The sequence below is a fragment of the Lolium rigidum genome, chromosome 3, assembly GCF_022539505.1.
Source record: "Lolium rigidum isolate FL_2022 chromosome 3, APGP_CSIRO_Lrig_0.1, whole genome shotgun sequence".
Lineage (NCBI taxonomy): Eukaryota > Viridiplantae > Streptophyta > Magnoliopsida > Poales > Poaceae > Lolium > Lolium rigidum.
Genome location: NC_061510.1, coordinates 199,596,307 through 199,740,485, shown reverse-complemented (window position 1 = coordinate 199,740,485; position 144,179 = coordinate 199,596,307).

Below are 144,179 nucleotides of genomic sequence, written 5' to 3'. Positions count from 1 at the left end.
GAGTTTCAAACATGGAAATTTCAAAAACTTCCCAAAAGCTTCACTTTGGAGTGACTAAGAAGGATCGATGCGTGCTTCCCTTTTCATTTTCATGTTTTATACTTGTTTATATCTTGGTCAAACCTAGGATTTGACCAAGATTTAAAATGTGCATCAAAATTCAAAAAAAATTAGAAAAATTAAAAACCAAATTAAAGCACAAAGTTTTCTTATGTCATATAGTAAGCATTAAAGTTGATAAACAAGGTCTAGACACATATTCAAACAAGACAAATCATGTATCTATACCCCTAACCCCTAAACTCTATCTTATGAAGTCAACAGCATGAAGAGAAGTGGTTTTGCGTTTCAAACATGGAAATTTCTAAAACCTCCCAAAAGCTTCATTTTAGAGTGACTAATATAAGAAGGATCCATGCTTACCACCTTTTCATTTTCATATTTTAAACTTGTTTAAATCTGTGTGTCAAATTACACCTATGATTTGACCAAAAGATTCAAATGGGCATAAAATTAAAAAAAAATCAGAAAAATGAAAAACAAAAGCATATAGTCTTCTTATGTCATATAGTAAGAATTCAAGTTGATAAACAAGGTTTGGACATATTCAAACCTAGGCAAATCATGTATCTACCCCTAGCCCCTAAACTCTATCTTATGAAGTTAAGCATGAAGAGAAGTGGTTTTGGGTTTCAAACATGAAAATGTCAAGAACATCCCAAAAACTTCATTTTAGAGTGACTATAAGAAGGATACATGCTTCCCCTTTTCATTTTCATGTTTTATACTTGTTTAAATCTTGGTCAAATCTAGGATTTGACAAAGATTCAAATGTGAATCAAAATTAAAAAAAATTAAAAAAATTAAAAACCAAAGCACATAGTTTTCTTATGTCATATAGTAAGCATTAAAGTTGATAAACAAGGTCTAGATATATTCAAACAATAAAAATCATTTATCTACCCCTAACCCTAAACTCTGTCTTATGAAGTCAAGCATGAAGAGAAGTGGTTTTGTGTTTCAAACATGGAAATTTCAAAAACCTCCCAAAAGCTTCATTTTAGAGTGACTAAGAAGGATACAAGCTTACCTTTTCATTTTCATGTGTTAAACTTGTTTAAATCTTGGTTAAACCTAGCTTGGATTTGACCAAGAGATTCAAATGGGCATAAGAATTCAAAAAAAAAAACCAAAGCGCATGGTCTTCTTATGTCATATAGTAAGACATTCGAGTTGATAAACAAGGTCTAGAAATATTTAAAACAGACGAATCATGTATCTACCCCCTAACCATAAACTCTGTCTTGTAAAGTCAAGCATGAAGAGAAGTGGTTTTGGGTTTCAAACATGGAAATTTCAAAAACCTCCCAAAAGCTTCATTTTAGAGTGACTAAGAAGGATCCAGGCTTACCCTTTTCATTTTCATGTTTTAAACTTGTTCAAATCTTGGTCAAACTTAGGATTTGACCAAGATTCAAATGGGCATAAAAATTCAAAAAAAAATGAAAAACCAAAGCACATATATAGCCTTCTTATGTCATATAGTAAGCACTCAAGTTGATAAACATGGTCTAGACATATTCAAACCAGAGAAATCGATCATATATCTACCACTAACCCTAAACTTTGTCTTCTGAAGTGTTGATCAAGCACGAAGAGAAGTCGTTTTGGGTTTCAAACATGGAAATTTCAAAAACTTCCCAAAAGCTTCACTTTGGAGTGACTAAGAAGGATCGATGCATGCTTACCTTTTCATTTTCATGTTTTAAACTTGTTTAATTAAATCTTGGTTAAACGTAGGATTTGACCAAGATCAAATCGGCATAAAAATTCAGTAAACATAGAAAAAATGAAAACCAAAGCACATAGTATTCTTATGTCATATAGTAAGCATTCAAGTTGATAAACAAGGTCTAAACATTTTCTAACCAGACAAATCATGTATCTACCCCTAAACCTAAACACTGTCTTATGAAGTCGATCAAGGATGAAGAGAAGTGGTTTTGTGTTTCAAACATGGAAATTTCAAAAACCTCCCAAAAGCTTCATTTTAGAGTGACTAAGAAGGATCCAGGCTTACCTTTTCATTTTCATGTTTTAAACTTGTTCAAATCTTGGTCAAACTTATGATTTGACCAAATTCAAATGGGCATAAAAATTGGGAGGAATGGTACATGAATTACAATTCAAGAAAACACAAGGTAACTTAAATACTTGGATGCCCCAAAGATGTGTGGAAGCCCAAAACAATGGCAAAACATGTGCACACGCAGCATCCAATTCAAGTAGAACACATACCAGGCACCAATAGTTTGACCTAAATTTGAAATCAAAGAGAAGGTGGTTAGAAAAAGTCGAAATTGGCAAAGCAAAGCATGAAATCAGGAATTTGTGATGCACTATAGCTATGAAAAGTTTAAAACAATGCATACCAAAATGATTGTTTTAGAGGAATACTAGTTCAACTTATTTAATTTTATATTAGTAGCCCGAAATCGAACCAGTAGTTGGATATTTTTGAACTTGATCTGTAGTAGTGGGCAAAACCCTAGATTAACCTATTTAATCATAGATTCGTAGGTCGATTTTTTTACTTTTATATTATTACTATGCAGCACACGTGTGTTTGCCCGTCGAGTGAAACTCGGAGGAAGAGGGATCACTCGGAAGGAGAGAAGAAGGGAGAGAATTATGGTGTCTGCCCTTTTTCGGGTGAGGATGTTGACTGTTCTGCAGGTTTTGTCAGTGAGCAGGAGGTGCGAGCAAGTCGAGCGAGGCCGAGAATGAGAGAATTTTTTTTTGAGAGGGACAACCGAATCCTGAAGGACCCAGAGACTTCCAGTACGCATCCTGATGAGTTTGCGTACCTACCGCACTTGGCTTGTGCTCACTGAAGTGTGGGACCTCACGCATGGGCACCACACGTAAGTGACAGACATATTGGTTAAAAAACTCGGTTGATTATTATACTACTCCTATGGATTCAAGGGTAGGAAAGCCAAGTGAACTCATTTACATGACATTATTTTTTTCCATGAAGCCAAGTTAACTCATCTATCAATTGGTACATTTTGGAGTGACTAAGAAGGATCCAAACTTACTTTTTCATTTTCATTTTTTAAACATGTTTAAATCGTGGTCAAACCTATGATTTGACCAAGATTCAAATGGGCATAAAAATTCAAAAAAATGAAAAAAAATGAAAAACAAAAGCACGTCGTCTTCTTATGTCATATAGTAAGCATTCAAGGTGATAAACAAGGTCTGACGTATTCAAACCACAAAAATCATGTATCTACCCCTAACCCTAAACTCTGTCTTATGAAGTCAAGCACGATGAGAAGTTGTTTTGGGTTGCAAACATGGACATTTCAAAAACCCTCCCAAAAGCTTCATTTTGGAGTGACTAAGAAGGATACAAGCTTAACTTTTCATTTTCATGGGTTAAACTTGTTTAAATCTTGGTCAAACCTAGCTAGGATTTGACCAAGAGATTAAAATGGGCATAAAAATTTAAAAAAAAATGAAAAACCAAAGCGCATGGTCTTCTTATGTCATATAGTAAGGCATTCAAGTTGATAAACAAGGTCTAGACATATTTAAACCAGACAAATCATGTATCTACCCCCTAAGAAGGATCCAGGCTTACCCTTTTCATTTTCATGTTTTAAACTTGTTCAAATCTTGGTCAAACTTATATTAGGATTTGACCAAGATTCAAATGGGCGTAAAAATACTTCGAAAAATCATGTATGTATCTACCCCGGCATAACCCTAAACTCTATCTTACGAAGCCAAGCATGAAGAGAAGTGGTTTTGGGTTTCAAACATGGAAATTTCAAAAACCTCCCAAAAGCTTCATTTTAGGGTGACTAAGAAGGATCCATGCTTACCTTTTATTTTCATGTTTTAAACATGTTCAAATCTTGATTTGACTAAGATTCAAATGGGCATCAAAATTCAAAAAAAATGAAAAACCAAAGCACATAGCCTTCTTATATATGTCATATAGTAAGCACTCAAGTTGATAAACAAAGTCTAGACATATTCAAACCAGAAAAATCATGTATCTACCCCTAACCCTAAACTTTGTCTTAATTATGAAGTCAAGCACGAAGAGAAGTCGTTTTGGGTTTCAGACATGGAAATTTCAAAAACCTCCCAAAAGCTTCATTTTAGAGTGACTAAGAAGTATCCATGCTTACCTTTTATTTTCATGTTTGAAACATGTTCAAATCTTGGTCAAAAAAATGAAAACCAAAGCACATAGTATTCTTATGTCATATAGTAAGCATTCAAGTTGATAAACAAGGTCTAAACAAGGATACATGCTCCCCTTTTCATTTTCATGTTTTATACTTGTTTAAATCTTGGTCAAACCTAGGATTTGACCAAGATTCAAAATGTGCATCAAAATTCAAAAAAAAAATTAAAGCACAAAGTTTTCTTATGTCATATAGTAAGCATTAAAGTTGATAAACAAGGTCTAGACACATATTCAAACAAGACAAATTATGTATCTACACCCCTAACCCCTAAACTCTGTCTTATGAAGTCGATCAAGGATGAAGAGAAGTGGTTTTGGGTTTCAAACATGGAAATTTCAAAAACCTCCCAAAAGCTTCATTTTAGAGTGACTAATATAAGAAGGATCCATGCTTACCACCTTTTCATTTTCATATTTTAAACTTGTTTAAATCGTGTGTCAAATTACACCTATGATTTGACCAAAAGATTCAAATGGGCATAAAATTCAAAAAAAATCAGAAAAATGAAAAACAAAAGCATATAGTCTTCTTATGTCATATAGTAAGCATTCAAGTTGATACACAAGGTTTGGACATATTCAAACCTAGGCAAATCATGTATCTACCCCCTAGCCCCTAAACTCTATCTGATGAAGTCAAGCATGAAGAGAAGTGGTTTTGGGTTTCAAACATGAAAATTTCAAGAACATCCCAAAAATTTCATTTTAGAGTGACTATAAGAAGGATACATGCTTCCCATTTTCATTTTCATGTTTTATACTTGTTTAAATCTTGGTCAAACCTAGGATTTGACAAAGATTCAAATGTGCATCAAAATTTAAAAAAATCAAAAAAATGAAAACCAAAGCACATAGTATTCTCATGTCACATATAGTAAGCATTCAAGTTGATAAACAAGGTCTAAACATATTGAAACAAGACAAATCATGTATCTACCCCCTAACCCTAAACTCTGTCTTATGAAGTCAAGCATGAAGAGAAGTGTTTTTGTGTTTCAAACATGGAAATTTCAAAAACCTCCCAAAAGCTTCATTTTAGAGTGACTAAGAAGGATACAAGCTTACCTTTTCATTTTCATGTGTTAAACTTGTTTAAATCTTGGTCAAACCTAGCTAGGATTTGACCAAGAGATTCAAATGGGCATAAGAATTCAAAAAAAAAAAACCAAAGCGCATGGTCTTCTTATGTCATATAGTAAGACATTCAAGTTGATAAACAAGGTCTAGAAATATTTAAAAACAGACGAATCATGTATCTACCCCCTAACCATAAACTCTGTCTTGTAAAGTCAAGCATGAAGAGAAGTTGTTTTGGGTTTCAAACATGGAAATTTCAAAAACCTCCCAAAAGCTTCATTTTAGAGTGACTAAGAAGGATCCAGGCTTACCCTTTTCATTTTCATGTTTTAAACTTGTTCAAATCTTGGTCAAACTTAGGATTGGACCAAGATTCAAATGGGCATAAAAATTCAAAAAAAAATGAAAAACCAAAGCACATATATAGCCTTCTTATGTCATATAGTAAGCACTCAAGTTGATAAACATGGTCTAGAAATATTCAAACCAGAGAAATCGATCATATATCTACCACTAACCCTAAACTTTGTCTTCTGAAGTGTCGATCAAGCACGAAGAGAAGTCGTTTTGGGTTTCAAACATGGAAATTTCAAAAACTTCCCAAAAGCTTCACTTTGGAGTGACTAAGAAGGATCGATGCATGCTTACCTTTTCATTTTCATGTTTTAAACTTGTTTAATTAAATCTTGGTTAAACCTAGGATTTGACCAAGATCAAATGGGCATAAAAATTCAGTAAAAATAGAAAAAATGAAAACCTAATCACATAGTATTCTTATATCATATAGTAAGCATTCAAGTTGATAAACAAGGTCTAAACATTTTCAAACCAGACAAATCATGTATCTACCCCTAAACCTAAACTCTGTCTTATGAAGTCGATCAAGGATGAAGAGAAGTGGTTTTGGGTATCAAACATGGAAATTTCAAAAACCTCCCAAAAGCTTCATTTTAGAGTGACTAAGAAGGATCCATGCATACCTTTTCATTTTCATGTTTTAAACTTGTTCAAATCTTGGTCAAACTTAGGATTTAACCAAGATTCAAATGGGCATAAAAATACTTAGAAAAATCATGTACGTATCTACCCCTAACCCTAAACTCTATCTTACGAAGTCAAGCATGCATGAAGAGAAGTGGTTTATTTGGGTTTCAAACATGGAAATTTGAAGAACCCCCCAAAAGCTTCATTTTAGATTGACAAAAGGATCCAGGTCGGGATTACCTTTTATTTTCATGTTTTAAACTTGTTCAAATCTTGGTCAAACCGTACCTAGGATTTGACCAAGATTCAAATGGGCATAAAAATTCAAAAAAATGAAAAACCAAAGAACATAGAGCCTTCTTACGTCATATAGTAAGCACGCAAGTGTTGATAAACAAGGTCTAGACATATTCAAACCAGAAAAAAATCATGTATCTACCCCTAACCCTAAACTTTGTCTTATGAAGTCAAGCACGAAGAGAAGTCGTTTTGGATTTCAAACATGGAATTTTCAAAAACCTTCCCAAAAGATTCATTTTTGAGTGACTAAGAAGGATGCAGGCTTACCTTTTTATTTTCATGTTATAAACTTGTTTAAATCTTGGTTAAACCTAGGATTTGACCAAGATCAAATGGACATAAAAATTCAGAAAAAATCAAAAAAATGAAAACCAAAGCACATAGTATTCTCATGTCACATATAGTAAGCATTCAAGTTGATAAACAAGGTCTAAACATATTCAAACAAGACAAATCATGTATCTACCCCTAACCCTAAACTCTGTCTTATGAAGTCAAGCATGAAGAGAAGTGGTTTTGTGTTTCAAACATGCAAATTTCAAAAACCTCCCAAAAGCTTCATTTTAGAGTGACTAAGAAGGATCCAGGCTTACCTTTTCATTTTCATGTTTTAAACTTGTTCAAATCTTGGCCAAACATATGATTTGACCGAATTCAAATGGGCATAAAAATTGGGAGGAATGGTACATGAATTACAATTCAAGAAAACACAAGGTAACTTAAATACTTGGATGCCCCGAAGATGTGTGGAAGCCCAAAACAATGGCAAAACATGTGCACACGCAGCATCCAATTCAAGTAGAACACATACCAGGCACCAATAGTTTGACCTAAATTTGAAATCAAAGAGAAGGTGGTTAGAAAAAATCGAAATTGGCAAAGCAAAGCATGAAATCATGAATTTGTGATGCACTATAGCTATGAAAAGTATAAAACAATGCATACCAAAATGATTTTTTAGAGGAATACTAGTTCAACTTATTTAATTTTATATTAGTAGCCCGAAATCGAACCAGTAGTTGGATATTTTTGAACTTGATCTGTAGTAGTGGGCAAAACCCTAGATTAACCTATTTAATCATAGATTCGTAGGTCGATTTTTCTACTTTTATATTATTACTATGCAGACACACGTGTGTTTGCCCGTCGAGTGAAACTCGGAGGAAGAGGGATCACTCGGAAGGAGAGAAGAAGGGAGAGAATTATGGTGTCTGCCCTTTTTCGGGTGAGGATGTTGACTGTTCTGCAGGTTTTGTCAGTGAGCAGGAGGTGCGAGCGAGCGAGCGAGTCGAGCGAGGCCGAGAATGAGAGAATTTTTTTTGTGAGAGGGACAACCGAATCCTGAAGGACCCAGAGACTTCCAGTACGCATCCTGATGAGTTTGCGTACCTACCGCACTTAGCTTGTGCTCACTAAAGTGTGGGACCTCACGCATGGGCACCACACGTAAGTGACAGACCTGTTGGTTAAAAAACTCGGTTGATTATTATACTACTCCTATGGATTCAAGGGTAGGAAAGCCAAATTAACTCATTTACATGACATTATTTTTTCCATGAAGCCAAGTTAACTCATCTATCAATTGGTACATTTTGGAGTGACTAAGAAGGATCCAGACTTACTTTTTCATTTTCATGTTTTAAACATGTTTAAATCGTGGTCAAACCTATGATTTGACCAAGATTCAAATGGGCATAAAAAATCAAAAAAATCAAAAAAAATGAAAAACAAAAGCACGTCGTCTTCTTATGTCATATAGTAAGCATTCAAGGTGATAAACAAGGTCTGACATATTCAAACCAGAGAAATCGATCATATATCTACCCCTAACCCTAAACTTTGTCTTCGAAGTGTCGATCAAGCACGAAGAGAAGTCGTTTTGGGTTTCAAACATGGAAATTTCAAAAACTTCCCAAAAGCTTCACTTTGGAGTGACTAAGAAGGATCGATGCATGCTTCCCTTTTCATTTTCATGTTTTATACTTGTTTAAATCTTGGTCAAACCTAGGATTTGACCAAGATTCAAAATGTGCATCAAAATTCAAAAAAATTAGAAAAATTAAAAACCAAATTAAAGCACAAAGTTTTCTTATGTCATATAGTAAGCATTAAAGTTGATAAACAAGTTCTAGACACATATTCAAACAAGACAAATCATGTATCTATACCCCTAACCCCTAAACTCTATCTTATGAAGTCAACAGCATGAAGAGAAGTGGTTTTGGGTTTCAAACATGGAAATTTCAAAAACCTCCCAGAAGCTTCATTTTAGAGTGACTAATATAAGAAGGATCCATGCTTACCACCTTTTCATTTTCATATTTTAAACTTGTTTAAATCTGCGTGTCAAATTACACCTATGATTTGACCAAAAGATTCAAATGGGCATAAAATTTAAAAAAAATCAGAAAAATGAAAAACAAAAGCATATAGTCTTCTTATGTCATATAGTAAGCATTCAAGTTGATAAACAAGGTTTGGACATATTCAAACCTAGGAAAATCATGTATCTACCCCCTAGCCCCTAAACTCTATCTTATGAAGTCAAGCATGAAGAGAAGTGGTTTTGGGTTTCAAACATGGAAATTTCAAGAACATCCCAAAAACTTCATTTTAGAGTGACTATAAGAAGGATACATGCTTCCCCTTTTCATTTTCATGTTTTATACTTGTTTAAATCTTGGTCAAACCTAGGATTTGACAAAGATTCAAATGTGCATCAAAATTTAAAAAAATCAAAAAAATGAAAACCAAAGCACATAGTATTCTCATGTCACACATATAGTAAGCATTCAAGTTGATAAACAAGGTCTAAACATATTCAAACAAGACAAATCATGTATCTACCCCCTAACCCTAAACTCTGTCTTATGAAGTCAAGCATGAAGAGAAGTGGTTTTGTGTTTCAAACATGGAAATTTCAAAAACCTCCCAAAAGCTTCATTTTAGAGTGACTAAGAAGGATACAAGCTTACCTTTTCATTTTCATGTGTTAAACTTGTTTAAATCTTGGTCAAACCTAGCTAGGATTTGACCAAGAGATTCAAATGGGCATAAGAATTCAAAAAAAACAAAGCGCATGGTCTTCTTATGTCATATAGTAAGACATTCGAGTTGATAAACAAGGTCTAGAAATATTTATAACAAGACGAATCATGTATCTACCCCCTAACCATAAACTCTGTCTTGTAAAGTCAAGCATGAAGAGAAGTGGTTTTGGGTTTCAAACATGGAAATTTCAAAAACCTCCCAAAAGCTTCATTTTAGAGTGACTAAGAAGGATCCATGCTTACCCTTTTCATTTTCATGTTTTAAACTTGTTCAAATCTTGGTCAAACTTAGGATTTGACCAAGATTCAAATGGGCATAAAAATTCAAAAAAAAAAACTAAAGCACATATATAGCCTTCTTATGTCATGTAGTAAGCACACAAGTTGATAAACATGGTCTAGACATATTCAAACCAGAGAAATCGATCATATATCTACCCCTAACCCGAAACTTTGTCTTCTGAAGTGTCGATCAAGCACGAAGAGAAGTCGTTTTGGGTTTCAAACATGGAAACTTTCAAAAACTTCCCAAAAGCTTCACTTTGGAGTGACTAAGAAGGATCGATGCATTCTTCCCTTTTCATTTTCATGTTTTATACTTGTTTAAATCTTGGTCAAACCTAGGATTTGACCAAGATTCAAAATGTGCATCAAAATACAGAAAAATTAAGAAAAATTAAAAAACAAATTAAAGCACAAAGTTTTCTTATGTCATATAGTAAGCATTAAAGTTGATAAACAAGGTCTAGACACATATTCAAACAAGACAAATCATGTATCTATACCCCTAACCCCTAAACTCTATCTTATGAAGTCAACAACATGAAGAGAAGTGGTTTTGGGTTTCAAACATGGAAATTTCAAAAACCTCCCAAAAGCTTCATTTTAGAGTGACTAATATAAGAAGGATCCATGCTTACCACCTTTTCATTTTCATATTTTAAACTTGTTTAAATCTGTGTGTCAAATTACACCTATGATTTGACCAAAAGATTCAAATGGGCATAAAATTCAAAAAAAATCAGAAAAATGAAAAACAAAAGCATATAGTCTTCTTATGTCATATAGTAAGCATTCAAGTTGATAAACAAGGTTTGGACATATTCAAACCTAGGCAAATCATGTATCTACCCCCTAGCCCCTAAACTCTATCTTATGAAGTCAAGCATGAAGAGAAGTGGTTTTGGGTTTCAAACATGAAAATTTCAAGAACATCCCAAAAACTTCATTTTAGAGTGACTATAAGAAGGATACATGCTTCCCCTTTTCATTTTCATGTTTTATACTTGTTTAAATCTTGGTCAAACCTAGGATTTGACAAAGATTCAAATGTGCATCAAAATTAAAAAAAATTAAAAAAATTAAAAACCAAAGCACATAGTTTTCTTATGTCATATAGTAAGCATTAAAGTTGATAAACAAGGTCTAGATATATTCAAACAAGAAAAATCATGTATCTACCCCTAACCCTAAACTCTGTCTTATGTAGTCAAGCATGAAGAGAAGTGGTTTTGGGTTTCAAACTTGGAAATTTAAAGAACCTCCCAAAATATTCATTTTAGAGTGTCTAAGAAGGATCCATGCTTACCTTTTCATTTTCATGTTTTAAACTTGTTTACATCTTGGTCATAGCTAGTATTTGACCAAGATTCAAATGGGCATAAAATTAAAAAAACAAAAAAATGAAAACCAAAGTACATAGTCTTCTTATGTCATATAGTAAGCATTCAAGCTGATAAACAAGGTCTAGACATATTCAAACCAAACAAATCATGTATCTACCCCCTAACCCCTAAACTCTATCTTATGAAGTCAAGCATGAAGAGAAGTGGTTCTGGGTTTCAAACATGGAAATATCAAAAACCTCCCAAAAGCTTCATTTTAGAGTGACTAAGAAGGATCCATGCTTACCTTTTCATTTTCATATTTTAAACTTTTTTAAATCATTGTCAAACCTAGAATTTGACCAAGATACAAATATGGGCACAAAATAAAAAAAATCAGAAAAATGAAAAACAAAAGCACATATATAGTCTTCTTATGTCATATCGTAAGCATTCAAGTTGATAAACAAGGTCGAGATATATCCAAACCGGACAAATCATGTATCTACCCCATGTTGATCTTATGAAGTCTAGCATGAAGAGAAGTCGTTTTGGGTTTCAAACATGGAAATTTCAAGAACATCCCAAAAGCTTCATTCTATCTCTGAGTTTGGCTCATCCGCTAAATCTCGCAAAGTATAATAATAAGAAAATTGCTGACACTGGTGCGCGCGAGGAGATTTATTTGTGTGTGTGCTTGAGCTGTTAGGCCTAAGCCGAAATCCTCAGCTAAACGTGTTCTCAGCTTAACACATAAAAAAGTGTTCAATCTCGCCCACAATGTCCTCTTCTTTCCTCTTCCTTTATTGGAACTTGGTTTGCAGACAAGGAAAGTGGCACGTGTAATGTGAGTAATAAAACCCTCTTAGCCAAAATCAACTACGAGCAAGATTTTTTGTATTCTAGATGCCCCAATTGACTCTCATCCCCAATGTAGTCTTTTTTATGTCAGTATAGACTTATTTACTGGACGTATACTATTGTACATGTCATGCATTTGCCTAATGAGGAGCATTGTATAGCCGTTCTAGCCAACCCGATCAATCTGTCAAGCTTCATGCAGGAGATGCCATGTTTTAATTACTCCCTCGCTCCGATCCATATTTCTTGGTGCTAAAAAGAATGTGAATCGGAGGGAGTACTTTTCTTAGATAGTACTATATCAGTTCAAAAAAAGTAGAGTACTACTACATCACAAATGCATCAAAAGAGTACTACTACTGTACATCACAAGACCACGACAGTTGTACTACTAGTAGAGTTTAATGCTGAACTTCCAAAGGGGAATAAGATTACACATATGAACTTTAAACAGGACCAGGAGCATCAGGGCCGGCAGCAGGGGCGTTGACCGTCAACAAACCAGGCAAGACGTAAGGAAGAGGCCATATGCTGCGTGCTTGGCCTTGATTGCAGGGTGGTGATTCTTCGCCGGTCGCCATGTATTCACGCCGTACCAGTTCCGTGTCACCCGCGAGCGGATCGAAGCGATCCCGCGCGACGGACACGCTCGAGGAGGCGTGGCGGCTCCAGTGCAAGCAGTCCGCCGCCGGGAGTCGGCGCGCGGCGTGCAGGTACGGCGGCTCCCTGTACATGCCGTCGTCGCTCCGCGAGTTCGCCCCGGACGGGCTCTGGTACAAGGCGGATCCGCCGCTCAAACCGATGAGCGGCCCCGTCTTCAACAAATGGCGCGCCGACTGGGAGAGGAACCGCCGGTCGAAGGTGGCGTGGGAGGCGAGCACCAGCTGCGGATTCGCGCCGCCAGCATGCGAGGAGGCGGAGGAGACGGAGGAAGGGGAAGACCCCCTCTTCTTGAAGGCGCTGTCCGCGTCCCTCAAGGAGATGCCGACAAGAAAAGGGCGGAGGAGGCGGAGGAAGGGGAAGACCCCCTCTTCTTGAAGGCGCTGGCCGCGTCCCTCAAGGACCATGCCGACAAGAAGAGGGCGGAGGAGGCGGAGGAAGGGGAAGACCCCCTCTTCTTGAGGGTGGAGGAAGAAGACAAGGCGGCGGCCATCGCCGCCGTGAAGGAGAAGGAGGCGCGGGAGGCGGAGGAGAACGCGACCATCATCTTCCTCGATGGCTAGATAGGTTAGAAGTCGCGATAAGGATCGCGCAATTCTGTATGTATGATCCGTATGTATGATCAACTATGAATTATGAACTATGAACTATCAAACCAAACCACATAGTTTTTTTTATGTCATATAGTAAGAATTCAAGTTGATAAAACAAGGTCTAGACATATTCAAACTAGACAAATCACGTATTTCTACCCCTAACCCTAAACTCTATCTTATATGAAGTAAAGCATGAAGAGAAGTGGTTTTGGGTTTCAAACATGGAAATTTCAAAAACCTTCCCAAAAGCTTCATTTTGGAGTGACTAAGAAGGATGCAGGCTTACCTTTTCATTTTCATGGTTTAAACATGTTTAAATAAGGAAGCGTGGTTCTGAAACCTCATACACATTGTTGCAAAAGTAATTACATCATGATGTCTACTTGTGCTTCTATTCTTGTAGACAGTGTTGGGCCTCCAAGAGCAGAGGTTTGTAGAACAGCAGCAAGTTTCCCTTAAGTGGATCACCCAAGGTTTATCGAACTCAGGGAGGAAGAGGTCAAAGATATCCCTCTCATGCAACCCTGCAACAACAAAGCAAGAAGTCTCTTGTGTCCCCAACACACCTAATAGGTGCACTAGTTCGGCGAAGAGATAGTGAAATACAGGTGGTATGAATGAATATGAGCGAGTAGTAACGGCGCCGAGAAAATAGCTTGTCTGGCGTGTAGTTGATGGTGGTAATATGGTAGCAGTAGTAACGCAAGTAAAACGAGTAAACAAGCAGCGATAGCGATATTTAGGAACAAGGCCTAGGGATTAGACTTTCACTAGTGGACACTCTCAACTTTGATCACATAACGAGAATAGATAAATGCATACTCTACACTCTCTTGTTGGATGATGAACACATTGCGTAGGATTACACGAACCCCGAATGCCGGAGTTAACAAGCTCCACAATTCAATGTTCATATTTAAATAACCTTAGAGTGCATGAAAGATCAACACGACTAAACCAAGTACTAACACAGACATGCACACTGTCACCTTCACACTATGTAGGAGGAATAGATCATATCAATACCATCATAGCAATAGTTAACTTCATAATCTACAAGAGATCACAATCATAGCCTACGCCAAGTACTAACACGGATGCACACACTGTCACCATTACACCGTGCAGGAGGAATAAAACTACTTTAATAACATCACTAGAGTAGCACATAGATAAATTGTGATACGAAACACATTGCAATCATAAAGAGATATAAATAAGCACTTCACTACGCCATTCATAACAGTGAATAAGTATTCTGTGAAATATAGCCTAAGAGACCCACACGGTGCACACACTGTCACCTTTGCACACGTGGGACAAGGAGTCTCCGGAGATCACATAAGTAAAATTCACTTGACTAGCATAACGACATCTAGATTACAAGCATCATCATATGAATCTCAATCATGTAAGGCAGCTCATGAGATTATTGTATTGAAGTACATAGGAGAGAGATGAACCACATAGCTACCGGTACAGCCCCGAGCCTCGATGGAGAACTACTCCCTCCTCATGGGAGATAGCAGCATTGATGGAGATGGCGGTGGTGTCGATGGAGGAGCCTTCCGGGGGCACTTCCCCGCTCCGGCAGGGTGCCGGAATAGAGACTCCTGTCCCCCAGATCTTGGCTTCGCGATGGCGGCGGCTCTGGAAGGTTTATCGTACCGTGGCTTTTTTCATCTCGAGGTTTTAGGTCAGGGACCTTTAAATAGGCGAAGAGGCGAAGTCGGAGGGTCGAAGGGGCGACGACACCATAAGGCGGCGCGGCCAGGGCCTGGGCCGCGCCGGCCTATCATCTGGGGCCTGTGTGGCCCCCCTCTGGCGACTCTCGGATGTTCTGGATGCTTCCGGGCAAAATAGGAACACAGGCGTTGATTTCGTCCAATTCCGAGAATATTTCGTTACTAGGATTTCTGAAACCAAAAACAGCAGAAAACAGGAACTGGCACTTCGACATCTTGTTAATAGGTTAGTTCCAGAAAACGCATAAATATGACATAAAATGTGCATATAACATGTACATATCATCAATAATGTGGCATGGAACATAAGAAATTATCGATACGTCGGAGACGTATCACATCACCTAAACAATACTACTAGTTCATAATTCTAAACTTATGTACAATCTTCGAAACATATAACGCGAGCCTAGTTCACCAATTATCGCCATCCCTCTTGATGCGCTTGCCGGTGCCGCTTGTACCTGCCTCCCATGGGTTGGCAGTCCAAGTTCTGCACTCGTTCACACTTCGTGTGTCGGGAATCCTTGTTGGAGCTTCCCAACCAGATACAGGCCATGCCCTTGCTAGCTCACCACATCCAGCCGTTGCCCTAGCTTGCTCACCATGTGAACCGCCATCCCACGGAGACCCCGAAGTAGGCTCGCACGGGTCCTTTATCCATGGTGGCATATTCTTCGGATCAAATGGTATGTTGTACCTAAAGCAATAAGATACAAATTCCCAGTAGGTTGTCCCGACAAACTGCTTCTTCTCGTCGCGCCAGGCAGGGGGAAGAGCGGCCAACCTAGCCACTTCCTTGCAATCCGGGCAAACCACTTCCCTTGGAATTGGTTGTGCTTGACGCTGCCCATCATTGATTTTTTTGAGTCACCTGTACAACTCAAAACTGACATACCCATCAATCGCAGCATACCTCAAGCTTACTTGAGGCAATGGCATGCACTCCCATTGATCGTGGCTGCTAGTAGGGAACTTGGTCTTCATGTCTTTGTAAGATGCGTCAATGATGATGACTGCCAAATCACCCATGCCAGTCCTATTGCCAGGACCATTGAAATTGATCATATCCTGAATGTCAATCCAATTATGTTCAGGAATTTTAATGCCATCTCTAGCAAACCTTCTAGAGTCACTCCTGATGTCAACAGTTGTGAAACAAATTCCTTTATGTTGAAGGAATTCTCGCAAGTGCCGATTGTCGGGACTCCTGCATGTTAACACAAATCAATCTTGTAAGATCGTATATGCTGACATAGTACACATATTTTTCTTCCGATAGAACTGTATACTTGTTGCGGTGAAACAATGATTTTGCATCAGTGATACACATCAAAATAACATGAATTATTGTTGCGACTATATGATCTAATTATTTAAGTGTCAAGTTAAGATTCGAGTTACTATATGTTAAAAAATAAAAATTTCTTGACATCCATGCCGATTATCGGTGAGTATGAGTACATGAAATTTGTGCAAATTTTGAGTACCAAAATCATGAAACTAGATATCGTGGTCAATCCAAAAAAAAATACAAGTTTGTTGGATATTACGTTCCAGACCACATTTTTCATACAAGTTAGTTTGTTCGTGTTATCATACAAGTTAGAACCTAGTCTATTTTGAAATAGAAAAGCAGATCCAAGATAAAGGAAGGCATGTGAAGAACATACCTGCAGAAATGGTACACCAAGACGTGGTCGTCCATGGCCAACTGAACGACGGCGGTACTTACTTGGTCCGAAGTGTATTCTAGGTCGAGGCCGACGAACCTGGGCCTGTCCTCTAGAAGCTTTTGTTCGTACATCTTGAGGGTGCGCTCGAGAACGAAAGGGTCATTCGTGTAGACCACGTTCACCTTGGTCGTCCCATGGGGAACGATGCTCCTCTTTAGAGTAAATAGACCGCCGTCGGCCATGGCAGCGCTGAAGCACGTCGAACTGATCGTAGGGATTGAGGGGGAGGGAGGGAGAGCAACTGCAAACAATGGGTTTTTTTGGAACTTGCCGAAATGCAGGGGAGAACGAACCGCCAGGGGTTGATTAGTGGGGACAGATGGGAATAATACTGCGGCGAGGTTGAGGAATTAACTCCAACTGCCATTTAATCTAGTACTCCCTATAGTCAGTTGATAGGAAATGGACGGGCAAGATTGATTCTAGGGAGGTGAATCCCAGTATTTTCCCAATTTATTTGAGTTGTAATATAACCATCGTTAATACTTGAATTGAAAAATATTTACAAAATTAATTTATTATATACTACATGATGAGATAATCCAACAAACCATGGAAATGGATGGCCATCCAACCATGTCACCCGCTTGTGAAAATTGAATAGGTGGTAGTGTGCGCAATACACACGGTAGCCACTTCACAAATACATCCTTTTAATTTTGCCCCCCTTAAATCGGCCAATAAAAATGAAAAGACTTTACGTGGAAAACCAAAAAAAACTGTATTTGGCAAAGTATAGTTGAAAATACGAAGTTTTTCATTGATCTCTTAAAAAAGGGGTCATGATTCAAAAGTTCGCCATGCATGGTTCTTGCGGTAACCAAGCTAGCTCACCCATGTGGCAAGAAGCGAATCAATGTCCAACATGCATGGTTCCAAAAATATATACCTTACGAGAATGATTCGCTTCTCAAGAATATTTGCATGCCATGATGTTTGTTATTTTTCCTAGATAAAAGTAGTAATTGGCGACTTCTTGATTGCCTTGCTTGCTGATTTCAATAAGTTTGAACCTCATTTTGGCTTTATTTCAAATTTAGGCAAAAACTTCTTGGCAATCGACTTGTGAGCTACTATACTTGGATGCAACCCACATTTTCGTTGGCTAATGTTTTATGATTCCACAACAATAGGGCACATCCCTATATCATCCCAAATTTTGAATTCTTATTAGTTTGGTTGATGACCACCATTCATATCCGAACTTAATTAATTGGAGTACAAATGATTTAGTTTATGGTTTCATGGTAAGCTAGTTTGACAAATTAACCTTCGAAATGGCGATTCGCCTACCATGCATGCATGTTTGACCTACCTGGGAAATTTTGATTTGTGGTATTGTGCACACACTGCACATGACCCCTTTGGCCAGCAAGGGCATGTTTGGTTCCTAGCCACAATTTGCCAAGAAGCCAAAATTTGGCAGCCATATAGTTTATTAGGCATGTGTTTGGTTTTTGCCACAATTTGGCTTACCACGCTTTATTGCATGTATGGTCCATTTGTCATAGACTCAACTTTTTTTACAAAGTTTTGCCAAAGTTTGGCTTTAATATTTTAAGCCACAATTTGGTGGCTAGCCACACTAGCTTATTTTTTTTTGGCTAACCACACTTTGGCTTTGGAAAAAATGTGGCTACCAAACAGGGGTCCTAATAAAAATAAAACAACACACTAATGTGTGGTAAACCAAACATCCCTAATTTGCAAAGTTGCATATGTGCAAAAGGGGGGCAATGCATGCATTATTCAGAAGTTGACTGTGGTTTTCGTAGTGTAACCAATTAATTAAGCTTACATATGGGAAGAGGCTAGCGAGGCGAACTCAAGCAGCTATGGTTCCAATGTTGTCAAGTTTGAAGTGGACAATGCATGAAGCTTGCTCAAATTAATGGGTAGAAAGCCAAAAGCAGTCCATATTTATTGTATATGTGTGTGAATAATAACTCTTCACCCCAAACCTCTATGTATGATAGGGTTTTATATTTTTTACTTGTTAGTAGTAAGTACATGTCATGTGATGGCTCCATGCACATGTTTCACAACTTTTTTTTGATTTGTTTCTACCTCATTTGGTTGGTTTCAAATTTGCTCAAACTTCCTATGCGCGCTACATATATTGTATTATTGGGACCCATGTTTGGGCTTTGTTTGTGGTACCACACTTGCAGGGTACGTACCTCCAAGTATTTTATTCCCCAAAATTATGAATTCTAATTAAATGGTGAACTAAAAACTGATCATCTAAAGTTGGAAAATAAAATCCATATATAGCTCCACATCGAGATATTTGTATAAGGTAGACAAAGCTGCATTGCCACACATGCCTTATATAAGTTTGTTTTTTCTAGCGGAGTGGATTCCCTAATCACCCCACGGTTGTGACATTGTCAATGTTGTCATGATAAATAACATTGCGAGACTTTCCATCTTATTCTTTTTTGTAGAAATGATTGTCCCATTATGGCAAATGTCGCCATTCATTTTTCAAATTAAGTAAACGTTATAGGATGAAAATTCATTGAAGTGACAAATTTTCTAGATTTCTAACTATTTTAGCTCATTCAAACAAGTTTGCAATAGGCCGGCCTGTTGTCCAGTGATGATTTTAGAGTACAATTTGATCAACATCACAAAAAAGTGCTTTTAAGGTATCCTAGATGCCTTGGTAATCGTCGAACACTTTCAAAAAGTGACCATATGTGAGCTGTGGAAAAAAGAAAAGACCAAAGTTAATAATATTCTTTAACTATTCACATATCATTTGTCTTTTTTGTGCAAGCTAGAAAATTTCATTTTTTTTATGAAACTTCACAGATGCATACTCATCTGTGACTTGTGGAGGCGTGGAGCAATACACAACATAATATGTGTCCCAGTTTTGATTTTCTTCATATTTTTTAAAAGTGCAGAAGTGTGATATCCGATAATAGGATGCGGGTGCAACTAGTTGCAAATGAGATGCTATGCATGCTGATATGATATGTCTTTTGTCGTGGCCCCATCCTACTTCCGCATTTTCTTTACGGCCATATTTTAGTAGTTGCGACCTGGACGTGATCGGACTAGTCGATACCTGATAGTAGTCGTAGTACTGTACAACTTCTGCATGTGGCGTACAAGATGGTTGTAGAAGCCTCTAGAGTGGTAGTACTAGCTAACGGATAGTAGATTTTATCTGGAGAAACTGACATAGCCATTGATATGGCAAGACTATACCCGGATTTGGACGCATTGCAGTGGCTCCATTAATGTTCCGCTATGATGGTCAATTTCACTGCTACAGCAGATTGTCGACGCAGAGGATTCCTTGGCTTCCGTGCAAGACCCTTCCTAAAGAAGGCATCTGCTCTGGCCCGTTGATTCTATGTGGACGGTTCCAGATTGCTTTATGTGTTTTTGTACAGTATCAGATACTAGGTTTTCCTTCCCTCCCTATTAGGGGTTGTTTGGTTTAGGGATAGGTTTATGGGATGAGTATCCCCAACCACGCTAGGGATAGCCAATTTTTGTTGTTTAGTTGTGTAGGACGAGAGGTGGTTAGTGGTAGTATAGATTTTTTTTGTTTGCTCGAAATGTTATGGGTGGCTATAAGATGGTGAGATTATCTCTACACACATCAAATATACCACACCTCCTATTTTTATAGCCCAAAAAAATACATAACCGGTGGTATGTGAATTGATGTGGGTAAAAATATTACACAACCGTACAAATATTCAAATCCTATAGTCAAATCCTACATAACTCCTATAGTCAAATCCTACATAACTCCTATACAAATTGTACGAATCAAAGGATATGATTTCCCCCCTATATAGCTTGTTTGATTTGAAGAATTGAATCCTCCAAAATTTCAATGTATTGTTTTCTTATACTAGTAAAACCCTATAGGATTTCTAATAAGAGGTTAGACCTCTTGGAAAAATTCATATGCATTTGTGACAACTATGCTATGCACTCTCAATCTCTAGTAGAAATTTCCTTTGGCTTTCCTATGATACCATCACACACCTAGCTTTACCAATTCCCGTAGATTTCTTTCCCGTAGGATTCAAGGAGGCATATGTCATAGCGATTCTCCATTTTTCTATCATATGAATCTAACACGCCCTCTCAGTTTGAGTGATGCAAAGTGGCCACTATAAGATTTATTTAGTCAGATTAATTGGTCATGCATACACTAGTTGTTTTCTTTCTTTCCCTACACATGTCAATTAGCGAAATTTATAAGTAAAATCCTAAAATTCAAATAAATTGCTGAAAATTGGAAATAATATTACAGTTGTAGCAAATTACTTAAATCGATCCAGAAAATATGTTCATGGCTTCAAGAATCTTTTTGCCGAACTGAGTAGTCCGTAAAGAACGTCCCTTTCGTCAAACTGACATGGCCTTTGATTTGACAAGAGAACACTAATATTTTGGACCTGAATCAGAGTGGTAAAGGCGTACAGCTCGATCAATGCAATGGTATGATGGCTATGCAGCTATACCTATATAGAAGTAGAGTACTACTCGTAGTAGACTTTGGGACACAAAGATTTGGCTTCCGCGGCCGACCCCGAACAAGATTCTTTTAACTACATTGCCGATATATCTTTTCACTGACATTGAATCGCTGAAACTTGGGGTCCGCCTGTGGCAGGACCAGCCTGTCAATGGCCCAAAGTCTTATGTGCTCCCGCCCTTCGATTTTGGATGGACGGACAAGATTTCCCAGTCCCATCCCTGTCCTGTTCATTCCAGTTTTCATCCTCCTCCCCGGGGAACCCTCCCCGGAGAGCTCTACACCGACCCCTTCTATCCCCACATGCTTGTCCCTTCCTTCTTCCTCCAGCGATTCATCCCTCATTCAACAAGTTGTCTAAGAAGAACATGAAGAAGAGTAAGAAGAGGAAGGAGGCGTTGGTGTCTGAGACTAAATCCGCGGTGCAATCCATCCCGCTGAAAGTCCTGCAAACTCCGACTTTGAAAGTGTACCAGCGGCACCGGCGGACAGGCATGTCTGCGCTTCCATCGCAAGCTCAGTCTGCTTCGGGCTTGTTGGGTCAGGGCAGAGTAATCCAGCAAGAGTCCTGGTAGGTTTTTATCGCCATGTGCTTTCTTTGCCCCCATGAACGCAGATTACTGACAAGGCAAACAGATCCAACTATTTTTTTACCCGGGAGAACCAGCTATTTGACCGTCTTTCTTTCGAGGCCGCCCGTTCAAGTGTCATCCTTACTACCGATGTTGAGGAATCGCGCATGTTTCGCCAAGATGGTGGGTACGAAGCTCCCGGTATGTTTCCATAGCCATGCCGAAGTTTCTCTGCCTTCTGGCTGGCTAGCGGATCAAACAATTTAACCGTCTTTCTTCCATGGCGGCTGGTTTCAGCGCCATTCCTACCCAAGTTGAGAAATCGCTCGTTTCTCGCCAACCTCGGTGGGTACGAAGCTCCTGGGTATGTTTCCATCGCCATGCCGGATTTTCGTTGAGTCCTTGCTGGCGAGGCGGTGCCAACTAAACCGGCTATCATCTTCCGGGGCCGACGGTTCCGGGCTCGTGCTTTCTACCGCAGGATCCACTTCGTACTTAGCTATCGAGGACCCGTTGTTTGATGAGCACTTGTTAGCTCTCAAGAGCATTAATAATGTATGCACTATATAATATATATCCATTGCTTTTTTTTCTTCATCTTCATCTCCGTACTGCATGAGGGCTTCTTTAATTCGTAGGAATCCTATAAGAATTGTGTAGCATTTAGATCGTATGGGATTTTTTCCTACATTAGTTGTTTGATTTGTAGGAACATATCCTATAGGAACTAATCCTATAGGAATCTAGTAGTGCGAATAATATAGGAATAAAACATTAATTCAACTAGCCATGACATCTCAATCCTATGTTTGTTCCTTTTTTCGAAATGGGGGACATACCACAGCCTCTGCATCAAAATGATGTATATGGATGCTTTATTGCTTTCTTCAGTTCATACACAATTTATGACAACTTCTCACGGATCAGCTAGAGTCGACACAAAGATCCACCAACGAAACATAGAAAACAGCGGATGCCAAAAAGTCAAAAACACATCAGTAAGTAATTCTATGAGGAAACTGCCAGCCACCACGGCTGTAAAAATCCCGTGCGGTCTGTCTCTAGTCAGTTGCACCCGAGACTCCATGATATCCTGCTGATCCTCGGGCGGGAGATAAGAAACATACGGATCTAGTGAATAATCATAGGGATAACCTGCAAGAAGGGATGAGATTTAGGTTTATTAAACACGAATTCATTTTGTACATTCCAAATAGCCCATAAAATAGCGCATACACCCACTCTAATGTATACAAAATCCTATGCTTTTCCTAATCTTATGATTTTCCTATCCTGTGAATGAAAGAGGATCCCTGATTCGTTACTGGTGAATTTTTCAATGCAGGAAGCGATTATGAGATTATCGGCGACAGCGAGATCAGCGCGAGCATGCATAGGTTGGTATCCGAATCGAAGCGATCTTCGGTCCGGTGAGGAGCAGCCAGTGCGCGTGTGTGCATCTTTGGCCGTCTATGTTTCCATTGCCGTGCCGCAGTTTCATCGCCTCCTTGCTTGGATGCCGGATCCAACTACTTAACCTGTCTTTCTTCCGGGAATGGCGGTTCCATCGTTGAAGAGGTTCCTATGGACAAGGACTTTGCGGCTCTCGGGCATATTGAAGAGGTTGGCACTCCATTTGTTTATTTCTCCCCCTCATCCGAACTCTGCATACTTCATTCTTTGTTGAATTTGCAATGCAGGATGTGATAACACGATTCTCCATGAAACTGGACCAGATCAAGGGCCACAACACCATCCTTCATAAGAAAATCCGCCACCTCGTGGGCAGGTGCATTTTAAATCATGCCATGTCGGAGGAGAATGCCCGTTCCGTGCAATATTCTTTTGATAAACGGTACTCAGACGTTGTCGCTGAGTGTAAGAAGTTGAAGAAGGAAGTCAAGGAACTACGCGCCCAGCCACCGATGAGTGTGGTCACCGACAAGGCTGGTCGGTGTGATTGCAACTCGTGATTGTGAAAGTTTTCGACAGGAAGTGGAGTTGCATGCTTGAACATGCGCAATATTTCGAGACGAAGTACTTGAAAGTTCGCACAGAGTGCGATAAGTTGAAGAAGGAAGTCGAGTGTCTCCGCTCCCAGCAGCCAACTATTGCGACATCAGGAGACCAGGGTGTGCTAATTGCAGCTAGAATTTTGCAATCGATGAAAATTTGAATTTGGCTTTGTTGTGCAATATAGCAAGACCTGTTCCTCCTCTGCCTTCGTATTTTGGCATAATTGCTTTGTCTTCAGTATTGACTCCGGAATGCTTCGTATATTTCTGTCGGTATCTGAATTATGTACAACTTTTGTAATATTGGTCAAACTAGTTTTGACCAGGGTTTGTGTAGGGTGGTTGAATTTTTTTGGTTGGTCCAAATTGTGTTGTGTGGTCCAAATGTGATGTATCATCACACCACCATGTGCCCCGCCACCCCCGGGTTTTGGTAATGCCATTTTGATACATGCTTCATAGAAGGAACATACATTTTTTCCGTTAGGGCATGACAATTTTGAAAAATTCAAACAAAAATGGGAAGAGAGAATGGTAACATCATTTTCCATGTGTTGCCCCTGTGCCAAATTTTGGTTCATTTTAAGAATGTAAGGTGACAAATTACTCGAGGAAGCTAGTTGGAGTAGATGGGCATGGCCGGGTTGGCATAGGGGATTTATTTTTTGAAGGATGTTATTTTTCATGGACAATATCTGACACAAACAATAAAATGTTAAGGTCTCATATTTTTCTGAATGATTGTGAATTACTTATGACGTTTGGAAGTATTGGTATACATGAGCCCCACATGAAGTTAAATGGCCCAAGAAAAAAAGGTTTCGTACACGTTTCTCAGAAAGTGGAAAATCGAGTACATGCACGACTTCACGCGTCCACAACTCGATACAGAGAGTCAGAGGCTATAAAATAATCGGCATCATCGTCTCTCGCGAGCTCGTCCTCTCCCCTCCCCCCCCTCGTGAAAAACCCCCATCAACTCACCGCACCTCCGAGGCATCGACTTCCTCGTTTCCAACCGCAGCAGCATGAAGACAGGTCTTGCGTACGAGGCGGAGCAATCGGCGGCCGCTCGCGCAGAGGATTCCTTTGCGGTAGTGGTCGTCGCGGCGGGTGAGGCTTCACCGGGCACCCAGGCCGCTCGTCTCCTCTGCTTGTCGGATTCTTCGACCTCGGTCGAAACGGGCGTCCTGGCCATCGAGGAGAAGGTGGATAGCAACGCCGTTGCTCCCGCCGAAGATCTGCAAGGCGTTGCAGGCCACCACGGCGAGGTCTTCCTAGACCCGGTGCTCGACGCGGACCTCGACCCCTTCGACGATTTCGGCCCAAACGTTCAGTTCCAGGAGGATGTCGAGGGTGACGACGAGGAGGTACTGCTCTTTTACCGAAACTGTCCCGATCCTCTTTGTGTCATATTACTCGTTCACGTGGTTTGCACGAACCCGGTTCTTGATTGATTTGATCTCCTACCTTGTTCTTGTAGACGTACTTGATTCTACGGTTCGTACGGTCAGATTCTAGTTTAATTTCGACTAATCTGCCATGTAGTTGGCTTGATTAGTCATATAATTAATTTATGTGTTCATACTTAGTGGACTTGCAATTGTTGTGGCTTATGTTCATTGCTGTTCATAGGGTTTTCTCGTGATTTAGTATGATTTCTTCTGCCATTTACTTGTTCTACACATTTAATTTTAGGGTTTCTACGGTTTGCTTATGATAGTGCAGTATTTATTCGATCTGTCATTAAACACCTGATTATTATGTACTTTATAATTCACAGGAATATTCTGATGACATGGACGACAACAAGGAGCGCAGGGACCAGAAGAGCCGCTACGTTCTGAAGCGGCTGAAGGGTGGTGAAATTCGTTTCCGCATGCGCGGGGAGCTATTTTGCCCATTCTGTGGCAAAATCCTCCAGAAGGACATCCGCGGCCTGATCCAAGCATGCGACGGGTGTAGGCCTAAGTACATCGGGAAACACCCCCTGCAACCAAGGCCAAGCACGCAGCATATGGCCTCTTCCTCCAGAATTACGTCTTGCCTGGCTTGTTCCCGGTCAACGCCCCTGCTGCTGGCCCTCATGCTCCTGGTCCTGTTTAAAGTTCATATGTGTACACTACAAGAAAAGTTCTGATAGACAACGTCTCAAAATCGTCCGCTAAGGGGTATTTTTCGTCGCCTATGGGCCTAACCCGACGATATGGGTTCTGTTGTGGAAACTGCGTCAGGCAAAGTCCAACGACGTTTTTTGGTCCGTCGCGCTTGGGCGCCCTTCCGCCACGGAAAATCGGACCGTTGCGCAAGTGTTTCGGGAGCCCGTTGGCTGGCGACGTCATGCAAGCGACACGTGGCGGACGCCGGTTAGCGCGCGGTTAACGGCGTTAGCCGGCTGAAACCCCGTGGTAGATGGTAGGCCCACACGAGGCACTGCCACGTCTTAAGCGGGCCGGGCCGGTGACATAGTTTGACCGGTCAACTATATGGCTGGGCTGGTCCATTAGTTACGTGGGCCGGGCCTAACCTCTAAGGTTAGTTGGTCAAAACTTAAATGGGCCGGCCCATTTAACATGTGGGGTCCACCTTACGGCTCTTGGGCCGGCCCAAGAAGCAAGTGGGCCGGGCCGAAACACGAGTGGGTCCCACTTTCTGTTAAAGGGCCGGCCCATTTAGTGTGTGGGGTCCACCGTGTAGCAAGTGGGCGGGCCAAAAACACGAGTGGGTCCCACTTTCCAGTTAAAGGGTCGGCCCATTTAGTATGTGGGGTCCACCATATAGCAAGTGGGACGGCCCAACAAGATAGTGGGCCGGGCCAAAAACACGAGTGGGTCCCACTTTCTGTTAAAGGGCCGGCCCATTTGGTGTGTGGGGTCCACCATATAGCAAGTGGGCCGGCCCAACAAGATAGTGGGCGGGCCAAAAGCACAGGTGGGTCCCACCTTCCTGTTAAAAGGCCGGCCCATTTAGTATGTGGGGTCCACCATATAGCAAGTGGGCCGGCCCAACAAGATAGTGGGCCGGGCCAAAAACACATGTGGGTCCCACCTTCCTGTTAAAGGGCCGGCCCATTTAGTATGTGGGGTCCACCATATAGCAAGTGGGCCGGCCCAACAAGATAGTGGGCAGGGCCAAAAACACATGTGGGTCCCACCTTCTGTTAAAGGGCCGGCCCATTTACCATGTGGGACCACCATATAGCAAATGGGCTGGCCCAACAAGATAGTGGGCCGGCCCAATAAGCATGTGGATCCCACTATCGTGTAGCAGAGCCGGCCTACTAAAGAAGTGGGCCGGCCCAAAATGAAAGTGGGTCCCACACTACGTAAGTGGGCCGGCCCAATCGTTGTAGTGCCCTACTTGTTTGACTAGTCAACATGCATTAAATTTCATGAGCCTAAAATCGATATCAATGATACACACAATTACATACACAAATAAAACAAGTAGGAAAATTACAAGGCAATTCATGTGCCCAAATAAAAAAATTACATAGAATCATTGAGGACTTCTATTAGCATCATCAATAACACGTTGACATTTGGCAATCGCCTTGATTGAATCTTGTGTACTCTTTGTCAACATATCGGCTACGAGATCTTAAAGCGGCAATACCATGTCTTTTATAAAGTACGGCCTTGAGATATTTCTTGTTTGATGAAAGCAATGGTCTAGGTTGACGGCTATGAGAAGATGCATCGGAAGAAATATCGAAGTTTTTGTGGGCCTCACTTCTAATGAAGATTGCTTCATCACAAGCGCATTACGATAATAATGCAAAAAGAGTTAAACGATGAACTATGCAAACATTTATTATGCAATGTAGATATAAGATAATAACAAGTTGCATAAATAAGACAATGTATGGAACTTGTACTAAGCACAAACTTACATCATAATGTTGCACGGGGTCGCTACGAGATCCTTTTTTGGCGACTATCTTCTAATGATGATTGCTTCATTAAAGCTGCATTACAGTAACATTGCAAACATAGTTACAACAATTAACTATTCAAACATGTATTACGCAATGTAGAGATCGAGATAACGACATGTAGCAGAAATAAGCACAAGATAAGATAAGATGCATGTACTAAGCACATGCTGGCTCATTGCGGGTCCTTCTCTTGCGTGCACTAGTCGTGGTCAACATGCCTGTCATTTTAGGTTCAGCCATCAAGTGAAATGCTAATCCTCCTGCTCCATTGTCCTTAATACTGTGTTTAGATATCACATTTAAGACCAAGTCAGTCTGGTTTCAAATAACAAAAAACTTGAGCTGCCAAATGAATAAGCCAATATTTACCGGATATCGGATTAAAACCAACTAGATGTTGCTTTGCATGAGATACGAATTTCGAGACATTCAGATTTAGAGTAGGGTAATGCCAAGGTTTTCCACATAAAGTAAGCTGGCATTAAGAATGACCAAATGTCGGGTTCAAATCACCTTCGCAGTTTCTCCAAGACAAGCATATCAAATAGGCAGAAACATAGTAAAGCATGAATGGCATTGCTATGGCGGGGTTCCAAGTGTTAATCTCTTGCATAAGGAACAATGCATATAGGTTATAGATAATAACGGAAGTAAGCGCCAAAATTACCAACCAAGAACTCAGATTCCAACCTTCCCTAGCGTCCCCGCTGTCAATGTTGGATGTTCTAATAAGTGGTTCGCATGATCAATCCCTAGGAAAAATAACATTGACAAGTCGGTCTATGATAATACAAAGACCGGACATGCACGCGGCAATAACTATATAAGCTAAAGACGAGGTATAATAGAAAGCAGATTGGAAATGCACATAGCATGATTATAAAAGCGAGTGTGAGAATAGCGAGACACGAGAAAACAGCTAGCGGCTAGCGGTGAGCTAATGACGTGGTATAAGAACAAGCGGATTGGAAATGCCCATAGCATGACTATAAAAGCGATGCGACAATAGCATGCGGTACAAAAACGAGTTGGCAGCAAATGAATGGGTATAAGGCTATAAATATGTGGATGCACACAGGTGTCGATAGAATGAACGAGGATGGTAGCGACCGGATAATGCTTTTGTGCTTGTACAATATTTAAACAAACTTCATGCGAAGCAACACATCAAGAAAGTTAACGGCATATGAGATACGCAAATAACTACACAAAACATGGCTAAAGAAACACCGCGATCTAACGGGCCAGCGTACTAACCAAGGCTGCGGCGGGGTGGACGGGGGCGGCAACTTGCATTCCAGCGGCGGCGAACGCGGGAGACGATGAATCGACCCTGTTTCAGTAGAAGCGGGCGTTAGTGAAGCGGATCTGGTTGGGCGGCAAGGGATTCGGTGAAGTTGATACAGCCGGCTGCGCCGAGGTAGTCGGTGGCGAGGTCGGCGGTGAAGCGGATCCGTCGGTGGCGAGGTCGGCGGTGAAGCGAGATCCGTCGGTGGCGAGGTCGGCGGTGAAGCGGATCCGTCGGTGACGAGGGCGGCGGGGAGCGGATCGGGTGGGTGGACAGCCAACACGATCAAGGCTACGGCTGTGGAGGAGTATGCCGGCGGCGAAGCGAGATCTAGTGCTTGTAGAGAGTCGAGCTTTGGCGTGTGAGAGTATTTTTGAGCTAATGGGGCGAATGGTTGGTGGGTGGGTGTGGGCCTGTGGGGAGGGTTCGGGATCTAGGCAAGATATTTCATTGTTACCGAATGAGCCCTCCATGGTCGGTGGGTTGTAGCTTCAGGACCAGGGTTAAAAGGGTAAAACTGGTCACGGGATTTTCGAATGGATGCGGCGGGATGATTTGGCGCGCGGCCGAAATTTTCAGTTTCAAGCTACGAGCAGAACGACAAAAATAATGTTCTTCCCCGGGGAGCTCTCATTTCTTCCTCTTCTCTTTCTCTCTCGAGTCTTTCCCACTCCCCGGCTCCTCTCCCCCTTCTCTCCGGCGGCCTCGCCGGCGGAGGCGAGGCCGACTTCTCTCTGTATATTGTACACCCTCCGAACTAAATTAATTGATTCAACTTTCCTTAGACGTGTATGTATCTAGAGTAAAAACATGTGTGGATACATCCATATTTAGATAAGCAAAGTTGAGTCGGCTAATTTGGATCCGAGGGAGTTAGTGTTGTTGTAAGCTTAGATCCGAGTGTTTCCCATGAGCGAGAATGGCGCAATGGAGTCGGGGATCTCGTCATCGGCTTCGGATCGGCCTGTGGTGAATCTGGCGGATCTTGCCGGCCAAACCCCGATCTGGTGCCATCAATGTGATGGCGCTAACGGTGAGGCTTGCTTTGGTCGGTGCTTCAGATCTGGCCAATGGGGAAGTCAAGCTGCTAAAGTTCACAAGCTCGGGGCATACGACGGCGTCATCCGTCTTGCCCGTGCACATCTTGGCCTTTCGGCGGCCCTTCTCGGAGCCAATATGCCGTTGCTTGAGGCCCTTCTTCTCCTTCGTCCTGGCGACTACCGGCGACACCGTCCCAAGTGGTGCGTCCCCGGCGACGGAGTTCTTTGGAAAGGATGCGGAGCGAGAGATCGATGTGCGGTCGAGAAGGACTCGATTGATTTTCTTCTATATGTTTTGGGGTCCTTTTTGTAAAGTTGCGGGTTCTATTAGTTATTGTCTAGTACTTTTGGTCCTCTATGTAATTTTTTGGACTAGTTTCCATTGGCATGATAAACTTGAATTTTGACAAGTTCACGGGGAAAAAAATTCCTTTGCACATATGGCCTATCATGTATAAACATTCTTGAGATTTAAACTATATGTAATGTGCCATGCATTAACCCTAAACCATATATATGTAACTAACCCTAGCTGATCAAACCCTACTTAATTAAAACAAATAACCCTAAACTATACGCATGCACTTTATGCGCAAAGGCGCGGGTGCCTCTAATAATGTGTGTGCGCACTCGATCGATGATCCCTAAACCTTATACAACCATGAAACCCTAATCCCTAATCCCTAAACCCTAAACACCCTAAACACTAAACCCTATACCCTAAACCCTAACCCTAACCCTAAACCCTAATTAAACCCTATATATAGGCCAACGACACTTAATTGTGCATCAAGCGAGGCCGGGGGTGCCTCGCGGTCCTCTAATTAAATTAAATGTGCCATGCATTAACCCTAAACCATATATATGTAACTAACCATAGCTAATCAACCCTACTTAATGAAAACACATAACCCTAAAGTATACTAGCTATAACCCGATCTAATAAAAACATGCTCTATATATAGCGGCTAGCTAGCAAACCTTAGATTAACACCAATTAATATATACATGGCCTATATCGATCATGTTGTATAACATATCCACGAGATTCATTAATTAATTATATAATTATCGTGATAAATTAATTAACTCTAATTTTGACAAGTTCTCTCGAATGAAAACACATTTGATTAAGTTGCCTCATAATATATATATATATAATTAGTGTGCATGCATGTCCTACCATGCATTCGTGCATATGTTTTAATGTATATTTGAACATATTCTTGGGGATTTCAATCTCTCTCTCTCGATCATCTATATATCGTTGGTGGCCAAAAAACACACATATATATGCATGCAATTTATGCGTAAAGGCGCGGGTGCCTCTAATAATGTGTGTGCGCACTCGATCGATGATCCCTAAACCTTAAACAACCCTAAAACCTTAAATATATAATCCCTAATCCCTAAACCTAAACACCCTAAACACTAAACCCTAAACCCGGCCTAGACCCTAACCCTAACCCTAACCCTAAACCCTAGCTAACCCTAAACCCTAATTAAACCCTATGTATAGGCCAACGACACTTAATTGTGCATCGAGCGAGGCCGGGGGTGCCTCTCGCGGTCCTCTAATTAAATTAAATGTGCCATGCATTAACCCTAAACCATATATATGTAACTAACCCTAGCTAATCAACCCTACTTAATTAAAACACATAACCCTAAACTATACTAGCTAGCTATAACCCGATCTAATAAAAACATGCTCTATATATTGCAGCTAGCTAGCAAACCGTAGATTAACACCAATTAAAATATACATGGCCTATATCGATCATGTTGTATAACATATCCACTGAGATTCATTAATTAATTATATAATTATCGTGATAAATTAATTAACTTGAATTTTGACAAGTTCTCTCGAATGAAAACACATTTGATTAAGTTGCCTCATAATATATATATAATTAGTGTGCATGCATGGCCTACAATGCATTCGTGCATATATTTTATTGTATATTTGAACATATTCTTGGGGATTTCAATCTCTCTCTCGATCATCTATATATCGTTGGTGGCCCAAAAAACACACATATATACGCATGCACTTTATGCGTAAAGGCGCGGGTGCCTCGATCTAATAATGTGTGTGCGCACTCGATCGATGATCCCTAAACCTTAAACAACCCTAAAACCCTAAATCCCTAATCCCTAAACCCTAAACCCTAAACACCCTAAACACTAAACCCTATACCCTAGACCCTAAACCCTAACCCTAACCCTAACCCTACGCCTAGCTAACCCTAAACCCTAATTAAACCCTATGTATAGGCCAACGACACTTAATTGTGCATCGAGCAGCCCTGGGGTGCCTCGCGGTCCTCTAATTAAATTAATTAAATGCGCCATGCATTAACCCTAAACCATATATATGTAACTAACCCTAGCTAATCAACCCTACTTAATTAAAACACATAACCCTAAACTATACTAGATATAACCCGATCTAATAAAAACATGCTCTATATATAACGGCTAGCTAGCAAACCGTAGATTAACACCAATTAAAATATACATGGCCTATATCGATCATGTTGTATAACATATCCACGAGATTCATTAATTAATTATATAATTATCGTGATAAATTATTTAACTTGAATTTTGACAAGTTCTCTCGAATGAAAACACATTTGATTAAGTTGCCTCATAATATATATATAATTAGTGTGCATGCATGGCCTACAATGCATTCGTGCATATATTTTAATGTATATATGAACATATATATTCTTGGGGATTTCAATCTCGATCTCTCTCTCTCGATCATCTATATATCGTTGGTGGCCCAAAAAACACACATATATACGCATGCACTTTATGCGTAAAGGCGCGCGAGTGCCTCTAATAATGTGTGTGCGCACTCGATCGATGATCCCTAAACCTTAAACAACCCTTAAAACCTTAAATCCCTAATCCCTAATAATCCATAATCCCTAATCCCTAAACCCTAAACACCCTAAACCCTAAACCCTAACCCTAACCCTAACCCTAACCCCAACCCTAACCCTAACCTAACCTAACCCTAAACCCTAGCTAACCCTAACCCCTAAACCCTAGACCCTAAACCCTAGACCCTAAACCTAACCTAACCCTAACCCTAACCCTAAACCCTAGCTAACCCTAAAACCCTAATTAAACCCTATGTATAGGCCAACGACACTTAATTGTGCATCGAGCGAGCCGGGGGTGCCTCGCGGTCCTCTAATTAAATTAAATGTGCCATGCATTAACCCTAAACCATATATATGTAACTAACCTAGCTAGCTAATCAACCCTACTTAATTAAAACACATAACCCTAAACTATACTAGCTAGCTATAACCCGATCTAATAAAAACATGCTCTATATGTAGCCGCTAGCTAGCAAACCGTAGATTAACACCAATTAAAATATACATGGCCTATATCGATCATGTTGTATAACATATAACTGAGATTCATTAATTAATTATATAATTATCGTGATAAATTAATTAACTTGAATTTTGACAAGTTCTCTCGAATGAAAACACATTTGATTAAGTTGCCTCATAATATATATATAATTAGTGTGCATGCATGGCCTACAATGCATTCGTGCATATATTTTATTGTATATTTGAACATATTCTTGGGGATTTCAATCTCTCTCTCGATCATCTATATATCGTTGGTGGCCCAAAAAACACACATATATACGCATGCACTTTATGCGTAAAGGCGCGGGTGCCTCGATCTAATAATGTGTGTGCGCACTCGATCGATGATCCCTAAACCTTAAACAACCCTAAAACCCTAAATCCCTAATCCCTAAACCTTAAACCCTAAACACCCTAAACACTAAACCCTATACCCTAGACCCTAAACCCTAACCCTAACCCTAACCCTAACCCTAACCCTAACCCTAAACCCTAATTAAACCCTATGTATAGGCCAACGACACTTAATTGTGCATCGAGCAGCCCAGGGGTGCCTCGCGGTCCTCTAATTAAATTAATTAAATGCGCCATGCATTAACCCTAAACCATATATATGTAACTAACCCTAGCTAATCAACCCTACTTAATTAAAACACATAACCCTAAACTATACTAGATATAACCCGATCTAATAAAAACATGCTCTATATATAACGGCTAGCTAGCAAACCGTAGATTAACACCAATTAAAATATACATGGCCTATATCGATCATGTTGTATAACATATCCACTGAGATTCATTAATTAATTATATAATTATCGTGATAAATTAATTAACTTGAATTTTGACAAGTTCTCTCGAATGAAAACACATTTGATTAAGTTGCCTCATAATATATATATAATTAGTGTGCATGCATGGCCTACAATGCATTCGTGCATATATTTTAATGTATATTTGAACATATATATTCTTGGGGATTTCAATCTCGATCTCTCTCTCTCGATCATCTATATATCGTTATTGGTGGCCCAAAAAACACACATATATACGCATGCACTTTATGCGTAATTAAAGCGCGCGCGAGTGCCTCTAATAATGTGTGTGCGCACTCGATCGATGATCCCTAAACCTTAAACAACCCCTAAAACCTTAAATCCCTAATCCCTAATAATCCCTAATCCATAATCCCTAAACCCTAAACACCCTAAACACTAAACCCTAAACCCTAAACCCTAACCCTAACCCTAACCTACCCTAACCCTAACCCTAAACCCTAGCTAACCCTAAACCCTAAACCCTAGACCCTAAACCCTAGACCCTAAACCTACCCTAACCCTAACCCTAAACCCTAGCTAACCCTAAAACCCTAATTAAACCCTATGTATAGGCCAACGACACTTAATTGTGCATCGAGCGAGGCCGGGGGTGCCTCGCGGTCCTCTAATTAAATTAAATGTGCCATGCGCGCATTAACCCTAAACCATATATATGTAACTAACCCTAGATAATCAACCCTACTTAATTAAAACACATAACCCTAAGCTGTACTAGCTAGCTATAACCCGATCTAATAAAAACATGCTCTATATATAGCAGCTAGCTAGCAAACCGTAGATTAACACCAATTAAAATATACATGGCCTATATCAATTTTAATATATATTTGAACATATTCTAGGGGATTTCAATCTCTCTCTCTCTCGATCATCTATATATCGTTGTTGGTGGCAAAAAACACACACATACATATATACGCATGCACTTTATGCGCAAAGGCGCGGGGTGCCTCTAATAATGTGTGTGCGCACTCGATCGATGATCCCTAAATAACCTTAAACAACCCTAAAACTCCCCTAAACCCTAAACACCCTAAACACTAAACCCTAGACCCTAAACACCCTAAACACTAAACCCTAAATCCTAGACCCTAAACACAGTAAACACTAAACCCTAAACCCTAAACCCTAAACACCCTAAACACTAATTAATTAAACCCTAAACCCTAGACCCTAAACACCCTAAACTAAACCCTAGACCCTAGCTAGCTAAACACCCTAAACACTAAACCCTAAACCCTAAACCCTAGCTAACCCTAAACCCTAATTAAACCCTATATATAGGCCAACGACACTTAATTGTGCATCAAGCGAGGCCGGGGTGCCTAGCTCGCGGTCCTCTAGTTAAATTAAATGTGCCATGCATTAACCCTAAACCATATATATAACTAACCCCTAGCTAATCAAACCCTAGTTCATTAAAACACATAACCCTAAACTATACTAGCTAGCTATAACCCGATCTAATAAAAACATGCTCGATCTATATATATAGCAGCTAGCTAGCAAATTAAACGGTAGATTAACACCAATTAATATATACGACATGGCCTATATCGATCATATGTTGTATAACATCTCCACTGAGATTCATTAATTAATTATATAATTATCGATGATAAATTAATTAACTTGAATTTTGACAAGTTCTCTCGAATGAAAACACATTTGATTAAGTTTCCTCATAATATATATATAATTAGTGTGCATGCATGGCCTACCATGCATGCATTAGTGCATATATTTTAATATATATTTGAACATATTCTTGGGAATTTCAATCTCTCTCTCTCTCTCGATCATCTATATATCGTTGTTGCCCAAAAAAACACACACATATACACATGCACTTTATGCGCAAAGGCGCGTGTGCCTCTAATAATGTGTGTGTGCGCACTCGATCGATGATCCATAAACCTTAAACCCTAAATAAACCCTAATCCCTAATCCCTAAACCCCTAAACACCATAAACATTAAACCCTAGACCCTAGACCCTAGACCCTAAACCCTAACCTCCTAACCCTAAACCCTAAACCCTAATTAAACCCTATATATATAGGCCAATGACACTTAATTGTGCATCAAGCGAGGCCGGTGGTGCCTTAGCTCGCGGTCCTCTAATTAAATTAAATGTGCCATGCATGTATATATATGTGTTTAATTTGGGGATTTCAATCGCTCTCTCGTATGTAGATCTCTCTCTACCTCTCTCTCTCTCTCTCTCTCTCTCTCTCTCTCGTTAATTGGTGGCCAACAACACACACATGCACTTTGTGCGCAAAGGCATGCGCCTCTAATAATGTGTGCGCGATCGATCAATCTAGTTTTGATTAATCATAGCACACAAATAAAGAAGTTGTATTTGAATCCACACAACCTAATCTAAAACACATAACCCCTAACATGGCCTAATTAATTAACCCCTTCTCTCTACCTAATTAGTGGAAATTGCACAAAATCAAAAGGGTCCCTCACTAATTGTGCATATCTGCTAGATTGTGATAAACTTTTGCCCCATATATATTTGGTGGATGGGTGCATCTTGGCATGTAAAACAATTAGTGTTTGCAAATGGCGTTGTCAAAATTTATGTACAAATGATTTCTTTCCATCCAAAGTGCATAAAATGGGAGTTTTAATGAAGAAAGTACAAATAAAACAGCTCAACATGCTTCCACACCCCGATTTCCACACGAAGTAGAACATATTTAAAGGATAATTCCAGAGTTTTACTATTTTTCAAGCAACTTTGCTAATTTTCCCCCACTCACATGACTTTATGTCGATTTAACGAAAATATGGCGAATTTCAACTACATGGGCGGGATAGTTTGAATTGTGCGCGCGGCAAAGGGAACCGCCTATTCCTCAACCTTGTGCACGGCAAATTACACACGCAACTCCATTAAACGCCATTTAATTATCACCCGGCGGCCCGGCCGCATGACCCCCACCCACCCCTACACAACTTATCCCCGTCCGTGCGAAGAGCTTCCCCTCCCGTCCCGTCCGTGCGAAGAAGAAGCTTCCCCTCCCCGTCGTTCTTCTCGAGACGCACCGGCGGTCAAGTTGATCCACGGTAGGGCTGCTATCTCTAGCTCAATCATGTATCGGGCAAGACGGCCTAACGATTTATATTTTCTTGATGCTGCTAAAAAAATTCGTCGGTATGCTCGAACTAATTGGCACTTTATAGTTTTCCGCTCGATTTGTCATCGATCAATTTGTTCATTTGCGTGGGCATATAGAGTCGGTTCTGCACTCGATCCGTTAATTTGCTGAAATGCCATGGCGAGTTTTGTACACGATCTGTTTGCTAAAATGTCGATGGGCATTTTTGTTTTGTACTCGACATGATTGCTGAAATGCATAATCATGTAGTATAGTTTTGTACTCGATTGATATACATTTCCTACTTCGCCTTAAATTAATCACCAACCATTGTATCTCATAATTAAACAGATGGACAGAACTTGGATCTTCCATGGACACTTATGTTCCCCTTCATATATAAATGGTGTTCAACCCTTTATGGGGTTTATTAGAGCTCATGAAGGTCACAACACTGGACGTGTATTGCCCGCGCTGCACATGTATGAATGGTGAGAAGAGGCCTCACCATGTAGTGGCGAGATCATTTACACATTTTTGGGATGGACCGCACATATGTTAGGCGGGTTTAGCATGGTGAACCATATAATGATCCTTTAGCGGGAGAAGCGAGATCTTGCTCACACTTGTATGTGTCTTGGCATATGTAGTTAATTATTTATATTGATGCTGCCGTTGTTTCAATCAATAGTTTGCATTCGTTGTGCAAGGTTACGTACTCAAATTTAACTTGTTGCGAGATGGATGGACGGGAAGGAGAGAAAAAGCGCTTGCTTCGGGAAACGGGTTTCAGCTCCGGGACATGTCTTGTGCCGGATGAGAAGGTAAATATGTAAAACGGCATTTGTTCAGGTTGCATCCCTTAGATGTTTGTCTAATCGGTTGATGTACTAATTGCGAAGCATAGAGTTGAAGAGGTCTCTCGGTTTGATGGGAGATTTGAAGATGAATCTCAGTTTGATGCACTGTGGATGAGTGCGATGACGAGCCTTTCATAGACGAAGGTCCTGCACCTGAGATTATCCAGCCTACAGAAGGAGGCCGTGGACCGAGTACACGGCTTTGCGTTGAAGTGGATGCACGCCCGGAGATCATCGAGGGCGTCCGGGTAGTCTCAAGACCAGCCAGCCACTGATGCACTGTGGATGAGTGCGATGACGAGCCTCTCATAGACGAAGGTCCTGCACCTGAGATTATCCAGCCTACAGAAGGAGGCCGTGGACCGAGTACACGGCTTTGCGTTGAAGAGGATGCACACCCGGAGATCATCAGGGGCGTCCCGGTAGTCTCAGGACCACCCAGCCCTGATGCAAAATGTTGAGCTACTTTATGATTCGTACTCTTATGTTATGGTGCTGTAGTATGTTATGATTTGTACGCCTTTGGCGCTAGATTAAGCATTCGGTGGATGATCGCGTTGCAAAATTCGACACCCACACAATCGAGTTCATCGTATGAGTAGTAGCACAATTACTTCTACAGCGATTCCTGCCCGGCGCATTAGTTGGTAGCATGAAACACTTTCGAGTACTCCCCTACGATTCATATTAATTGACTCAATTCTGTCTAGATATGGATGTATCTAGATGCATTTGTTAACTAGACTAACAAACTTGAGTCGGTTAATATGAATCCGTGTACTTCGCCTGGTCCTCGAGCAGCTAGTTTATTGACTCTGGACTCCAAGCCTCTCGCGGCAAGCCATCGACGAAGCTTTGACCAGATCTTGGCCCGCAATTTTGTGTGTGTGGCGAATAGCAAAGCTTTGACCAGTTCCTCTCGGGATGCAGCACGCCGGTGAGCTTGCACGGTTGCCATGAGCACTTTCCGGCGGAACTTCCTCTTCGAGCGCCCTCAAGCCGGCTGCTGCGAGACAGCACGCGGTGCCTCGAGGTGGACGGAATTCTGGATCTCGGGCGGGGGTCCGCATCGTCCGGGAACGATCTCCAGCGGGTTAACGAGGACATGCATGGCGGCCAGGGGATTTGTTTTTTTTTTGGTTTGAGCTTGGGATTTGGGGTTTTTCGGATAGGGGAGGAGGAACCGAGGAAGAGGAAGGAACAGCCGCGTGCTTGGCGCGTGGCGGTGTGCTTGAATTTCGAATTTTTGTGAAATGTTTCATTTCCCCGCTACAATTCGGGGGTTTCTTGACGCGCCAATGCGTCCCGCCGGGCAGCTTCAAGTGAATTTGGGGTGCCACGCTATGGGCCCTAGTTTCAGTGAGACATGTAATGACTAGTCACATCGGTAAGTTCAACTGTGTAATAAAATATGTTACCCCTCCCCTTTATGTAGCACCCCTTCTCTCCCGATCGAGTGCCGATTGCCGACGGATGCAAGCCGCTAGCTCGATCCCCTCCTTTCGCCTCCACCGTCCAGGCATCCGGCTTGGAGGGGCAAGCTGCATCTAGACCAAGCGGATTAGGTAGGACTAGTAATGTTCTTTCCTTTCTCGAGATCGGTTCTTTTTTCCTCTCCTCGATATCTTGCGCATCTCTTTCCTATTACGGGCGAAGGGGCGTCTTTACGGTCACCCTCGAGCTGGGAGTGATTGATGGGGGTGGGGGCGGGGGCTACCTTTGCTTGGATTGGGGTGTTCTTCCTTTATTTGTCGACATTTGCAACCTTTGTAGTTTACTGCTGATCCTCCTTGTATCTTTTGTCGGCTTGTACGGGAAAGGTAAGACCTCGGCGGTGGGGGCAATGGAGCGTAAGGCCACCACGCATGTGGGCGGTTGGCTGAGCACGAGCTGCGTCCCCAGCCCCGCGAAGCAGGTACTCCGTTTGCTTATCCACTCTTTACCTTTTAAGTGTCTCTCTGCATCCTCAATATGTTCCTGTTCTGGAATATGCTTAAAGTAGCACATGTCTTCAGGTGTTTGTGCGTAAAGCCTCTGTGACACCATGCTCTATATTCTCTGTATCGAGGTTGGTACCTCCGGGTTCCGTGCTTGAGGCTATGGGGAACGAGAATAGCGCCCCACCTGCTGCGGGAGCATGGCCCGATCTGCGGCACAAGAAGCGAAATGCCACTGCCGAGGCTGGGCGGGGACCGCCCGGGGGTAATTTTTTTAACCAACTTACCATGATGTAGTCCGAATCGATACTCCCTCGGATCCAAATTAATTGACTCAACTATACGTAGATACGGATGTATCTAGATGTGTTTTAGCTCTAGATACTACTGCCTCCATCCCAAAGCTTTGGGCTTATATTATTTTTAGAAAGTCAAACTATACCATGTTTGACTAAGCTTTTACCAAAAATCTGTAACATGCAAAATACAAAATTAATATCATTAAATAGATAATAAAATATATTTTCCTACGGTATCTACACAGTATTATATTTGTTGATAGAATGTTCTAAAATTTTGGTCAAACTTTGCTTGTTTTGATTTCTCAAAAATAAATAAGGCTTAAGCTTTTGGATGGTGGTAGTACATTCATATCTAGACAAAGCTGAGTTAACTAGTTTTTTGTCTGTCCATAGCTAGTGTTCACGCTGCAAAAGGCTAAGAGCATCCACTATATGCATCTGTCTATCTCATACAGTAATTCAATATCACTGCTGAGGTCTGCCTTTTGTTTTGCTATTCATATGCGGACTGAAACTTTAGGGCCTTTACTCAAAAGGAAGATCAAAGCTGCGGCTGATCAGGCTGCCAGTATGTTGATGCCGCCCCCATCTTCTAAATGCCTCTACAAGCACAAGGCCACGCGCCGGCTGGGTGGTGATCTTTTAATGAATATGGTATATTTTCTTAATCCACAAAACATGCCTTGATTTTTCTCTGTTTATTGTCGGTTTTTTCTATGCTTGCCAAAAGTTTACAACAACAACAACAACAACCAAGCCTTCCAGTCCCAAACAAGTTGGGGTAGGCTAGAGTTGAAACCCATAAGATCTCGAAGCCAAAAGTTTAGAAACACCAAATTCGTTTGCTTACAATCATCATACAGTAATGTTCATCTACTCCAGTTCCCTAACCCAACAAAAAATGATGTTAATTACGATTTTTAGATTAAAAGAGCACCATTAGGCGCTGTTAATTACGACTTTGAGATTAAAATGTCATTTGCAATTGTTAATTACAATTTTGAGACAAATGGTTAGTTTAACCTCGATCTCTTCTGCTCTCCATTTATCCCAACCGAACAAAAATTTAACCATTCCATTCCTCTGAAATGGAACCATTCCATTCCATTCCACGCTGTTTCAGAACCGAACACACCCTTGTATTGTTGTGAACTGTTGTCCATACACGGCCATACCCTTCCACTTACATCCAGCACTATATGCATCAGTCTGTCTCAGAGTCATTCAATATCACTGCTGGAGATCTGTTCCCATTCTTATGCAGGCTGAAGCTGCTGCGCCTTTACTCAAGTGGATGCAAAATGAGGCTAATGAGGCTGCTTGTGAGGACGATGGTGCCGGCACCATCTTCCGAAAACCTCTACAAGCACGAGGCCATGGGCCAGTTGGGTGGTGACCTTTTAATGAATGCTGGTATATTTTCTTAATCCACATACATGATTTCATTATTATCTCGTTTAATTACTTGTTGGCTTTGTCTAATGCTTACCAAAAGTTCGGAAACACTGCGTTTGCTTACAATCATCATACACTAATTTTTCACTTTTCGATCTATCTCATCCAGTATATAATATTGTTGATTTCCATTGGCTTCTTTTGTAATCATTTGCATTGTTGTCAACTGTTCTCTATGCACAACCCTATTCTTCCACTTACACCCGCACTATTTGCATCAGTCTATCTCATAGATTTATTAAATATCAATGATGAGTTCTGTTGCTATTCATATGCAGGATGAAACTTCTGTGCCTCTACTCAAATGGATAAAAAATGATCCCGATGAGGCTGCTGTGAAGACGATGGTGCCGCCACCATCTTCTGAAAACCTCCTCAAGCACAAGGCCACGGGCCAGCTGGGTGGTACCCTTTTCAATAAGCGGGTATATTTTCTTAATCCTCATACATGATTTGATTTTTGTCCGTTTATTGCCGGCTTTGTCTAATGCTTACCAATAGTTCGAAACACACACACCTATTCTTACACTTACATCCAGCACTATATGCATCAGTGTCTCATAGATTCATTTTATATATCACTGCTGATGTCTGTTGCTCTTCAATTTTCATATGCAAACTGAAACTGCTAACCCTTCATTGGACAAAAGGATTGCAACTGCAGCTGATGAGGCATCTGCAGAGGCTGCCACCAAGTTACTGTCAGCCCCACCTTTTGGATGCTTATATAAGCTCAAGTCCAAGGACCAGCCGGGCCGTAACCATCCAAGGGTTCGGGTATATTTTCTTAAGCCACATATACATGCCATGATTTATGTCTGATATTATCACCGGCTCTGTCTAATGCTTTTTGGAATTCGGAAACACCAAATTAGCATGCTTATATTCATCATACACTAATTTTTCACTGTTCAGTTTGTAACATAGTGTTATGCACTCGCTTGTCAACATTTACATTGCTCTGAACTATGCACTTTACACAACCTAATTCTTCCACTTACATTCGGCGCTACGCACCAGTAGTACCTCCCATGTTTCCTTCACCATCCCGATGCCGAGCTTGCGGGAATATGGCGGGCCCATGTACATACCCCGCATATAACACCTCCTATGGCTCTATCTACCTTTCTAGTAGCTCCTTCACGAGTTACACGTATGTATTCTCGGTGGTTTAGCATGAATTGGTATATAGTAAAGTCTTGTTTTTAGTCTTCCTGCTTCTTACATTTGTATCAATTTTCACATGCGGTACTGTACCTTGTGAACTTCGTCCTATGATTAACCAGATGTGTCCGCATGAAGGGTCTTTCACTATGCATGGCAATGGCAAATTGATGAACACCTACACGGTCTATGAGGTGTATGTCTACAAGACGAAGGCCATCACATATTTGTATGGACATGATTGGAGAAAGTTTGCTTTTGACTACGGTCTGAAGAAGGGCGACGAGCTGAGGATCAGAAACTCAAACGGGCAGATATACGTAACTGCTTACAGAGTTGGAGACACTTCCAAATATATAATATGTAACTTTTTTCTACTCATATCTTTTGATAACTGTTCTGAGCAGTTGTTCTAAACCATTCACTCTGTTCTAGCTTGCTGGGTTTAACATGATCAAAGCTGCTGACGAGGGAATACCTCGGCAATGCCTACGTATTGTAGACTAGGGTTTCGGGAGAGAGCGACGATGGAGATTCCGGGAGCGAGATTAGGCACACGACGTACCCAGCTTCGGGTCCCCTCGGTGGAGGATCCCTACGTGCTGCTAGCAATCCAGTATATCATCATAGATGTGTTTACGTGGTGCCGCCATAGGCGGAGCTATGTTGTCTATCTATTTTCTATCTCTTCTCCTCCCTACTTCGGGTGCCCTAGCTAGCTTTATATATGCAACCAGCCTAGGGTTTTACAAGAGTCCTAGTCGACTACTTCTTCGGGTTGCCTTGTTGGGCCTTCTCCATATTAGGTCTTCTCCATATTGGGCCGAGCCAGGTATACTAATAATGGGTACCCGAAGGGTATGCCCATGTCAGTAGCCCCCGAGTTTATAGGGAAGTCGCAGACTTGCGTAGAAACTCCAAGCATAATCATCTCCGATGTCGAAGAAAAATACAAGGCGAGGTCCATGTCGTAGATCATGTGTAGCGTAGATGATGTCGACGATTCTTGAAATTATCGGGTGCGCGGCAGCGCTCCCGATGGGAGTAGCCCCCGAGTCTATGGGCTCCCGATGGGAGTAGGCTCCACTTGAATCGTAGAATCGAGTTGAGCCTACAAAGCTCGATTGTCTTAGATGTTGTCGAAGTTATTTTTCTATCGGGTGCGCGACCAGCGCTCCCGATGGGAGTAGCCCCCGAGGCTACAGCCAAGTGTTTGCACTTGGGTGTAGGCTCAACTTGCTTGTAATTGACTCCACAATATTTCCTCTTTCTTATCGGGAGGGTGAACAATACTCTCGATAAGAGTAGCCCCCGAGCCTATGCATAGGTGCTTGCACCTAGGCACAGGCTCGAGTTGTACTACTCGATAAAGAACTTGGCGCAGCCCCTCTTTTTATCGACTCCAGGTCGTTGCTATTTTTACTTGACATCCAAATCTATATTGTACAGGGATAATGGTAATTGGGGCTAGTTCATCTGACGGATCAGGTACTAGTTAACTGCTCTAGTGGCAATCCGCAAAAACCTACTTCAAGATCACGTCCCTGGACATGATCTCGGGATACCTGGTGCTAACTCGACAGGTGCCGCTTAAGGTCTTACCATTCCGTCGAGTCCCGGTCATATTTTATCGGGTACCTAACGCGTCCGTTAGGATTTTTCTTCGTATCCGTTGATACGGATAAAAGTAGCGAGCGCGAGTCTTCGACGATGCCACGCCCGGCAGAACGGATCCGGGGTCTTACCTTCGCAAATTTGCGGCATTCAGAAATTGATCGCAACTTTGGCGTTCGAGAATATATTGTCGAGTGCCTTGTTCGGCTGATGCAATGACCCATTTTGCGGGTTCTTCTATATTTTTCTCTCGGGCTTTATGAGACAGCCGAATATATTGGTTCTTCTATATTGTCGTCAGGCACATCGCCGATACTCTTGCTCAGAACAAATGACGAGTCAATGGACCCGAAGATTTGTCCGTCCTCTTTTTTTTTCCTCCTTTTTTTTTTGTTTCTCCTTGATGAAAATTTCGTCGAGTTCTTCTCTCAGGAAAATTTCTTCGGGTCCTCCTTGAGGACAATTCTTCGGGTCCTCCCTGAGGACAATTCTTCGGATCCTCCTTCAGGAAAATTTCTTCGGGTCCTATCTGAGGAAAATTCTTCGGGTTCCTCCTTCAGGAAAATTTCTTCGGGTCCTATTTGAGGACAATTCTTCGGGTTCTCTTTGAAGATAATTCTTCGGGACCTCCTTGAAGATATTTTTTCGGGACCTCCTTTAAGATAATTCTTCGGCACCTCCTTGAAGATAATTTTTCGGCACCCCCTTGAAGATAATTTTTCGGCAACTCCTTGAGGATAATTCTTCGGCAACTCCTTGAAGATAATTTTTCGGCAACTCCTTGGGGATAATTCTTCGGCAACTCCTTGAAGATAATTTTTCAGCACCCCCTTGAAAATAATTCTTCGGCAACTCCTTGAGGATAATTCTTCGGCACCTCCTTGAGGATAATTCTTCAGCACCCCCTTGAAAATAATTCTTCGGCACCTCCTTGAGGATAATTCTTCGGCACCCCCTTGAAGATAATTCTTCGGCACCTCCTTGAGGATAATTCTTCGGGTCCTCCCTGAATAAAATTTCATCGGGTTCTCTTTTGAAGAAAATTTCGTCGGGTTCTCTCACAATTTTATCGGGTTCCTCCCTGAAGAAGATTTCGTCGGGTGCTCTCTTTGAATTTTGCTTTCTCCTGCACAAATAAATAAGCTTTTTCTATCTTTCCCTTGACTATCTTTTTCGCATGCGGTGTCAGATGCTCAGATTCGATGATATGTAAAGTGAATATATGCCGTGCAGCCCCCGAGCATCGGGTGCGGCGAAATTAAATGATAATCAACTTTATGTGAAATAAAGGAACACTTAGCTTATTGGGCACGACGGAGTCGATGCACGATGCGGTCTTCGAGTGTAGCGAAAAAGTTGAGCCGAAGTAGAAACCACCGAATTAACGAAAGTGGATACCACCAAATTGTTGATGAAGAGATAGCCGAGCCCCCGAGCACTGCTGGGGTGATGTCATGATTGTTGCTTAAACGCCGTGTCACAGTTGTTACTCGAGGCGAAGTCGTTGTCGAGCCCCCGAGTATTATCCGTGTCGCCGAAAGAAGGTCATTAAGGATGAAATATTGAAGATGAAGTCCGAGATGAAGTACTTGAGATGAATCCATATTAAAGATTACACCATCATATATTGAAGATGAATCCGCCGATATCATACAGGATGAATCCATTGATCCGAAGAATCCATTAATAACCATAAAAGATGAATCCGTTGATATCATGGAGGATGAATCCATTGACCCGAAGAAAATAGTTCCAGTAATAACCATAGAAGATGAATCCATTGACCCGGAAACGCATCGGGTAATATTGTATAAGTGAACCAATAATAACCCAAAGAAAACCAATCCAGTAATCCGAAGAAAATAAATCCACTGAGCCGAAGAAGATAAAGCCACTAAGTCGATGAAAATAATTCCACCGAGCCGAAGAAAATAATTTCACTGAGCCGGAGAAGATATATCCAGAGCCGAAGAAAAGAAATTCACCAAATAACCGAGTATAATTGTGATAACGAAGTAATGGCGCATCCCCCAGTGTTTGGGTGAACTGGCCGGAAGTAGTAGATGTGGCCGATATAGTCGATGAGGAGGACGCGACCGATGAAGTGGAGATATGCCGCGTTTTAGCCGAAAGTTGTTGACATGGCAGAGTATTAAGGTGTTTAGCCGAAAGTTATCGGCATTGCAGGCGTAGCCGATATTGCGGAGCCGTGCGGTGTTTAGCCTGAAGCAGTCGACCCGACGGAACACTGTGGATGAAGTGGATCTGCGGCCGGTGAGCCCCCGAGCGTGGTGATTGCGCGGCGGCGAAGTAGTCGGATCTTATTCCGATCCGCAGTTGTGTTGTATTGAAGCGAATAGAGAAAAATCTGCGCGCAAGTAATAGCGCTAGCCGAAAAAATATGTACCAAATAAATTTACAAAAAGTAATTAATTGAAAATATAGCACCTGATATTTTTATGCCTGACGGCAAATTCACGGTAAGGTGTGCTGACGGATGTGCACAATGATGAGTCCATGCCGGGTCGTTCGCACGATTGAAGAGATCCATGGCACGGTTGAAAAGATTCTTGCAAGATTGAAGTATCCTTGGCAAAAATTTCGGCGTTGGACGAAGTCATGACCGCGAAGTCTCACATATCTCCTCCAATGATACGTACATGTCCTTGCAAAGGATTAGATCGATCCAACAAACAATTGATTCAACAAGTAAGAGGAGAGAGAAAGATATTAGATCAGATAGAAAAAATAAATCACAAGCCGTAGTCTCATAGACGTAGCCTCATGGACATGCGTATGTATGTTTTCCTGCTTTTTTTTTCCAGATTGTATCATCGGGACTTGATCGTGCAGGTGATGTAGCCTGATCTCAATTCCGTGCAGCACTATCCAAATCATCCTGGATCCATGTATGCGTAAACGGGCTGATCGGGCTGATCGACCGTGACGGAAACAGCGCTAGCTTTTTTCTCGCGGATGATGAAGCCGAGCGGATGAAGCCTGGCGTGAAGAGGCGGATGAACTTGGAAGATCTGCTCGTAGTTTGTTTGAAGTCGAAGGATCTCGCCCGGATGACAAAATCCAATCGTCGCAGATTCCCACAGACGGCGCCAATTGACGAGGGAATACCTCGGCAATGCCTACGTATTGTAGACTAGGGTTTCGGGAGAGAGCGACGATGGAGATTCCGGGAGCGAGATTAGGCACACGACGTACCCAGCTTCGGGTCCCCTCGGTGGAGGATCCCTACGTGCTGCTAGCAATCCAGTATATCATCATAGATGTGTTTACAGGGTGCCGCCATAGGCAGAGCTATGTTGTCTATCTATTTTCTATCTCTTCTCCTCCCTACTTCGGGTGCCCTAGCTAGCTTTATATATGCAACCAGCCTAGGGTTTTACAAGAGTCCTAGTCGACTACTTCTTCGGGTTGCCTTGTTGGGCCTTCTCCATATTAGGTCTTCTCCATATTGGGCCGAGCCAGGTATACTAATAATGGGTACCCGAAGGGTATGCCCATGTCAGCTGCAGATCCCCTGATGGAACATGAGCGGATGTCACAAAGGGCAACCACACCGGCACCGGCACCGGCTTCCCACTCTCCTGCATCAGCACCGGTTCCTGTACCAGCTCCGTTTACTGCATCTACCCAGCAGTCCCCTACATCAGCATTGGTTCCTGTAGAGGCCCCATATACTACACCTGCCCAGCAGGCTCCTGCATCAGCACTGGTTCCTCTAGCTGCACCGTTTACTGCACCTGCCCAACAGTCTCCTGCATCAGCACCGGTTCCTCTAGAGGCACCGTTTACTGCACCTGCCCAGCAGTCTCCTGCATCAGCACCAGCTCGTGTACCAGCCCAGGCTCCTGCACCTGCCCCAGCCAGATCACCGAGGTCTCAGCTCATTGTTGTGGCCACCCGTGTGGTGACCAGGACGCATCTGAAGGCTATGTTCGTGAGTATATGACAGCATAACTGCTCTTATCTTGATGTCTTCTCTGCTCAAAGTCTCACATGGTTCAGTGCATTGGTGCCATTGACTAATTTTTGGTGGTATCTCTTGCTTTGAATCAGAAATTGCCTAAAAGTATCGCCAAGGATCTCAATGCTGGCCGAAGGGCAAGATTTCCCTCGTCATGGAGAGTGAAGGTCTCACCGCTGGAGGGACGGTACTCCGTCGGTCCACGAGATGGCCGCTTAGGCTGTTACTTCCAGGTGGAAAAAGTTCATTGACGGTGCCAAACTTCGCATTGGATCAAAGTTGAAGGTCAAGATCTTTCGATGCCGCTGTGACATGTTGGTCATAAAGTTCGCGGTTGTCTAGTTCTGTTGCCCCATGAGCCCTTAGCAAATGCATTTGTAGTTATACTTATATAAGGTTATCTTATCTGAACTGCTAATTAATTGTATGGGTGGTAAAACTGTGGCAAGCTTTTGCTCTTAGCAAGTATGTATGTATGATCAGCTATTATGATAACTAATGTTTGTGTTCATCTTAATTTGCATTTCCATTTTAGAAAAAAACTTAATTTCTATTTTAGCTGACCTGTTAGAGAACTATCAGATTGAACCCACAACATGATTCAATTAGATTCATTACACCGAGCCACATGTCTTGACCTTGCTATACACTACTTCCATTAATCAGTGCAAGAAGGCTTACCTGAGCTGCCTGAACCATGGCAGATTCGAATCCACCTTATCTATCTAGAAATACAACCTTTGCAGAAAGAGGATTTGCAGTATGGGGAGGCTGACATTGGGGACCCATGAGCCAGCAGCGTCGTCAACGTTTTAAAGGTGGCAGGAGATCGAAAGAAAAAATAAGCCAAAAATCAGTTGGTAAACAAATTCAAGAAAAGAAACATTTACCTTTCCGAGAGGATGACATGCGGGACCCATGAGGCAGCGGCATCCTCAACTATTTCAAGGCGGCGAGGGATCAAAAGAAAAAAAGGAAATAGCCGAGAAATTAATTAGGGTCAAAAATAAATCCATCAAAGGAAACTTTTATTGTTCATAGAGGATGACATGTGGGACCGACTTGCCGAGCTGCGTCGTCATCGTTTCAAAGGGGGCGAGGGGATCAAAAGAAAAAGGCAAATAGCCAGAAATTAGGGGAAAAAAATAAATCCAACAAAGGAAACTTTTATTGTTCATAGAGGATGACATGCGGGACCCATGAGCCGGCAGCTTCCTCAACGTTTCAAAGTCGGCATGAGATTGAAAGAAAAAGGCAAGTGACATAATATCGGGAGCCAAAAATAATCCAAGAAAAGAAACTTTATTGTACATAGAGGATGACATGCGGGTCCCATTTTATAGCAGCGGTCTCAACGCTTCCAAGGCGGCACGGGACCGAAAGAAAAATGATGTAGCCGGAAATCGGGGTGTGAAAAAAAATCCAAGAAAAGAAAGATTTCAATTGGGTCTGTATCTGGACATACGGGCCTTCGAACTATCATGCTTGGGCCTTTTGACTCGTACAATTTCAGCCCACTCCAAAACGAGGAAAGGTCGAATTTTTCTCAAAAAAAAAACAGGAAAGTCCTATGCTTCGCAAAAACAAAAAACAAGGAGATTCAACATATAAGTTTGTTTATGTAGATATAAAGATTTAATTTATCCGTTTGCAATAGCTCAGAGCGAAATACAACGTTTATTGTACGCAAAATAAAATATCACATGTTTCTTGTACGGGGAGGCTGACATCGGGGACCCATGAGCCGGCGAGCGTCGTCAACGTTTCAAAGGCGGCGGGGGATCGAAAATAAAAAAAAGCCAAAAATCAGTTGGTAAAAAAATACAAGAAAAGAAAACATTTATCGTTATGAGAGGATGACATGCGGGACCCATGAGGCAGCAGCATCCTCAACGTTTCAAAGTCGGCATGAGATCGAAAGAAAAAGCCAAGTGACATAATATCAGGAGCCAAAAATAATCCAAGAAAAGAAACTTTATTGTACATAGAGGATGACATGCGGGTCCCATTTTGTAGCGACGGTCTCAACGTTTCCAAGGCGGCACATGACCAAAAGCAAAATGAGGCAGCGACATTCTCAACAATTCCAAGGCGGCGGGGGATCAAAAGAAAAAAAAAGGAAATAGCCGAGAAATTAATTAGGGGTCAAAAATAAATCCACCGAAGGAAACTTTTATTGTTCATAGAGGATGACATGTGGGACCGACCTGCCAACGAGCGTCCACATCGTTTCAAAGGGGGCAGGGGATCAAAAGAAAAGGCAAATAGCCGAGAAATTAGGGGTCAAAAATAACTCCAAGAAAGGAAACTTTTATTGTTCGTAGAGGATGACATGCGGGACCCATGAGCCGACGGCTTACTCAACGTTTCAAAGGTGGCATGAGATCGAAAGAAAAAGGCAAGTGACCAAATATCAGGAGCCAAAAATAATCCAAGATTTATTGTACATAGAGGATGACATGTGGGTCCCATTTTGCAGCAGCGGTCTCAATGTTTGTAATGCGGCTTGAGATCAAAAGAAAAAGAAAGTAGCTAGTAATTAGGGAGTGAAAAAAAATCCAAGAAAAGAAAGTTGATGGACATAGAGGATGACATGCGGGTCCCTTGAGCCAACGACTTACTCAACGTTTCAAAGGGGCGAGGGATCAAAAGAAAAAGGCAAGCCAAAAATCAGAGGGTGAAAAAAAATCCAACAAAGGAAACTTTTAGAGCACATAGAGGATGACATGCGGGTCCCATGAGCCAGCATGTCTCTCAACGTTTCAAACGTGGCATGAGATCGAAAGAAAAAGGCAAGTGAAAAAATATCAGGAGCCAAAAATAATTCAAGAAAAGAAAGTTTTATAGGACATAGAGGATGACATGCGGGTCCCATTTAGCGACAGCGGTATCACCGTTTGAGAGGCGGCGGGGATCGAAAGAAAAAGGCAAGTGAAAAAATATGAGCAGCCAAAAATAATTCAAGAAAAGAAACTTTTATAGTACATAGAGGATGACATGCGGGTCCCATTTAGCGGCGGCGGTATCACCGTTTGAGAGGCGGCGGGGGATCAAAAGAAAAAAGAAATTGCCAAAAATCGGAGGGTAAAAAAAACCCAAGAAAATGAACTTTTATAGTACATAGAGGATGACATGCGGGTCCCATGAGCCTGCAGGTTCCTCAACGTTTCAAACGTGGCATGAGATCGAAAGAAAAAGGTAAGTGACCAAATATGAGGTGCCAAAAATAATTCAAGAAAAGAAAGTTTTATAGTACATAGAGGGTGACATGCGGGTCCCAGTTAGCAGCAGAGGTATCACCGTTTGAGAGGCGGCAGGGGATCGAAAGAAAAAGGCAAGTGACCAAATTTGAGGTGCCAAAAAAAACTCCAAGAAAAGAAAGTTTTATAGTACATAGACGATGACATGCGGGTCCCATTTAGCAGCGGCGGTATCACCGTTTGAGAGGCGGCAGGGGATCGAAAGAAAAAGGTAAGTGACCAAATATGAGGTGCCAAAAATAATTCAAGAAAAGAAAGTTTTATAGTACATAGAGGATGACATGCGGGTCCTAGTTAGCAGCAGCGGTATCACCGTTTGAGAGGCGGCGGGGATCGAAAGAAAAAGGCAAGTGACCAAATTTGAGGTGCCAAAAAAACTCCAAGAAAAGAAAGTTTTATAGTACATAGAGGATGACATGCGGGTCCCATTTAGCGGCAGCGGTATCACCGTTTGAGAGGCGGCGGGGGATCGAAAGAAAAAGGTAAGTGACCAAATATGAGGTGCCAAAAATAATTCAAGAAAAGAAAGTTTTATAGTGCATAGAGGATGACATGCGGGTCCCGGTTAGCGACGGCGGTATCACCGTTTGAGAGGCGGCGGGGATCGAAAGAAAAAGGCAAGTGACCAAATTTGAGGTGCCAAAAAAAACTCCAAGAAAAGAAAGTTGATTGCACATAGAGGATGACATGCGGGTCCCATTTAGCAGCGGCGGTCTCAACGTTTCCAAGGCGGCAAGGGATCAAAAGAAAAAGGAAGTAGCCAGAAATCAGGGGGTCAAAAAAAATCCAAGTATAGAAAGAATTTTGGTTCATAGAGGATGACATGCGGGACCCATGATCCTGCATCGTAAACGGCTCGATCGGAGAACGTTGAACGAGATGGCGCGATCGAGAAAAAAAACAATGCCAGAGAGGCTGCCATCTGGGCCCTACATCCCTCGGCGGTGCGGATTTGCGTTGACTCGGCCGGCGAACCCGAGATTTCGAGATGCACCACGTCCCGGGCCACCATACGCGACGTTTTTGCCGCTTTCGTCGGGCTAGGTGGCCTCAAAAACGAGAAAAAAAAGTTTTGACATGCACCACGGAGGGACCAAAAATCGTCGGCCATGGTACACCAGCAACCACGGCGCGACTTCAACTTCGTCGGCCATGGCAACTTTTCTTGTAGTGGTAATCTTATTCCCTTTGGAACTTCAGCATTAAAATCTACTAGTACAACCGTGGTGGTCTTGTGGGATTGAGCTTCAGTGACTTTATCAGCCCACAAAGTCACTGACTTTGTGTCACTTACAAGTGGGGTCAGGTGGAACCCTTCATTATATGTGCCCCACATTGTCCCACTTGTAAGTGACACAAAGTCAGTGACTTTGTGGGCTGGCAAAGTCACTGAAGCTCAATCTGGTCTTGTGATGTAGTACTCTTTTGATGCATTTGTGATGTAGTAGGAGTAGTACTTTTTTTTGAACTGGTATAGTACTATCTAAGAAAAGTACTCCCTTCGATTCACATTCATTTTACACCAAGAAATATGGATCAGAGTGAGGGAGTAAATTAAACATGGCATCTCCTGCATGAAGCTTGACATATCGATCAGGTTGGCTAGAATGGCAATACAATGTTGTTCATTAGGCAAATGCATGCCATGTAAAGAAGTCTATACTGACAAAGAAAAAAAAAGACTACATTGGGGATGAGAGTCAATTGGGGCATCTACAATACAGAAAATCTTGCTCGTAGCTGATTTTGGCTAAGAGGGTTTTACTCACATTACATGTGCCACTTTCCTTGTACGCAAAACAAGTTCCAATAAAGGAAGAGGAAAGAAGAGGACATTGTGGGCGAGATTGAACACCTTTTTTATGTGTTAAGCTGAGGCCTCGTTTAGCTGAGGATTTCGACTTAGGCCTAATAGCTCAGCACACCCACAAATAAATCTCCTTGCGCGCACCACTGTCAGCAAAAATACCAAAATTAGCACGCAAGATTAAGAATGAAGTGAATTTAAGTAACTTGGTTAGCTTTTCAAGCAATATATTCAGAGAAAGAGCACACATGTTCGGCTCGAAATAATCGTAAGAGAAGAACAATAAATCTAAGGCACCCCACTTCATCGGAAGAAGGGGCGCGACAACGCATGGATTCATACCTTGAGTCGACGCTGGCTCGTAGAAGGGCGGCCGCGCCTTGAGGATGCCGGCGACGTCTCCACCTCGGTATCACATGTGACTACTTCTCGATGGGCGGTGCACCGCGCCATGTAGAAGATCTATCAAAAGAGGAGAGCCCGATGATGCTACCGACGCCTCAACCTTGATAGCACCAGCCTGTTGCTCCGCACTGAGATGCGCCACATGCAAGATTTAGCGGATGCGCCAATTTCAGAGACATGTCATGATCGTTGTAACAAATTTCCACGTGATGATGATTTGATCCTGCACTCGGCCTTGAACATAAGTACTAGTACAATCTCATAATTTTTTTTTTCATTATACTTTGCGAGATTTAGCGGATGCGCCAATTTTAGAGATATGTCATGATCGTTGTAACAAATTTCAACGTGATGATGATTTGATCCTGCACTCGGCCTTGAACATAAGTACTAGTATAGTCTCACAATTTTTTATCATTATACTTTGCGAGATTTAGCGGATGCGCCAAATTCAGAGATAGATCATGATCATGGTAACACAATAGTCAATGTAAAGATGATTTGATGTTGCACTCGACCTTGAACATAAGTACTAGTACGGTCTCACAATTTTGTATCATTATACTTTGCAAGTTTTAGCGGATGCACCCATTTTCAGAGGTAGATCATGATCATGGTAACAAATTTTCAACGTGATGATGATTTGATGTTGCACTCGGCATAGAAGAGAAGTACTAGTACAGTCTCACAATTCTTTTTATCATTTCACTTTGCAAGATCTAGCGGATACACTAATTTCAGAGATAGATCATGATCATGGTACTGACCGATATTCAAGGTGATGATGATTTGATTTTGCACTCGGCCTTGAACAGAGGTACTAGTACGGTCTAACAATTTTTTATCATTATACTTGGACCTTAGCCAAATTCAAAATCTCATAGCGGCAAAACTTCCCGCCCAAAAAATACAAAAATTTCACACGCTTCCAAATTCCCATTCTACCCCTGTGGAGATGACAGCAAAGTCGGTTGGTGGGGGGTCTGCCTGTCATTTTTTGGATCACCACCTCCCTAGCCCGGAAACCTTCCCAAAAAAAATTCATTTCCCTCAGACCACCCACCGGAACTTCCCAAGTCCCTCTCTCCCACCTCCACGACCACCGCACCGGAACATCCCCGTTGGACTTCCCTGGCCTACCCGAGGCCTCGCGATCCTCGTCATCCGGCTGCCTGCCGGAGCCGCTTCATCGACGCCGTCATCAGCCGGACCGGATCATCCCCGCCGAACCTCGAAACCATATGCTCATCCAGCAGTCTACCGCAGTCGCTTCAGCTGTGGTATCGTCCACCCCACCGGAGCCGCTTCGCCGGATCCGTCGTGCACCGCATCGGATCTTGCTCACCGACACCGCTGTGCATTGATGACCCACAAGTATAGGGGATCGCAACAGTCTTCGAGGGAAGTAAAACCCAATTTATTGATTCGACACAAGGGGAGACAAAGAATACTTGAAAGCTTTAACAGCGGAGTTGTCAATTCAGCTGCACCTGGAAACAGACTTGCTCGCAAGAGTTTATCAGTAGTAACAGTTTTATAGCGATAGCGGTAGTAAAACAACAGCGATGAGTAACAAAGACTGCGGTAGTGATTTTAGTAAACAGCAGGATTAAAATACGTAGGCACGGGGACGGATGACGGGCGTTGCATGGATGAGAGAAACTCATGTAACAATCATAGCGGGGCATTTGCGGATAATAATAAAACGGTGTCCAAGTACTAATCAATCAATAGGCATGTGTTCCAATTATAGTCGTACGTGCTCGCAATGAGAAACTTGCACAACATCTTTTGTCCTACCAGCCGGTGGCAGCCGGGCCTCAAGGGAAACTACTTGGATATTAAGGTACTCCTTTTAATAGAGTACCGGAGCAAAGCATTAACACTCCGTGAACACATGTGATCCTCACGTCACTACCATTCCCTCCGGTTGTCCCGATTTACGTCACTTCGGGGCCATTGGTTCCGGACAGCGACGTGTGTATACAACTTGCGGGTAAGACCATAAACAATGAATATCATGATGAAACAATAACATGTTCAGATCTGAGATCATGGCACTCGGGCCCTAGTGACAAGCATTAAGCATAACAAGTTGCAACAATATCATCAAAGTACCAATTACGGACACTAGGCACTATGCCCTAACAATCTTATGCTATTACATGACCAATCTCATCCAATCCCTACCATCCCCTTCGGCCTACGGCGGGGGAATTACTCACACATGGATGGGGGAAACATGGCTGGTTGATGGAGAGGCGTTGGCGGTGATGGCGGCGATGATCTCCTCCAATTCCCCATCCCGGCGGAGTGCCGAACGGAGACTTCGGCTCCCGAGACGGAGTTTCGCGATGTGGCGGCGTTCGGAGGGTTTCTGGCGACTTCGACTTCTCCCCGTGCGTTTTTAGGTCGAGGCCAATAAGTAGTCCGAAGGAGAGCGTCGGAGGCCGGCCGAGGGGGCCACACCATAGGGCCGCGCGGCCCCCCTGGCCGCGCCGCCTTATGGTGTGGGGCCCTCGGGCCTCCACTTGATTTGTCCTTCTGGCTCCGTCGATGTACGGGAAAATAGGGCCTTCGTCAAAATCCCGAGGTTTTTCACGAAAGTTGGATTTCTGCACAAAAACGAGACACCGAACGAGTTCTGCTTGAAAACGGCGTTAGTCCGTGTTAGTTGCATCCAAAATACACAAATTAGAGGCAAAACAATAGCAAAAGTGTTCGGGAAAGTAGATACGTTTTGGACGTATCAACTCCCCCAAGCTTAGCTTATTGCTTGTCCTCAAGCAATTCGAGTTAACAAGCGAGCGATAAAAGAACTTTCACGAACACATTTGTTCATATGATGTATATATTCTCATGATATGGCTAATACTTAAGCAGTTCATAATAAGATACATGCAAATAAGATCATCTAACAGTTATGTCAATCATGAAGAGGTACCAACAATTAATAATAAGCATCATGAATCATGTATATAAGCAGGATTGCAATGTTCATAGATGAGTATGATAAAGTGGTATCTCGCTTGCCTGTATTTGATCGGCAAAACATAAATGCCCGGGCACCTCTGGAGTTCATAGAAAGATTAGAAGTAGTGATTGTCAAAGATAAAAGCATCAAAGTCATACCACAATCAATCATATTTTGAGACAAGCATATTATACTAAGAATGACAGTTGTGCTCTCAAGAAAGTGCTCAAAGAAAGGATGGAGACACAACATAAAAGTAAAAGATTGACCCTTCGCGAGAGGAAGTAGGGATTAACATGCGCTAGAGCTTTTCATTTGTAAAGCGGGAGTAAAATTATTTTGAGAGGTGTTTGTTGTTGTCAACGAATGGTAATGGGTACACCAACTACCTCGCCAACCGGACTTTCAAGAGCGGCTCCCATGAATTATTTGCATGTTTATGTGGCACTCCTTCCAACCTTTCTTACACAAACCATGGCTAACCGAATCCTCGGGTGCACTGCCAACAATCACATACCATGAAGGAGTGCCTTTTTAGTTTAGTTTTATTATGATGATGACACTCCCCCAACCTTTGCTTACACAAGCCATGGCTAACCGAATCCTTCGGGTGCCGTCCAACAATCACAAACCATGGAGGAGTGTCTATTTAAGTTAATTAATTCGGGATCAGGAATCCCATTGCCAGCTCTTTTTGCAAAATTATTGGATAAGCGGATGTGCCACTAGTCCATATGAGAGTCCGTCAAAAGTAAATGACAAGGTTGAAAGCTAAACACCACATACTTCCTCATGAGCTATGGAACATTAACACAATTTGAGAAGCATTTTGAAGGTTTTAAAGGTAGCGCATGAGAATTTACTTGGAATGGTTTGAAATGCCATGCATAGGTATTTATGTTGGACACTCTGGAATAACTTTGTTTTCATGTGTTCAGAGGCACGAGCAGTGTTCCCGCTCAGTACAAGTGAAGGCTAGCAAAAGACTAGGGAACGACAAATCAAGAGAGCAGTAACTGTCATAATCATGCTTGCGGCAAAATAAATTAACTGAGGCATAAAAGTGATACAAGAACTCTGAAGCAATGTAAATCATTGAGGCTTAATTGACTTTTGTTCAGTCATATGCATGCGTGAGCATGTGCCAAGTCGATATAAATGAATTATCCAGAGGAGGATATCACAATGCCATACTTACTTATGAATAAAACAATGCAAGCAAACATCCATGACATGCTACTCATATTAATAAATTGGAGCTAAACATGAGAGATCATGAACTACTAGACTTTCTTAAATGACATATACCTCACATGAACCAACTAAGCATGCTCACATGGATGAGTATATGTACAAAAATGAAAACAAATAGAGTTCATACCAGCCTCTCACCACAATCAGATTGTCGTAGATCGTCATTATTGCCTTTTCACTTGTGTAGCTTGGATAATATGAAATGAAAACCACGCTCCAGCCACCGAAGACCATTGAACTCATAATGAACTTTACAAACCAAAGAAGAACAGCAAATATTTTTGGTGTTTTCGAATTTGAGAACAAGAACAAAAGGAAACAAGCAAACAAAGCAAAATCTTTTTAGGTTTTCTTATAGCAAACTAGCAATAGCAAATAAAGCGAAACAAATGCAAGAAACCAAGATAAACAAATGGTGAAGAGAAACAACAGAAATATTTTTGGTCTTTTTGTGTTTTAGGAAAGAAACAAAGCAAGAACAAGAAAATGAAAACTAAAAGAAACACCGAAAAGCGAGATGGCAGAAATCTGCCAAAACGTGACAGAAGTACAGAAATCGATTTTTACAAAAATCTTACGTTGCTCAGCTCGAAAAGTGTTCAACTAATGAAAGTTAGATAACAACCTGGGGAACCTGCACAAAAATTGGCAGCTCAAAATAACGTTCTGGCTGTGCGCACGAATTTTTACGGTAACGGTCCAGAATCTGTTTTCAGGCAGCACTTCCCCAAATATCATCTTCCTCTCATTAGAAAACCACTCAAAGAGACTAAACAAGTATGTACAAGTATCCAGCAACCATAATATGCAAAGAATGAGTGATGCCGGTTTACCTCCCCCCAAGCTTAGGCTTTTGGCCTAAGTGGAGTTCAATCCCATCGAGGCCATGAGGTAGTATCCCCGTAGTACGACGAAGATGGATCATATTCCGGGTATGTGCTAGAAGAAGCACCCGGATACATTACGGTATAGTCGTAGGAGGGCTCGGCGTCCTCGGAGTCATGCTGCTGGTGGAAATCTTGTATCTTCATATGTTCATCCACCTCCTCCTTAGTGCGCGACCATGGTTGCCTGTCAATACAGAACAAACTTGGCTGGGGAAGAGGGATTTCTTTCTCATCCCCGTCAGCAAACAACATTCTATAGACCATATTATCTAAAGTGGAATCGGTGGTAATAAAATGATGGCTTTTCATAGCAGTGATATCAAGCCTCCTAGGGGTTAATGGCACATCATTAGGATCAATAGGAAGCTCTAAATGTGCTAAAACGCGCGAAGCAATAATTCCTCCAAATATAGGTCCCTTGTTAGACAAGCGGCGAGCAATAAGAGAACCAAGATGATAAGATGTCCGTCCAGTAAGTGCAATATTCAAGAAGGCAAGATGGTAACTAGAAATATTGCTAGTGTTCTCCCTACCAAGTATGCTAGTAGCAATGTAATATGCAAAATATTTAATGGCGGGGAGTTGAATGTTCCTTATCTTGCCCCGCTGAATGGTGCGACAGTCATCATTGGTGATCCCTCGATAGAGGTCCAACAAGTCCCGAGGGTTGTCATCAATCCTCCTCGCTGTACCTACAGGGGCAATATCCAATGCACGACAAAATGCTTCCAATTCCATAGTAATAGGGTTATCATAAATCTTGAATGCAACTGTCGGCTCATATTGCGTGTTTTGGAACTTGAAGCTCTCGACAAAGATTTTGGTGAGCATGTAGTATTGCTCCCTTTCATCTCCCACGTAGGTGGCTAAGCCCGCCACTGTTGACAAGGGTGAAGAAATCATCCAGTATCCCTGCATTTGTCAGAAAATCATAACATGGGAAGGATGAAGCATTAGGAGCCCCATTGTCCTCTTCGGGCGCGAAGCTAGGCGCGATGATGTCCTCATTGTACGACCGCCTAATTTGGGTGGCGGTCCTAGAAGGCCTCCCGGTGCTGGTTGTTCCTTTCTTGAACAATTCTCCAAATTTGAACTTCTTCATCTCTTTTCTGAAATTTTCAACAAACAATATAAAACTTGATTTGGTGACATATAATTGAGGGAAACTACCATAGGAACTTGCTAGAGTACTAATCATGCATCAAAACTAGTTTCTACCACTTAGAACAAGCATGCAAGCTCACTAAACATGTTACCTACAGCAGCAAAATATTCAAGATATACTCCACCAAACAAAATTCTATTTGGATAATCGAAGGAGTCACATACCGGAGAGCAAATGTGCCAAATTTCAGACAGAAATCTGGGCTGAGCAAAGAGATCGAAAAATCCTGAGCTCTTGAGCAAAAACACGAGTGAGAGAAAACTGGTTCGAGTTTTTTCGGGAGAGAGAAGATGTTGGGAGAAAGAGATGAAGTAGTGGGGCAAGGAGGGGCCCACACCACAGGGTGGCGCGCCCACCTCCTTGGCCGCGCCGGCCTGTGGTGCCCCACAGGTCATCCTCTGGTACTCCCAGGTGCCTCGTCGAAAAATAGGACCAACGGTGTAATTTTCGCGAATTTTTGAAAACTTTGAAAAATGCACATTTCTGGGTATTAAGTTTATTATTACTGGCCAGGAAATTTTTTGAAATCTCTAATCAACTAAGGAACTTTGAAAAATAAAGGTGCTACAGCAACTAGAGCAAGTGGAGGAAGAAAGAGATGTTGTTTACCTCCTCTATGCATATAAAAAATATTTGTTAACAAGGTTGATCAAGTCTTGCCACCAAATAAATTTTACATAGCATATGAAGAAATAAACCTCAAATCAATCATGTTACCTTGAATTGTATTGATATGGATCCAATCACAAGAGTTTGATATTCTTCTTTAGGCTCATATATAGGACAATCCATAGTTCCCACTTTGATAGTTCTCACATTAGAAATTGTATTAACTCCGCACGCTTTTTCAATCCTCTTGGGGAAATAGACGGTGTGTTCCTTATCATCAACATTGAAAGTAACCTTTCCTTTATTGCAATCAATAACAGCCCCTGCGGTGTTAAGAAAAGGTCTCCCAAGAATAATAGACATATTATCATCTTCGAGGCATTTCCAACACAACAAAATCGGTTAATATCAAGCGGTTATTAGTAACTTGAACAGGAACATCCTCACATATACCAACGGGAATAGCGGTAGATTTATCAGCCATTTGCAAAGATATATCAGTAGGTATCAACTTATCTAAGTAAAGTCTCTTATAAAGAGAAAAAGGCATAACACTAACACCGGCGCCCAAGTCACATAGAGCAGTTTTAACATAATTATTCTTAATAGAACAAGGAATAGTAGGTATACCTGGGTCACCCAACTTCTTTGGAACTTTTCCATTGAAAGAGTAATTAGCAAGCATAGTGGAAATTTCCTCATTGGGGATTTTCCTTTTGTTAGTAACAATATCTTTCATATACTTTGAATAAGGAGGCAATTTAATAGCATCGGTCAAAGGGATTTGCAAGAATAAAGGTTTCATCCAATCACAAAATTTATTATAGTGTTCTTCTTCCTTTGATTTTAGTTTCTTAGCAGGAAAAGGCATTTGCTTTTGTACCCAAGGTTCCCTTTCATTACCATGTTTCTCAGCAATAAAATCTTCTTTAGTATACTTTTTATTTTTAGCATGCTTTTTAGGTTCTTCTTCAACCTCTTCTTTATCAGGAGTATCATTCTTATTATTATCTTTATCATGTTCATTACCACTTTCAGTTTCAGCATCAGAAATAGAAATACTATTAGGATCATTAACAGGTTCAGAGGATTCTACAACATTCTTATGTTTCTTTTTCTTTTTCTTAGATGAAGCACTAGTTTTAATTCGTTGAGAATCTTGTTCAACTCTTTTGGGATGCCCTTCAGGATATAGAGGATCCTGGGTAGAGACACCACCTCTAGTTGTTACTTCATAAGCATGTTTTTCTTTAGCAATGTTTCCCAACAAGTCATTTTGCACTTTAGTGAGTTGATCAATTTGAGTTTGAACCATATGAAAATGTTTAACAAGCATCTTAACATCATTGGAGTTTCTCTCCACAATATCATGCAATTCACTAATAGCTTGAGAATTTTCCATTAGATGATTCTCTACTCTCATATTAAAATTTTCTTGCTTAACAATATAATTATCAAACTCATCTAAGCATTGTGCGAGGAGGTTTTGAATACGGAATATCTTCCCTAGTAAAGCGGCTGAAGGGATTTTACCTCAATCATGGATGAAGGGGGAATTATCTCACATATATCTTCTATGGGAGGAAGATTCTTCACATCTTCAGATTTAATACCTTTCTCCTTGAGAGACTTCTTGGCTTCCCTCATATCTTCATCATTCAATTTAATTAAACCCCTCTTCTTCAATATTGGCGTTGGAGTTGGTTCGGGCGTAGTCCAATCATCATGATTCCGGCCTATTTTAGCCAATAATTCTTCGACTTCGTCTGGAGTTCTTTTCTGAAAACACAACCAGCGCAACTATCCAGGTATGCCCTAGACTCAATGGTTAGTCCACTATAAAATATATCAAGTAAATCATGCTTTTCCAAATCATGGTCGAGGCGAGCTCTAATAAGAGAGCAAAATCTCGCCCAAGCCTCAGGAAATTTCTCTCCATCTCCCTGATCAAAATTATAAATTCTCTGCAAAGCAACATGTTGAGCACTAGCAGGAAAGTATTTCCGGAAGAAAACATCAAGCAATTCTTTTGGACTTTTAATAGAACTAGGTGGCAAACTATTATACCAAGTTTTAGCGTCATCCTTTAATGAGAATGGAAAGATTTTAGCAACAAAGTAAGTACGCTTCTTAACATCAACGAGAAAACAAGCTACTCGAGTAGATAACTCAATCATGTGTTCAACAGACACTTTCTTTTTTAGTACCACAAAAGGGTGTTTTCTCAACAATAGCTATATGAGATAGATCAAGAGAAAAATCATAATCTTTATCCTTAATGTTTATAGGAGATGTGGCAAATTTAGGATCGGGAGACGGTTTATATCTAACGGCATGTTACGCAAGCAACTTTTTAATTTTTCTTGCATCGGTAGTAGCATTGCATTTTTCAATAAAATCATCATCAAGTTCCACATAATCTTCATCAAGATCATCACTAGAGTATTCAAGTTCGGGTGAATTAACGGGTGTAGTAACATCGGGAGTTTCGGTATTTTCAATTTGTCTAGACCTAGCAATTGTAGCATCTAGAAAAGTTCCCAATGAACCACTATCATCAAGCACAACGAAGCATCATCAATATTATAAGAGTTTTCAGATTCAGCGAAGTACCGGCATTTGAAGCATGTGGCGGTGAAACAAGTTTACTTATCACGAGATGGTGAATCAAGAGCAGCGAGAGGTACTCGAGTTGTACCTTTTCTTGTAGTGGATGGTAATATGGCGACCTTAGTATCGCGAGGTTTACCCATAATGGAGAATTTGCAGCGAACAATATCAATCCAAGTGAACTTCCAAATAAAGCTATGCTCCCCGGCAACGGCGCCAGAAAATAGTCTTGATGACCCACAAGTATAGGGATCGCAACAGTCTTCGAGGGAAGTAAAACCCAATTTATTGATTCGACACAAGGGGAGACAAAGAATACTTGAAAGCATTAACAGCGGAGTTGTCAATTCAGCTGCACCTGGAAACAGACTTGCTCGCAAGAGTTTATCAGCAGTAACAGTTTTATAGCAGTAGCAGTAGTAAAACAACAGCGACGAGTAACAAAGACAGCGGTAGTGATTTTAGTAAACAGCGAGGATTAAAATACGTAGGCACGGGGACGGATGACGGGCGTTGCATGGATGAGAGAAACTCATGTAACAATCATAGCAGGGCATTTGCGAGATAATAATAAAACGGTGTCCAAGTACTAATCAATCAATAGGCATGTGTTCCAATTATAGTCGTACGTGCTCGCAATGAGAAACTTGCACAACATCTTTTGTCCTACCAGCCGGTGGCAGCCGGGCCTCAAGGGAAACTACTGGATATTAAGGTACTCCTTTTAATAGAGTACCGGAGCAAAGCATTAACACTCCGTGAACACATGTGATCCTCACGTCACTACCATTCCCTCCGATTGTCCCGATTTACGTCACTTCGGGGCCATTGGTTCCGGACGACGACGTGTGTATACAACTTGCAGGTAAGACCATAAACAATGAATATCATGATGAAACAATAACATGTTCAGATCTGAGATCATGGCACTCGGGCCCTAGTGACAAGCATTAAGCATAACAAGTTGCAACAATATCATCAAAGTACCAATTACGAACACTAGGCACTATGCCCTAACAATCTTATGCTATTACATGACCAATCTCATCCAATCCCTACCATCCCCTTCGGCCTACAGCGGGGGAATTACTCACACATGGACGGGGGAAACATGGCTGGTTGATGGAGAGGCGTTGGCGGTGATGGCGGCGATGATCTCCTCCAATTCCCCGTCCCGGCGGAGTGCCGAACGGAGACTTCGGCTCCCGAGACGGAGTTTCGCGATGTGGCGGCGTTCCGGAGGGTTTACGGCGACTTCGACTTCTCCCCATGCGTTTTTAGGTCGAGGCCAATAAGTAGTCCGAAGGAGAGCGTCGGAGGCCGGCCGAGGGGCCACACCATAGGGCCGCGCGGGCCCCCTAGGCCGCGCCGCCTTATGGTGTGGGGCCCTCGGGCCTCCACTTGATTTGTCCTTCTGGCTCACGTCGGTATTCTGGGAAAATAGGGCCTTCTGTCAAAATCCCGAGGTTTTCCTGAAAGTTGGATTTCTGCACAAAAACGAGACACCAGAACAGTTCTGCTGAAAACAGCGTTAGTCCGTGTTAGTTGCATCCAAAATATACAAATTAGAGGCAAAACAATAGCAAAAGTGTTCGGGAAAGTAGATACGTTTTGGACGTATCATGCATGAACCGGATCTGCTTCACCGGCGCCGTGCATGATCTAAACTCTTCTACTGTCGCTTTTCTATTGCTTGCCTGCAAGTTCTTGTTTAATCTTGCGGGAACCTGTTTGTGCTAACGACGCGCCGTTATGTTTTTGCAGATGAGATGAGTAACCATGAAGTGTAATGGCTGTCTCTCCAACCCCCAGTAGCACATGTAGCATACTTCATCACCGGATCTATCAACCCCAGGAAGATGCGTCGTGACTCCCACGAGTGCTTCTCCTAATGTAAGTCCCTTGTTTTAGCGCCATGTTACGGGTTCGGATGCTTGTTTGTACGAAGCTCTTTTAGTTCATTCTCAGCTATGACCGTAACACCTTGCTATTTTCTAGTTCATTGCTAACTTTAAGCGATTCAACATTTTGGTTTGCATTCCCTGCTCTGTAGATGTAGCCATCATAACTTCTATCTTGCTCAGTCGTTGTTACAAAAATTATAGGTATTATAGTAACATCCTGCTATTATTTAGTTCATGGCCAATTTTAAGTAATTGCACATGTTGGTTCGCATTCACTGCTCTATAGCTTTTGGCATCGTAACTTCTATATTTGGTTTACATTGCCTGCTCTGTAGATCTAGCCATCATAACTTTATCTTGCTCAGTCGTTGTTACAAAAATTATGGCTTCGCTACTATGTTGTTTGTGCCAATTTTTTACTCCATGAACATGTTGGCTTGCATTCCCTGTACTACAGGTGATGCCATTGTTTTGTATCTACTTCATTGTAAGCTAAAAAAGTAAGGACTTAGTTTGGCATGCTATCACTCTGCTATCTAGCCTGTAGTACAAATAAACTTGTCATATTACTAGATAATAATTTTGCGTGCCATCTTGTTCTTCAAAAGCTGCATTATTGACTTGTTTCTATGACTTGGCATGACGCTCACATATGGAATGCTGAACATATTGGTTTGCATTCCCTCTTATACAAGTTCACAGGTGATCCCACTATATTCTGTATACTGGTCCATCCTAAGCTCCGGCATTAACTATCCTCTATGTGTTGCTCATTACAAGTTTATATCCCGAAACATCTTGATTTGCATCCCCTTCACTATAAGTACAGGAGTATTATTTAGTTCACGGCCAAAATGAAGTAATTGCACTTGGCACATGTTGGTTCACATTCCCTCCTCTTTAGCTTTTGCCATCGTAACTTCTATTTTTGGTTTACATTCCCTGCTCTCTAGATGTAGCCATCATAACTTCATCTTGCTCAGTCGTTGTTACAAAATTTATAGCCTGCTACTATGTTGTTCATGCCAATTTTGTACTCCCTAAACATGTTGGTTTGCATGGGACTTGACAGTAGTAAGTCTGCTGTTTCATTCTAACATGCTCTGTTATATTGGCTGTTGGTATGTGACATAGGCATCCCCAATGGGCCTGCCGAAGATAGTACCCGGGGTTTACTGAAGGCCCACTACTCGAAGAATAAGAAGATTCGGAAGCCCAAGATATTGTTAAGGAAAGCTAGAGTTGTAATAGGAAGTAATATTTGTAATCTTGCGGGAGGAGTTAGAAACCTACCCGGACTACGTAACTCTGTACAATACGAATCCCTCGGCACCACCTCCTATATAAGGGGGGGTCGAGGGACAAAGAGATCATCGAATCATTGTTTCTCAAACCCTAGTTTAATAATCGTCGAGTACTTTTCGGCTGAAACCTTCGAGATCTACTTGCCCTCTACTTCCAACTAAACCCTAGTCTACAACTCGTAGGCATTGATAAGTTAATACCTTGTCAATTGGAGCCGTCTGTGGGAATTAGAGGCGTCAAGGATCCGATCTCGATGGCACGTTCAAGATCGTCGACTTCATCAACCGCAAACAACGCAATGGATCGAGGTAAACGGATCGCAAGCCGGTCTTGTCGATTTTGTTCCTCACCCACCCTCCCGTTTGGATGCATATGCACATCTGGAGGAGCCTATGGAGGTAACGTTCGGAAGGTTTCACTTTCGCGTCGAAAAAGAAGGATCGTATCGTGTTGAAATTCCGATTTCATCGGGATCGTCGGCGGTCGATTCCGATTTTTCAAGTTATACATCGTCAACCGAATCAGGAGAGGAAGAAACTTCATCGTCACGCTTCATCAGCACTAGGGCAAGAGAAAAACTCGCCAAGATCTTCAGCGACATGTCGTTTGAGTCATCTGCGGACTCCTATATAAGCGATGGCTCAAGCAGTATCGACGACTACGACTTCATCGACAAATCTACTACAATGGGCAAGGTCTTCACCAGTCTAAATGATGGTGTCACCAAACCCAACATAGATCTGAATACAAAGCATCATCAGATTTATGTTATCGGAGAGCCAAGCCGTGACCAGGAGGCTTTCGACGATTTGGGAAATCCATACGTTGATCCCTCTAATCTGCGACAAGGTCTAGGCAGTAAATACGTCGGCCCTGAGCCTCGCGATAGAGTTCAGCTTCCGCAGGCAGCATGGGATAGAGCCGCAAGAGCTATGGATGGCTCGGAACCAATGGCTACAACAACCACGCCGGCGAGTTGCAAGCATATCAATATAGGCTCGCACGAGCTGCAAGGGAATTGCAAAAACGGACAGAAGCTTTAAATAGAAGAAAGGAGGAAGCCTCCGCGTCAAGCGAGCGAAGGGCGGAGTTAAGTCGACAATGCTGGAACCTCGGGAGATAGCCACGAGAGAAGCTCGGAACGAGCAAGGTCAAGATTGCAACACATACACGAAGGAGAAAGAGAGTACCTGGTTCAAAATCTCGACATGTCTTTTATGTCGATAGACACAAGAGGGAATATTATCCCCAAGACACCAGAAGCTGGGTATATGGCGACACAAGCCTTTATCCTTGCATCTAGGCCACCTCCAGGAGCAGTGGCAGCTGGGTGCAACATGGCAGTGGCAGGAGCTGAAGCCATGGGAACGGCGTTTGCATCAACACCGCCAGAAGGAGCAGCAAGGCAAAATAGTCCACGACCTGCGGCAGCAGCAGCAAATGTCAAAGGAACAAGTAAGGGTAGACAGAGCACGGCAAAGCAGAAGGGAACATCGGTATTCCCCAGAATTAAACGACGAGGATATGTGCGGTTTGCCGTGCTTCACAAGGAGAGTACGAAAAACTCGAGTCCCTTCGGGATTTAAGTTGCCTGATAATTTCAAGAAATTCGACGGCTGCAAGATCCGGAGGATTGGCTAGTTGATTACCTCGAGATGGTGAAGTTAGCTGGAGGGACCGGGGCAACATCCATGCAAAGCATCCAAGTGCATTTAAGTGGAGCCGCACGATCTTGGATCAAAAGATTCCTCCGGGGTCTATCGGCAGTTGGGATAGCTTTGAGGACATATTCATCAAGAATTTCCGGTCCACCTGCAAGAAACCCGCGTCTCTAGAGGAGTTACGGGCGTGTCGACAGAAGCCAGACGAGCCAATGAGAAAATATATCCAAAGGTGGAACATCATCAAAAACTCGGCAGAAAATATATCTGACGAGAGGGCAATAGATGCATTCATCGCAGGGATCAGGCTTGGAGATTTTGTCGAAGATTTGGGAAGAACCAATCCAAAGACAGTATGTGCATTAATGGAAATAGCAAACAGATGGGCGAGATGGAGAAGATGCTGTCCACAACAAACGGCATAGGTCGCCGAGAGGAGGACCGCGGTCGAAATTATCAACCAAGGCGACGATTTCCTCGGCAGTACTCGAGTTATGATGCTCCAGGACAAATCTCGGCTGGTTTCCAAGCAAGTGCAGGAGGAAACAACAGAGATGATTACCAGAGAAGTAATGAGCAACGAGGTGACAATAGAGATGAATCTCGACACAATAGGAAAAATAGCGGGCCAAGGTTCCAGAAGCCTTTTGTGTCTCCCGAAGAAATGATAAACGGGCCGTGTCAGATGCACTTTTTCCTCGACAGCAACGGAAAAAGACAGTCGGGACATCTGCAGAAGGATTGTCGAAATTTACAGGCAATGCTGAGATATGCAGGGCATGCTAACGCTCAGGCAGCGCAAAGAAATCCTCGAGAACCCAGAAGTGAGGTTCACCTGCCACCTCCTCCCGCGATAATAGATGACAATCGACATCAGCTAAGAATAGCGGCGGCGCCTGCACCACCACCTTACGTTGATCCCAACTCTAATGGAGCGGTCTCGATGATTCAGAAGGGAAGGCCATCCAATAGAACTCAGAAAGTAATCTCGCGACAGGTGTTCATGGCAGAGAAAATGCCTCCACCAACGAGTTGAGTACCTTAATTGGTCGGGGCAAGACATTGGCTTCACTATAGCGAGATCATCCGCAGACAAGTTCCTCGACCAGGGCGGTCGGCACTCATACTACCGGCGGTCATCGCAGGATTTGACGTGTCTCGCGTGTTTGTAGATGGTGGCGAGCAGCCTAAACCTTATGTACGCGGATACATTAAGGAAGATGAACATATCCCTAGCAAACTTGAAACCAACGGACACGAGATTCCACGGCATCACACCAGAGAAGCCAAGCTATCCGTTGGGGAAGATTAATCTCGACGTTCAGTTTGGGACCCGAGAAAATTATAGAATCGAGAAATTGGAGTTTGAAGTCGTAGATTTCCCGTCACAATACCACGCACTGTTGGGACGACCAGCATATGCTAGATTTATGGCGGTACCACATTACACGTACCTATTGTGGAGGATGCCCGGACCTAAGGGACCAATCACAATCAAAGGAAGCTTCGCCCTAGCCGATAAATGTGACAAGGATTTTCATCGGTCGTCGAAACTTTCGGGATGCAAGCTGAGTATTTGGCATCAAGGCTCATGACCGACTACAACGTGCTTGCCGGACGTTGGAAGGCCAAATAAAGAATCAACTTTCAACACTGAGAAAAATTCAAAGGAGGTGCAGATTCACCCGACGGATCCAAAAAAGACGACATCCATCGCAAATGACATGGACCTCGCATAGGAAAGTGCGCTCGTCGAGTTCCTCCGTGAGAACTGGAAAATCTTCGCATGGTGTCCAGCTGACATGCCAGGAGTACCCGGGGAACTTGCCGAGCACCACCTAAACTTGGATCCACTAGCGAGACCAATCAAACAACCTTTGCGACGTTTTCGGAACCAAACCGCAAAGCTATGCTGTCAGAAATCGATCGACTAAGAGAAGCTGGTTTTATCAAAGAGCTGCATACAGAGGCCACATGGGTAGCAAAGCCAGTGTTGGTGCCGAAGAAAAACACTAAAGTCCTTCGCATGTGCGTCGATTTTACGTGTCTCAATAAACATTGTCCAAAGGATCACTTTCCCCTCCCGAGGATCGACCAAATTATCGACTCCACGGCAGGATGAGAACGTCTTTCCTTTCTGGACGCATATTCTGGTTATAACCAGATTAGATTAAAAGAAGAAGATGAAGTAAAAACAGCGTTCATCACACCTTACGGAGTGTTTTGCTACAAAACAATGCCTTTTGGTTTGAAAACGCGGGAGCAACGTATCACAGGATGATGCAGAAGTGTTTGGCAACACAGATTGGAAAAAAATGTGCAAGTATACATTGATGATGTAGTCATAACGTCAAAAAAGGGGACGACGCTGATCGAAGATCTCAAGGAAACTTTTGATAACCTCGACAGATTCTGCCTCAAGCTGAACCCGAAGAAGTGCTCTTTTGGCATCCCAGCAGGAGAACTTCTTGGGTTCCTAGTTTCAGCAAGAGGGATTGAAGCAAATCCCGACAAAATACAAGCCATCGTAACGATGAGGAAGCCAACCAAGTTAAAAGAAATACAGCAATTAACTGGGCGAGTCGCAGCTTTGAGCGGATTCGTCGCCAGGCTGGGAGAAAAAGCACTACCGTTCTACGCCTTGATAAAGCAAGGGGAGAAATTCCGGTGGAACGAAGAAGCTGATAGAGCTTTCGACGATCTGAAACGCACAATTTCGACACCACCAGTCCTGGTGGCGCCGAAGGAAAAGGAACCTCTCCTGTTGTACATCGCAGCCACACCCCAGGTGGTTAGAACGGTGCTAGTTGTCGAAAGAGAAGAAGGGAAACTCCATGGAGTGCAAAGGCCGGTATATTTTATTAGTGAAGTTTTATCGCCTTCCAAACAGCGGTACCCGCAGTACCAGAAACTAGCATATGGAGTGATTACAACAGCAAGAAAGTTGCGCCACTATTTTTCGGCACACCCGATAATAGTAGTCAATGAAGCACCTCTCTCAAATATACTGAACAATCCAGAAGCTACAGGGCGTGTCTCCCTTTGGGGAATAGAACTTTCCCCTCGGGACATCACGTATGAAAAAAGAAAGGCAATCAAGTCGCAAGTTTTGCCAGACTTCATCGCAGAATGGATGGAGCTGCAAAACACGGGACCCCCAGATTTGTCGAGAACTTGGACCATGAACTTCGACGGATCCAAGAGAGTAGAAGGAGCTGGCGCGGGAGTGATACTTATATCACCTGAAGGCGACAAGTTAAAATATGTCCTACGGATGACGTTCCCAAACGCATCCAACAATGAAGCAGAATACGAAGCCCTTATACACGGGATGAAGATGACGAAAGCTTGCGGTGCAACTCGACTAAAAATCTTTGGCGACTCACAATTTGTGGCTCAACAAGTTATGAACCAATGTGATGCAGTCAATGATAGCATGATAGCATACAAGGAGGTGTACAATGAGCTTGAGAAGCTGTTTGATGGATGCGAGGTAAATCATATCAGTAGATTGAGCAATGATGAAGCCGACGTCCTCGCAAACATCGGGTCACAGTGCCTTCCAATCCCGCCAGGCGTATTTTGGGAAGAAATAGCGGAGAGATCAACAAAGCCGAAGAAGATGCAGAAAAAAGCAAAACAAGAAAAAACTTCGGCGTCTTTCAAAGAAACCGTGGAGGACGAAGAGGACCAAGAACTTGTGATGATGATAGAAGTCCCTTGGATGCAAGTGTACATATCGTATATCCTCAGGAAGGAAATACCCGACGATCATGTTGCAGCAAGGCGAGTTATTCGACGATCCAAAGCTTTCACAGTGGTCAAAGGGGAGTTATATTAGCGAAGTATTTCAGGCGTCTTGCAAAGGTGTGTCACACCCGAAGAAGGAAGAATAATCCTAAAGGATGTGCATGAAGGAATATGTGGTCACCACGCAAGCAGTCGAGCTATTGCAGCCAAGGTTTTTCGGGCAGGATTCTACTGGTTGACAGCAATCGAGGACGCAAAAGAGATAGTACGAACTTGCGACGCGTGCCAGAGATTTGCCGCAAAACCGCACTCTCTGGCGGCAGAACTAATGCCAATACCATTGTCGTGGCCCTTTGCCCAATGGGGACTCGACATGGTAGGCAAGTTGCACAAAGCTTCGCCAGGAGGATACGAGTACCCGTTCGTTGATGTCGACAAATTCACCAAGTGGGTAGAAGCGAAGCCAATAAATTCACCAGATGCAGCATCAGCAATAAAGTTCGTGAAGGGCATCGTTTTTCGATTTGGAGTACCTCACGAGCATCGTCACGGATAATGGCAGCAACTTTACGTCGAAGGAGTTCAAGGCGTACTTGTGCAGAAGTAGGCATCAAATTGCACTTCGCGTCAGTTGCACATCCCCAAACTAATGGTCAAGTCGAGAAAGCCAATGGTATCATCTGCAATGGCATTAAAAAACGTCTGCTAGGACCGCTTGAAAAGGCTTGACACACCTGGCCAGAAGAATTTCCAAGTGTTTTGTGGAGCATCCGGACAACACCAAACACGGCGACACAAGAAACCCCGTTCTTCCTCGTCCACGGAGCTGAAGCCGTACTACCAATTGAAATAGAGCACGATTCTCCAAGAGTAACGAGTATGACGAAGAAACATCACGAAAAGTTCGGGAGGATGATATGGATGCACTCGATGAAGCTCGAGATGAAGTACTATCACGAGTTACCAAGTACCGAGCAAGACCCGAAGAACTACCACGGTCGACGATTGCGGCCGAGATCTTTCCGGGTCGGCGATTTGGTCCTACGGCTCAACCGAGCAAAGTACAGAGAAGCTCGAGTCACCATGGTTGGGACCTTACGTCGTCACGGAAGTCATCGACGGAGGAGCGTACAGGATCAAGGACAAGAAGACAGGGGTTCCCGAGAAAAATCCCCGGAACGTGGCGCGGCTCGGGCGGTTCTACGCTTAGAGTAAAAATATAGTCCTCCTTTGTAAAAATACAATGTACTGAAACGCCCGCGAGTTTTCAGACGCACTCTTTTCCTTTTCGGGGCACCGAGTGGGGCCGGAAAGGTTTTTAATGAGGCGGGCTCGCGGTGCTGCAATATAATAAAGATAGTGGAGATATACTTCTCATTTTTCGACACGCTCGGGGGCTCAATGCCTTCAAGTTACTAAATATATACAATATAGATAAACTAGACTTACCGAAATATTTCGCTTTGGTACAAGAATACCTCGCCAAATAGAACATCGGAAGCTAACAACTATAAATATAGTGCGATAAGAGAAAAATCTTCGGGATAACAAAACAGTATACGCTCCAGCCAAAGGCTCGTGGGCTAGACGATCAAAAATAGAAACAATACATACTTACAGAATTGACAGCTTTACAAGATAGATCATGTTTACAAGGACGTATCAATGGCGAAACTACAGCAAGAAAAAGGAAATAACCCTCAATGGATACCTAGCACATGGTCGATGGTTATTCGTTCATTGGAAGGACGAGTACTATGCTCGGCATAGCTACCCTTCACGAAGAATTCAGCGTCCATCCGAAGAAGTTCATCCATCATATCTTCGGCTACGGGAGTCACCAGATCATCAATCTTGCCCACGTTTCTCTTTTTCTTCGACATTTTAGCCAGGCACGTGGGAACAATTTGATCCAAGGGCAATTTTGGGTGGCAAATTTTTATCATCATCATAGCAAATCTTGCGCCAGCAGAAAGTTGAGCCCGCACAAAGCCATGGATTCGAGGAGCATCTCGAAACTTTTCCATTAATGCAGGAAGAGTTTCTGGCATTTTGTTGCGAGGGAACATGGTTCCATAAACTAAAAACAAAGTCTTCGTACAGAAGTCAAGGAAATCACGGACCTGACCCGCGTGATCTTGGAATCTGACAATTTGGCGGGTACGCTCAGGAGTGACCCAAAAGTTAGAACCATGTTGTGCAGCCAGTCTGAGCAAAACATTGGTTCGAGTTTCAACACGTTGATCCTCGGCAGCAGTATCCAAAAATGAGCCTAGTACAGCAAACAAACTGTCAAGGAAGGAAGAATAGCAGCAATAATATCCAGCATGGTTATAAATAGGAAATATACCTGTCATGTCCAGGCTGGCGTCAGTCATTAGTTGAAGCATATAATTTTCTCGAGAGGAAACTTCGGTAGCCTCAGCAACAGCAGCATCCTTTGCAGCAATGGCTTCTTTTGCCTGTTGAAGAGCAATGTTCTCTCTCTCGGATGCCTGTCGAGATTGTTCCATCATCACAAGAGTTTGTTTTTTCATAGATTGGAGTTGTTGGCGCAATTCTTGCAAATCTTGCGACAAATTTTGTCCCAACGAATCGTCGACAAAGTTATCATTGACTAGTGTTTTCTTCGAGAAGGAAGAAGCGGGAGAAGTATCGGCAGAATGGGGATCAGCAGAGTAGTTATCAAATATCAACTGGAAAAGAAAATTCAAATATCAAAGGATTGCACAAGACAGAATTCCATTGCTCTTCAAGAAATTTACATGGATATTACGGAAGGAGTTCTTCAAAAGTACTAAGGTAATTGTCGCCAAAACTCATATGGCGACAACGAGCTAAAGAAACAGGAAAAATAAAAAGAAGGGGCATTCAACTAGACCTCCGGCTTTGATGAGCTAGGAGTCGAAGATGGCTTGATCCCGAGATAGGACAGGATTTTCTTCGTGTTGGGTTTTGACGCCTTGATCAATGATCGCCACTTTGTCTGTTCTATCTGCTCTGTGTCGCCTACTTTTGCCCAGTCGATAGTTTGTTGGCTATCAGCGACCAAGGCAACAGTGCTTTCAACAGCAACCTTCATGTTCTCCTGGCGCATCTTCGGTCCAAGATCTTCCGGTGGATTAAAACACTTGGCAAGAGCAAGGAAAGTCGCGGGTTCCTCTTTCTTCGGGAAGAAATAGGGGAAGAGTCGCGACAACCCGGATTTAGCTTGATCAATGCCCTCGCGTGCTTCCGTTCCATGAAACTCAAGGAATGAAATGGCATCAAGAAGAGGATCGTTGTCGGGGTCTTCAAGTTCAAATTCTTGAGATGTTTTACCTGTCAAGATAAAAACTTATTGGTCAACAAACGAGTGAAAGAAAGAAAGTCGAAAGGTTGTGAAGTGGTTCAGATACTTACTGACAAAGCGAAGGTTTTGCGACCTTACGCGCTTAATGATCGCTTCCTCGCGAGCAGATTGTGCGGTTATATCCTCGCTCAGCGAAGTTTCGGCATCGTGAAGTCTCTTCCTAAGATCTTCGACACCAGCAGCGTCGGCCTTGGCCTTGTCAGCCTCTGTTCTAGCTTGGATAGCATCTGATTCGGCCTTCTTACGAGCCTCTTCACTTTGCTTTAATTTTTGAGCAAGTATATCGGCACGTTCGTTGACCTCTGTCAGTTTTTCTGCCAAGAAAGTTAATTTTAGTTGAAAAATATCGACAACAAAGGAATAAGAAGGCAAGGGCAAAAAGAAGCAGCAAGGCATTACCTTACCTTCAGTCTTACTCGCATATTCACGATACCCAATGAATTGGGCACCGATACGAATGAGCTCTTTGATCATAGGCTATCAAAGAAGGATAAAGAAAGAAAATGTCGGTATGGGAAAAATATGATGGCATAAGGAAGCAAACAGAGGAAATATAGACAGTGACATGAAAATTAAGAACTCACATCGTCCAAGAGAGGGTTAGCGGAGTTACTCAATTGGAGAGTAGGCTCCGGGATTGTTTCAACCCTTGCCCTTTTTGGTGAAGGGACAAGTGGGCTCGAAGGAGGAGTAGAAGCGCCGACGTTTTGTTGAGGAGGCGAGGATTCTTCTCCTTCAACCGGCGTCTCCGAAACAACTAGAGTATGTGACGTACTCGTTCGAGCAGCCACATCAAAAGCTGGTACTTCTTCCTCATCATCACTGCGATTAAATGCGGCAGCATAAAAAGCAAGATAGAGAAAAATCTTCGAGTAAAAAATAAAAATAAAAAAGAGGTGACTTACGAACTGATGAGGGCCTCAAGGTATGGATCATAAGCTGCCTTCTGATGTGAAGGAATAGCTTCTTCGGCTTTGGAGGTGCCGGAGTCTTCGACATCATTCCTTTTCCTTTTGTTCTTTGGAGAAACAGCAGGAGGAGGAGATTGTGCCGACGCAGTACCTTCAGAGGCAACTTCCTTTTCAACAGATCCCGCAGATTTTCGAGAATCTGCGGGTTCATTCACAAAAGAGGGGGCATCTTGGTTGTCGTCGTTGACAACGGCCCTTTCCTCGACTTCTCCACCCTCAGGAAGGGGAGGAAGCGAGATAAGATTTGGATGGTTCTATATAAAAACAAGGGAAGATGTCAAAAAAAGGAGTTATAAAAAAATAGTAAAGCAATAACAAGTCAATCGACAAAGTTTACCTTGGGAAGCGCATTGCTAGCGCTGTACGGTTTTACACGACAAGAAGAAGGGACAAAATCTTTTTTGCTGAGAGAAGAGATTTTTCGGACAAGCTTTTCTAAATCCTTGACCTCCAAATTCACTGATAACCGATCTGCGTCTTCGTCGCCGACATACTTCCGAGAGAGGGTTTTTGCGAGCTCGAAGAGGCTGCACTCGGTCCTAAGAAAATACGCCGTAATTTGGATACCCGACAACTCTTTGCCGCGAGTATTTTGCAACTCATGGATGCGAGTCATCAGGGCCTCTATCGAAGTTTTTTCTTCCTCGGTAGCCTCTGCATCCCAGGAACGGCGGCGAAGGATTTTCTCGGCACCATCGAAAGGAGTGATGTTGTCTTCAGCACATCCATGGTTCTCCTCCTGAATATACAACTACTTCTTGCGCCACCCTTGAACTGAGTCAGGGAGTTTGACGTCGAAGTAATCGGCTGTGGGGCGAACAGAAATAACAACGCCGCCTATATTATAGGAGATGTTGGGAGAGCCATTGCGGCGACAAAAGAAAATGCGCTTCCATAGCGCCCAGTTAGGCTGAATGCCAAGGAAGGCCTCGCAGAGGGTGATGAAAATGGAGATATGGAGGATAGAGTTGGGCTTGAGATGGTGAAGTTGAAGACCATAAACAAAAAGCAATCCACGGAGGAAAGGATGAATAGGGGCGGAAAGACCGCGAATGAGATGGTCGACGAAGCTTACCCGATACCCCATTGGAGGAGTTGGGTAGCTTTCTTCACTAGGGAAGCACGGGGCCTTGGGTTTCTTGTTAATCCCCGAGCTTCTTCAAGAGATTGATGTCCCGGGTGGAAATTTTGGACCTTTCCCACTCCGCGCTTCCCGGATCCGCGGCGGCCATTGATGGTTCGGGCGTGCTGTGCTCGGTCAACCGACGCGGTGGCATCAACAATGGCGCAGGAATGCAGCTTGGAGAAGATAAGCTTAAGGAATTGAGGGCGCGAGGAGGAGGTTTTGCGAGAGGAGAGCGAGAGAACGGCGCGGCGGAAGTGCTCGAGTAAGAAGAAGGAGATCTTATATAGAGGTGCGGTGAAGCGGTGGACCGTTGGATGGAAAAAGTGTGCGGCAGATGATAACCACGTGGAAACAAGGGTAAAAAAGTATTTTAACACTGGAGAAGTTACGGTACGCGCGCCATGAAAAGCGGAGGACGTGTGTCCCCCACCTATACGACGTGTCAAGATAATGGATAAATTGGGCCCGCAAGGCAGCGGGAGAAAACTTCTCGCGATTTTTGGACTTACAATCGTGGCTATCGTCAGCAATAACGTCACCTTGGCAGAGAGAAAAATTTGACTCAACAGCTGCATCAAAAGGCGACATGCAAAAATATTGGAGAGCCTTTGATCAAATACAAGTTTTTGGTCAAATGCTCGGGGGCTACTTTGGAAAAATGAAAAGATCAAGAAAGACAAAATAGAAATGGCGTGAACCTATGATCAAATACAAATATTTGTTCATAGCCTCGGGGGCTACTCCCATCGGGAGCGCTGTTCGCGCACCCGAGAAATTATAAAACTTCGGGAGAGAAAGAAAATATAGCGGCATAAAGCGTGGAGCCTACAACCAAGCACAAGTCCTTGGCTGTAGCCTCGGGAGCTACTCCCATCGGGAACGCTGTTCGCGTGCCCGATGAAATTATAAAAAAGAAAGACGAGAATGAAAAGAAGAAAGATAGAAGAGCAAAAGAGTATATTTCGAGTTATAAATAACTCTGCATATACTCCCATCGAGAGAGCAATATAAGTCATCTTTGACTCGATAAAATGTGCCATTCCATCAGCCCGAATAAGCACTCGACAATATATTCTCAGAACGCCGAAGTTGCGATCAATTTCTGAATGCCGCAAAACTTTGCGAAGGTAAGACCCCAGATTCATTCTGTGAGGCGTGGCGCCATCTCTGACGTCGGTTTGCTACTTTTATCCGTATCAACAGATATGAAGAAAAATCCTAACGGACGCGTTAGGTACCCGATAAATATGACTGGGACTCGACAGAATGGTAAGACCTTAAGCGGCACTCGTCGAAGTTTACACCAGTATCCCGAAATCATGTCCAGGGACGTGATTTTGAAGTAGGTTTTTGCGGATTGCCACTAGAGCAGTTAACTAGTACCTGATCCGTCAGATGAACTAGCCCCAACTACCATTATCCCTGTACAATAAAGAAATTTATATGAAGAAATATAGAAAAGTTTAAGTTGTCGAGTAAAAATAAACAGTGGAGATTTTCCACGACTCTACGATTCAAGCAAAATCTCGGGGGCTACTGACATAGGCATCCCCAATGGGCCTGCCGAAGATAGTACCCGGGGTTTCTCGAAGGCCCACTACTCGAAGAATAAGAAGATTCGGAAGCCCAAGATATTGTTAAGGAAAGCTAGAGTTGTAATAGGAAGTAATATTTGTAATCTTGCGGGAGGAGTTAGAAACCTACCCGGACTGCGCAACTCTGTACAATACGAATCCCTCGGCACCACCTCCTATATAAGGGGAGGTCGAGGGACAAAGAGATCATCGAATCATTGTTTCTCAAACCCTAGTTTTATAATCGTCGAGTACTTTTCGGCTGAAACCTTCGAGATCTACTTGCCCTCTACTTCCAACTAAACCCTAGTCTACAACTCGTAGGCATTGATAAGTTAATACCTTGTCAGTATGCAGCATGCACTCTTTGTTTGCTTATTGTGCACATTACAATGATCTTGTTATAACAACGAAATGATGAGTTCCAAATTCTTTGGCAAACAATATTGTAGTGTCTTTGCCTTTCCATTGTTGCTGTCTTAACTTGTAATGTCTTTGTTTCAGATATAGGTGCTTGCATGGACAACTTAAAAGATTGTCGGATCGCTTCATTGTATTGCTAGGTTTAATTACCATTCAATTTCTCTGGGTTCTGTAATATTTTTTCAAAGCCTTGCAGCTGATGTAATATTTAGTTAGTTTTTATAGTTTTTTCGCGCATTTTTTCTTTGTTGCTTGTGGTAAGTGGGGCTATCCGACAAAAATCAATGCTGCGTAAATATTCTCAGTATCTAAATCACGAATTCCCATCCCTTAAACGGCCCAATTAACCGAAATCACATATGTGCCGGCCCGCAAAATCCTAAAGCGCCTATTATGCCGGCATATAAACAGCAACTAAACGGGCTGGCCCACTTACTTATTGGGCCAGCCCACTTGATTTACGGTGGACCCCACACTCTATTGGGGCGGCCCACTTGCTTTAAGGTGGACCCCACCCACTACTGGGCCTGCCCACTAACTAGTTGGGCCAGCCCAATTGCTTTTGTGGTGGACCCCACATACTAAATGGGCCGGCCCTTTAAGAGGAAAGTGGGACCCACCTGTGTTTTTGGGTCGGCCCACTCTCTTGTTGGGCCGGCCCACTTGCTATATGGTGGACCCTATATACTAAATGGGCCGGCCCTTTAACTGGAAAGTGGGACCCACCTGTGCTTTTGGCCCGGCCCACTATCTTGTTGGGCCAGCCCACTTGCTACATGGTGGACCCCACGTACTAAATGGGCCGACCCTTTAAGAGGAAAGTGGGACCCACCTGTGTTTTTGGCCCGGCCCACTAGCGTGTTGGGCCGGCCCACTTGCTATATGGTGGACCCCACATACTAAATGGGTCGGCCCTTTAACTGGAAAGTGGGACCCACCTGTGCTTTTGGCCCAGTCCACTATCTTGTTGGGCCGGCCCACTTGCTATATAGTGGACCCCACATACTAAATGGGCCAGCCCTTTGACTGGAAAGTGGGACCCACCTGTGTTTTTGGCCCGGCCCACTATCTTGTTGGGCCGGCCCACTTGCTGTATGGTGGACCCCACATACTAAATGGGCTGGCCCATTAACAGGAAAGTGGGACCCACCAGTGCTTTTGGCCTGGCCCACTGGTTTGTTGGGCCGGCCCATTTGATCTAATGTGGACCCCACGTACTAAATGGACCGGCCCAATAACTTCTTGGGCCGGACCACTTGCTTTAAGGTGGACCCCACTTGGTAAATGGGCCGGCCCGATAACAGGAAAGTGGGTCCCACATGTTTTGTGGGCCGGCCCTTTTGCTTGTTGACCGGTCAAACAAGTGCATTCGGCCCGGTTCACATGCTTAGTGGGCCGACCCATTAATGTTTTGACCAGTCAATCTTAGAGGTTAGGCCCGGCCCACGTAACTAATGGACCAGCCCAGCTATATAGTTGACCGGTCAAACTAAGTCAGCTGGTCCGGCCCGCAAACTTAATGGGCCGGCCCGCTTAAGACGTGGCAGGCCTCCTGTGGGCCTACCATCTACCACGGGGTTTCAGCGGTTAACGCCGTTAGCCGCCGATTAATGGTGTACCGCCACGTGTCGGTTTGCATGACGTCGGCGAGTCAACGGGCTCCCGGAAACACTTCTGCAACGGTCCGATTTTCCGTGGCGGAAGGGCGCCCTAGCGCGACGGACCGAAAAAATCGTCGTAGGACTTTGCCTGACGCAGTTTCGACAACACAGCCCATATCATCGGGTTAGGCCCATAGGCGACGAAAAATACCCCTTAGCGGACGATTTTGAGACGTTGTCTATCAGAACTTTTCTTGTAGTGTATGGTGTTGGCACAAGAAGCGGAAGATACCATGTGAGGAAGGTCCACTTGATTTGCACTTGCCACCGGTGAAGTGGTAGACACCCTATGATGGTGTTTGCCGCCTTCATATCGTGGATGTCATCTTCTTGAATCATCACCATGCCTTGAGGAGTTTCGATGACGATCATGAGATGACATGTGTCGGTGACGATCATGAGACTCGTGTCGATGACGAGCATGTCGGTGACACACTTGATGATCCATATGATGCGCTCGATGGTGATGATCATGTGCATATGCACTCTCGTGGTGGCGCCGTCTTGAAGGTCCTCTATCTTCATATGTAGCTCCATTGGCCAATGTGGGGAACTTGTAGGCACCGGTCTTGGTCATGGTGGTGTCAAAGTGAGGTTCCACCATGGTGTCGATGTCGTGCTCGGTGTGGTGCTCAAAGATGTCGTTGTAGCCGTAGGTGTGGTGGTGCTCCACCATGTCGTCGATGGTTGGCGAGCCATTGTTGGTGTAGAGCTCCTCGATGTCGGTTATGTCGATGATGCTTGCAGATCCATAGTCGGTGTCGAGCTCGACAAGGTCCTCCACATCCGCGGTGCTTGCGGAGGTATCATCCTAGAAGTACTCCATGTATTCCCCCATCACCTCTTCTTCGCTATCTGATAACTGCAAGAACACAATCAGATGTAGCTAGTTTCAAAACAAGAGTATCGAACCACGAGGAGCTACAAGTAGTGATCTTAATGCCCCTTGTTGCTATTTCTCTAAAATCACTTAAAGCTATCTCAAATCTCAAGCGAGGTTTTGTTTTTAAAGAGTTTTGTAGGATGATGTGTAGAGTAAATAACTAGAATACGAAAATGTAAATGCGATTAAAGGTTACGTTTGAACTATAAGAATATTAAAATGTTCTTGGGGGTTGTTGGTTCCACCACTAGTTTTAACTAAGAACACAAACTAGATAATTCATATCTTTACTCTCGTTGTATGTGGAAAAGGCTTGAAGTTGGAATATGAAACTCATACCATATCCCTGAATAACCGCCGCAATGACCTTCGACAAGCCACCTATTGATCCATCACAATTAAGGGATTACCCCATGGTTATTTTTTAAGTGTTGCGAGTCCCTTCTTATCCCCTTCTTCCGTACAATAATGCACCGCACATGGTATGTCACTTCCCGCCATATACACTATCGTACTTTCGAAGGTAGTTTCCTCCTGTGACCTTAGGAAAATGTTACATGGTCGACTTCATGCAACAACTCAAGACAAAACTAACATACAATCATAGTGCAAAGCTATAAATCATCTTCATTCAAATTATAATACTACTAGGGTTTCTCCATCTCCCACAAGAACGGAGTGGACTACTCACACATGGAGACAATCAAGAACAACATCATAATCTTGCAAATGGAATAGGAATAACTGTGTGAATTCAAGTACAAACCCACATTGATAATGGAGATTACAATCTAGTGAGATGGATGGGATGGAGATGATGATTTCGTTGTGGATGATGATGAATGTGATGGTGCCTTGTCCTCCAATGATTCAGGTAGCAACTTGGATGAGGCCCCTTCTTGATCTTCCTTCAGTTCTCTTCTGGGATGGTGTTCTGGTGTTTTTGGTCGCGTACATGCTCGTCTGCGGGAGGTGAGAGTATTTAACGAGGTGGTTGTCCTGGCAGGCCGTACGGGCAGACGGTACGGGCGGGCCTTCCCCGTACCGACGTATGCTAAACCTTCTAGAACTCGTCTTCGCATCCTCCTTTCGCCCAGGTGCATAATTAAGTGCTTAAATGATTTTTATCACGTCAAAACACCATAAAATTGCAGTTTTATTGATATTTCATCCTTGCCTTATTATTTTAAGATCATGTGTAGACAAGCATAAAAGGGCGCAGTAGCGCGGTGAAATACAGAAATTCTATAACTACACAATGATAACTTGACAAAATAACGATTTAAAACATGCTAAAAATGCACTCATCAACTTCCCGAAGCTAGACTCTTGCTCGTCCCCGAGCAAGATAGAAGCTTAATGGACAGAGTCATGTTTGTTCATGAAGCGTAAGTCGTTAAAACAAATGAGGCACTTTAAGAACAAGGATTACAACATCGGATGTAGAACTATATCATGAATAACACCATACTATTCTCAAACTAAAATGACTTAGAGGCCTCCACACCCTTCAAATTTGATAGCAGACGAGAAGAATATTTTCTCTACATATCATAACATCATGAAGTTTAGTTTTTTCATGAGATCTATGAGCAACTCGTCCCCCTTTTTTATTGTACTCCCTTGCTTCATTTATTTTCCTCCTTTTTTTACTTTTCTTTTTCTTTCACATGAATGAACCAATGATCATAATATGATTTGTAAATAACTTCTTATATTTTATCAAGACTTACTGGTGTGGAGGACCATAAGATCATTATCATGATGCAAGTACAACTATACTCATCCTAATTCATACATCTAATATAATAATCATGATTCAATCAAGCTTCAAATATAATAATGGCTCATAATTCATAGGATAAGAATCCTTCACTCTCCAAGGGAAGTACAGGGTATGCTAATGCAAAAAAAGTCTTATTATAAAATGCAAGACTTAAAATAGGCTTGCATAATAGTAGTAGTAAATTTTACAAGGCTTCGAATGATCTCCCCAAGCTTGGTGTCAAGCTAGGCGGGATCACACAACACCTTGAGTGTACCTATTCTTCCTCCAGGGTGAATGAGGCTCCAGTGATATTATCCTCCCGCTTCAAGTTGCAGGCGTGTGTGATGCACACAAAACGAGTAGCTAACTCTGTGATGTCATCATGTTGGTTCTTAATCACTTTGACGAGAAACTTCCTGTCATCAGCCATTTCAAGAACAACCTTAGTCAGGGTTTTGACTCTCTGGTTGATGTCTTCGACCCTTTTCTCAAGGTCTTTACTCATCAGCCAATAAGAGTCGACTCCCTCGCTAACAGCTTCCACACAAGCCGTAGAAACCTTTTCAAGGGAAGCGATCCTTTTTCAATTTCTTCACGCTACACCCTCTCATCAATAGAAGGTAGGCTAGAAGGAAATTGAAGAGAAGATCCATGGAAATTATACCTCTAAGGGTTTGGAGGAAAATTCTCCTTCTTCTTTATCTGCTTTTGAGGTTGTTCCTCTTTCTTCACCAAAATCTACTTGATATGAAAGGGTTGCATGTCTTTTGTAGGAATAAACTAAAGATTATCAAGAAATCTGAGTGGGAGGAATTGAATCTTAGTTGAACCCTAATTTTTAAAGAGAGAATAGATTGAAAAGGGAAATTTAGAAATAAAAATTCAAAGAGAGGGATAAATAAAGGATCCCTGAGTCGGCAGCGTCATACAATACGGGCGGGTTTGCCCCGTACCGTTTGCTCGTACCGAGGCAGGCAACAATTTTTTTAAATCGATTGAAAACATCAAATGTATCAGGAAGTTTAACGGCCATCGGTACGGGCATGTTTACCCGTACCACCCGGTCGTACCAAAAGAAGAAGAAATAGATAGAAAACGCGAAAGTTCCCATAAGTTTAACGACCATCGGTACATGGGGTACACCCATACCACCCGGTCGTACCAGAAGAAGCGAAAAAATAGAAAATCCAACGGAATCCTGTAGGTTTAGCGATCGTCGGTACAGGTAGATACGACCGTATTGCCCGACTGTACCGTGGCTAAAAACATAGCAAATTTATCGTTTGACATGAATAAGTATGAAAAATCTAAATAAAATCTCATACCTGAGCCCTTAAGATGTAAAAATACCAATAAAAGACTTATCATCATAAGTGCTAACATAGGTGTCTTTAATGAATTCCTCAGCTGAAACCATTCAAACTTTCAACAACATGGTTTACCTCCTCACCCCTGTAATGCTTGAGGCGTTGGCCATTAACAATCCATGAGTTGGAGCCAGACTGCCCTTTTAGTTTTACAGCACCTGAAGGGTAGGCTTCCTCCACACCATATGGTCCTTCCCGCTTTGATCTCAATTTTCCTGCAAAAACCTTAAGGCGAGAGTTGAATAGCAAGACTTTATCTCCATGTTTGAACTCTCTTTTTTAAATCATTTTGTCGTGCCACCTTTTGACTTTCTCCTTGAAAAGTCTAGCACTTTCATATGCCTCACTTCTTAATTCATCTAAAGCTTGTATGTCTAACAATCTTTTTTCTCCAGCAGCTTTAAAATCATAGTTCAATTTCTTAATTGCACAAAAGGCTTTATGCTCTAATTCTAAAGGTAAATGACAAGCTTTACCATAAACCATTTTATAAGGTGTAGTTCCCATTGGGTTTTTGAACGCAGTACGGTATACCCATAGAGAATCATTAAGAATCATAGACCAATCCTTCCTAGTGGTGTTAACCATTTTTTGAAGTATCAATTTCATTTCCCTGTTGGATAATTCAACTTGCCCACTGGTCTGCGGATGATAAGGTGTTGTCACTCGATGATTAACTCCATACTTATGGAGGATTCTTCGAGAAGCTCCTTCCATAAAGTGAGTTCCACCATCTGTGATTAAAACTCTAGGAACTCCAAATCTTGAAAAAATTATATCTTTAATCATTTTAATAGAGGCCGCATCTGCATGAGATGTTGGTATTGCTTCAACCCATTTAGTAACATAATCAACATCAACCAAAATATGAGTATATCCATTTGATGGAGGGAAAGGCCCCATGAAATCCATTCCCCAAACATCGAAAGGTTCAAGTATGAGATTGTAGTTCATGGCCATCTCGTGTCTTACTTATATTACTCATATATTGACATGCATCACAATTCTTAACAAGTTCATTAGCATCTTTGAATAAGGTTGGCCAATAAAAATCTGACTGTAGAACCTTTGCAGCGGTGCGAGGTCCAACGTGATGTCCATCATAAGGACCTGCATGATAGGCTTTCGGAAAGGGGATCATTTCACTTTTAGGTACACATTTTCTAATCATGCCGTCCACTCCATGCATGTATAAGTAAGGTTCACCCCAAAAGTAATGTCTTAGATCGTTGAAGATTTTTCTTCTCTGATGTAAACCCATGTACTTTGGTAGAAACCTTCCTACAAGAATTAGCATAATCTGCAAACCAAGGATCATTAGAGTTAACAACTACAAGGCATTCGCCTGGTATAGACTCATTAATAGGAAAGGGATCATAAGCTATGCCTTCCATGAGAGATAAGTGATCAGCAACAGGATTATCCTTACCTCGCCTATCCACTATTTCCAAATCATACTCTTATAGTAATAATACCCACCAGATCAACCGTGGCTTTGCATCCTTCTTTACAAGGAGATGTCGCAAAGCTTGATGATCAGTATGTATTTTTACCTTAGAGTTAATGATATAAGATCTAAATTTATCACACGCAAAGACAATTGCAAGAAATTCTTTTTCAGTCGTGCACCACGTACCTTGATTGGATTTTCTCAGGCTGGCGACTAGATTGAATTCCGCATAGCAGCGTGATGGCAGCCGACATCAAATGACACACTAGGGAGACTGCGGTTTGAGGTTGGTGGCTGCGGCGGTAACCTGGCGAGCGGCGGCGACGACATAGGAACCCTAAGCGGCAGCGGCAGGGTAGGAATTTGATGGTCTGATGCGTGTTTGAGGATAAGGGGCTAAAAGGGATTTTATTGGCGTTCAGGTCTCCCCTAGTTTTATTCTAGAAATTAACCCAACGACCGAGATTAAATCTGGCCTAAGAAAATATATTCTATATCCAATTAAAATAATTTTGTATTCTTTTTTTATCAACTTGTCGAGACAAACACAACCATGGCCTTGGATTTCCCTTACACCTTACCAATTAAAAAGTCCAACTTTGGTCAACACATATCTTATGTGCTAAAAACGTTTTATTAAACCCGGGATATTACATTCTCCCCCACTTCAAGTGAATTCGTCCTCGAATTCTTCAGTCTCATTACTTAGCAGTGAACAACCAAGATTAGAAGAAAAAAACCACTAGCTGTGAATAGCTAAGATATTTCTCACGTGTCTTAAATTCAAGTCCCCATGCTGCTTTTCATTTTGTTTGATTCGTCCAAAGAACGTTAACAACCTTGCGTGTTACTCTCAAGCTCCTCACCGATGAAGACTCAAAAGACAAACCTTACTTCATTATAACTGGTTCTGAAGTGTTCTGTCATTCTAGATCTCAATGGTGTCTACCACACAGAGTGATGGAACCTATAGTGCACACCTTTCACTGATTCGTGCAATTGAAGAATATAGTAGCTTCTCAACTCTGCACGCACACACACACAAGGTATAGTGTACATGCGGGAAGCTTCGTTTTGGTGATTAAATCTCATACCCTTGGTAGATCATAATCCAAGAAACCCTCATCGCCTAAGTTTCCACCAAAACCTGATTACCTCCTCTGAATTCCACTATTAACCTCTTGGAATCTGGATAGGTCTTTTTCCTACCCTAGGCTGCTAGCATATTTTGTCTAACCCCTACATACTTTATCGTAGTTTGTTTATCCAAATTCAGTCCAAACAATGCCTTTTAACCAATGGCATCCCTGCAAATAAAGATCCCCGTTGCCATCCATATAGAGCCTCATGAGATGTCATGTGAATGTTCAATGTATGTCATTACAAGGAAACCCACAAACCGCACCTAAACATGTTTTCTAAATTATGGATTGTACCATTTGACTCGCCACCTGATTGGGGGTGGAACACCACACTAAAACTCAAAGTTCTACGAAACATTGGTAAACTTAAGATATATGCTAAATAGCACTGATCGTAACTTCCCACATTTTCAGACTCCAAGAACTTTGAAACAAACATGATGCCCTCAACCGATTCCGTGTACAACATGTGTTTCTCCCGGATGATGCATATGCTAGAAAACAACTTGGTACTCGGCGCTCTTCAACCTAAAAAGGAACCTAACGAATAAGAGGTAAACAGCTATAAAATCTGAAAGCAGGCCTCTAGGGAACATATATATAATAATATGCCCTCAAAACATGGCATAGGGTCAACCTCACCGTATTTCCTACGCTTGGCAGCGGTTGCCTTTTCTATATGGTGGAACGTCATAGTCATTCTATGGTCCAAGCTGCAAAACGCCTGCTCTCTACTAAGGATAAAGGCACGCATCGATTTACCATGCCAACATAACAAGAGCTAATAATAAGAGTAGTTGGTATGGGGGCCAGTCCATCCCGCACCCAAACTATTAACTTCGTATGTGAATAGGTGAATCACGTAACCTAACACTCGGGCATCCTCACACGCATCGCAAAATGCTTCCATGGGCACAAACCATGGTTCAGGGTCGATTCCCATTTATGCAATATGTGAAGCCGACAAAAGCTACTCATGCGATCCTTCAAGAATTCCATGTATTGCGTATGATCCTACAGAACATTTTTGATGAACAAAATAGAACAAAGAGTCGGGTGGGGACTCAAACACAAAAATTATCTTACAGAGGATAGGGAAAGGATACTATTCTGACTTGGAATGGAAAACATGGACAATAAGTTTAGTAATGATGAAGGGTTTTGCTTTGAAAAAGAAAAGAACATTTAGATTTGCTTTCTAGCCGAACAACATGGCAGCTCCATCTAGTCATGTAAAGATCTTCAATGTCGTATTTGACCAAAGGTTTATCGCCTTGATATTTGACAATGGGAGAAGGGTAAACAAACAACTATGAAATAAAGGAACTCTCAAATTGGCTTGAGCTGAAAGTTTCAATACTTGGAAGCTAACGGTAGGAAGGAAAAGATTTTAAGTACAATATTGAAAAGACTTCGGCAACAGGAAATTGGACGGTTTTGGTCAAGCATGAATGCACAGGGGTAGACTAGGAGGAACAAGTGGGCCGAGTTTAGGACGACATTTGAAAAAATTGCTGCTTGCGACATGGATAGAGGAAGAGTTTCAGTATTGATTTCGACCGAAGTCTTGATAAAACTAATCTATTATTTACACTACTACACTTTCTTAAGCATTTAGATAAGAAAAAACTACAATGCCTCCAACTCATCAAGATAAAAACTGCTGCCTCAAATCCTTTGGCACAACCTTCACTGGTATCTCATAAGATGGAAACTTCAAACACCACTCACAACTCAACTTTAATCTTGCAACGTAAATCAAATTCAACCAATATGCTTATTTTCTTAATATTTTGCTGGTCAAACTCTGATGCCAAGACAAACCCTTGATGTATCTACTAATATTTAAGTCTAACCATCCCGATATTTTCATCTTCTTATTCACATGTCCGGAAAATCATGTAAATGACCAAAACGTTCCTTTCGAATGATCTACTTCTTCATTCATGAAAAGAAACTCAAGTCAGCTACTTACCACAAAAATGATAAAGCAAATAAAAGAATATATAGGACCAAGAGCAGGGCACTACAGGCAACGGCCTCCCACAGTCATAGAAACATATTAATTATAGAAATCAGACATAAACATAACAAAAGCGTAAATGCAATGAATGTCCCTGAACCATCCTATTGTGCACCAGTGTGTCAAAATTTTAGTTGTTAAAACTGAGCCATGTATTTAGTTGTTCAAGAAAAAGGGCAAGCTTTTTCTTTGTTTAACCATCTAACAAAAAATGAAATTACTAGAATCCAACTTCACAACTAGCCTACTCCAGAGATCTAAAGTCTAGACTCTGATACCAACTGTAACACCCCAGATTTCTAACAATCTGGCGATGCTACCACACTCCTTAATTACTACCAAACTAATGAAATTCAATTTTTTTTGGACAGCATCTCCTCTGTTTATTGGGTCATCCACGATAAGCATATGATAAACTAAAATATATAGAAGCATTATAACATGATGATTCATATATTGCACAGCATCTAGGAGAGACTGGCCTTTTAAACTAGAGCAACAAAGGCTAACAAGACATTGTAGAAGACTCCAAGACACTATGATAGCTAATCAATGGTAGTCTAAGCAAGTAAGCATTATGTGGTATATCCGCCTAATATATGTAGTTTAGATGTGTGCATCAAGGTGATGGTGAACTACTCCCTCCCATGCATGCCGTCTAAGAAAAGTACCTGAAATCCAAATAAAAAAAACAACAAAGAAGCAAACAAGGGTGAGTAAAGAATACTCAGCAAGTACAATATAGAACCGGAAAGTAACAAGCATTAATGTGAGGTACAATCTGATCAGAATACGGAATGTTGTTGACGATGCACGACTGGACTGAATTTTCCGGAATAGACACCCGCGTCATTCTCTCACCGGACTAGACATATTTGACATTTCTCACCGGTCAATTCCGGAATAGTCAACCTATGCCTTAAATGAATAATGCATGAAAATTGAATTGGAACCGCAAAAACAATCAGCAAAGGTTAAAACTGGCAATCATATTACAGAAAATCCCATCTCGCACTTGCCTTAATTCCAGCGAAGAATAACGGAATAACCTCACGTTCACCTCAAACCTGTACAGAAAACCCAACTTAAGACTAGTTCGGAGAATCTGGCAGTAGCCACAAGTACAGCGGCACCTTTAAAAGAAAAAACCTATCTCTGAAATTCACATTCATATACTCACAATAGTACGTACGAGGATTCCAAAGTGCTCTACCAACCAAGTTTATTTTATATTTATTTTTCTAATTAGTACCCAGCAACCGGTCACACATGCATCTTTATTCTTTACTCCTTGTATCAGATCGGACAGAGCATAGCTGAATTTTGGTTCAATATTCTTAATAAAAAGAGAAATCAGCAGATCGAGCCTATATCATGGTTTCCTTCATGCCGGCCAATGGGAAGCACTAGCAGCGAATACATGATACAAAATACTTAGCAGCTGAACGTGCTTGCATAACTAAAGATTGAGCTGTGTGTCTGCCCAGCCAAGAAAACATCTATGGAATTGGCAAGGACGCAACACACGATTCAGGAAACTGAAAATATCCACAAAGAGTCTGGATGCTAGCAACAACCACGTACCTTGATTGGATTTTCTCAGGCTGGCGACTAGATTGAATTCCGCATAGCAGCGTGATGGCAGCCGACATCAAACGACACACTAGGGAGACTGCGGTTTGAGGTTGGTGGCTGCGGCGGTAACCTGGCGAGCGGCGGCGACGACATAGGAACCCTAAGCGGCAGCGGCAGGGTAGGAATTTGATGGTCTGATGCGTGTTTGAGGATAAGGGGCTAAAAGGGATTTTATTGGCGTCCAGGTCTCCCCTAGTTTTATTCTAGAAATTAACCCAACGACCGAGATTAAATCTGGCCTTCGAAAATATATTCTATATCCAATTAAAATAATTTTGTATTCTTTTTTTATCAACTTGTCGAGACAAACACAACCATGGCCTTGGATTTCCCTTACACCTTACCAATTAAAAAGTCCAACTTTGGTCAACACATATCTTATGTGCTAAAAACGTTTTATTAAACCCGGGGTATTACACTCCTCTGGACTCATCGGTTGAAGCCATTCTACATCCATCTGTTCCCTCTGCTCTCGATTCATCGGTTCAATCTCCTCATGTTCAATTGCTGCTTCAATCTCCTCTGCATTTGCTGCTTCAATCTCCTCATGTTCAATTGCTCGCTTCAATCTCCTCTCGCATTTGCTGCTTCAATCTCCTCATGTTGAACTCGCTGCTTCAATCTCAAGTTGAATTGCTGCTTCATTCTCCTCTCGCATTTGTCTGCTCCCGCCTGATCTTCCATTCCAAAAGCTGGGTCAACTGCATTTTTACAAAGCCTAGCAATGTGTCCATGGATTCCACAATGTTTGCACTTACGTTTTCGAATCGGTGCACCACCCTCTGCACTAGCTCTGATCCTATTCTTTCTCGGCCTACCGGCCGGTCTAGTCAATACAGGAGAGTACAGTTTGAAGCCTGGATCGACTTTCATCCATTAGTCTTTTCCCAACAAGGTAGGAACATTCATAGCATATGCAACCCTAAATTTGGCAACAGAGAAATACTCTGACACATACTGATCAACTTCACCATCTTCACCCCCTATAACACTCATGAAAAACAATGCGTGTATGCGGGGTATCCCACGGATCCGCCATCCCCTACAATGGCATGTCCTATCAACCAAACTCACTCGGATACCTCCACTGCTCGTTTTGTTTGTCAGTGTAGGTTACCTCAGCCTCCATTCCTTTTCTGACGCATTGCATCCTCAATTGTTTTGCCATGTCATGCAAAGACTTAATCAAAGATGGGAGCATGAGATGGCCAACATAATTTTTGGATGCAATTCTTTGACACAGATCGATCTTTATCATGATCATCTGCCTAATCTTATCAAATATTTGCCACGGCATAAGCCCTTTCAATGACTTGACCTTTGAATTGAAACTCTCCGTAAGGTTACTTGTTACATAGTCTACCTTGCAAATTTCATTGAATCGGCTTCTTGACCACACCCTACCATGATGTTCATCCAAGTACTCCTTCACCCCAGGTTTTTGTTTATACAACACATCCAAATGAAACAGATGCTTCCTAGAGTTGCTTGTGTATGAAGCTGGCCATAGGTTGTCGGTAGAAAACTTTACCCTTGAATTTCTTTGTAAAATTCTGTACCAAGTGTCGCATACATTCCCTATGCTCCACTCCAGGGAATACTGCTTCTACCGCAGTCTCCAAACCTTTGCAAGCGTCTGTGTGGATAACAAGTCCTGGTGGATGACCTATAAGGTTGCGCAAATTCTGCAGAAACCAAGTCCAACTTTCCTGTGACTCAACCTCCAAAACCCCATAAGCAACAGGGAACATCCAATTATGTCCATCAACTGCAGTAGCAGCAACTAGCTGTCCTTTAAACCCGCCATGAAGAGCTGATGCATCCACGGCCAAATAAGGCCCGCAACCGTCCAAAAAGCCTTTCCAAGCAAGCTTTGAAACAAACAAACGCCCTTCTAAAACATTCCTTGTGCATTACCTTCCCGCTTTTCAATTTGTAGGGAACTGTATGCTTTTCTATCGCTACAACACTGCCTGGACTAGCCATCTCCACTTCAGCTTTGAAAGTGTAAAGCAACTGAAAGCTTTCATTCCATGCTCATGTAAGGTACTTTCATTTTATACTTCTCAACCACCTTTTTTACGAGTGTTGTTGGACCAAGTGAAGGATTTTCTCTCAGCCAATCTAGGATTATATCCGCCAACCACCTAGTCTTCGCTAGCTTTGTTTTCAGCTCCGGCTCTCCCCTAGAGGTGGACACCTATGGATCTCCTTATTCTTCTTTATCCGAAACATAATGATAAGGGATGTTAGTAATAGATAACAAATTTTACACCGTGATCTAAATACACAACCGGTTGGCGTAGTACCCGAACCAAGCCGCTTCGCGCATTGTGGATGCATGCGACCTAAACCTACACCTTAGGTATGGGCATTTAATTGTGAACCTACATGGCTCACTTTTAATAACCTCATAATTATTCTTAGTGAGAATGTGATATGTAGTAATTGCATTACGGCAGTCCATCATCGTTTGAAACACGGTGCCTTCTGCAAGCTGGGGATCCTCCCCGTTCCACTCAATTGTTGGCAAGTCTTCACCTTCGTAATCGGCTAAAACGAGTCTCGTCATCATTCTCATTCTTCTCTTCATCATCGGTGTCATCAAATCCGGCACCAAAAGCAATATCTTCCATGTATTGATCCTCCATTGCCCGCTTATCGCATCGATCTACCAATTCAGGAAACATCAACTCATCCTCATCATCTTGAGGAGACTGATCCTCAATGTCTGCATTGTCCTCCACATTGACCGTACGAACGATATGGCTACCACTAGCACTGGGGACAGATGGTGCTGCTGTGGATCTACAAGGAGCGCCGCGGCGCACACTGTTAGAACAGGCAGCAGCAGTAGCGAGACATGATGCCCGACCACCTGATGATGCCCCAGCACCAGAGAGAGATGATGCCCGGCCCCTGTCCACATGGATACCAATTTTACCGAACCGGCAAGAAGCATTCAAAGAAAAAAAGAATTCCCAGATCGTTGTCGGAAATTAGTGGAATCTTCCCTCCTTGTTGTGCAAATATTCGAAATGAACTGCGTCGTCACAGCTCCAGCCGTACTGAGTGTAGATGTTAGCTTTCAAATTCCTCAACGAGATGGTGGTTGCAACCACCGCAGGGAAGTAAAACCCATTCTTACAGCGTTTAGAATCACGCGTAAAGCTAGAATCCAGCCTAACCACCAGCCGAAAAGCCAGGGCTGGATCAATCCTATTCGAAAAGCAACGCAGTTAGTTGAGCAACAACGATTGGCGCTCAAAAACTACCTACTGTTAATTCACATAGGCACACGATGCTTACCCAGATGGAATCCATGCGTTAGATCCCTCCGATTCCCAATCTTCTCCGCGGCTGATGCGAACAGTTGGCACACCAGATGGACATACAAACTCCGCGAAAGGGGTAGATCTAGATCCGGTGGAGGCGGAGCCCTCTCCGCCTCCCGGGGTGGTGGTGGGGCGGGGCGGCTCGGCGGCGGACGACGCCATAAGGTAGGAGGGCAGGACGGCGTGGCGGCGGAGGGGCGGTGTGTGAGCTCCTCCGGGCCTCGGGCGGAGTGGAAAGCTTTGGGTGAGCTCCTCCAGTCAACAGTCAACACAGTTCGAAAGAAACGGTCAATTCAACACCAACGCGGCTCCCTAGCCGTCACCGGTAACGGTGAAGGCCTATGACCAGACGGCAACCCTCCCGTCTGAGCGTCTGCGACGGTTTTCAAACTAGAGGGAGGGGAAAACTGAGGAAAAACTAAGGGGCTGGGGAAAACTGAGTACAACTAACGAACCAGGGGCACGGAAATAGAAATCCCTAAACATTAAGGATATGGATTATGATTTTTCTCTTGATTTATCTCATATATCTATTGTTGAGAAAACACCTTTTTGTGGTACTGAAAAAGAAAGTGATGTAGAACACATGAATGAGCTTTCAACTTTGAGTAGCTTGTTTTCTGATGATATCAAGAAGCGTACTTATTTTGTTGCTAAATTTTTTCCTTTCTCATTAAAGGATGATGCTAAAACTTGGTATAATAGTTTGCCTCCTGATTCTATTGATAGTCCAAGTGATTTGCTTGATGTTTTCTTTCGGAAATACTTTCCTGCTAGTGCTCAACATATTGCTTTGCAGAAAATTTATAGTTTTGACCAGGAAGATGGAGAGAAATTTCCTGAAGCTTGGGCAAGGTTTTGTTCTCTTATCAGAGCTCGGCCTGGACATGATCTGGAAAAGCATGATTTGCTTGATATATTTTATAGTGGACTAACCATTGAGTCTAGGGCATATCTGGATAGTTGTGCTAGTTGTGTTTTCAGGAAAAGAACTCCAGACGACGCTGAAGAATTATTGGCTAGAATAGGCCGAAATCATGATGATTGGACTACACCTGAACCAACCCCGACACCAATATTGAAGAAGAGGGGTATGATTAAATTAAATGATGAAGATATGAGGGAAGCCAAGAAATCTCTTAAAGAGAAGGGTATTAAATCCGAAGATGTGAAGAATTTACCCCCCATAGAAGATTTATGTAAGATAACTCCCCCTTCATCCCTGATCGAGGTACATTCTCTTCAACGCTTTAGTAGGGAAGATATTCCGTACTCAAAACCTCCTGATCAATGCTTAGATGAGTTTGATAATTATATTGTTAAGCAAGATAATTTTAATATGAGAGTAGAGAATCAGTTAATGGAAAATTCTCGAGCTATTAGTGAATTGCATGGTATTGTGGAGAGAACCTCCAATGATGTTAAGATGCTTGTTAAACATTTTCATATGGTTCAAACTCAAATTGATCAACTTACTAAAGTGCAAAATGATTTGTTAAAAAATAGTTCTAAAGAAAAACATGGTTATGAAGTAACAACTAGAGGCGGTGTTTCTACTCAGGATCCTCTATATCCCGAGGGGCATCCCAAAAGAGTTGAACAAGATTCTCAACGAATTGAAACTAGTGCTCCTTCTAAGAAAAAGAAGAAGAAACATAAAACTCGTTGTAGAATCCTCTCGAGCTCGTTAATGATCCTAATAGTATTTCTATTTCGATCGTTGAAACTGAAAGTGGTAATGAACATGATAAAGATAATGATAAGAATGATGCTTCTGATAAAGAAGAGGTTGAAGATGAACCTGAAAAGCATGCTAAAAATAAAAAGTATAGTAAAGAAGATTTTATTGCTAAGAAACATGGTAATGAAAGGGAACCTTGGGTTCAAAAGCAAATGCCTTTTCCTGCTAAGAAACTAAAATCAAAGGAAATAGAACACTATAATAAATTTTGTGATTGGATGAAACCTTTGTTCTTGCAAATCCCTTTGACTGATGCTATTAAATTTCCTCCTTATTCAAAGTATATGAAAGATATTGTCTCTAACAAAAGGAAAATTCCTAATGAGGAGATTTCCACTATGCTTGCTAATTACTCTTTCAATGGCAAAGTTCCAAAGAAGCTGGGCGATCCAGGTATACCAACTATTCCTTGTTCCATCAAGAATAATTATGTTAGAACTGCTCTATGTGATTTGGGAGCAGGTGTTAGTGTAATGCCCTTTTTTCTTTACAAGATACTTTATTTGGATAAGTTGATACCAACTGATATATCTTTGCAAATGGCTGATAAATCTACTGCTATTCCTGTTGGTATATGTGAGGATGTTCTTGTTCAAGTTACTAATAATTGCTTAATATTAACTGATTTTGTTGTGTTGGAAATGCCTGAAGATGATAATATGTCTATTATTCTTGGGAGACCTTTTCTTAACACTGCAGGGGCTGTTATTGATTGCAATAAAGGAAAAGTTACTTTCAATGTTGATGACAAGGAGCATATTGTTTATTTTCCCAAGAGGATTGATAAAGTATGTGGAGTTAATACAATTTCTAATGTGAGAACCATCAAAGTGGGAGCTATTGATTGTCCTATATATGAGCCTAAACAAGGATATCAAAATATTATGATTGGATCCATATCAATTCAATACAAGGTAACATGATTGATTTGAGGTTTATTTCTTCTTATGTCATGTAAAATTTATTTGGTGGCAAGACATGATCAACCTTGTTAACAAGTACATTTTATATGCATAGAGGAGCTAAAAAACATTTCTTTCTTCCTCCACTTGCTTTACTTGCTGTAGCACTACTTGTTTTGCAAGATGCTATAGTTGTTTAAGAGGTTTGAAAATCTTTTTCTGCCCTGTAATAATAATTTTAACACCCAGAAATGTGCATTTTTCAAAGTTCTCAAAAATTTAAAAAAATTATACCGTTGGTCTTATTTTTCGAAGAGCAACCTGGGAGTGCCAGGGGCTGACCAGTGGGGCACCCTGGGGCTGGACCCCATGGGCCGGCGCGGCCAAGGAGGGGGCCGCGCCACCCTGTGGTGTGGGCCCCTCCTTGCCCCACTAACTCATCTCTTCCTCCCATTCTATTCTCTCTCCCGAAAAAACTCGTACTCACTTTCTCTCACTCGCGTTTCTGCTCAAGAGCTCAAGATTTCTCGATCTCTTTGCTCAGCCCAGATTTCTGTCCGAAATTTGGCACATTTGCTCTCCGGTATGTGACTCCTCCGATTATCCAAATAGAATTTTGTTTGGTTGAGTATATCTTGAATATTTTGCTGCTGTAGGTAACATGTTAAGTGAGCTTGCATGCTTGTTCTAAGTTGTAAAAATTAGTTTTGATGCATGTTTAGTACTCTACCAAGTTCCTATAGTAGTTTCCCTCATTTATATGTCTCCAAATCAACTTTTATAATGTTTGTTGAAAAATTTCAGAAAAAGAAGATGAATAACCATACCTTTGGAGAGGTGTTCGAAAGAGAGACGACAAGCACGGGGAGGCCCTCAAGGGCAGCCACTCGAATTAGACGATCCTATAATGAGGATGTCATCGCACCGAGCTTCGAAGTTGAAGAGGATAATGGAGTTCCTAATGCTTCATCCTTTCCATGCTATGACTTTTTGCGTAATGCAGGGCTGCTTGATGATTTCTTGTTCCTCATCAATAATGTGGTTTTATCTACCTATATGGAAGATGAGAGGAGTCAATACTACATGCTAACTAAAATCTTCGTTGAAAGCTTTCAGTTCAACAACTCACACTTCTCACCAACAGTTACATTTAGGATTTATGACAGGCCTATTACTATGAAGTTGAAAGATTTTTGTGCTGCATTGGATATTGCTCCTGTAGGTACAGCGCAGAAGATTGAGAAAAGCTCCAAAGCTTTGACGGAGCTCTATCGAGAAGTTACCAATGATGATAGCCGCACCATTCAGCGCGGCAAGATAAGAAACATTCAACTCCCTGCCATTAGATATTTCGCTTACTATCTTGCTACTAGCATTCTTGGTAGGGAGAACACTAGCAACATTTCTAGTTATCATCTTGCTTTCCTAGTTGCTGCACTTACTGGAAAGACACCTTATCATCTTGGTGCTCTTGTTGCTCGTCGTTTATCCAATAAGGGGCCTATTTTTGGAGGAATTGTTGCCTCACGTATTTTGGCATATCTAGATCTTCCTCTTGATCCTACTGATGAGAAATTAACTCCTGTAAGGCTTGATATTGCTGCTATGAAGAGTCACCAATTTGTCACAACTGACTCTAGTTTAGATAATATTGTCTATAAAATGTTGTTTATTGACGGGGATGAGAGGGAAATCCCTTTGCCGCAGACCGATTTGTTCAGTGTTCACAGGAGACCGTGGTTGCGCTCTAAGGAGGAGGTAGATGAGCAGCTGAGGATACGTGGGTTCCACCAGCAGCATGACTCCGAGGACGCCGAGCCCTCCTACGGGTACACCGTCACGTATCCTGGTGCGTCTTCCAGCACATACCCAGAACATGATCCTTCTTCGTCATACTACGGAGGTGCCACTTCATGGGCACCATGGGATTGATCTCCACTTAGGCCAAAAGCCTAAGCTTTGGGGGAGGTATGCCGGCATCACTCATTCATTGCATATTAAAATTGCTGGATACTTGTACATACTTGTTTAGCTTCTTAAGGTGGTTTCTAATAAGAGGGAGATGATATTTGGGGAAGTGCTGTTTGAAAACAGATTCTGGACTGATACCAAAAAAATTCTCAAAAACAGCCAGAACGTTATTTTGCGAAGCCAATGTTTGTGCATGTTCCCTAGGTTATTATCTAACTTTCATTAGTTGAGCACTTTTCGATTTGAGCAGCGGAAGATTTTTGTAAAAATCGATTACTGTACTGCTGTCAAGTTTGACGAATTTCTGCTGCTTTGTGTTTATGTGACTCTTTTTAGCTTTCATTTTCTTGTTTTTGCTTTGTTTCTTTTCTAAAACCAAAAAGACCAAAAATATTTCTGTTGTTTCTCTTTACCATTTGCTTACTTTGGTTCCTTGCTCCTATTTTGCTTTATTTGCTATCGTTGGTTTGCTATAAGAAAATCCAATTTTTTTTGCTTTGTTTGCTTGTTTCCTTTTGTTCTTGTCTCCAATTCGAAAACACCAAAAATATTTGTTGTTCTTCTTTGGTTTTGTAAATTTCATTATGGAGTTCAGCGGTCTTCGGTGGCTGGAGCTTGGTTTTCATTCCATAATATTCAAGCTACACGAATGAAAGGCAATAATGACGATCTATGACAACTCGGCTGTGGTGAGAGGCTGGTATGAACTCTATTTGTTTTCATTTTTGTACATATACTCATCCATGTGAGCATGCTTAGTTGGTTCATGTGAGGTATATGTCATTTAAGAAAGTCTAGTAGTTCATGATCTCTCATGTTTAGCTCCAATTTATTAATATGAGTAGCATATCATAAATATTTGCTTGCATTGTTTTATTCATAAATAGGTATGACATTGTGGTATCCTCATCTGAATAATTCACTTGAATCAACTTGGCACATGCTCACGCATGCATATGACTGAACAAAAGTCAATTAAGCCTCGATGATTTACTTTGCCTCAGAGTTCTTGTATCATTTTTATGTCTCTGTTAATTTATTTTGCCGCAAGCATGATTATGACAGTTATTGCTCTCTTGATTGTTGCTTCCCAGCCTATTGCTAGCCTTCACTTTTTGACGTGGGCATTACCCTTCGGGTAACCAATCTTGCCCTACCCTGTATTTCCTAGTTGGAGGCCCATGAAGGCACTAGACGGCAAGATGGGCAACGGAAGGTTCCTTGAAGTACAAGACGCGGAAAGAGCCGAACAAGGAAAGCTTAGAGATAGATCTATTGTAAGCCTAGTCGTACCCGATTAGACCTCTTGAGACCTGGCCTCCTATATAAAGGCCAGGAGAGGGGCTGTCAAGGGACACAATCAATCTTAGCGATCTTAGCCGACGAAGCTTAAAGCTAGGTCACCTTAGCGCTTAGCCATCTCGACGAGATCTCAGCCGAACTATTCGGCACCCCATTGTAACCCATTATCATCATAATCAAGGACGGACGGGCAGGACGTAAGGGTTTTACCTCATCGAGGGCCCCGAACCTGGGTAAATCGCTCTCCCCGCTTGTCTGTGAACCGATGTCTCGTGTCAACTTGCAGGATTCCATCAACCCTAAGCCCCTATCGGAGGGCATTGCCGAGGAGCACCCTCGACAATTGGCGCCGTCTGTGGGAAACCTGTCGGCACAAGATCGGTCATCGGCAGATCCAATCATGACACCGGCGACTTCGCCGACAACTTCATCAGCGACTCCATCGACACCGTCATCGCTGAACCTGCGAAGCCCGATTCGGTTCGGCTCCAACGAGTTCACCCCGCACAGCGATTCCTCCCGCTCAAACTTCTCAGATCTACAAGGAAACATGGAGATGACTTTCGGCAGCGTCCACTACAACGTCAACGCGGAGGGAATCCTTCGACTGCTGGAATCGCCCACTTCCAGATCGACGAGTCCAAGCGCGTCATCATCACTCGACCTTTCGGCTGGTCTCACAGGCTCGACAAGTTCACCCGCGCCCTCGACTCCTCGTTCCGTGTCTTGCATGTCGGTAGGATCCGACGATCCCACATCTTCGGAGTTAACCTCGTACTACTGCTTGAACTGCGACACCAGGCACGGGCTGGGATCGAGCGACACGCCGTTCATCTGCAACGCCCAATATTCGTCGGGAGAGGACAATATCGACAGCATCGTCCAAGGAACCACTCGAAGAACGGCACATCAACAGGTTTATGTCACCAATAACACAGGAAATACAAGGCACAGAGGAAACGAAGACCACACTCCTCGTTCCAGTAGACGAGCGAGTTTTGAAAACAGCGCGAGCAACCACGACAGCGACTACACCATCGCAGACGAGGAGTGGGCAGCCGCCAGGGCAGCAGTACTCAACAACACACCGCTCCCCGCAGGAACCTCGGTTGGAACCCTCAATGCTTATCGCTCTATACTAGAGAAAAACCGGGAGCACCTGCCGAAGGAACAAGCCACCCTCGAGAGACCCCTATCTACGGCAGATCGATCCAGTGAATGGCGAAGAGGCTCGCAGGCGAGCGCCTCTCGAAATACCCAAGGGGCAGGCAAGCACCGGTCGACGCTGTCCAGGCTCTCGGAAGATGACGCCAGAGAAATCACGTTGAACCTGACCAAGTCCTTTATGACTACGGACACCGCAGGCATGCCACGGCCGAAAACCGTTGCAGGAGCAACCGCCAACCTTGCTGCATACCTCATTAACCAGCGCCCTGAAGGATCCATGGCTCAAGCTCATCGAGGCGCCCTGGAAAGTCTCGTGATACTGGGAAATAATCTAGTTCCACAGAAGGAAAAGACCACGCTGCAGGAGAGTGGCTCAAAGCCTCATGCGAGAGACGCTCGGGATGAAATCACCCAGAGTAGGATCGACAAAGCAAGACGACGACGCGCCGCTAGGAAGGAGAATGACAGTGATTCTTCGGACGAGGATCAGGAGTACGACGGCGAGCTCAGGGGAGCCGACTGTCTAAGTTACAAAATCCGCGAGGCAATGCCGCCCAAAAAATTCAAGCCCACTCCTACCGATGCAGCCAAATACGATGGGAAGCAGGAGCCAAGATCTTGGATAGACGACTACCTGCAGACCGTGATTCTGCATAAGGGAAACCAGATAGCAGCAATGCAGTGCTTGCAGCTCTACCTCAAAGATTTAGCGCGAGCCTGGTTAAGGGGGCTGCCGAAGGGTTCCATTAAATCGTGGGACGATCTAGTAGACGCCTTCGTTGCCTATTTCCAAGCAACATACAAGAGACCCGTCGGGATTGAAGAATTATGGAATTGCCAGCAAAAGCAAAAGGAGTCGATGCGCTCGTACATCAGGAGATTCACCAAACTCCTAAACGCTGCCGAAGTTGTATCTGTCGACAGAGCAATCGACGCTTTCAGCGATGGCGTCCGGCGTGAAAGCTACATAGAAGAACTCGGACGCAAAAAGCCAAAAACCATAACCAAGTTAATGGAAATTGCCAACAGCTGGGCTGATGGCGAGGACAACGTACGAAGGCCACGACAGCGCAGTGATGACGAAGACGATGACCAGCCGAAGCATGACTCGGGTGGCCGAAGGGATCGCCACCAGAGAAGGAAGAACCGCAACTATGATGACAACAACCTGGTAGCCGCAGGGTACTCTGATCGGCAGGATGATCGATATGACGACAGAAGAGACGATCGACAAGACGGTAATCGGAACAACTCCGGGAACCGCGGCAATTATAAACCGCGGCAGCAGAGGGCCCCCGAACTTCCTTACGCTGAGCAGATCAACGCTCCCTGTTACTTGCACTCGTATACCGATTCTAAAGATGGAAAAACAAAGTCAAGTCACCTGCTCAGGGACTGCTGGCGTGCAGTTGATGTGGGAGTTAGAAATCTCTGTGGTGTAATTTTCCTTCACGTCCCCGGCAACGGCGCCAGAAATTTAGCTTGATGACGCGTAAAGCACATGCCCGTTGGGAACCCCAAGTGGAAGGTGTGATGCGTACAACAGCAAGTTTCCCTCAGTAAGAAACCAAGGTTTATCGAACCAGTAGGAGTCGAGAAGCACGTTGAAGGTTGATGGCGGAGGAGTGTAGTGCGGCGCAACACCAGAGATTCCAGCGCCAACGTGGAACCTGCACAACACAATCACAGAACTTTGCCCCAACGTAACAGCGAGGTTGTCAATCTCACCGGCTTGCTGTAAACAAAGGATTAGATGTATAGTGTGGATGATGATGGTTGTTTGTGAAGAACAGTAAAGAACAATTTCAGCAGTTTGTATTTCAGATGTAAAGAATATGACCGGGGTCCACAGATCACTAGGGGTGTCTCTCCCATAAGATAGCAGATGTTGGGTGAACAAATTACAGTTGGGCAATTGACAAATAAAGAAGGCATAACAATGCACATATATATATCATGATGAGTACTATGAGATTTAATCAGGGCATTACGACAAAGTACATAGACCGCTATCCAGCATGCATCTATGCCTAAAAAGTCCACCTTCAGAGTTATCATCCGAACCCCCTCCGGTATTAAGTTGTAAACAACAGACAATTGCATTAAGTATGGTGCGTAATGTAATCAACACAAATATCCTTAGACAAAGCATCGATGTTTTATCCCTAGTGGCAACAAGCACATCCACAACCTTAGAACTTTCTCGTCATCGTCCCAGCATTTAATGGAGGCATGAACCCACTATCGAGCATAAATACCCCCTCTTGGAGTCACAAGTATCAACTTGGCTAGAGCCTCTACTAGCAACGGAGAGCATGCAAGAACATAAATAACATATATGATAGATTGATAATCAACTTGACATAGTATTCAATATTCATCGGATCCCAACAAACACAACATGAAGGATTACAAATAGATGATCTTGATCATGATAGGCAGCTCACAAGATCTAACATGATAGCACAATGGGGAGAAGACGACCATCTAGCTACCGCTATGGACCCATAGTCCAGGGGTGAACTACTCACACATCGATCCGGAGGCGATCATGGCGATGAAGAGACCTCCGGGAGATGATTCCCCTCTCCGGCAGGGTGCCGGAGGCGATCTCCCGAATCCCCCGAGATGGGATTGGTGGCGGCGGCGTCTCTGGAAGGTTTTCCGTATCGTGGCTCTCGGTACTGGGGGTTTCGCGACGGAGGCTTTAGGTAGGCGGAAGGGCGGAGTCGGGAGAGTCACGGGGGCCCCACATGCTAGGGCCGCGCGGGCCCCACTTCGTCTCCCCTCCGGTCTTCTGGAAGCTTCGTGGAAAAATAGGTCCCTGGGTGTTGATTTCGTCCAATTCCGAGAATATTTCCTTACTAGGATTTCTGAAACCAAAAACAGCAGAAAACAACAACTGGCTCTTCGGCATCTCGTCAATAGGTTAGTGCCTGGAAAATGCATAAATATGACATATAATGTGTATAAAACATGTGAGTATCATCATAAAAGTAGCATGGAACATAAGAAATTATAGATACGTTTGGGACGTATCAAGCATCCCCAAGCTTAGTTCCTACTCGCCCTCGAGTAGGTAAACGATAACAAAGATAATTTCTGAAGTGACATGCTATCATAATCTTGATCATACTATTGTAAAGCATATGAGATGAATGCAGCGATTCGAAGCAATGATGAAGATAATGAGTAAACTAATGAATCATATAACAAAGACTTTTCACGAATAATACTTTCAAGACAAGCATCAATAAGACTTGCATAAGAGTTACTCATAAAGCAATAGATTCAAAGTAAAAGCATTGAAGCAACACAAAGGAAGATAAAGTTTCAGCAGTTGCTTTCAACTTCAACATGTATATCTCATGGATAATTGTCAACACAAAGCAATATAACAAGTGCAATAAGTAAACATGTAAGAATCAATGCACACAGTTGATACAAGTGTTTGCTTCTAAGATAGAAAGAATAGGCAAACTGACTCAACAATAAAGTAGAATATAGGCCCTTCGCAGAGGGAAGCATTGATTACTATATTTGTGCTAGAGCTTTTCATTTTGAAAACAAGAAACAATTTTGTCAACGGTAGTAATAAAGCATATGAGTTATGTATAAGACATCTTATAAGTTGCAAGCCTCATGCATAGTATACTAATAGTGCTCGCACCTTGTCCTAATTAGCTTGGATTAACACCGATTATCATTGCATAGCATATGTTTCAACCAAGTGTCACAAAGGGGTACCTCTATGCCGCCCGTACAAAGGTCTAAGGAGAAAGCTCGCATTGGATTTCTCGCTTTTGATTATTTTCAACTTAGACATCCATACCGGGACAACATAGACAACGGATAATGGACTCCTCTTTAATGCATAAGCATTCAACAACAGCTTAATATTCTCATAAGAGATTGAGGATTAGCTGCCCACACCGAAACTTCCACCATGAATCATGGCTTTAGTTAGCGGCCCAATGTTCTTCTCTAACAGTATGCATACTCAAACCATTTGATTGTGAGAACCGCCCTTACTTCAGACAAGACGAACATGCATAGCAACTCACATGATATTCAACAAAGGTAAAAGAGTTGATGGCGTCCCCAGAAAACATGGTTACCGCTCACCAAGCAACTTATTAAGAGATAAGACACATAAGTACATATTCTTCACCACGATAGTTTTTAAGCTATTTTGTCCCATGAGCTATATATTGCAAAGGTAAAGAATAGAAATTTTAAAGGTAGCACTCAAGTAATTTACTTTGGAATGGCGGAGAAATACCATGTAGTAGGTTGGTATGGTGGACACAAATGGCATGGTTATTGGCTCAAGGATTTGGATGTACGAGAAGAATTCCTCTCAATACAAGGCTAGGCTAGCAAGGTTGTTTGAAGCAAACTCAAGTATAAAAGGTGCAGCAAAGCTCACATATGAACATATTGTAACTATTATAAGACTTTACATTGTCTCCTTGTTGTTCAAACACCTCAACCAGTAAAATATCTAGACTCTAGAGATCAATCATGCAAACCAAATTTTAACAAGCTCTATGTAGTTATTCATTAATGAGTACAAGGTACATGATGCAAGAGCTTAAACAAGATCTCTATGAGCACAACAATTGCCAAGTATCACATTATTCAAGACATTAAACCATTTACCACATGCGGCATTTTCCGTTTCCAACCATATAACAATGAATGAAGTAGTTCAAATTTTGCAATGAACATTAAAGATGAAGCTAAGAACACATGTGTTAATACGAAACAGCGGAGCGTGTCTCTCTCCCAAACAAAGAATGCTAGGATCCGATTTATTCAAACAAAAACAAAAATAAAAACAAACAGACGCTCCAAGTAAAGCACATAAGATGTGACGGAATAAAAATATAGTTTCACTAGAGGAACCTGATAAGTTGTCGATGAAGAAGGGATGCCTTGGGCATCCCCAAGCTTAGAAGCTTGCGTTTTCTTAAAATATGCAGGGATGAACCATGGGAGCATCCCCAAGCTTTGACTTTTCACTCTTCTTGATCATATTGTATCATCCTCCTCTCTTGACCCTTGAAAACTTCCTCCACACCAAACTCGAAACAAACTCATTAGAGGGTCAGTGCATAATTCATATATTCAGAGGTGACATAATCATTCTTAACACTTCGGACATTGCACAAAGCTACCGAAAGTTAATGGAACAAAGAAATCCATCTAACATAGCAAAACGAGGCAATGCGAAATAAAAGGTAGAATCTGTCAAAACAGTAACAGTTCGTAAAGACGAATTTTAAAGTGGCACCAGACTTGCTCAGATGAAAATTCCCAAATTGAATGAAAGTTGCGTACATATCTGAGGATCACGCACGTAAATTGGCAGATTTTTTTGATTTTTCTACAAAGACTACTGCCCAAATTCGTGACAGCAAGAAATCTGTTCCTGCGCAGCAATCCAAATCTAGTATTGGCTTTACTATCAAAGACTTTACTTGGCACAACAATGCAATAAAATAAAGATAAGGAGAGGTTGCTACAGTAGTAAACAACTTCCAAGACTCAAATATAAAATAAAGTGCAGAAGTAAAATAATGGGTTGTCTCCCATAAGCGCTTTTCTTTAACGCCTTTCAGCTAGGCGCAGAAAGCGTGTATCAAGTAACATCAAGAGACGAAGCATCAACATCATAATTTGTTCTAATAATAGAATCATAAGGTAACTTCATTCTCTTTCTAGGGAAGTGTTCCATACCTTTCTTGAGAAGAAATTGATATTTAATATTACCTTCCTTCATATCAATGGTAGCACCAACAGTTCGAGGAAAAGGTCTTCCCAATATAATGGGACAAGATGCATTGCATTCAATATCCAAGACAACAAAATCAACGGGGACAAGGTTATTGTTAACCATAATACGAACATCATCTATCCTCCCCAAAGGTTTCTTTATAGCATTATCAACAAGATTAACATCCAAATAACAATTCTTCCATGGTGGCAAGTCAAGCATATCATAAATTTTCTTAGGCATAACAGAAATACTTGCACCAAGATCACATAAGGCATTACAATCAAAATCATTGACCCTCATCTTAATGATAGGCTCCCAACCATCTTCTAATATTCTAGGAATAGAAGTTTCAAGTTTTAGTTTCTCCTCTCTAGCTTTTATGAGAGCATTTGTAATATGTTTTGTAAAGGCCAAATTTATAGCACTAGCGTTGGGACTTTTAGCAAGCTTTTGTAAGAACTTTATAACTTCAGAGATGTGACAATCATCAAAGTCTAAACCATTATGATCTACAGCAATGGGATCATTATCCCCAATATTTTGAAAAATTTCAGCAGTTTTATCAATTTCAGCAGTTTTAGCAGTTTCAGGTAATTTTGCACGCTTTGCACTAGGAGTAGTAACATTGCCAACACTAATTATTTTACCATTGATAGTAGGAGGTGTAGCAACATGTGAATCATTAACATTACTAGTGGTGGTAATATTCCAAACTTTAGCTACATTATTCTCTTTAGCAAGTTTTTCATTTTCTTGTCTTTCCCACCTAGCATGCAATTCAGCCATCAATCTAATATTCTCATTAATTCGAACATGGATGGCATTTGCTGTAGTAAAAATCTTATTATCAATATCCTTATTAGACATAACTTTCAATTTTAAAAGATCAACATCAGAGGCAAGACTATCAACCTTAGAAGCAAGAATATCAATTTTATCAAGCTTTTCCTCAACAGATTTGTTAAAAGCAGCTTGTGTACTAATAAATTATTTAAGCATGGCTTCAAGACCAGGGGGTACACTCCTATTATTGTTGTATGAATTCCCATAAGAATTACCATAACTATTACCATTAGCAGAAGGATATGGCCTATAGTTGTTACCAGAATTATTCCTATAAGCATTGTTGTTGAAATTATTATTTTTAATGAAGTTCACATCAACATGTTCTTCTTGGGCAACCAATAAAGCTAAAGGAACATTATTAGGATCAACATTAGATCTACCATTCACAAGCATAGACATAATAGCATCAATCTTATCACTCAAGGAGGAGGTTTCTTCAACAGAATTTACCTTCTTACCTTGTGGAGCTCTTTCCGTGTGCCATTCGGAGTAATTTGTCATCATATCATCAAGAAGCTTTGTTGCCGCCCCCAAAGTGATGGACATAAAGGTACCTCCAGCAGCTGAATCCAATAGGTTCCGCGAAGAAAAATTCAATCCCGCATAAAAGGTTTGGATGATCATCCAAGTAGTCAATCCATGGGTTGGGCAATTCTTTACCAAAGATTTCATTCTCTCCCATGCTTGAGCAACATGTTCATTATCTAATTGCTTGAAATTCATTATGCTACTTCTCAAAGATATAATTTTAGCGGGAGGATAATATCTACCAATAAAAGCATCCTTACATTTAGTCCATGAATCAATACTATTTCTAGGCAGAGATAGCAACCAATCTTTAGCTCTTCCTCTTAAGGAGAAAGGAAACAATTTTAATTTTATAATGTCACCATCTACATCCTTATACTTTTGCATTTCACATAGTTCAACAAAATTATTAAGATGGGCAGCAGCAGCATCAAAACTAACACCAGAAAATTGCTCTCTCATAACAAGATTTAGTAAAACAGGTTTAATTTCAAAGAATTCTGCTGTAGTAGCAGGTGGAGCAATAGGTGTGCATAGGAAATCATTATTATTTGTGCTAGTGAAGTCACACAACTTAGTATTCTCAACAGTACCCATATTAGCAGTAGTAAATAAAGCAAACTAAATAAAGTAAATGCAAGTAACTGATTTTTTTTGTTTTTAATATGGAGAACAAGACAGTAAATAAAGTAAAACTAGCAACTAATTTTTTTGTGTTTTGATGTAATGCAGCAAACAAAGCAGTAAATAAAATAAAGCAAGACAAAAAAAACAAAGTAAAGAGATTGGAAGTGGAGACTCCCCTTGCAGCGTGTCTTGATCTCCCCGGCAACGGCGCCAGAAATTTATTTGCTGGCGTGCAGTTGACGTGGGAGTTAGAAATCTCTGTGGTGTAATTTTCCTTCACGTCCCCGGCAACGGCGCCAGATATTTAGCTTGATGACGCGTAAAGCACACGCCCGTTGGGAACCCCAAGAGGAAGGTGTGATGCGTACAGTAGCAAGTTTTCCCTCAGAAAGAAACCAAGGTTTATCGAACCAGGAGGAGCCAAGAAGCATGTTGAAGGTTGATGGCGGAGGAGTGTAGTGCGGCGCAACACTAGGGATTCCGGCGCCAACGTGGAACCCGCACAACACAATCACGGAACTTTGCCCCAACGTAACAGCGAGGTTGTCAATCTCACCGGCTTGCTGTAAACAAAGGATTAGATGTATAGTGTGGATGATGATGGTTGTTTGCGAAGAACAGTAAAGAACAATTGCAGCAGTTTGTATTTCAGATGTAAAGAATAGGACCGGGGTCCACAGTTCACTAGCGGTGTCTCTCCCATAAGATAGCAGATGTTGGGTGAACAAATTACAGTTGGGCAATTGACAAATAAAGAAGGCATAACAATGCACATACATATATCATGATGAGTACTATGAGATTTAATCAGTGCATTACGACAAAGTACATAGACCGCTATCCAGCATGCATCTATGCCTAAAAAGTCCACCTTCAGAGTTATCATCCGAACCCCTCCCAGTACTAAGTTGTAAACAACAGACAATTGCATTAAGTATGGTGCGTAATGTAATCAACAAAAATATCCTTAGACAAAGCATCGATGTTTTATCCCTAGTGACAACAGCACATCCACAACCTTAGAACTTTATGTCACTGTCCTGCATTTAATGGAGGCATGAACCCACTATCGATCATAAATACTCCCTCTTGGAGTCACAAGTATCAACTTGGCCGAGCCTCTACTAGCAACGGAGAGCATGCAAGAACATAAATAACATATATGATAGATTGATAATCAACTTGACATAGTATTCAATATTCATCGGATCCCAACAAACACAACATGAAGGATTACAAATAGATGATCTTGATCATGATAGGCAGCTCACAAGATCTAACATGATAGCACAATGAGGAGAAGACGACCATCTAGCTACTGCTATGGAACCATAGTCCAGGGGTGAACTACTCACACATCGATCCGGAGGCGATCATGGCGATGAAGAGACCTCCGGGAGATGGTTCCCCTCTCCGGCAGGGTGCCGGAGGCGATCTCCTGAATCCCCCGAGATGGGATTGGCGGCGGCGGCGTCTCTGGAAGGTTTTCCGTATCGTGGCTCTCGGTACAGGGGGTTTCGCGACGGAGGCTTTAAGTAGGCGGAAGGGTGGAGTCGGGAGAGTCACGGGGGCCCCACACGCTAGGGCCGCGCGGGCCCCCTCTAGGCCGCGCCGCCCTAGTGTGGCGGCGCCCCGTGGCCCCACTTCGTCTCCCCTCCGGTCTTCTGGAAGCTTCGTGGAAAAATAGGCCCATGGGCGTTGATTTCGTCCAATTCCGAGAATATTTCCTTACTAGGATTTCTAAACCAAAAACAAGCAGAAAACAACGAATCGGCTCTTCGGCATCTCGTCAATAGGTTAGTGCCGGAAAATGAATAATAATGACATATAATGTGTATAAAACATGTGAGTATCATCATAAAAGTAGCATGGAACATAAGAAATTATAGATACGTTTGGGACGTATCAGCCATCTCGACGAGATCTCAGCCGAACTATTCGGCACCCCATTGTAACCCATTATCATCATAATCAAGGACAGACAGGCAGGACGTAAGGGTTTTATCTCATCGAGGGCCCCGAGCCTGGGTAAATCGCTCTCCCCGCTTGTCTGTGAACCGATGTCTCATGTCGGCTTGCAGGATTCCATCAACCCTAAGCCCCTATCGGAGGGCATTGCCGAGGAGCACCCTCGACACTTGTATTGAGCGGGAACGCTGCTCGTGCTTCCAAACCCCTCAAAACCAAGTTATTCCAAAGTGTCCACCATAAATACCTATGCATGGCATTTCAAACTATTCTAAGTAAATTCTCATGTGCTACCTTTAAACCTTCAAAATACTTCTCAATTTGTGTCGATGTTTTATAACTCATGAGGTAGTATGTGGTGTTTTATCTTTCAACCTTGTCATTTACTCCTGACAGACTTTCATCAATGGACTAGTGGCACATCCGCTTATCCAATAATTTTGCAAAAAGAGCTGGCAACGGGGTTCCCAGCCCCCAATTAATTAACTTTCATCAATAATTCTCTTCACATGTTTTGCCCTGATTTATCAGTAAGCAACTTAATTTGCAAATAGACACTCCTCCATGGTATGTGAATGTTGGAAGGCACCCGAGGATTCGGTTAGCCATGGATTGTGTAAGCAAAGGTTGGGGGGAGTGTCATCCATAATGAAACTAAAGTACGTGTGTAAACAAAAGAGAAGAGGGATGATTTACCTTGCTGGTAGAGATAACGTCCTTCACGGGAGCCTCTCTTGAAAGTCTGGTTGACGAGGTAGTTAGAGTGCCCACTACCATTCGTTGACAACAACAAACACCTCTCAAAATAATTTTACTCCTGTTTTACAAATGAAAAGCTCTAGCGCATGTTAATCGCTGCTTCCCTCTGCGAAGGGTCAATCTTTTACTTTTACATTGAGTCACCATCCTTTCTTTGAGCACCTTCTTGAGAGCACAACTGTCATTCTTAGTACAATATGCTTGTCCTAAAATGTGATTAACTGTAGTATAACTTTGATGCTTTTATCTTTGACAATCTCTACTTCCAGTCTTTCCATGAACTTCAAAGGTGCCCGGGCATTTATGTTTTGTTGTACAAATACGGGCAAGCGAGATACCACTTTATCATATCCTTTTATGAACATTGCAATCTTGCTGATAGACATGATTCATGATGCTTATTATTAATTTGTTGGTACCTTTTCCATGATTGACATAGCTATTAGATGACTTTATTTGCATGTATCTTATTATGAATTGCCTAAGTACTTGTCCATATCATGAGAATATTTACATCATATGAACAAATGTGTTCGTGAAAGTTCTTTTATCGCACTCGCTTGTTAACTGAATTGCTTGAGGACAAGCAATAAGCTAAGCTTGGGGGAGTTGATACGTCCAAAACGTATCTACTTTCCCGAACACTTTTGCTATTGTTTTGCCTCTAATTTGTGTATTTTGGATACAACTAACACGGACTAACGCTGTTTTCAGCAGAATTGCCCTGGTGTCTTGTTTTTGTGCAGAAACTCAACTTTCAGGAAAATCCCCGGGATTAATTCCAATGGGCCTATTTTCACAAAAGACTCACGGAGCCAGAAGACCAGAAGGAGGGGGGCCACGAGGCGCCCACCCCACAAGGCGGCGCGGTGGGCCCCTGGGCCGCGCCAGCCTATGGTGGCGGCGCCTCGGCCAGCCTCCGACGCTCCCCTCTGGACTACTTAAGGGTTTCGACCTAAAAACGCACGGGGGTTAGAGGAAATTGCCAGAAGACATCCAGAACTCCGCCGCCATCGCGAAACTCCATCTCGGGACCAGAAACTCCGTTCTGGCACTCCGCCTGGATGGGGAATTGGAGGAGATCATCGCCATCATCACCACCGACGCCTCTCCATCAACCAGCCATGCTTCCCCCATCCATGTGTGAGTAATTCCCCCGCTGTAGGCTGAAGGGGATGGTAGGGATTGGATGAGATTGGTCATGTAATAGCATAAGATTGTTAGGGCATAGTGCCTAGTATCCGTAATTGGTAATTTTATGATATTGTTGCAACTTGTTATGCTTAATGCTTGTCACTAGGGCCCGAGTGCCATGATCTCAGATATGAACATGTTATCCATTCATGATGATATTCATTGCTTTATGATCTTACCTGCAAGTGGTATACACATATTGATGTCCGGAACCCGAGGCCCCAAAGTGACAGAAATTGGGACAACCGGAGGGGAAGGCGGTGATATGAGGATCACATGTGTTCACGAAGTGTTAATGCTTTGCTCCGGTGCTCTATTAAAAGGAGTACCTTAATTACCACTAGATTCCCTAGAGGCCCGGCTGCCACCGGCTGGTAGGACAAAAGATGTTGTGCAAGTTTCTCATTGCGTGCACGTACGACTATATATGGAACACATGCCTATGGTTGTTTAGTACTTGGATACTATTTTATTACTATCTGCAAATGCCCTACCTTGATTGTTACATGAGTTCTTTCATCCATGCAGCGCCCGTTCATCCATCCCTGTGCCTACAGTATTTTAATCCTGTTGTTTACTATAATCACTACTGCTGTCTTTGTTACACCGCTCGCTGATATTTCACCACTGCTACTGCTATAAAACTGTTGCTACTGATAAACTCTTGCGAGCAAGTCCGTTTCTAGGTGCAGTTGAATTGACAACTCCGCTGTTAAGGCTTACAAATATTCTTTGGCTCCCCTTGTGTCGAATCAATAAATTGGGTTTTACTTCCCTCGAAGACTGTTGCGATCCCCTATACTTGTGGGTCATCAATAATCATTATACCAAGTTCGGGCTTTATCGGTAAGAGTTTATCCAAAAAAATTAAACTTAACCTCATCTTCTGTAAAAACGTTTAAATTGAAAGTTGCACAAACATCCTTAATATATTCAATATGCCCTTACGCATCTTTAGTGTAATCTCCTACAAAAATCTTAAATTGCAGTAAATCTAATAGCATGGGGTTGATATCATACCCTTTCGGATTGATGAGTATGTCTGATTTAATAAAAGCGTCCATTGGAGGGCCAGAGCTCTTTACAGCTTAAAGTTGTATCTCATGTTGGTAGTCCTGCATGGTTTTTTACCTGTAACTCAAAAACAACTAAGTAGAACAACAAATAAGGTAGCAACTAAAAACAAAGACCAAAAGCGCTAAGCTCCCTGGCAACGACGCTAGAAAATAGCTTGATAACTGCAATAACGCATATCAGATGTAGCTAGTTTTGAAATAAGAGTATCGAACCACAAGGAGCTACTAGTAGTGATCTTAATGCCCCTTGTTCCTATTTATCTAAAATCACTTAAAGCTGTCTCAAATCTCAAGCGAGGTTTTGTTTTTAAAGAGTTTTATAGGATGCTATGTAGAGTAAATAACTCAATAAGAAAATGTAAATGCGATGAAAGGTTACGTTTGAACTACAAGAATATTAAAATGTTCCCGGGGGTTGTTTGTTCCACCACTAGTTTTAACTAAGAACACAAACTAGAAAATTCATATCTTTACTCTCGTTGTATATGAGAAAGGCTTGAAGTTGGAATATGTATCTCATAACATATCCCTGAATAACCACCGCAATGACCTTCGGCAAGCCACATATTGATCCATCACAATTAAGGGATTACCCCGTGGTTATTTGTTAAGTGTTGTGAGTCCCTTCTTATCCCCTTCTTCCGTACACACTATCGTACTTCCGAAGTTAGTTCCGAAGTTAGTTCCCTCATGTGACCCTTAGGCAAATGTTACATGGTCAACTTCATGCAACAACATAGGAGAAAAGTAACATACAATAATAGTGCAAAGCTATAAATCATCTTCATTCATATTATAATACTACTAGGGTTTCTCCATCTCCCCCAAGAACAAAGTGGACTACTCACACATAGAGACAATCAAGAACATCATCATAATCTTGCGAATGGAATAGGAATAACGGTGCGAATTCAAGTACAAACCCACAATGACAATGTAGATTACAATCTAGTGAGATGGATGGGATGGAGATGACGATTTCGTTGTGGATGGTGATGAATGTGATGATGCCTTGTGTAATATCCCAGGATTTGGGGTTACAAAAATAGAGGAAACAAATGTGTGCATTGCATTCATGCATATAAATCTGGGGAATTTTCGCGCTTTAAAGTAAAACAGTCACAGTAACTGAAGTTTCATTTGACCTTGATGGAATTGAAGTGGATCATCAAGCCAAGTGCTATAAACCTCAATGTGACTTTGCCAAAACCTTGTTTTGGGTAGGGATAATTTGATCTAAGGGGTTAGATCAAATGGAATTAAAATCAACACAAGAACTTATTAATCAAGGATCAACTACTTGATCTTATTAAAGATCACAACATGGTATTAATTGCCATAACATATGAACATCCATTTAATTGGAAATCAAGTAACAAGAAATGGTGAAACTATTCTTGACTCATATTTTCCATGTCTTAAAACTAATCTATGATCTTACCATGAAACCTCATGGTATTCATACCAGTTCAACATTGGAATTATAACAAGGAGATCAACTCAAGAAGTATATATTCTTCTCTATTCCAAATAGCTTTACATCAAACCTAAAGAGGTGAGAATCCTATTTTAATTAGGGAAGCAATGGCAAACCTTGAGGCAAACCTTGGATATAAATATCCATATGATCACAACATTATCTTCAAGAGGAACCCTAGAGTATTACTCAAGTCATTCCCAAATGAGAGAGACCATTTATACTAATCCAAGCTTTACCTATTTAAGAATAAAGGACAACCTTTGAACTAAAGTATTAGGTTGTAAACCATTTCCCTTGGAGTGGTGAGATAACCTAATATCACATGAAATAATACCATATCCATGAATTGATAAAGTAAGGAGGAGAATAATTCAACCAAGATAGCCAAGTGGAGTTTTAGACTTGATACCTATTGACATATTGTGAGTACACCATAAACCCTAGAATAACTATTTCTATGAAAGAGAGCTCAAGCTATGGTGTTATACTCAAGATAGTTGAGACAACACTTAAATTTAAGGGAGAGAACTATCCATATGTCCTGATGATTAAATCATCATTCCTTAAGTAGAACTATGAGTTATTATCTCAGGCATCCTCCTGGGATATAAATTAGGAGGTAACCATATCCATTCATGATAATATAAGAAAGAAACTATATCTAGTTGATCAAGACAATACTTAATCTTGGGAGTGAGAAACCTAATTCTTGAGAGATAACTTAGGAAGCCAAACCTTGATCATTATAAATTGTGTAGTGATCTTAAACCCTAAGAACTTGAAGTAGAGGATATAAGCACATAAGAAAAGCTTAGAGTTAAAGCCTTTAATTTATATGGTGAGAAACCATTCATCATTATAACCAAAGTTAACTATAAAAGGAACCATAACCAATTTAGTACTTAAATAATAGATTAAGGATATAAAGAAAGTCCATTGGTATCAGATAGAAACAATTCTCAGATCCTTAATAACTAAATGAGAATAATAACAATTAAGCAAGTAACCATCTTATTTTAGTTAGGGGGGAATTAAACCCTAGCAAGTACAATATGGTGTCATCTCAATTTCACAACCTGTAAATATATCTCAACCTTAGTTTATGCATCACTATGGTGATCACAATATAAACCCAGGCCATAATTGAGATTCCAACCAATTTCCATTAGGTAAATATCATCGGAAACCTAGTATGGCACATTATTAAAATCTTAAGCTTCAATTATGGAACCTAAGTAAAACCCTTGTGATACATCTTATATTAACATCCTATTTGATGATCAAACACTTGTCTTTATAATTAAAGCCAACCTTGAGGAGAGTAATATATACTCTAGTATTTTTGGTTGCTATTAAAAATACAGCAATAATGCTAACTTTGATATGGGTTATAATTAACCACAAGACTTAATCAAAAAATATGTGCTCACATAAAATTATATGCATAGAGTTACATCCTCAGTTATGAGATTAAACCCTACTAATAACTTATAACACACTCATAGTAGAAATACCTAACTCTGTGAATATCAAACAAATATAATTCACAAGAAAACCAAAATAAGAGTATCAATTCATGTCTATTTAACATTTTGAATAAAAATCACAAGTGTGCAATAGAATCTCATATAAAATGCTTGTTCAAGTAGAATAATAACATAATAGTCAGGATATTAAATCTTGATAAAATTAACAATTGAGAAACCTGCAAAAATAACAGAATTCAAATCTGAAATTCAAATAGAAAATAAAAACAGTAAAGAAAAAGAGAGAAAAACCTTACCTGGCTCACCTGGACGCCACAGCCCACCTTGGCAGCCCAGCACGAGCCCACCAACGCGGCCCAGTCAACCGGCAGAGCGCAGCCCAGTACCCCTTCGTCTAAAAAAGATCGGAGAGGGGGTCGTCCTCATCCCCTCCTCTCGCATGGATGCCAGCACGAAGCCGTGCCCGGCTTCCTCTCGCTGTTGTCGACGTCTCCGTGATCGACGTCGTGACGGGGCTCATCTCTGCGCCATATAAAAGCTGAGAAAAAGATCATTGGCCGAGTTCTTCCTCTCTCACTACAACAAAAGTTCTGATAGACAACGTCCCAAAATCGTCCGCTAAGGGGTATTTTTCGTCGCCTATGGGCCTAACCCGACGATATGGGTTCTGTTGTCGAAACTGCGTCAGGCAAAGTCCTACGACGATTTTTTCAGTCCGTCGCGCTTGGGCGCCCTTCCGCCACGGAAAATCGGACCGTTGCGAAGTGTTTCCGGGAGCCCGTTGACCGCCGACGTCATGCAAACCGACACGTGCGTACGCCGTTAACCGGTAGTTAACGAGCATTAACCGCCGAAACCCCGTGGTAGATGGTAGGCCCACACAAGGCCTCGCCACGTCTTAAGCGGGCCGGCCCATTAAGTTTGCGGGCCGGGCCAGCTGACTTAGTTTGACCGGTCAACTATATAGCTGGGCCGGTCCATTAGTTACGTGGGCCGGGCCTAACCTCTAAGGTTGACTGGTCAAAACTTTAATGGGCTAGCCCACTAAGCATGTGGGCCGGGCCGAAAGCACTTGTTTGACCGGTCAACAGGGAAAAGGGCCGGCCCACAAGACATGCGGGACCCACTTTCCTGTTATCGGGCTGACCCATTTACCAAGTGGGGTCCACCTTAAAGCAAGTGGGCCGGCCCAAGAAGTTATTGGGCCAACCCAATTAGCTTGTGGGTCCCACTATCCTACTATCGGGCCGGCCCATTTAGTACGTGGGGTCCACAATAGATCAAATGGGCTGGCCCAATAAGCCAGTGGGCCGGGCCAAAAACACAGGTGGGTCCCACATTCCGGTTAAAGGGCCGGCCCATTAAGTACGTGGGGTCCACCATGTAGCAAGTGGGCCGGCCCAACAAGATAGTGGGGTCGGGCCAAAAACGTAGGTGGGTCCCACTTTCCTGTTAAAGGGCCGGCCCATTTAGTATGTGGGGTCCACCATATAGCAAGTGGGATGCCCCAACAAGTAAGTGGGCCGGGCCAAAAACACAGGTGGGTCCCACATCCCTGTTAAAGGGCCGGCCCATTTAGTATGTGGGGTCCACCATATAGAAAGTGGGCCGGCCCAACAAGGTAGTGGCCGGGCCAAAAACACAGGTGGGTCCCACTTTCCTGTTAAAGGGTCGGCCCATTTAGTATGTGGGGTCCACCATATAGCAAGTGGGCCGGCCCAGCAAGGTTGTGGGCCAGGCCAAAACAAGGTTGGGTCCCACTTTCCTGTTAAAGGGCCGGCCCATTTAGTATGTGGGGTCCACCATAAAAGCAATTGGGCTGGCCAAACAAGTTAGTGGGCCGGCCCAATTAGCATGTGGGGTCCACGGTAAATCAGGTGGGCTGGCCCGACGAATTAGCGGGCCAGCCCAACAGACTCGCGGGGCCCACTTTTCTGTTACGGGGCCGGCCCATTAGAGGGTGGGGTCCACCATAAATCAAGTGGGCTGGCCCAATAAGTAGTGGGCCAGCCCGTTTAGTTGCTGTTTATATGCCGACATAATAGGCGCTTTAGGATTTTGCGTGCCGGCACCTATGTGATTTCGCTTAATTGGGGCGTTTAAGGGATGGGAATTTGTGATCTAGATACTGAGAATATTTACGCAGCACATGATTTCTGTCGGATAGCCTCACTTACCACAAGCACCAAAGAAAAAATGCGCGAAAGAACTATAAAAACTAACTAAATATTACATCAGCCGCAAGGCTTTGAAAAAATATTACGTAACCCGGAGAAATTGAATGGTAATTAAACCTAGCAATACAATGAAGCGATCCGGAATCTTTTAAGTTGTCCATGCAAAGACCTATATCTCGAAACAAGGACATTTCAAGTTAAGACAAAGAACAATGGAAAGGCAAAGACACTACAATATTGTTTGCCAAAGAATTTGGAACTCATCATTTCGTCGTTATAACAAGATCATTGTAATGCGCACAATAAGCAAACAAAGAGTGCATGCCGCACAGAGCATGTTAGAATGAAACAGCAGACTTACTACTGTCAAGTCCCATGCAAACCAACATGTTCAGGGAGTACAAAATTGGCATGAACAACATAGTAGCAGGCTATAAATTTTGTAACAACGACTGAGCAAGATGAAGTTATGATGGCTACATCTACAGAGCAGGGAATGTAAATCAAAAATACAAGTTACGATGGCAAAATCTAAAGAGGAGGGAATGTGAACCAACATGTGCCAAGTGCAATTACTTCATATTGGCCGTGAACTAAATAATACTCCTGAACTTATAGTGAAGGGGATGCAAATCAAGATGTTTCGGGATATAAACTTGTAATGAGCAACACATAGAGGATAGTTAATGCCGGAGATTAGGATGGACTAGATACGTAATATAGTGGGATCACTCGTGAACTTGTATAAGAGGGAATGCAAACCAATATGTTCAGCATTCCATATGTGAGCGTCATGCCAAGTCAGAGAAACAAGTCAATAATGCAGCTTTTGAAGAACAAGATGGCACGCAAAATTATTATCTAGTAGTATGACAAGTTTATTTGTACTACAGGCTAGATAGCAGAGTGATAGCATGCCAAACTAAGTCCTTACTTTGTTAGCTTACAATGAACTAGATACAAAACAATGGCATCACCTGTAGTACAGGCAATGCAAGCCAACATGTTCATGGAGTAAAAAATTGGCACAAACAACATAGTAGCAGGCCATAATTTTTGTAACAATGATTGAGCAAGATAAAGTTATGATGGCTAGATCTACACAGCAGGGAATGTAAACAAAATATAGAAGTGACGATGCCAAAAGCTATAGAGAAGGGAATGCGAACCAACATGTGCAATTACTTAAAATTGGCCATGAACTAAATAATAGCAGGATGTTACTATAATAACTAGGAATAAAATAGATAGGAGTTATAATGGCATCACTCATAAACTTGTAGATAAGGGAAACAAATCAATTTGTTTCGGGATATAAAGTTGTAATGAGCAACACATAGAGGATAGTTAATGCTACGGCTTAGGATGGACCAGAAACGGAATGTAGTGGGATCACCTGTGAACTTGTAGAAGAGGGAATGCACACCAATATGTTCGCCATTCTATATTTGAGCGCCATGCCAATTAAGAGAAACAGGTTAATATTGCAGCTTTGGAAGAATCAGATGGCAGACAAAATTATGACGGAAGTAGCTGTTGTGACGAGTTCAAATAAATTTGTACTGCAGGATGGTAGAGCGATAGCATGCAGGAACTAATAGCAGGCAGTTACTTTGTTAGCTTACGACGAAGTAGATAGAAATAACAATGGCATCACCTGTAGTACAGGGAATGCAAACCAACATGTTCAGGGAGAACAATATAGGCATGAACAAAATAGTAGCAGCCTATAATTTTTGTAACAACGACTGAGCAAGATAGAAGTTATGATGGCTACATCTACAGAGCAAGGAATGCAAACCAAAATGTTCAATCGCTTAAAGTTAGCAATGAACTAGAAAATAGCAAGGTGTTTACGGTCATATCTAGGAATGAACTAAAATAGCTTCAGACAAACAAGCATCTGAACCCGTAACATGGCGCTAAAACAAGGGACTTACATTAGGAGAAGCACTCTGTGGGAGTCACAGCAGATCTTCCTGGGGTTGATAGATCCGGTGATGAAGGACGCTACATGTGCTACTTGGGGTTGGAGAGACGGCCATTACACTTCATGGTTACTCATCTCATCTGCAAAAACGTAGCGGGGCATCGTTAGCACAAATAGGTTCTCCCAAGATTAAACAAGAACTTGCAGGCAAGCAATAGAAAAGCGATAGTAGAAGAGTTTAGATCATGCACGGCGCCGGTGAAGCAGATCCGGTTCATGCACAGCGGTGTCGGTGAGCAAGATCCGATGCGGTGGACGACGGATCCGGCGAAGCGGCTCCGGTGGGTGGACGATACCGCAGCCTAAGCGACCGCGGTAGACTGCTGGATGATCATATGGTTTCGAGGTTCGGCGGGGATGATCCGGTCCGGTTGATGACGGTGTCGATGAAGCGGCTCCGGCAGGCAGCCGGATGACGAGGATCGCGAGGCCTCGGGTAGGCTAGGGAAGTCCGGCGGCGATGTTCCGGTGCGGTGGTCGTGGAGGTGGGAGAGAGGGACTTGGGAAGTTCTGGTGGGTGGTCTGAGGGAAATGAATTTTTTTGGGAGGGTTTCCGGCCTAGGGAGGTGGTGATCGAAAAAATGACGGGCATACCCCCCCACCAACCGACTTTGCTGTTATCTCCATAGGGGTAGAATGGGAATTTGGAAGCGTGTGAAATTTTTGTATTTTGTGGGCGGGAAGTTTTGCCGCTATGAGATTTTGAATTTGGCTAAGGTACAAGTATAATGATAAAAAATTGTGAGACCGTACTAGTACCTCTGTTCAAGGCCGAGTGCAAAATCAAATCATCATCACCTTGAATATCGGTCAAGTACTCATGATCATGATCTATCTCTCGAAATTAGTGTATCCGCTAGATCTTGCAAAGTATAATGATAAAAAGAATTGTGAGACCGTACTAGTACTTCTCTTCTATGCCGAGTGCAACATCAAATCATCATCACGTTGAAAATTTGTTACCATGATCATGATCTACCTCTGAAAATGGGCGCATCCGCTAAAACTTGCAAAGTATAATGATACAAAATTGTGAGACCGTACTAGTACTTATGTTCAAGGTCGAGTGCAACATCAAATCATCTTTACATTGAATATTGTGTTACCATGATCATGATCTATCTCTGAATTTGGCGCATCCGCTAAATCTCGCAAAGTATAATGATAAAAAAATTGTGAGACTATACTAGTACTTATGTTCAAGGCCGAGTGCAGGATCAAATCATCATCACGTTGAAATTTGTTACAATGATCATGACATATCTCTAAAATTGGCGCATCCGCTAAATCTCGCAAAGTATAATGATAAAAAAAAACTGTGATACTGTACTAGTATTTATGTTCAAGGCCGAGTGCAGGATCAAATCATCATCACGTGGAAATTTGTTACAACGATCATGACATGTCTCTGAAATTGGCGCATCCGCTAAATCTTGCATGTGGCGCATCTCAGTGCGGAGCAGCTGGCTGGTGCTATCAAGGTTGAAGCGTCGGTAGCGTCATCAGGCTCTCCTCTTTTGATAGATCTTCTATATGGCGCGGCGCACCGCCCGTCGAGAAGCAGTCACATGTGATACCGAGGTGGAGACGTCGCCGGCATCCTCGAGGCGCGGCCGCCCTTCTACGAGCCAGCATCGACTCAAGGTATGAATCCATGCGTTGTCGCGCCCCTTCTTCCGATGAAGTGGGGTGCCTTAGATTTATTGTTCTTCTCTTAAGATTATTTCGAGCCGAACATGTGTGCTCTTTCTCTGAATATATTGCTTGAAAAGCTAACCAAGTTACTTAAATTCACTTTGTTCTTAATCTTGCGTACTAATTTTGTTATTTTTGATGACAGTGGTGCGCGCAAGGATATTTATTTGTGGGTGTGCTCAGCTGTTAGGCCTAAGTCGAAATCCTCAGCTAAACGAGGCCTCAGCTTAACACATAAAAAAAGGTGTTCAATCTCGCCCACAATGTCCTCTTCTTTCCTCTTCCTTTATTGGAACTTGTTTTGCAGACAAGGAAAGTGGCACATGTAATGTGAGTAAAACCCTCTTAGAAAAAATCAGCTACGAGCAAGATTTCTGTATTGTAGATGCCCCAATTGACTCTCATCCCCAATGTAGTCTTTTTTTATGTGAGTATAGACTTCTTTACATGGCATGCATTTGCCTAATGAGCAGCATTGTATTGTCATTCTAGCCAACCTGATCGATATGTCAAGCTTCATGCACGAGATGCCATGTTTAATTTACTCCCTCACTCCGATCCATATTTCTTGGTGCAAAATAAATGTGAATCGAAGGGAGTACTTTTCTTAGATAGTACTATACCAGTTCAAAAAAAAGTACTACTACATCACAGTACTACTACGTACACCACAAATGCATCAAAAGAGTACTACATCACAAGACCACCACGGTTGTACTAGTAGAGTTTAATGCTGAACTTCCAAAGGGAATAAGATTACACATACGAACTTTAAACAGGACCAGGAGCATGAAGGCCAGCAGCAGGGGCGTTGACCGGGAACAAGCCAGGCAAGACGTAATTCTGGAGGAAGAGGCCATATACTGCGTGCTTGGCCTTGGTTACAGGGCGGTGCTTCCCCGATGTACTTAGGCCTACACCCGTCGCATGCCGGATCGGGCCGCGGATGTCCTTCTCGGGAGGATTTTGCCACGTGAATGGGCAAAATAGCTCCCCGCGCATGCGGAAACGAATTTCACGCACCCTTCGCCCGCTTCGAACGTAGCGACTCTTCCGGTCCCTACGCTCCTTGTTGTCGTCCATGTCATCGAATATTCCCGTGAATTATAAAGCTACATAATAATCAGGTGTTTAATGACAGATCGAATAAATACTGCACTATCATAAGCAAACCTTAGAAACCCTAAAATTAAATGTGTAGAACAAGTAAATGGCAGAAGAAATCATACTAAATCACGAGAAAACCCTATGAACAGCAATGGACATAAGCCACAACAATTGCAAGTCCACAAAGTATGAACACATAAATTAATTATATGACTAATCAAGACAACTACATGGCAAATTATTCGAAATTAAACTAGAATCTGACCGTACGAACCGTAGAATGAAGTACGTCTACAAGAACAAGGTAGGAGATCAAATCAATCAAGAACCAGGTTCGTGCAAACCACGTGAACAGTAATATGGCACAAAGAGGATCGGGACAGTTTCGGTAAAAGAGCAAGACTTCCTCGTCGTCACCCTCGACATCCTCCCGGAACCGAACGTTTGGGCCGAAATCGTCGAAGGGGTCGAGGTCCGCGTCCAAAGACCGGGTCTAGGAAGATCTAGCCGTGGTGGCCTCGCAACGCCTTGCGTATCTTCGGCGGGAGCAACGGCGTTGCTATCCACCTTCTCCTCGACGGCCAGACGCTCGTTTCGACCGAGGTCGAAGAATCGACAAGCAGCAGGAGACAAGCGGCCCGGGTGCCCGGTGAAGCCTCACCCGCCGCGACGGCCACTACCGCGAGGCATCCTCTCGCGCGAGCGGCCACCGATTGCTCCGCCTCGTACGCAAGACCTGTCTTCATGCTGCTGCGGTTGGAAACGAGGAAGTCGATGCCTCGGAGGTGCGGTGAGTTGATGGGGGTTTTTCACAGTGTGGGGGAGGAGAGAGGACGAGGTCGCGAGAGATGATGAGGCCGATTATTTTATAGCCTCTGACTCTCTGTATCGAGTTGTGGACGCGTGAAGTCGTGCATGTACTCGATTTTCCACTTTCTGAGAAACGTGTACGAAACCTTTTTTTCTTGGACCATTTAACTTCATGTGGAGCTCATGTATACCAATACTTCCAAACGTCATAAGTAATTCACAATCATTCGTAAAAATATGAGACCTTAACATTTTATTGTTTGTGTCATTTATTGTCCATGAAAAATAACATCCTTCAAAAAATAAATCACCTATGCCAATGCGGTCATGCGCGTCTACTCCAACTAGCTTCCTCGAGTAATTTGTCACCTTACATTCTTAAAATGAACCAAAATTTGGCACAGGGGCATCACATGGAAAATGATGTTACCATTCTCTCTTCCCATTTTTGTTTCAATTTTTCAAAATTGTCATGCCCTAACGAAAAAAATGTATGTTCCTTCTATGAAGCATGTATCAGAATGGCATTACCAAAACCTGGGGGTGGCGGGGCACATGGTGGTGTGATGATACATCACATTTGGACCACACAACACAATTTGGACCAACCAAAAAATTCAACCACCCTACACAAACCCTGGTCAAAACTAGTTTGACCAATATTACAAAAGTTGTACATAATTCAGAAACCGTCAGAAATATACGAAGCATTCACGAGTCAATACTGAAGACAAAGCAATTATGCCAAAAGACGAAGGCAGAGGAGGAACAGGTCTTGCTATATTGCACAACAAAGCCAGATTCAACTTTTCATCGATTGCAAAATTCTGGCTGCAATTAGCACACCCTGGTGTCCTGATGTCGCAATAGTTGGCTGCTGGGAGCGGAGACACTCGACTTCCTTCTTCAACTTATCGCACTCGTGCGAACTTTCAAGTACTTCGTCTCGAAAGATTGCGCATATTCAGCTTGCAACTCCACTTCCCGTCGAAAACTTTCACAAACACAGCTTGCAATCACACTGACCAGCCTTGTCAGTGACCACACTCATCGGTGGCTGGGCGCGTAGTTCCTTGACTTCCTTCTTCAACTTCTTACACTCAACGAGCTCGTCTGAGTACCGTTTATCAAAAGAAGATTGCACGGAACGGGCATTCTCCTCCGATATGGCACGATTTAAAATGCACCTGCCCACGAGGTGGCGGATTTTCTTACGAAGGATGGTGTTGTGGCCCTTGATCTGGTCCAAGCTTCGCGGAGAATCGTGTTATCACATCCTGCATTGCAAATTCAACAGCAATGAAGTATGCAGAGTGCAGATGAGGGGGGAGAAATAAACAAACGGAGTGCCAACCTCTTCAATATGCCTGAGAGCTGCAAAGTCCTTGTCCATAGGAACCTCTTCAACGATGGAACCGCCATCCCCGGAAGAAAGACAAGTTAAGTAGTTGGATCCGGCAGCCAGCAAGGAGGCGATGAAACCGCGGCACGGCAATGGAAACATACACGGCCGAAGATGCACACACGCGCACCGGCTGCTCCTCTCCCGAGACTGAGCATTCCTCTCTGATTCTATATTCAGGATACCAAACCTATGCAAGAGTTGGAGGTTTCTATTATGAAGGGTGGTGTTCTGGCCCTTGATCTCGGCGGCTGTCGCCGATAATCTCATAATCCCTTCCTGCATTGAAAAATTCACCAGTAACGAATCAGGGATCCTTTTTCATTCACAGGATAGGAAAATCATAAGATTAGGAAAAGCATGGGATTTTGTATACATTACAGTGGGTGTATGCGCTATTTTATGGGCTATTTGGAATGTACAAAATGAAGTCGTGTTTAATAAACCCAAATCTCATCCCTTCTTGCAGGTTATCCCTATGATTATTCACTAGATCCGTATGTTTCTTATCTCCAGCCCGAGGATCAGCAGGATATCATGGAGTCTGGTGCAACTGACTAGAGACAGCCGCACCGGATTTTTACGACCTGTGGTGGCTGCGCTTCCTCATAGAATTACTTACCGATGTGTTTTTGCCTTTTTGGCACCCGCTGTTTTCTATGTTTCGTTGGTGGATCTTTGTGTCGACTCTAGCTGATCCGTGAGAAGTTGTCATAATTTGTGTATGAACTGAAGAAAGCAATAAAGAAGCCATATACATCATTTTGATGCAGAGGCTGTGGTATGTCCACCATTTCGAAAAAAGGAACAAACATAGGATTGAGATGTCATGGCTAGTTGAATTAATGTTTTATTCCTATATTATTCGCACTACTAGATTCCTATAGGATTAGTTTCTATAGGATATGTTCCTATAAATCAAACAACTAATGTAGGAAAAAATCCCATAGGATCTAAATGCTACACAATTCTTATAGGAGTCCTACGAATTAAAGAAGCCCTCATGCAGTACGGAGATGAAGAGGAAGAAAAAAAGCAATGGATATATATTATATTGTGCATACATTATTAATGCTCTTGAGAGCTAACAGGTGCTCATCAAACAATGGGTCCTCGATAGCTAAGTACGAAGTGGATCCTGTGGTAGAAAGTACGAGCCTGGAACCGTCGGCCCTGGAAGATGATAGCCGGTTTAGTTGGCACCGCCTACCAGGCAAGGACTCAACGAAAATCCGGCATGGCGATGGAAACATAACCAAGAGCTTCGTACCCACCGAGTTGGCGAGAAACGAGCGATTTCTCAACTTGGGTACGAATGGCGCTGAAACCAGCCGCCAAGGAAGAAAGAAGGTTAAATTGTTTGATCCGCTAGCCAGCCAGAAGGCAGAGAAACTTCGGCATGGCGATGGAAACATACCGGGGAGCTTCGTACCCACCATCTTGGTGAAACACGGGCGATTTCTCGGCATCGGTAGGAAGGGCGACACTTGAACGGGCGGCCCTGGAAGAAAGACGGTCAAATAGCTGGTTCTCCCGGGTAAAAAAAAATAGTTGGATCTGTTTGCCTTGCTGTAATCTGCGTTCATGGGGGCAAAGAAAGCACATGGCGATAAAAACCTACCAGGACTCTTGCTGGATTACTCTGCCCTGACCCACAAGCCCGGCGACCGAGCTTGCGATGGAAGCGCGGACATGCCCGTCTCGCCGGCGCCGCTGGTACACTTTCAAAGTCGGAGTTTGCGGGACTTTCAGCGGGATGGATTTCACCGCGGATTTAGTCTCGTACACCAACGCCTCCTTCCTCTTCTTACTCTTCTTCATGTTCTTCCTAGACAACTTGTTGAACGAGGGATGAATCGCCGGAGGAAGAAGGAATGGACAAGCAGGTGGGGATAGAAGGGGTCGGTGTAGAGCTTTCCGGGAGGGTTCCCGGGGAGGAGGATGAAAACCGGAACGAACAGGACAGGGATGGGACTGGGCAATCTTGTCCGTCCATCCAAAATCAAAGGGCGGGAGCACATAAGACTTTGGGCCATTGACAGGCTGGTCCTGCCACAGGCGGACCCCAAGTTTCAGCGATTCAATGTCAGCGAAAAGATATATCGGCAATGTAACAGAATCTTGTTCGGGGTCGGCCGCGGAAGCCAAATCTCTGTGTCCCAAAGTCTAATAGTAGTCTACTCCTATATAGGTATAGCTGCATAGCCATCTGATACGTCCCAAACGTATCTATAATTTCTTATGTTCCATGCTACTTTTATGATGATACTCACATGTTTTATACACATTATATGTCATTATTATGCATTTTCCGGCACTAACCTATTGACGAGATGCCGAAGAGCCGCTTGTCGTTTTCTGCTGTTTTTGGTTTCAGTAAATCCTAGTAAGGAAATATTCTCGGAATTGGACGAAATCAACGCACAGGGTCCTATTTTTCCACGAAGCTTCCGAAGTCCGAAGAGGAAACGAAGTGGGGCCACGAGGTGGCGCCACACTAGGCGGCGCGGCCCGAGTGCCGGCCGCGCGGCCCTACCGTGTGGGCCCCCGTGACGCCCCTTGACCTTCCCTTCCGCCTACTTAAAGTCTTCGTCGCGAAACCCCCAGCACCGAGAGCCACGATACGGAAAACCTTCCGCAGACGCCGCCGCCGCCAATCCCATCTCGGGGATTCAGGAGATCGCCTCCGGCACCCCGCCGGAGAGGGGAATCATCTCCCGGAGGTCTCTTCATCGCCATGATCGCCTCCGGATCGATGTGTGAGTAGTCCACCCCTGGACTATGGGTCCATAGCAGTAGCTAGATGGTTTTCTTCTCCTCATTGTGCTATCATGTTAGATCTTGTGAGCTGCCTATCATGATCAAGATCATCTATTTGTAATTCTTCATGTTGTGTTTGTTGGGATCCGATGAATATTGAATACTATGTCAAGTTGATTATCAATCTATCATATATGTTATTTATGTTCTTGCATGCTCTCCGTTGCTAGTAGAGGCCTCGGCCAAGTTGATACTTGTGACTCCAAGAGGGAGTATTTATGCTCGATAGTGGGTTCATGCCTCCATTAAATCTGGGACAATGGATGTAAAGTTCTAAGGTTGTGGATGTGTCGTTGCCACTAGGGATAAAACATCGATACTTTGTCTAAGGATATTTGTGTTGATTACATTACGCACCATACTTAATGCAATTGTCTCGTTGTTTACAACTTAATACTGGAGGGGTTCTGATGATAACCCGAAAGTGGACTTTTTAGGCATAGATGCATGCCGGATAGCGGTCTATGTACTTTGTCGTAATGCCCCGATTAAATCTCATAGTACTCATCATGATATATGTATGTGCATTGTTATGCCTTCTTTATTTGTCAATTGCCCAACCGTAATTTGTTCAACCAACATCTCGTTTATCTTATGGGAGAGACACCACTAGTGAACTGTGGACCCCGGTCCTATTCTTTACATCTGAAATACAATCTACCGAAATTGTTCTTTACCGTTCTTCGCAAACAATCATCATCTTCCACACAATACGTTTAATCCTTTGTTTACGAGCAAGCCGGTGAGATTGACAACCTCACCGTTACGTTGGGGCAAAGTTCTGTGATTGTGTTGTGCAGGTTCCACGTTGGCGCCGGAATCCCTGGTGTTGCGCCGCACTACACTCCGCCGCCATCAACCTTCAACGTGCTTCTTGACTCCTACTGGTTCGATAAACCTTGGTTTCTTACTGAGGGAAAACTTGCCGCTGTACGCATCACACCTTCCTCTTGGGGTTCCCAACGGACGTGTGTATCACACGCATCACCATCATACCATTGCATTGATCGAGCTGTACGCCTTTACCACTCTGATTCAGGTGCAAAATATTAGTAGTAGTGTTCTCTTGTCAAATCAAAGGCCATGTCAGTTTGACGAAAGGGACGTTCTTTAACTCACAAACTACTTGATACGTCCAATTTGCATCACTATTTTATATCATAATTTGCTGTTATTCATCGATATATTTCATATTGGGACACAATACTTATGTTATTTCATCTATTTTGCATGTTTCATGATTACTTGGAGATCGAGCACCGGAGCCAGGATTCTGCTGGAAAAAGCACCGTCAGGATGCGATATTTCGGAAGATCAACTGTGGAAGGGAGTTTTACCAAAAATCCTATTTTTCCGGATGACGGAGGAAGCCGAAGGGGGAGCCGCTTGGACCCGGGTGGGCCCACACCATAGGGTGGCGCGGCCCATGGCCTGGCCGCGCCACCATGTGGTGTGGAGCCCCCTCGGCCTCTTTCGCCTCCTTTTCTTCGCGAAACCCTTCGTCCCGAAGACCTAAGCCACAGAGGAATCCTCACGAAGGGTTACAGCCGCCTCTCGCGGGGCGGAGAACACCAGAGAGAAAAGAGCTCTCCGGCGGGCAGGAATCCGCCGGGGAAATTCCTCCCGGAGGGGGAAATCGACGCCATCGTCACCGCCATCGAGCTGGACATCATCTCCATCACCATCATCATCATCTCCACCATCATCACCGCCATCTCCACCGCTGGACATCGTCACCGCTGTAGCAATTTGGGTTTGATCTTGATTGTTTGATAGGGGAAACTCTCCCGATACCGATTTCTACTTGTTGTTGATGCTATTGAGTGAAACCATTGAACCAAGGTCTATGTTCAGATTGTTATTCATCATCATATCACCTCTGATCATGTTCCATATGATGTCTCGTGAGTAGTTCGTTTAGTTCTTGAGGACATGGGTGAAGTCTAATTGTTAGTAGTGAACTATGGTTGAGTAATATTCAATGTTATGATATTTAAGTTGTGGTGTTATTCTTCTAGTGGTGTCGTGTGAACGTCGACTACACGACACTTCACCATTTATGGGCCTAGGGGAATGCATCTTGTACTCGTTTGCCAATTGCGGGGTTGCCGGAGTGACGAAACCTAAACCCCCGTTGGTATATCGATGCAGGAGGGATCGCAGGATCTCGCAGTTTAAGGCTGTGGTTAGATTTATCTTAATTACTTTCTTGTAGTTGCGGATGCTTGCAAGGGGTATAATCACAAGAATGTATTAGTCCTAGGAAGGGCGGTACATTAGCATAGGTTCACCCACACAACACTTATCAAAACAATGAAGATTAATCAACTGTATGTAGCGAAAACACTAGACTAAAATCCCGTGTGTCCTCAAGAACGTTTGGTCATTATAAGTAAACAAACCGGCTTGTCCTTTGTGCTAACAAGGATTGGGCCACTCGCTGCAATTATTTCTCTCGCATTTTACTTACTCGTACTTTATTCATCTATTACATCAAAACCCCCTGAATACTTGTCTGTGAGCATTTACAGTGAATCCTTCATCAAAACCGCTCGTCAACACCTTCTCGCTCCTCGTTGGGATCGACATTCTTACTTATCGAAGATACTACGATACACCCCCTATACTTGTGGGTCATCAAGACTATTTTCCGGCGCCGTTGCCGGGGAGTGAAGCGCTATTGGTAAGCGGAATTGGTAAGGAAAACCTTTACCGTTTGTGCTGATTTTATTTCTGCCCGTCGCTATAAGTCATTATGGAGAGATCTTCTCTTCAATTTCTATTTGGGAAATCTACTACTACCGCAACGGTAGTGGATGAGGCGCCAGGTGAGGAAGTAATACCATATAAAATACCTACGAAAATTATTGAACATGTTATGGATAACCGCTATGAAGGGGATGGAACCGTCCATCCCGGTGATCATTTACCGTTTTTGCATGAATTATGCGGGTTATTCAAATGTGCATGTATTGCTATGAATGAAGTTAGGAAGAAGCTATTCTCTATATCGCTGTCCGGTAAAGCGGCGCATTGGTATAAATTGTCGAAGAATGGTGATTCTCTTGATTGGGAGGACATTGTGCCTTTATTTTATTCCAAATTTTATCCTCCAAGTGAAATTCACAAAGATCGGAACCGCATATATAATTTCTGGCCTCATGATGGAGAGAGTATTGCCCAAGCTTGGGGGAGATTGAAGTCTTTAATGCTCAAATGCCCCATTCATGAGCTTCCCGGTAATGTTATTATTGATAATTTCTATGCAAGACTTTCTTTTCAAGACAAGACCTTGCCGGATACTTCTTGTTCTCGGATCATTTACACGCAATAAAGAAGAGTTTAAAAGGGACCTTCTTGATCGGATCCAAGAAAATACCGAAGGATGGGAGAACGACAAAGATAGAGAATCAGGTATAATTTATGATTATAAATGCATTGAAGCTTTTATGGATACCGATACATTTCGTAATATGAGTGCTACATATGGTCTTGATTCTCAAGTTGCAGCAAACCTTTATAAAGCTTTTGCCTCTCATTATGAATTGCCTAAGAAGAATTTTGATAAGTATCATGAACCGTACAAAGATAAAATTGATTCATCTATTAATAAGTGTGTTGTAATTGAAACTGCTGATCGTGTTATTCCCGAAGCTTATATTGAAAAAACTCCTTTTCCCGCTAAAATGAAAGAGTACTCGTTATAAATAGTGCGGTTCATAAAAGTGAAAAGAAACCTAGAGAACCCGAAGAACAAATAAAAGTTGAACTCGCGTTGCAATAGTTAAAGATCTTGTGACCGAAAATGTGAGGATGGTCATATTATTTTCGTGAAGATGCTTCTAATATTGTTTCACATCCTAATAAACCCAAACAAGCTAGTGTTCCTATGCTATCTCGTTAGAATTGGTGATCATTGCTATTATGGTTTATGTGATATTGGTGCAAGTGTTAGTGCTATACCTTATGAGCTTTACACGGAGATTATGCACGAAATTGATTCTTGTGAACTTGAAGATATTGATGTGGTTATTCAGCTGGCTAATAGAGAAACTATTTCTCCAATTGGTATTGTTCGAGATGTGGAAGTTCTATGTGGTAAGATTAAATATCCCGCTGACTTTTTGGTACTTGGTTCTGCTGCTAGTGATTATTGTCCTATCATTTTTGGTAGACCTTTTCTAAATACTTGTGGAGCTATTATAGATTGCAAGAAAGAGAAAATTTTGACTAAATTTGCTGGTGAATCTTATGAGTTTAACTTCTCTAAATTTACTAAAACTCCTTATAAAGCTGATTTGCCTAGTAATGATTTTAAAATGGAGCAAATGTGCATCTATTGTTCTTGTTCCTAATAATCCTTTGCAGCAACATTTGGAGGATAGCGAGAGTGAAGTTTTTAGGAAAGAAAGAGATGAGCTTGAGGAGATTTTTCTTCGCCAACCTATTCTCAAGCATGATTTACCGAGTGGAAGACTTGGGTACAACACCGCCACCAAAGGAAGATCCCGTTTTTGATTTAAAGCCTTTGCCTCGATAATCTTAAATATGCTCATATTGATGATAAGAAAATATATCCCGTTATTATTAGTTCTAAGCTTACGTAGTTTGAAGAAGAAAGATTATTGCAAATATTGAAGAAACACCGAGGTGCTATTGGCTATACTCTTGATGACTTGAAGGGGATTTCTCCCTCTATTTGCCAACACGCCATTAATATGGAAGATGATGCGAAGCCCGTTGTTGAACCTCGCGTCGTCTAATTCCCAAGATGAAGGATGTGGTAAGAAATGAGGTATTACGACTTCTTGAAGCCGGTATTATATATCCTATTGCCGATAGTAGATGGGTTAGTCCCGTGCATTGCGTTCCTAAGAAAGGAGGAATGACCGTTGTGCCTAATGATAATGATGAGCTCATACCTCAAAGAGTAGTTGTAGGGTATAGAATGTGCATTGATTATCGAAAAGTTAATAAAGTTACTAAGAAAGATCATTACCCTTTACCATTTATTGATCAAATGCTAGAAAGGTTATCTAAAAATACTCATTTTTGCTTTCTTGATGGTTATTCTGGGTTTTCACAAATTGTCGTTAAAGCTAAAGATCAAGAGAAAACCACTTTTACTTGTCCCTATGGAACTTATGCTTATAGGCGTATGCCTTTTGGTTTATGTAATGCTCTCGCTACTTTTCAAAGATGCATGTCCGCTATTTTTCATGGCTTTTGTGAGAGTATTGTGGAAGTATTCATGGATGATTTTTCTCGTCTACGGGAATTCTTTTGATAGTTGCTTGCGAAACCTTGATAAAGTTTTGCGTAGATGTGAAGAAACTAACCTTGTTCTTAATTGGGAGAAATGCCACTTTATGGTTAATGAAGGAATTGTATTGGGACATAAAATTTCCGAGAGAGGTATCGAAGTTGATAGAGCTAAAGTTGAAGCTATTGAGAAGATGCCCTATCCAAGGGATGTTAAAGGTATTCGTAGTGTTCTTGGTCATGCTGGGTTTTATAGGAGATTTATTAAAGATTTCTCCAAGATTTCAAAGCCTCTTACTAATCTTCTTCAAAAAGATGTACCTTTTGTTTTTGATGATGATTGTAAGGAAGCTTTTGAAACTCTAAAGAAAGCCTTAACAACTCGCTCCTATAGTTGAACCTCCCGATTGGAATTTACCTTTTGAAATTATGTGTGATGCTAGTGATTTTGTCGTAGGCGCTGTTCTTGGACAAACGAGTAGATAAAAAACTAAATGTTATTCATTATGCTAGTAAAACTCTTGATGCTGCTCAAAGAAATTATGCTACTACTGAAAAAGAATTGTTAGCTGTAGTCTTTGCTTGTGATAAATTTAGATCTTATATTGTTGATTCAAAAGTTACAATTCATACTGATCATGCCGCAATTAGATACCTTATGACAAAGAAAGATGCTAAGCCGAGGCTTATTAGATGGGTACTTCTTTTGCAAGAATTTGATTTACATATTGTAGATAGGAAAGGTGCCGATAATCCTCGTTGCCGATAATTTGTCTAGATTGGAAAATATTGCTTATGATCCCGTTCTCGTTAATGATAGTTTTCCAAATGAACAATTGGCTGTAATAAAGGTGAGTTCGCGAGACAGATCCTTGGTATGTTGATTATGCTAACTTTATTGTTTCCAAGTACTTGCCTCCAACCTTTTCAGCTCAGCAGAGGAGGAAATTCTTTTATGACTTGAGGCATTATTTCTGGGATGACCCACACTTATATAAAGAAGGAGTGGATGGTATTATGCGAAGGTGTGTTCCCGAATATGAACAACAAGAGATATTGAGTAAATGTCATGGCAGTGCTTATGGAGGACATCACGCCGGAGATAGAACCGCGCAAAAGGTTCTACAATCAGGTTTTTATTGGCCAACTCTCTTCAAAGATGCAAGGAAGTTTATTTTATCTTGTGATGAATGTCAAAGGGTTGGTAATATCTCCGGACGCAATGAAATGCCTATGAATTATACTCTTGTTATTGAACCGTTTGATTGTTGGGGATTTGACTTCATGGGACCTTTTCCCTCTTCAAAAGGTAACACTCATATACTTGTTGCTGTTGATTATGTTACTAAATGGGTGGAAGCCATACCTACAAAAAGTGCCGATGGTGAGACCTCTTTAAAAATGCTTTTAGATATTATTTTTCCTAGATTTGGAGTACCTAGATATATTATGACCGATGGAGGTTCTCATTTTATTCATGGAGGTTTTAGAAAAACTCTTGCTAAGTATGGTATTAATCATAGAATTGCTTCCGCTTATCACCCTCAAAGTAGTGGTCAAGTAGAATTATCAAATAGAGAAATTAAATCTATCTTGCGTAAAACCGTTAATAAATCTAGAAAGAATTGGGCTAGTAAATTGAAAGACGCACTATGGGCTTATAGAACCGCTTATAAAAACCCCATGGGAATGTCACCTTATAAAATGGTTTACTTGAAAAGCTTGTCATTTACCTTTAGAACTAGAACACAAAGCTTATCGGGCTGTTAGAGAATTAAATAAAGATCCTAAACTTGCCGGTGATAAGAGGTTGCTACAATTAAGTTCTCTAGATGAATGGAGAAGTGAAGCTTATGAAAATGCTAAACTCTTTAAAGAAAAAGTTAAAAAATGGCATGATAGAAGGATCATCAAAAGAGAGTTTAATATTGGGGATAAAGTCCTATTGTATCGGTCTCGTCTCGCATTCTTTGCAGGGAAATTACTCTCGAAATGGGAAGGACCATATGTTGTTGAGGAGGTGTATCGTTCAGAGCAATTAAAATTAGCTCTCTCCAAGGCAATGCTACGCAAGTGGTGAATGGACAAAGACTCAAGCATTATATCTCGTGTGATTCTTATAATGTTGATGTTGATATTATTCAAGTGGAAACACCGGAGGCTTTCATCAAAGGACAAATTGACAATCCGCCGTAACTCAACTTTGAATAGGTAACAAGATCGGTAATGAAAAGTTCGCGATTTACTTTCCGAACATTATTTTTGTTGTTTTTGGAAAATATGAAAAATTACGAGTTCGAAACGGAGGGAAAGGACGCACGAGGGCGTGCCACCACAGGCCGGCGCGGCCCGACTCGGGCCCGCGCCGACCTATGGTCCGGCCGCCTCGTCGCCCCTTTCCGACTCTGGTTCGATCCGGTACTTTCCGTTTGTTCTGAAAATTTTTATTATAAAATCCCCCGGACCCCTGGAGGTCCGTATATCGTTTTCTCGACGTGTTTTGTTTCGAGCCGTTTCTCGCCAGATCTGTTTTCAGTTTAGAAGCACCATGGCCTCCGACAACAAGGGCAAAGGGCCTTCGAAGGAAGAAGTGAAAAGGGTGTCGTCAAAACAAGAGCAACAAGCCGTGGGGAGTAAGCAAGTCTTGGTGGGATCTCGTTGATACTCGACGTTCTTTCTCTCATAACTTGCAGGGACCTTTACCCCTGCTCTCGGCCTCGACTCTTTCCCTGTGCTGGAAGAAGCTCTACGGACTACCGATGAGTTTTGTGGTCAATACCGGGCTCTAAGAAGAGAAGTGGAGATACTCAGGGAGGAGAATTGCCGACTCCGTAGAATGCTGGGATATTACTTGATGCCCGTCACGGTGTTCGCCATCGCCGACTTCAGATAACAATGAATCTCTTCGAGACTTAGTGCAGATCTGCCAAGCTGAGAAGCTGAAGCTGAAGGAGATCTGTAAGAAGCGCATGAGGGATTCATCACCACCATCGCCAAAGGAGTAATTCATCATCGGTATTGGCATCCCCTTGGTTTGTTCCAAGCTTGGGGGAGTGCCGCGGTATCACATTATCATTACCTTTCTACTTTTTACTATCAAGTAGTGTCATATCATGAGTAGGGAAGTTATCGTATGAGATGGGTTGCAGTGTGGAAGTATCTCTCCTTTAGTTTGTCTATGTATCCCTTGGTGTGAGTTATCGTTATGGAATATTAATGAGAAGTCTTATCATTTACATATTGCACACCTTATTTTAGTTTGCAATTTCTACTATATGATTGATCTTGATTTTAGTATTGGTACCACTTTGGGAGCATTGAGTAAATCTATTTGGTTTTGGCAAACTTAGCAATGGTCAATAGCAACAACACTTTGAGTTTAAGAAGAATAGAGGAAACAAATGTAGAAGATATTATTATCTTTCTTATCAGTTCTTAGCTTAGTATTCTAAAAGTTAAAACTGTTTGTGCTTACAAGTAAGATGCATGATTGTTTCTATCACATGTATATTTGTTTGTTTCCCTCAACTCTTATGCTTGCTAATTAACCTTGCTAGCCAAAGACCCGTACCGAGAGGGAATACTTCTCGTGCATCCAAACTTGAACCCAAACCTATGCCATTTGTGTCCACCATATCTACCTACCGCATGGTATTTTCTCGCCATTCCAAGTAAATACTTCATGTGCTACCTTTAAACAATTCAAAACTTATTACTTCTTATTTGTGTCAATGTTTTATAGCTCATGAGGAAGTATGTGGTGTTTTATCTTTCAGCCTTGTTAGGCAGCCTCCACTAAAGGACTAGTGGCTTCATCCACTTATCCTATAATTTTGCAATAAGAGCCGGCAACGGGGTTCCCAGCCCCAATTAATTAACTTTCATTAATAATTCTCTTCACATGTTTTGCCCCGATTCATCAGTAAGCAACTTAATTTTGCAATAGACACTCCTCCATGGTATGAGATTGTTGGAAGGCACCCGAGGATTCGGTTAGCCATGGCTTGTGTAAGCAAAGGTTGGGGGAGTGTCATCCTTAAATAAACTAAAATACATGTGTAAACAAAAGAGAAGAGGGATGATCTACCTTGCTCGGTAGAGATAACGTCCTTCATGGGAGCCGCTCTTTGGAGGTCTGTTTGGCAAGGGGGTTAGAGTACCCGCTACCGATCGTTGACAACAACAAACACCTCTCAAAACTTTACTTTTATTCTCTTCATATGATTTCAAAACTGAAAAAGCTCTAGCACATGATTTAATCTCTCGCTTCCTCTCGCGAAGGGCCTGTCTTTTACTTTATGTTGAGTCAAGTAAACCTATTTCCCTCCATCTCAAGCAAGCATTTGAGTTGTTGTGATTAAACTATTATATTGTGATTTGCTTCATCATGTCTTTACTCTTTCTTGTTTAGTACAAGTTTTACCTTGAATGAATATAGCTTTGAAAGTCATCAATGATTAATATGATTGAGTATGCAAGTTTACCATAAGCTTTAATATGAGAGCGCCGCTCAATAGATGAATATAATCTGTTAAATGTTCTCTTGACCAAGAACAAAGTTTGCCATCACCAATTATGATTCCTTATGCACCTTTATTTGTGATTACCTTATACTTGTTTCAAGTTGAGTTATATGAGGAAGTTGTTTACTATAATGTCTTGTGTGAATGAATATGATGCTTCTCGTCCGTATTTTATTTATCGACTCTTCACTCCATAAACATGTGGTCCTGTTTACCGAGTTCGGCTTCGCTTGGGGACAAGCGAAGTCTAAGCTTGGGGGAGTTGATACGTCCAATTTGCATCACTATTTTATATCATAATTTGTCGTTATTCATTGATATATTTCATATTGGGACACAATACTTATGTTATTTCATCTATTTTGCATGTTTCATGATTACTTGGAGATCGAGCACCGGAGCCAGGATTCTGCTGGAAAAAGCACCGTCAGGATGCGATATTTCGGAAGATCAACTGTGGAAGGGAGTTTTACCAAAAATCCTATTTTTCCAGATGACGGAGGAAGCCAGAAGGGGGAGCCGCTGGACCCAGGGTGGGCCCACACCATAGGGTGGCGCGGCCCATGGCTCCGGCCGCGCCACCATGTGGTGTGGAGCCCCCTCGGCCTCTTTCGCCTCCTTTTCTTCGCGAAACCCTTCGTCCCGAAGACCTAAGCCACAGAGGAATCCTCACGAAGGGTTACAGCCCGCCTCGCGGGGCGGAGAACACCGGAGAGAAAAGAGCTCTCCGGCGGGCAGGAATCCGCCGGGGAAATTCCCTCCCGGAGGGGGAAATCGACGCCATCGTCACCGCCATCGAGCTGGACATCATCTCCATCACCATCATCATCATCTCCACCATCATCACCGCCATCTCCACCGCTGGACATCGTCACCGCTGTAGCAATTTGGGTTTGATCTTGATTGTTTGATAGGGGAAACTCTCCCGATACCGATTTCTACTTGTTGTTGATGCTATTGAGTGAAACCATTGAACCAAGGTCTATGTTCAGATTGTTATTCATCATCATATCACCTCTGATCATGTTCCATATGATGTCTCGTGAGTAGTTCGTTTAGTTCTTGAGGACATGGGTGAAGTCTAATTGTTAGTAGTGAACTATGGTTGAGTAATATTCAATGTTGTGATATTTAAGTTGTGGTGTTATTCTTCTAGTGGTGTCGTGTGAACGTCGACTACACGACACTTCACCATTTATGGGCCTAGGGGAATGCATCTTGTACTCGTTTTCCAATTGCGGGGTTGCCGGAGTGACGAAACCTAAACCCCCGTTGGTATATCGATGCAGGAGGGATCGCAGGATCTCGCAGTTTAAGGCCGTGGTTAGATTTATCTTAATTACTTTCTTGTAGTTGCGGATGCTTGCAAGGGGTATAATCACAAGTATGTATTAGTCCTAGGAAGGGCGGTACATTAGCATAGGTTCACCCACACAACACTTATCAAAACAATGAAGATTAATCAACTGTATGTAGCGAAAACACTAGACTAAAATCCCGTGTGTCCTCGAGAACATTTGGTCATTATAAGTAAACAAACCGGCTTGTCCTTTGTGCTAAAAAGGATTGGGCCACTCGCTGCAATTATTTCTCTCGCATTTTACTTACTCGTACTTTATTCACCTATTACATCAAAACCCCCGAATACTTGTCCGTGAGCATTTACAGTGAATCCTTCATCAAAACCGCCTGTCAACACCTTCTGCTCCTCGTTGGGATCGACATTCTTACTTATCGAAGATACTACGATACACCCCCTATACTTGTGGGTCATCACTACTCCAAGGACATCATTTACAGACTACTCAGTTCGGCAAAAAGATTCTTGAAGCCATGTACATATTTTCTGGATCGATTTAGTAATTTGCTACAACTGTAATATTATTTCCAATTTTCAGCAATTTATTTGAATTTTAGGAGTTTACTTATAAATTTCGCTAATTGACATGTGTAGGGAAAGATAGAAAACAACTAGTGTATGCATGACCAATTAATCTGACTAAATAAATCTTATAGTGGCCACTTTGCATCACTCAAACTGAGAGGGCATGTTAGATTCATATGATAGAAAAATGGAGAATCGCTATGACATATGCCTCCTTGAATCCTACGGGAAAGAAATCTACGGGAATTGGTAAAGCTAGGTGTGTGATGGTATCATAGGAAAGCCAAAGGAAATTTCTATAGAGATTGAGAGTGCATAGCATAGTTGTCACATATGCATATGAATTTTTCCAGGAGGTCTAACCTCTTATTAGAAATCCTATAGGGTTGTACTAGTATAAGAAAACAATACATAGAAATTTTGGAGGATTCAATTCTTCAAATCAAACAAGCTATATAGGGGGGAAATCATATCCTTTGATTCGTACAATTTGTATAGGAGTTATGTAGGATTTGACTATAGGAGTTATGTAGGATTTGACTATAGGATTTGAATATTTGTACGGTTGTGTAATATTTTTACCCAGATCAATTCACATACCACCGGTTATGTATTTTTTGGGCTATAAAAATAGGAGGTGTGGTATATTTGATGTGTGTAGAGATAATCTCACCATCTTATAGCCACCCCTAACATTTCGAGCAAACAAAAAAATCTATACCACTAACCACCTCTCGTCCTACACTCAATTCCTACACAACCAAACAACAAAAATTGGCTATCCTAGGCAGGTGGTTGGGGATACTCTCATCCCATAAACCTATCCCCTAAACCAAACAACCCCTAATAGGGAGGGAAGGAAAACCTAGTACTCTGATACTGTACAAAAACACATAAAGCAATCTGGAACCGTCCACATAGAATCAACGGGCCAGAGCAGATGCCTTCTTTAGGAAGGGTCTTGCGCGGAAGCCAAGGAATCCTCTGCGTCGACAATCTGCTGTAGCAGTAAAATTGACCATCATAGCGGAACATTGATGGAGCCACTACAATGCGTCCAAATCCGGGTATAGTCTTGTCATATCAATGGCCATGTCAGTTTCACCAGATATAATCCATCCGTTAGCTAGTACTGCTACTCTAGAGGCTCCTACAACCATATTGTACGCCACATGCAGAAGTTGTACAGTACTACGACTCGGGAACTACGACTACTATCGAGTATCGACTAGTCCGATCACGTCCAGGTCGCAACTACTAAAAAATGGCCGTAAAGAAAATGCAGAAGTAGGATGGGGCCACGACAAAAGACATATCATATCAGCATGCATAGCATCTCATTTGCAACTAGTTGCACCCGCATCCTATTATCGGATATCACACTTCTGCACTTTTAAAAAATATGAAGAAAATCAAAACTTGGACACATATTATGTTGTGTATTGCTCCACGCCTCCACAGGTCACAAATGAGTATGCATCTGTGAAGTTTCATAAAAAAATGAAATTTTCTAGCTTGCACAAAAAAGACAAATGATATGTGAATAGTTAAGGAATATTATTCACTTTGGTCTTTTCTTTTTTCCACAGCTCACATATGGTCACTTTTTGAAACAAATGTTTAGATGTGCACAAGACAACATAACCCGTGACTATGATTTGAATTTACATTTTTTTAGAAACTCGAAATGTGACATCCGATAATAAGGTGATGGCTCAACTAGTTGCCAAATGTTTGCACTCCTGACCATGCATCTGAATCTATCTACTAGACTACTACAACAACATACAAAATGCACCAGTTTTGAACTAGACATGTAACAACAGTACTAACCGTTGGTCTCCAAAATCTAACGCTTCTGATTAGAGGGATTCACGCCAAGAGATACCACAATAGCATACACTTCTTTCTAGAACCATCATGTAGCCATTATGTAGGAGAAGAAAAAAAGCAGGGTCGCACCAATATCACATGTCCCACTCGATAGTAAGAAAGGTTCCAAGTTATTGTTCCCATTTCTCAACTGGTCATACCTATTTCGATGATGTAACCTACGTAGTATAAGTTATATATTAGTTGTATGGAAAGTTTGAGCAACATTTAGAACATAATTTTGTACTCCTAATTGGTCCAACATGCTAAGATTGGGGCGCTGTATGAGAGACGGAGTGGGAAACGAGTGGGGCGCTGTATGAGAGACGGAGTGGGGGTGTAATAGGTACTATAGTAAGACGGCGAGACGGCGAGGTCAGAGTGATTAAGACTAGTCACAATGGGAAGTACGTAGTACGTAGTATCATACACTACTAGTTTATGATACTACCTCCACAATGCATAGTATCATAATATGGTATCATACTCATGTCATATTTAAAGTTTTGTAGAATCTCAATGCAAATGTGTGTACATGATGTATTTGTCATGAAGTTTTCTAAGTTTTCTAGGTTTATGTGTTATG